The 122542-nt window shown below is 43.4% G+C and overlaps 2 protein-coding genes across 6 annotated transcripts; both read right to left on the reverse strand.

The window, feature by feature from the left end:
* Positions 1–1210: 1210 nt before the first annotated feature.
* Positions 1211–40683, reverse strand: GFI1 (growth factor independent 1 transcriptional repressor). Of its 2 annotated transcripts, none has more exons than XM_083743498.1 (8): positions 40575–40683; positions 32017–32183; positions 24548–24810; positions 23750–23947; positions 12359–12765; positions 10974–11111; positions 6667–6832; positions 1211–2849 (listed from the first exon to the last, which is right to left on the reverse strand). In XM_083743498.1, the coding sequence occupies exons 3-8, from the start codon at positions 24660–24662 to the stop codon at positions 2671–2673; spliced, it is 1203 nt and encodes a 400-aa protein (XP_083599624.1). In that variant the 5' UTR covers positions 24663–24810; positions 32017–32183; positions 40575–40683; the 3' UTR covers positions 1211–2670. The 2 variants fall into 2 exon arrangements, with proteins under 2 accessions (XP_083599624.1, XP_083599625.1); XM_083743499.1 differs by having other exon boundaries at positions 32017–32284; positions 40575–40649.
* Positions 40684–45633: 4950 nt separating this feature from the next.
* Positions 45634–116184, reverse strand: EVI5 (ecotropic viral integration site 5). 4 transcript variants are annotated; one of them, XM_083743349.1, is made up of 20 exons: positions 115630–116184; positions 103423–103640; positions 98203–98392; positions 97659–97883; positions 92368–92442; positions 91000–91125; positions 90295–90438; positions 89781–89870; positions 89591–89688; positions 87373–87433; positions 85766–85819; positions 81911–81943; positions 81231–81377; positions 77430–77564; positions 75678–75818; positions 74791–74949; positions 73044–73190; positions 71805–71900; positions 65365–65460; positions 45634–46897 (listed from the first exon to the last, which is right to left on the reverse strand). In XM_083743349.1, the coding sequence occupies exons 2-20, from the start codon at positions 103569–103571 to the stop codon at positions 46595–46597; spliced, it is 2469 nt and encodes an 822-aa protein (XP_083599475.1). In that variant the 5' UTR covers positions 103572–103640; positions 115630–116184; the 3' UTR covers positions 45634–46594. The 4 variants fall into 4 exon arrangements, with proteins under 4 accessions (XP_083599475.1, XP_083599477.1, XP_083599476.1 ...); XM_083743351.1 differs by lacking the exon at positions 81231–81377; XM_083743350.1 differs by lacking the exons at positions 103423–103640; positions 115630–116184 and adding an exon at positions 100855–101106.
* Positions 116185–122542: the final 6358 nt, after the last annotated feature.

Here is a 122542-nt window from a genome sequence, read left to right on the forward strand (position 1 = left end):
CTAAAGACCCAAGTTTGGGAAGCCCAGATCTATTATAAAAATGAACCGTGTCTTGAACGAGCAAGGTGGGACTATTCAGACTCTCCTAGTTAAATGGATTTATTACACTAAATTCAGAACTGCTAATTATTCATCATGATTTAAAACAAAACAAAGAAGCGCCTGGAGGTTCTGCTAGGAATGAGATGAGCTAGGCCGCAGGTGGGCAACTAGATATTATTGGACTGCAGTTCCCATCTGTCCCGCTCATCAGCGCCAATGGCCAGGGATGATGGGCATATTCCAGCTAAATCTGGGGGTCACAGTTCTGCATCCCTGAACTTGGCCGTCTCCTCTTAGGTGTGACCAGTGATCATCCCCAGTCCTAAACAACTCAGCATTCATTTCTCTGAGCTTTCCACATGATAAGCCAAAAAAAGTCAAAAGTGTGGGTGTAAATCCAGCCCTTCTCTGAACCCTGTGCTTCTTTAGGTCTCTTTTCTCGTTCTCAAAAAATGTGTCACATCCTGGTAATATGCTGAAAAAGCTGCCTTCGCATGCTCTCTAAGCCTGTATAATTGCCACGTAAGTTACATGCGCACAGCTTGCGGAGGAGATCAAAAGACTGCAACCCTACACCAATTTACCAGAGAGCAAGCCCCTACTGAAGCCAACAGGACTTGCTTCTGAATAGGCGTGTATCAGGTTGCACCCTAGAAAAAGAATCTGCTTATCTATGATCCTGCTCAGTCGAGACCGCTCTGGATGATTTTTTTTTTTTTTTTTGTATCATGTGCAATATAAACTCCTGTCCAGGCATTGACTGCATTGTCAAGGAGAAGGGCACTGCTGTGGGGGAATCAGATTGTTTTGCAGTGCAGCTGTCCATACCTTTGTACTGTTTGGCACTATATTGGTATATATATATATATGGTGCACAGGCTGATAGGACTCCAACTCTGGCACTGATTTGACATGAATATGCCTGTCAAAGTGTGGCCTTAAAGTGACACCTTTTTGGCTGATTTGCGCTTCGTCTGTCTTCCTCCCAGCTTCAGTGTTCTGTCTTGTTTTTTGTCTGATCGTACAGAAGCTTTGTTAACTGATTTGCTGTAATTCCTACACCGTTGGGGGAAATAAGTCCATTGATTTGTGGACCCGATTTCCAAGTAAATTCACCTAGAATCGCACCTCTGGTTTGGTTAATACGTCCTGTTGAAATAAATACTGCTTCTGAGGATCCTCGGGACTTTATTAATTTAAAACATTATTCCAATAAATATGCATCAATGAACATAAGACACACTGTAAAGTCTAAATAAAGGCATTTACAATCCTATCTATAAAGTAAAAACAGATTCTTCCCCCACCCCTGCCCACAATGAGGTATGCACAGGATTAGTTAAGGCAAATTCATACTATAACAAACTGATACTAATTTATGGGTCCTTCCAGGCATGAGACCATCTGAGAGCATATAACCTAAATATTCAGTCCAGAGTAACAGGAGCTCCTCAGCTATTTCTCACCTACTGGTTATCTAATCACAGAATGCCAATGACATTTAAAAGCAAAAATCTGTCCTCATCCCTTATTTCTGCCCTCTTCAACTCAAGGGCAAACTTCAACATTTTTTAATAATAAGGCTCTTTCGTATTGGCTCTTCCCAACAGGTGCAAAGGAAAAGCCATACATGCACCACACAAAAAACCAGGACATAAAATAGGTAGACTGAAATTCTTGGATAGGAGCATTGTGTTGTCCTAAAAGTTGCAAATCCCTGGCATGAAGGGAGCTACTGGAGATTAACACCTGGCCTGGGTGTGCAACGAAGACTAAAAATTAGAGATGACATCTTGGTGAAACACATGTGAGGAGCATGTGGGGAATGCCGGACTTTGCACAACATCTAAATGCTGCCCTCCAACTTATTCAGGCATTCTCAACCAGGACTAGGCAAGGTTGGCTGAAGTAGCCAAGGGGCTCTTTCCCTCAGCTAGAAAAATGTATTGGGCCACAATCCAATACTCCTAAATTTGGAGCCTAGGACCAGTTAGCTGGGAGCAATCCTAGGAAGCTGCCTAATAGGAGCTCAATAAACTCTGGAAAAGGCGGGGCCTTGAGGTCCCAGGTCCAATCGATGAAAACCAGTCACAAGTTTTTAAACGGTAGAAAATCAAATACAGTCACTCTCTCTCTCCTTTGTCAAGCTGCTCAGTGTGTTGACCATGTAAACTCAGGTAGTTTAGATTTCCCAGATAAAAACTAACTTTCAGGAAATCAAGGGTTAGCTGGGAAATTCATTTTTTAAAGGACTTTCTGGTTCATAGGCACCAGTAGCTTATGTATACAAAGACTTTGGGGGCTTTAAGGCGGTGGGGTGTGCATGTTATTTTTCCAGTGTTTAATTTTAAAGGAAGAGACACAGGGTGGGGAAAAAGACTTCACCCCACCTTCCTTCAGCCTTGGCATTCCATTTTCATTCCAAGACCTTTCGGTGAAGTTCTACAAAATGCTGGCCAGTCTGCTCTGGCTTCCTGTTTAGTGAGAACATGGCAGGAAGTGGCCAGACAAGAGAGGCGGGGGCAGGAAGAGGGCAGCCCACCAAGGGAGGAGGAAAAGTCTGTTGACATAGTGTTTTGGGGGTTCCCTGGGTTCCCTCCCCCTCCCCGCCCGGATTCTGCATGGCTCTCATTTCAGACCATGTTGTGTCTCTCGGTGCCTCCGCAAATCCACTTTTCTCTGGAAGCCTTTGCCACACAGATCGCAGCCAAAGGGCTTGAAGCCCGTGTGCTTCCGACTATGGGTGATGAGATTGGAACTCTGGCTGAAGGCTTTGCCGCACACCTGGCACTTGTGGGGCTTCTCACCTGTGGATTACAAAAGGATGGGCACAAAGTTACAACAACGTAGCACCCTTAGCAAACCAGCTTGAAAAGTCCAATAGAAAATGCAGAATTGGACAAAATGACAGGAAGGATTCGAAACCTGTGGGACCAGAGATTTACAGAAGATTGGAAGAAGTACCATATTTTTCGCTCTATAAGACACACCAGACCACAAGACGCACCTAGTTTTTGGAGAAGGAAAACAAGAAAAATATATATATTCTGAATCTCAGAAGCCAGAACAGCAAGAGGGATCGCTGTGCTGTGAAAGCAGCAATCCCTCTTGCTGTTCTGGCTTCTGTGATAGCCACGCAGCCTGCATTCGCTCCATAACACACACACACATTTCCCCTTACTTTTTAGGAGGGAAAAAGTGAGTCTTACAGAGCAAAAAATACGGTATATGAATTATTTGAAGAGCAACTGTAATCAACAAATTACGCTAGTAGGACTACAAGAAGTTTTGTAAGGAAAAATATACAAAGTGTTACAAAGTAGAAAAAGAGATATTGGTTATGAGTTTGAAATGTAATAGGGAAGATAAGAAATGCATACTGAGAGATTAGATTGGAAAATTTTCAGACAGGATTGATGGAAGTCAAAAATTTGAATAAGATGCAAAAGTATGTTTAATTACTGTTGAAAATGATATGATATGTTAAAAAAACTAATAAAAAATTATATATATAAAGAAAATGGCACCCCCAGATATCCAATACGGGCAGGTGACTTGGAATAAATACTAAGGACAGCATAGGACTGCCATATGTCTGGACATTCCCGGGATTTCAAAAGGCGGACACCTGGAGGTCAATTTCCAAAAGGCAGCGCTTTGTCCTGGATCTTAGGCAAGTCAATTGGAGAATTGTGTTTTTGTAAAGAAACAAAAAATAAACAAACCTTCAACTCAACAGCTTTGGGGTTTGTCTTTAAAAAGCTGAACAATTTTCAGGGTGCCCTGGTTTTTACTTTTTGAAATATGGCAACCCTAGGATAGCATCTTTAAGATCCTTGTCAAGTTTTGTGCTAATTTTAATCGCCCTAGTTTCGGACAAGTACCAGCCACTCTCTGACAAGGCACAACTGGAAGAAGGAGACAAGGGAGCCCTCACATTACCCTTTCAGGTAACTCAGAGCTTGGCAATGATGTCAGGGTTGAGAGGGTGCAGCCCCTAAACAGCCAGCTCAATGGGGATCTCAGCTCTCAGACTTAGAAAGCTATCCTTTTCTTCCCTAAAGCATCCTTGGCAAACTACGGATCAGAGTTCCCTTGAAAACCTTTGCAGGAGAAGATTCCCACCCTCTTCCCCTAAGCAGCTCATTCTTCATTGCTCACCTCTTCAGATGAAAAGAGCATTTCAATAGCAGTTGGATTGTTCGTTTCTATTTCCAATTGCACAAATGATTTCCTCTCCCAAACATGCACACAGATAGTGGCCCTCATTGCTCACTAAGCCAGTGCGCCTGTTTGGAAAGTGGAAGAACCTGATTTTAAAATCCGGGCGCTGCCCTCGTCCTAACCACAGAAGGCCTTTTTCTTTCACTGCCTCCTTCCCTGTCTCTGAAATGTTAATGGTCGTGCTTCCTGGGGAAATAATTGTGCAGCCATTTGTTCTTACACGTTGCGAGGTTTTGCTGAGGGGCATCTTGTTTTCCATCAACACGCGCTCAAAGTAAGTGGCATTATGCTGAGAGTAGACTAGCACACTTTGAAACTGTGACAAGCAATCGGTTTCTAAAAACCAATAAAAGCTCACAAAAATGGGGCAGGACATGGGTGGAGAATGGAGTTAGCAATGTGGAGATGGACAATATCAGTGATGCTCTTACAATCAGATTGCACATGAAAACTCTCAACAGCAGTGACCATGAATTGCATTTTCCAAGGTGTAATATGCAGCGTTTTTTCACACCAGCCATACAGAATGACATAAAACCTTGAACCAAAAGGCTGTCTCAGAACTGGGAGAATGGACATTAAAATGGCAATTTAAGCAAGTGCGAAGTCATGCAGAAATCCTTATTTCATTGGGATTTAAGCTGGCACTGACTGAAAAAAGATCTTGCATTTGTGGTGGGTGGCCAAATGAAAATGTTGATCCAGTGTGGTACTGTTGTGAAAAAGGCAGATTCCATGTTGGGAATCAGCAGGATACGATGGAACCACCTACACAATGCCTTTACACAAAACTATGGTGCAACCACTCTTATAATACAGTGTACAGCTGATATTTTAGAGCTGGAAAAGAGCAGCCAAAATATCAGGGGGCTGGAGCAACTTCCCTAGGAGAAACAGGTTTGGGGGTTTTTAGCTTAGAAAAATTGTGAGTGACAGGGAGAACGGTGGACAGAGAGACCATTTTCTCCCTCTCTCAAAAGTACCAGAATAGGGATTATCTGATGAAGCTAAATTGTGAAATAGTAGAGTTTGCTACCACAAGATATAGTGCTGGACCAACGTAGACAGTCTTAAGAAGGGATTAAGCATATTCATGGTGAATAAGGCTCTCAATGGCCATTAGCCATAATGGTTTTGCATCACATCCAATAACTGAGGCAACATGCCTCTGAATATCAGTTGCCAAACAGCAAATGGCAGGAGAGGCCTATTGCCCTCATCTCCTGCTTGTGGGCCTTCCATAGTCATCTGGTTGGCCATTGTAGGAAACAGGTGTCGGACTCTATAGATCTCTGCAAAGCTCTCCTCCTGTTTTTTATTCGCATGGGAGATAATATCTTTGTAATTTACTCCCGCTTCAGCGGATACAGAAGGCTGCTGGGTCAGAAGACATACCCCCTGAGAAAAGCTCCATTTAAATCTGCAGCGTGTTCTGTTTGTCTTTCTCCTAACAGTTTTCCTCAGCTATTCAATCTGCGTTTTTGTTTTGTTTCCATGTTCCCCAGAAACTCAAGATCATGGTGCCTTGCCTACCACTGAAAATAGCCCTCAAGCAGTTTGAATGGAAAAACTCAATAATACACAAGAGAGCTCCAGAGCAAGTATCAAGACTGACTGTTCGGATCTGCATCCTCCAGCTTTCTGGCTGGGCCTACCATTAGGCAGAACAAAATGCGCTCATCAGGCAGCAAATTCTGGGGCGCAGGGATGGGTAGCGACGTCAACTGAATTCTATACACATGCAATGGGGAGGGTGCCATCTTGTTTCTTGCCTCAGGAGTGTGGGTAGAAATAACAATACAAAGGGAAAATTGACATTCATTGCTCCAGTGCTTTCCCCCCTACCCCCGGGGTACACATACCCCTAAACATTTTGTGAATCTAAGTTTGGCCTCATTGAGGGGCAGTATTTCAATATGAGTAGGAAAATGAGAGAACCCCTAAACATTTTTTTAGGGGGGGGGCACTGCATTGCTCTGTCCAGCAGCTCTTTCCGCCCCTGGCATGTGGCCCTCAGAATGCTGCCTAGAAAGGAATGTGGCTCTCACATAGAAAAACATTTGCCACCTCCTCTGCTTTAAAGGAAGAACTGAAGAGGGCTTGCGTGTCTGTCTTTCTAAAACTACTTATACCTTGGAGAGACAAAAAATAAATCTGTCAGCTAGTCCACCCTGCTTTCCCAGCATTACTGTGGAGGAAACCAGCGGATAAAAAGAAGTTTAGAGCGTTAAAATTGAGATGTGGAAATATGGAAATAATGACGAGAGGCAGGATTGAGATTTGGAGATATGCTTCAAGGTCCAGACTATGGGAAGTCCCCAAAATTAATAATTATAATTTGGAAGATAATTTGATCTTTTTTTATTTTAGTTTTTTATTTTTATTGGTAGCAATTCTCACCTGTATGGATGAAAGTGTGCTTCTTCATGTCGGATTTCTGGTGAAATCTCTTCCCACAGTACTGGCATGGATAAGGCCGAGTGTCCGAGTGGATGAGAAGATGGGTAGACAACGTGGAGGACCTCTTGAAGCTCTTACCACAGATCTTACAATCAAAGCTGCGCTCCTGCCAAGAGAAAGCAGGACCTTCATGCAGATGCAACATCTTCTTCATTTAATGCGTTTAGAATATCTGTTCATTGCTAACCACTTACATAGAAGCAGCTTTCAAAAAATAAATAAATCTGATAATTGATTTTTTCCCCTTTGGTTTAAGAAGATTGACGTACCACTTAAAGGCGCTTACATCAAATAATATAAAATATTCACAAGGAAAAACATGTTGGAATAATACAATTATATCAAAATATAGATTAAAACACGAAGCTCTGAAAGCAGATATCCATTAATTTAAAAATACATATATGGGTATTCTTGCCTAAACAAAACTCAGAATTATTCAAAATAATTCAGATATACGGTGGCCATTTGCCTTGTCACAAAATATAGATCCCATAGTGACTGCATTGGATAAGGGGAAGTAGGGATCCCTGAAGTTGCCTCCTCCTTCAAACCTGAAGGTCCTGTGTGAGTGTCTGGAGGCGATTGGAGGATGGATGGCAGATAACAGATGGAGGTTGAATCCTGACAAGACAGAAGTGCTGTTTTGGGGGGACAGGAGGCGGGCAGGTGTGGAGGATTCCCTGGTCCTGAATGGGGTAACTGTGCCCCTGAAGGACCAGGTGTGCAGCCTGGGAGTCATTTTGGACTCACAGCTGTCCATGGAGGCACAGGTCAAATCTGTGTCCAGGGGAGCTGTTTACCAGCTCCATCTGGTACGTAGGCTGAGACCCTACCTGCCCGCGGACTGTCTCGCCAGAGTGGTGCATGCTCTGGTTATCTCCCGCTTGGACTACTGCAATGCACTCTACGTGGGGCTACCTTTGAAGGTGACTCGGAAACTACAACTAATCCAGAATGTGGCAGCTAGACTGGTGACTGGGGGCGGCCGCCGAGACCATATAACACCAGTCTTGAAAGACCTACATTGGCTCCCAGTACGTTTCCGAGCACAATTCAAAGTGTTGGTGCTGACCTTTAAAGTCTTAAACGGCCTCGGTCCAGTATACCTGAAGGAGCGTCTCCACCCCCATCGTTCTGCCCGGACGCTGAGATCCAGCGCCAAGGGCCTTCTGGCGGTTCCCTCACTGCGAGAAGCTGAGCTACAGGGAACCAGGCAGAGGGCCTTCTCGGTAGTGGCGCCCGCCCTGTGGAACGCCCTTCCAGCAGATGTCAAAGCGATAAACAACTACCTGACATTCAGAAGACATCTTAAGGCAGCTTCAGGGAAGTTTTTAACGTGTGATATTTTATTGTATTTTTGCTTTTTATGGAAGCCGCCCAGAGTGGCTGGGGAGGCCCAGCCAGATGGCGGGGTATAAATAAATTATTATTATTATTATTATTATTATTATTATTATTATTATATTTCATTATATTGAAATGTTCTGTTTTATCAAGTAATTTTTCCTCGAACCATGAAAACATCGCCAAACCACTCTGGAGATACTGAGAATTGAACCAGGAAACACCCACATGTGATGCTTGTGCTCCACAGGTTTTACATGTGTATTACAAAAAGAGTTACATTTTGTGATGAAAAGCCTTTAGTGTTCATCCTTCCAGCTCCAATTTAAAAAAGCACCTAGAGTTCTCAGGTAGGTGTCTTTTTGTCACCAGAGTCAAGAAAATCTATGTACAGTGGTACCTCGGGTTAAGTACTTAATTCGTTCCGGAGGTCCGTTCTTAACCTGAAACTGTTCTTAACCTGAAGCACCACTTTAGCTAATGGGGCCTCCTGCTGCTGCCGTGCCGCTGGAGCACTATTTCTGTTCTCATCCTGAAGCAAAGTTCTTAACCTGAAGCACTATTTCTGGGTTCGCGGAGTCTGTAACCTGAAGCATATGTAACCTGAGGTACCACTGTACATTTCTTTCCCACTCGATCAGCACCATACATTTAAAGTGCACCCAGCACACATGACGACCCTCAAGAATCCAGGGAACTGTAGTTTCCCCCCTCCCAGGGTCAGAATTCCCAGAACTTTTGACAAACTACAGTTTCCAGGATTCTTTAGCAGAAGTCATGCCCTTTAAATGTGTTTTGGATATGCTTTAAACTTATGGTATATATCTGCTGCCCCGCTCCCGCCCCCAGCACTTCAACAGTGTTGAAGAAAGGGAGAAGCTTTTGAAGGGTGCATAATTTGGGTTTGGGGAGAAGAACTCTTCTTTAAAAAAAAACCTTTATTTTGCTTTAAACAAATACAGATAAATATAAAGAACTAAAATTACAAAAGAAAAATCCTTAATAATAATAATGGGAAAAGCAAAAAAAAAACTACAAAAAATATCAAAGTACAGTGGTACCTCAGGTTAAGTACTTAATTCGTTCCAGAGGTCCGTACTTAAGCTGAAACTGTTCTTAACCTGACGCACCACTTTAGCTAATGGGGCCTCCTGCTGCTGCCGTGCGCCGCCAGAGCACGATTTCTGTTCTCATCCTGAAGCAAAGTTCTTAACCTGAAGCACTATTTCTGGGTTAGCGGAGTCTGTAACCTGAAGCATATGTAACCTGAAGCGTATGTAACCCAAGGTACCACTGTACATGGCATAGAGCATAAGCCATTATGGCAAAGAAAAAAGAAAAAGGAATGAGGAGGAGGAGGAGGAAAAAAGGGGGGGAGAGGAAAATGAGCCAAAACACAAGAAGGCTTGTCTATTGTACGCTTCCATCAAGGTCGCAACAGATCATTATTCTAACTCTTTTATTTGTACTCTAATGCTTGGCAGGAGTGGGGAAGGAAGAGAGATTTACTTAGATTTATTGCAGTGGTAGTAACGCTTCTCCAAATCTAGATCGCAAAACCCTCAAACTTCACTTTTGTGTTCCAGGATCTCTAATAGTTTTAAGAAGGGAAATTTGCGCTGGCACAAAACCCCACACATACACTAAGTGGAAGAATAGAAGCATGACCCCCACCCCACTGGCTATTCCCCCTCCCCCTCTTTCCCCCTCTTTTCTTCCTAATATTTTTAACCAATTCATGAGCCAAGAACTTATACATTGACCACTAATAATGAACCACATGTTGTACATATTACCCCACATTTATTATGCTATTTTTGTCATAGACAAATGGCATGAGAAAACTTGGTATACTTATTTGTGTAACATTATTCTTGTTTTTAAAACCCAATAAAAAGTTATTTTTTTAAAAAACCCCGGCAAATTTGATGTACGTTTTGTGTGTGTGTGTGTGTGTGTGTGTGTGTATACGCGTGCATATGGGTTTGTTGTGCAGGGCGGGGAAGGTTGCAACAAAAACATATGAAATATCACTGCTTCGTCTCTTTGGTGAGCACCTTTCAGGTTGGTTATAGGATGGTAATCAGGATTAATCCCCACCAGCCCTGCATGATAACCCACACACCTTTCCCTGGCAAGGAGACTGCTAGTCCCATAAATCTGTCACTCTGGGCTCATTTATATTGTCATTTAATGTAAATCAGGGTTTCCCAAACTTGAGTCTCCAGCTGTTTCTGAACTACAACACCCATCATCCCTAGCCAGCAGAACCAATGGTCAAGGATGGTCTGAAATGTAGTCCAAAATGTAATCCAAAAACAAGTTTGGGAAACTCTGATGTACTGTAGATAGTGAGTTTTACTGTACAGTGGTACCTTAGTTTCAGAACATCTTAGTTTATGAACAACAATTAAGAACGCTGCAAAACCCAGAAGTAGGTGTTTGGGTTTGTGAACTTTGCCTTGGAATAAGAACATGTTTCGCTTCCTGTAGAGTGTGTTCCATTTGTAAATTGAGTCCCGCCTGCTGCTATGAGAAAGCACGCCTTGGTTTAAGAACGCTTTGGTTTAAGAACGGACTTCCAGAACGCATTAAGTTCGTAAACCAAGGAACCACTGTACATCCATTAATTCTTCATTGTCTATATGACATTCTCCTCCAATCACACTTGCCTCCTCACACTCCCCCCCCCTCAATCCAGATTTCCTTGCACCCTCTCTGTTTCAGAGTATCCCCGGTATGAGTAAATCTGGACCGAAGGAGGGGAAAGTGTGAGGAGGCAGTGCTTTGGAGGAGAACGTCAGAGAATTAACAGAGGTACAGAAAGCGGGCTCTTCGCATTAAGCCGCCGTGCGGATGAACCCTCTCCAACCACTTGCCACCTTCCCCGGGGTTCTCACCTGCGAGTGCACAGCTTTATGCTGCTCCAGGCTAACTGCATGGCCAAATGTCTTGCCACACATTTCACAAGCGAAGGGCCTGGTGCCGCTGTGCGAACGGCGAACGTGCACTTCCAGGCCGTGGGGAGTGGAGAAGACCTGAGAAGCAGAGGGAAGCAAAAAGAATTATGGTTCAGGAAGGCCTGAAGCTCACAGCAGGTCCTGAACCTGAGATATCAGAGCTGTTTAGGAGAGTGTTTCCCCCCCACGGAGGTTCAGCCAATTAACATTACTAGGGATTGGTGCCATCAGGGTGGGGCAGGTGTCAGTGGCCCAAGCCAGTGGAATGAGCAAGAGGGATCGCAGGCACAGCCCGGCTGGATGGCCACATGTTGAAACAAATGAGGTAATGCATGTTACCATCTAAAAAGAGGGGGACCTCATAAGACAATTAAGGCCAGAGCCTAATATTACCTAGTTGCAGTGGTGTAGCAAGGGTTGCGAGCGCCCGGGGCCACTTGGAGGGAAATGGATGAGGCACGCATGCACATTCAACTGCCTAATAGTGCCTGCGTCACCCAGGAGATCGCAGCCACAAAAATAAGAAAAGAAGAGTCATTTCGTTGTCTGGAGAGGTCACTTCCTGGTTCACATGGAGAAGCCTTTTTCAACGGAGCTCAGTGACAGCACTAGGTGCTGAAATTTTACGCTCCTAACAATTTTGCATCCGGGGAAACCACCCCAATGCTACACCACTACCTAGTTGTGCCACTGTTACTGCAAGCTGAAATGCTGATCGACAAGTACGTGGTCTGCTGTAATAATTGATACTGTTTTGTCGATCAGTATATATATCTGATACATTGTCTGTTTTTTCATTGATTGATGATTTAGAAATGCTACAAACAGCTTAGAGTGTCTGTGACAAAAGCAAAGATTAGAAATGTCACAAAACAAGGACAATTGTGAAGTCCAGCCAGACCTGCAAAAAGCTATTAATCAGTGATGGCTGTATACTATGTCTAGAATCAGAGATCCTAATATCAATTGCTGGGGGACAAAAGTGAAAGGGATTTTGCCGCCATGTCCTGTTTTGGGGCTTCCGAGAGCCATTGGGTTGGCCACTGTAGGAACCAGGATGTTGGGCTCATGGGCAAGAATCTTCTTATGTTCGTAAGAGCTATCTGAACAATTAATATGCCATGGCTCCACCTTCCCCGTACAAGCTTCCTAGTCACACATCCTGAAATTAAGCAATAAAGAGGGACCTGTCTCTGCCTTGACCATACTTGCCCAAGCCTTCAGACCTCACCACCCCTAAATAACCCCCACCCCGAAGCTGGCTGAGTGGAGTAGGGTGGAACAGAGGAATACCACCAAAGGGGGTCATAGAATATGGTCCATACCTTGCTGCATTTGACACACTTGTAGGAACCAGTGCTGATTAACAGGGGGCGACAGAGGAGCTCTGATTCCAATTTGATGCTACTTGCACTCTTCTCCTGTTGGAGTCCAGGTGGGCCTTCCACGTAGATCCCAGAGGCTGCTGCTGGCCGCTCAAAGAGTCCAGAGGAGCCAAAGTCACCATAGAGTCCCAGCGCTGAGCTGCGCTCCGATCCATAGAGAGCAGGCTCAGATCCTCTCTCGCAGAAGAGACCAAGGGATGAGCTACGTTCCAGACCTGGGCAGGGCCTGTAGCTCTGGACCAAATGTCTCAGCTCAGAATTCCCAAGGCTGCTCCAGGCATAGGGCTTCAAGGGCACCGAGAAGGGGGGAGCTTCGTCCAGGGAGGGGCAGATGGAGCGCTCAGAGGCTGTCGAGACACAAATTGAGTGGAGGCGGTTAAACAGGGTTCACGCAGAACACACACTCAACCTCTTTGTTGTGTTAGCTCTTTAGTATATAGGGTGCTTCTAGGCTTATCTTACAAATAGGTTGTGCGGATCCTGTTTCTCTTTGTTCATGATCAACATTAGTGTCTACATACTCCATTTTCTCCAGTCATGCTATTGACTGCTATGCCACCACCTGACATCTACACCATGGGGTGGAGCTTGATGGAATGTGTCTGGGCTGAGTTTCTTTGTCCCGTATAATAGTAGTAGTAGTAGTAGTAGTAGTAGTAGTAGTAGTAATATATGCTGCCCATCTGACTGGGTTACCCCAGCTACTCTGGGAAGCTTCTAACAAATTAATATGCAGTAAGACATCAAACATTAAAAAAACTTCCCTATACAGGGCTGCCTTCAGATATCTTCTAAGTCAGGTAATTGTTTATTTCCTTGACATCTAATGGGAGGGTGTTCTACAGGGCAGGTGCAACTACCAAGAAGGCCCTCTTGTCTGGTTCAATCACTTCTCTTCCATACATCCTCCATATATATCACACATTTCCTCAGGGACTGCCTATTTGCATATGAACATACCTGGACCCTGAGACCATCTTCTGAGGCCCTTCTTCATGTGCCTCCTCCTCAGGAGGTCCGGAGGGTGGCAACACGAGAATGGGCCTCCTCTGCACTGGCCCCTGTCTGTGGAATGCTCTCCCCAGGGAAGTTTGCCAAGCACCTTCATTATACACCTTTAGGCGCCAGGCAAAAACGTTCCTTTTTAACTAGGCCTTTGATTGATTTGATTGACATCCTATGTCCTTTTAAAATGTGGCTTTTTGGGGGGGAGGTGTTATTGGGTTGTTGTTTTTATTTTTATTACGTATTTTGTGGTTAGTGCTAAGAAGCTTCCATACCAGCAGTGGGTTGTTTTTACTCATCATATTTGCCGTGGAAGAGGAAAATCCAGATAAGACGAAGAAACATAAGGACAGGGTTGGCATTTTGTTGGTGGCATCCTTGGTTGGTGGCATTTGTTGGTTGGTGGCATTTTGTTGGTGGCATCCTTGTGAGAACAGTGTAAAAAAAAAACCACATGTGTGCATGAGTAGCACACATTTCGCACTGAATGCCTGCCTGGAAGCACCCACAGTCACTAACAGCCGCAGTTCATGTGTGAGAGAACTACTCCCTCCCTCTCATTCAGGTTGAAATAAGTTCAGATGTATTTGACCAAACAATAATACACTTCCTCTGTCATTAGCCTAAAAGCTCTGTTGAAATTAAAATGCAACAGTAAGGAAGCAATCCCTCCAGAGATAATAGAATAGGCAATAACAAGAAGCTCTGCTAGTCAAACATTTCAACAACAGCTTCATAACAGTTGGCTCATTTTAAAAACTACCGGAGATTTTCACGAGTTTAGTGGCAGCGGTTGCAAGGACCAGCCAAACGTTTTACATCTTCATTTTGCTCTGTACAAAGCTACTTTCAAATTCGCACTCTGCGCCATCCAGTTCATAAACATTTGAGATTAAAGGATAGTTCTCTTCTTCGCCCTGATTTCTGAGACAAAACTAGGGAACAGTGAAGCTAATTCTGTCATTCACGAGTCTCATCTCAAACCTGTTTCCTTGCAAAATCATTCAGGAGTGAATCATTTCCCCCGTTTTTCAGTTATATGAGTGATTAGCAGCACAGCACCACCGTTTTGGAAAAAGGCAAAAAAACAACAACATAACACAAGGCGCTGATCTCATTTTGGAGACAATCTAAGAATTTGCACAGTTGCAGATGCTTTCAACCACGTCAGATTTATTTTGGTAATTCTGCCCACCTTTATAAACCACCCTGCGCTGATAAAGATCATGGGGTGATTCACAATTCATCATAAAAACAAATGCAACAAATGTATGTAGTTCGCCAACTCAGAAAAATGAAGTAAAAGCCCAAGAATGTAAGCTCATAGGAAGAGGGTGATGGCAAGCAGGTCAAACAACTACTACGACACCACGCAAAACGCCTTGGTAGACAAGTACATCTTTGGCTGGCAATGAAAACTGCATGTTGAAGATGACTGATGCACTTCCAGTAAAGGGAAGTTCCACAAATAGGGTGCTGCCACAGAGAATCATAGAATCTTCGAGTTGGAAGGGACCCAAGGGTCATCTAGTCCAACCCCCTGCAATGCAGGAATCTCAGCTAAAAGGCCTTGTCCCATCAGCGGGACCATGAGAATGGCCTCCCCATGCAGATCCCAAGGTTCAGGGTTGGCAGATGAAGGGAGATGTTTTAGATACAGTGGTACCTCAGGTTACATACGCTTCAGGTTACAGACTCCGCTAACCCAGAAATAGTGCTTCAGGTTAACAACTTTGCTTCAGGATGAGAACAGAAATCGGGCTCCGGCGGCGTAGCAGCAGCGGGAGGCCCCATTAGCTAAAGTGGTGCTTCAAGTTAAGAACAGTTTCAGGTTAAGTACGGACTTCCGGAACGAATTAAGTACTTAACCAGAGGTACCACTGTACTGAAAGCCTCTGGGAGAAAAGGGGATTCAATTTCAAATCAATGGCAACATTTGAAAACGCCAAGCTAGATTATAAGGTCTCAGACAGTAAGGGAGAGAATACTTACTCTTACAAAAATACCAGTAGTTATAGCTATATTAAAGCATGGTTTGCTTTTTAAAGATCTCCCTTATTTATGACCAGGTGACTCAAGGGGTCAAATTTTTCCTAGACCACAACATTTTAAGCTGTAGGTGTGGCAAGGGGGTTGCATGTTTTTTCCCTTGGTTTGCCGTGAGGTTGAAATCAGCAGGTTGAAAACTAGAATGTCACTGAGGAAGGCAAAGTGCGTCTTCTCCTTGGCATGCTAGTGTTCTACCTACGAGAAGCTTATTTGTAGGAGAAGGGTTCAAACATTCAGGCTCCCATCCCTTATGTATTTATCACTTGTGTTTATAACCTTTACCAAATGGTCTCTGGGCAGCTAACAAATTACCTGGCAGGGAGACCCTCTGATCTCAGGTGGCCTTACTTCTGAGTAGATCAGCCTAGTATTGCACTGACAGCCTCCCACCTGCAGCATCAGCAAAGGAAGCTTTGACCCCTTGGTGCTGATTTGGGGGGGGGCATATTTGGATGCCTCTATTTTGGTGCTGGAGGAGACACTTGAGAGTCCCATGGACTGCAAGAAGATCAAACCTATCCATTCTGAAGGAAATCAGCCCTGAGTGCTCACTGGAAGGACAGATCCTGAAGCTGAGGCTCCAATACTTTGGCCACCTCATGAGAAGAGAAGACTCCCTGGAAAAGACCCTGATGTTGGGAAAGATGGAGGGCACAAGGAGAAGGGGACGACAGAGGATGAAATGGTTGGACAGTGTTTTCGAAGCTACCAGCATGAGTTTGACCAAACCGCGGGAGGCAGTGGAAGACAGGAGGGCCTGGCGTGCTCTGGTCCATGGGGTCACGAAGAGTCGGACATGACTAAACAACAACAATTTTGCTTCTAGCGTGACATCAAAGTCTCGCAAAACTTCACTTGCATCATTTTAAATCGTAACCAGCCCAGTAATGGCATTGCCTGACTTACCCAGAGGTTCTTGCCCTGTGACTCCACAAGATCGTGTCTGCTGCATGATCAGTCTTAGCTAAATAAATGCATAGCGATTGTGGCACCAGATAGCAGCTCTCTTATTGTGCTTCTGTCATAGATAGATTCTTTCTAAGCCTTGAATGCTTCTTCCCCTAGATCAGTGGTTTTCCACCAGTGTGCCGTGGCACCCTTGGGTGCCTTGAATGACGGCCAGGGGTGCCACGGGCAACACTGGCCTCTGTCCCTCTTTCCTTCCCTCCCTTCCTCTGATGCCCTCTCACGTCTCTGCCTCCCAAAGGCTTGCACAGCAGCTTGTTGCAGCAGCCCTGGCTACAAGCTCCCCAGACATAGTGCCTCTAGGGCTGGCCAAGGGCTGATTCCTAGGCCCTTGTGGGGCAATGGGAGGAGACACCTCTCTTTGGGGCAGGGGGGGCAGCTCAGAGACCAGGGGTGGCAGCAGTAGTTGCCCAGAGGACTCCCAGGGAGAGGGGAGAGGAGAGGAGGCTGAGGGAACACTCCACAAGGGAGGGTGTTTGAAAAAGACTGAGAGGCTGCCGGCTCTGCAGGCAAAGGGTGACACATCTGGGCTCCCAAGCCCCACAGGGGTGCTACAGAAAGAATGGAGTTGGTCAGGGTAGCCATGGACTCAGAAATGTTGAAAACCTCTGCTCTAGGTAGTACACCGATTGCTGCTCTGAAAGCCATGTGGAATTGCAGGCTATTACCAGCGCCTGTTGGCTCATGCGGTGTTGCTAGTGAATGCCTGTCCTGTTCTTATCTACAAAAAAGCTTCTCCCGCAGCAAGAATTATGTACACACACATACACACACCCCACAGCATAACAGCAGTACCTTGGTTCCATAACTTGAATATGCAAGTATTGACTGGTTTGGGCAAAGTGTACATTGGGGTTATACTTGACTCCTGCCCTATACACACCCAAACACCCACACTCCAATACAGGTGATCAGTGCTTTAAAAAAATAAATAAATAAAAAGTGGAGGGAAGGTGCTGGTGCTCACTATGAAGTTGTTACAGTAAATGCCCCGCACTTTTAACATTTGAGGCGGTACTCCGTACGCTTGAGTACCCCTAGGGGGGAGCACTGCCTGAGGTGATTTTTTAACCTAACTTGCGCCACTTCGTGCCCTGTGTATTCCCTAGCAGTTGGACATATTTTTACATGGAAAGAAACCACACACAGTAAGAGATGTTTTTAACATCAATAAATCAGAGGGTCAGTTGTTCTGTAATGTTTCAAGCCCTGTCACGTTGCGACTTTATTTTATTGTTAACAGAGGAGTTTTACTGAAATGCCATTTTTGTTGGTTAGACCTTCCCAATTAAAATGTAAAGGAGGCTGGGAATATAATGCTACACGTCAAAATATTTGGTGCCTAACCATGACCCAAACTCTGAATTTGAATATCAAAAGGTATTCATTATTAATAAATAAAAATAGTGTTTGTGGGAGGGGGCATTGTTGTTGTTTTTTGTTTTGTTTTCTGTTTCATTTATTTGTGCTTTTATCCTGTATTTTTTATCTTGTCAACTGTCCTGAGATTTTCAGATGAAGGGCGGCGTATAAATTTAATAAATAATAAATATTTCATGCTAGCCTCACCTTGAGTAGTTAGGTTGATATTAATAAATGTGACCAGCTTAAGTTCAGTAATTTTAGTGGGTTTACTTTGCATAGGAAAAGGTGAACTACAGCCGAAAATATATATTAGTGCTGTTATGGCCTCTAAGGTGCGAACACATTAAGGTTTTTGTTTCTGTTCATGCCTGCAATCTGTTTTGAGTTAAAGAGAAAATATGCATTGGGGGTTATTACCATAGCTGTCAACTTTTCCCTTTTTTAAACAGGAATTCCCTTATTCCGAATAGGATTCCTCGCAAGAAAAGGGAAAAGTTGACAGCTATGGTTATTACAGATTTCACACACTACTCCTATATTATTAACAGTAGTCCAGTTTCATAAGTTTTACATGAAATGCAGTCATATCAAACATCATATGTTATCTGACTCCATTTCATGTAAAAAATAAAAATAAAAATGCTACATTTAAGAGAAACATCTAATTGTGTTTTTAAATCCCCCAACACCTTGTAGTTCACATTATTAGCTAATTTTATCAAGGAGCATATTTAAAGCACATGCACACACGTAATAATCATAGGAAAAATACAAGATAAAATGTTGCAGTAGAATAATCAGTTTACAAGAAACCATCAATTAACTCCTGAATTCTTGCTTATCAGACTGATAATCCAATAACAACACCAACCAACGGTTTAATAGAGAGGGGAATGAAGAGATGTGATTAAGTCCACTGAGAATAAAAATAATTGTAAAAATAAAAATGGCCGTAGCTTAATAATATTCTATCTGCACACACACACACCGGCAAGAAAAAGACAGGTTAAAAAAGCACTTTCTGCAAGTACAGAAAAAGGTACGGTAATAAAGCAATTATAGAGGATTTTTTAAAGAAGAAGAAATTAAAACTTCAAGCAATGTATTTACAAGTTAATAGAGTAAAATAGAATCAAAAGGGAAAGGTGTATGAATTGATTGAGCCAGCAAGGTTTTTGTGTGTGGGGGGGGGAATTACATGTTTATTACAGCCTCAGGTTTGTGCTCTGCTTTGACAAAAACAATTTTGCAGTAGCGATATTTTTCTCACACTCAGGCAGATCACCCACTGCGTCCCATTTTGATCATTTGAGCATGGGGTGTGTGTGTGTGTGTGTGTGTGAGAGAGAGAGAGAGAGAGAGAGAGAGAGAGAGAGAGAGAGATGGGGGCTAAGCCGTTAGTGCCATTAGGAGAGTATTTGGGGTACTGGGATGCTCTTCTTCAAATAAATCAGTACAATAAAAGCCAATCACTAGGCAGAAGGAGAATGCTAGCCCTCAGTGTCAGATTTGGGGGTATGGTTAAAGGAGTTAATTATTAAATTGACATCTAATAATATAAATTGCATTACATTTCTACCTCTACAGTAGGTACTGTTTGAGTATTTTGCCTGAAGAAACAACAGTGTCTTACATTACCTCCAATTTTAAGAAGGTTATCATATGTATCTTCCTTTTTGGTTGTATTATTATTATTATTATTATTATTATTATTATTATTATTATTATTACATGTATTGCCCAGTCTTCTCCAGCAGGTCCCAGGGTGGGTTACAAGGATTTGAAATTCAGAATTAAAAAACAGATCAAGCAAAAGTCCAACACCCACCTTGGTGAGATGACACACACCCACCCATTCCCCCAAGATCTATTTTGTTGGGAAAAAAGCAGAAGGTGGCAACTTTACTATTCTCAGCATTCACCACAGTGTCACTTCATCAGTGGAAATGCTGTCAGCAATTTCCATTTCTAAGCAAAACTGAAAACAAACACTACACAAAAAGTCCAAATGAACTGTTCTCTGTTGTGCTTTCTGTCAAATGAGCCAAAAGTTCAGCTTGCTTTGCCAGCGCCATAGGGACCCCCAGCAAGCTGACTAGAGATGCTGGCTGCAAACCCATTTAGGATGCAGCTCAAACACTGGGAATCTCATCACCAGGAGTACACCAGAGATATATTCTATCTCTGATCATGAGCAAGCAACACAGCATGGCTAGCTGCTGACAGTCTGATCTGGCAAGCAGTCAGTCTCTAAGAGAAACTATTTTAATCAATCATAAGCTTTGTAATCTCCTAATTCAGTCCTATCACTGTAAACTGGATTTTGGCCCCTTGCAACTACTTTTGATATTTTCGAGGCTGGCCTTTTTGCTTCCAAAGGACTCTTGAATGCTCTTGACGGATATTATTTTGGACAAGCAAGGATGCTAATTTTGTAGAAGTTGTACGCAGATGTCAATGACATCCAGGCACATGACGAAACAAAAAGGTACAGATTTACAGAGAAACTATATGTGGAGAATCAATGCATTGTGTGCATCAGATGGGTGGAGTACTGTTGTTGTTGTTGCTGCTGCTGCTGTTGTTAGCACACCCATTTTCTCTCAGTTGTATGCCTTCAGTTCATTTGTCTTTACTTCCAGGATTACCCCATCCCATATATGCCCACTTAACTGCTTTGATGTACGGAACTGGCACTGTTACAGGTAACACATAATATTTGTTAATTCACTCGTAAGAAAGTGATCTTTTAGTGTGGCAGCTCCTAAACTTTGGCATCTTCACTGTTCTTTTTTCGGCACTTGCTAAAAACGTTTTGGGCAAGCAAGACATGTAGAAGTTGACATGTGTTTTCGTAAGTTTTTTCCTGAACTATTTGTTTTATTTTGGGGGTTGCTGTTTTTTTAATACTTGATTTTAACTTTGCCCTTTATTGACAATATTAGTGTTTCACACTGCTTGGAGGTATGATCCGCAATCAAGCAGTGTTTTGTTAAATAAAGGCATGCAATGCCACCAAACTCTCGGGGTTGTTGTGAGGATAAAATTGGGGTTGTGGGTGCAAGCATGTATGGCACCTGGAGGTCCTGGAAGGGTAGGCAAGCTAAAAAATGTAAGTATAGATTTCTAAATTGTATTTTAGTGGGAGACCAGAAGAAAGAGCTGAGTCTTCATTCATTTTCCTCTTGTGGATCCCTGGAAGGATCTATTCCTTTGTGCCATGAAAGCAAACAGGAAACAGTATCACGGTGGGTTACTCATCCTTCCTTCTGAACAGCTATAAAAGATTTTCATAGCCTAGCAAGTAATATTTAAAAGTCTGGGAGGATAAAGTGAGGTGACTATAACTCCATCATTATCGCTACACTATTCAGCTGTTCCCACCATCAGATTAATACAATCATCATTGTCAATAGGAATGTATATATAGATACATAAAGCATACATAAGAATGTGTATCTACATCTGTATATTACCCATCACAATCCTAGGCAAGATTACTGGGAAATAAACTCCACTGTGTTCAATGGGGCTGAACCCCTAATTATTATTTTATTTATGTATGTATGTATGTATGTATGTATGTGCTGCCCGGCCACTCTGGGCGGCTTCCAACCACTTAAAACATCAAGCACAGTGAAACATCAAACATTAAAATGGCAAAGTGTGCAGAGGTGTCTAGTCTGAAATCATGCTGTTGTTCATTTATGTCAAAAGCTTAGACAGGTTCCTTTTGGTTGTGATTGCTTGAAGTGCCACAGAAATGTTGCAAACCAGAGTCCCTTGTTGTAGCCTATGAAACAGGTGGTGATTTTTTTTGGGGGGGGGGGGAGGAGATGCCTAAGCAGGCAGGCAGGCAAGATTCAGAAAACCTATCACCCATTTCCTTTGCTATTTTATAGGGCAACCTTCTCCTCGGAGGAACGAATCGCTTTCTTTGTATTTCCTTGAACTCACAACCTGATCAAATTGCAAACAACTACTTTGCAAACAAGAGGGCCGAGAAGGGGCGCGAGGTTGTGTGTGTGCTATTTATATATATATATTTCCCTGTCTTTCATTCATGCCTTTTTAATAATCATTTCTCCAGATATACAGCATAAGGCATAGCCTATTTTATCAATACATGTCAAGCGTCCTCGTCTCTCTTACTGCACAACTACAGTCATTTTAGGGAGAATTGTTTAGTAAGGATTTTGGAGGAAGCCTTCTGAGAGATATTAAAAACAACAGCAGCAGCACAATTTTTTTACTTTCTTTTTAGCCAGACAGTTCTCCCTGCTCTCATTCTCCACTTTTCTGCTGCTAGTATAGACCTAGGAGTATCTTTCTCTAGCTTTAAAGCCAACGCCTTTAAAACTATGGTTATATTTTATTTTTTTGTTTTTTAAAAAATCCGCTTTTCTATGACTCCTTCGTTCCTAAAAGGAAAAGGAAAAAACTCCAGCAAATTGTTCTAAATTGCTCAGGCTGTGTTTCTCAACGCGATCAGGGCGACTGACGCCAAGTGAGGAGTTCAGCTTCCTCTCGGGGCCGACCACATCAAAGGGAAAGGAGAAGCCAGCCAGAGGCTGCGCTGCTCTCGAGGAGACGCCGTGCGCCCGGATCGAGTCCAGGGCAGGGAGAGGAAGGAAGGGGTTCTTTAAAGAAAGAAAGAAAGAAAGAAAGAAAGAAAGAAAGAAAGAAAGAAAGAAAGAAAGAAAGAAAGAAAGAAAGGAAGAAAGGAAGGAAGGAAGGAAGGAAGGGAGAAGGAAGGAAGGAAGGAAGGAAGGAAGGAAGGAAGGAAGGAAGGAAGGAAGGAAGGAAGGAAGGAATAGAGAGGGGGGGAGAGAAGAAAGAAAAAGGAAGGAAGGAAGATTCTACTAATTAGATGAAGACCCCCCCCCCCCAATGCACATCGTCCTTTGTACAGAGTAATGCTGTTGGGGAATTTTTCACTATGGACTTCATCTGGTCTTAACGGGGATCCACTAGCAGGGATGGTATAACTTCGTTTTCTTGCCGCTCAGAGATGATTTTTTGAAAAGAATACCAAGCTTTTGATGATGATGATGTAAGGCTGCGTTTGGAGGCTCATTTCCCTGAGTGTGGCTCTACCCTTTTGCCCCAGGGGCCCGATCCTGAGCTGTGTCCCGATCCTTCTTGCAGCCGCTCGGACACAACTGCGCTTCATCTCTCCGCCCTCGAACTGGAGCGCAGAATTCGTTGCTAGGGGTCCCTTACTGGTCAGCCCCACTTCCCTCGGGGAAAAAGAGCTCCCTACCGAGAATGGAACGGGTGGGGTGTGTTCTCCCCCACCCCCTCGACTAATCCAGATCGACTTCGCGCTCGTCCTGTGGCTCCCACCCCCACCTTGCCCTTTGCAAATACTGTATATTGAAAGAGAAATTACTCAGGTATAGTTTGGCTCTTTCAAAAATCCGATGGGGAAATCCAGAGAGTCTCATACCTTTTAAGCCTGAATCGCTGAATTTAAGAAAGGAAACGTTTTCTTTCTTTTCTTCTTCTTTTTTAAGGGGACAATTTGGGTCAGCAAGAAGCGGACTTGTTCTGCGATTCCTCCTGCCTTATTATTAAGAAGTAAACACGCGCGTCTGAAATCGCGTTTCATTATGAACCGTGCGCGCAAATCATCGCACGTCTGCAGGCAAAAGAGGGTTTCTCTTTCCCCCATCCTCACGGCAATGGTCGGAGATGCGGGATAGGGTGGGGGTGGGGAATAAAATTTGAGACCCAGGGGACAAATTTAAGGAGGGAAGATGGGGACACACACACTGAAGTGGGCAGCTGAGATCTTTTACACACATCCTTCGGAGTAAACCCTGCTGAACGCAACGAGACGGCCAGGACTGGGCTGTAAAGCGAGGGCCATAAAACGCTCGGATCCTGTCCCAAAGCAGCCTAGAAACGCGTCCACCACCCAGCCCTTCCGACGACAGCTCCTACCTGGGGAAGCTGAGGGAGAAGGCGGCCTCCACAAATCCTCCAGCTCGGCAGCTCGGTCGCAGAGGCTGCCCTCGCAGCTGGGAGCCGACTCCGAGGTGCCGTCCGCCCCGTCGGGCAGCTGAGATTCCGGGGAGAAGCGGCCCTGCGAGGGCTCAGGCTCCGGGAGGCCCAGAGGCATCTGCCCCGGAACCTTAGTGTCTGCCAAGGAAGAAAGGGGGAGGAAGGAGAAAGATCTCGTGAGAAGCCTGCTTTCCCGTGTACGCCCCGTCGCACAATCCCCATTTACAGGTGCCCAAGGAGAAAGCCAGCCAACAAACTCGCTACCTTCAAATCCACTTTTCCCCTATTGGATCAAAAGCGCAGCTACTCCGTGATAACCGTAGATAGATCTATTTATCACGCAGTAGCAGCCTTTTCATCCGCTTGTTCTACCTGTGAAAAAGTGGATTTGGGAGACGGGGTAGTGAAAAAGCGGATATTATTAAAAACTCTTCCTAAAGGCAATAAGATAAAAAGACACTAATCTAAACAAAAAACACTTCGGAATAAGATTAAGACTTTTTTCATAATGCAGTAAGATAAAACAAACTAAATAAAAGCACGTGGTAACTACAGATACATGCCTGCGTATCAGGCGTCAAATGGAAAATCATCTCCATTTGCCTATAACCACCACCTCCGGCGACTTGGATGTTCCGTCGAAAGTAAACCCTGCCCCGCCCCTGCCCCCTGGGCCCCTCGGGTCCGGTCCGGAGGCGCCCGAGGAATCCAGGCCAAAGAAACCGCTTTAGCTCTCACCTGCGCAGATCTGTGCCAGGACGCTCTCCAGGCTGAGGCTGTACTCCCCGTCGGGGGCTCGGGGCTGGTGGTAGCTGTGCGCCTTCTTGCTCTTCACCAGAAAGGACCTGGGCATGGTGCCTCGCGGGGTGGACGGCGCTCAGTCCTCCGTCTCCTCCTCCTCACGCCTCTCGGGCCACCAGTCCCCGCGGCGCGGGCTGCCTCGGCGCGTCCCGTCGAGCGGCGGCTCTCTCCAAGTCGTCTCCAGTCCTGCGGGAAGTGCTCTGCGAAGAGGTCGGGCGAGCCATTGGTTACCAGGGAATATGCTGGAGGGGGCGGGAGAGGGAGGGGAGGGAGGGAGGAGCGTGGCTGACGGGCTGGATGCCTAGGACGGAAAGAGGACGCCACTACCCTCCGCCAGGTGGCATTCGCGCAGGTGGTCAGGCAGCCGGCTCACCTGTCAGCCGCAGTAGCTCTGCTTTTTTCGAGGTGACGCACGGGCTTCTCCCCGCTCCCATTTCATCCTCACACAAACAAACCCTTCGGGAGAGGTGAGGCTGAGAGAAAAGCGGGGGGGGGGGCACCCGTGGGCTTCCTGGCCGAATTCGAACCCCGCTCCCCGGTTCCTGCTGCGGCACTCCAACCACTAAGCGTTCTCTCCTACAGGTTGCGACTTGTTCCAGAAATCGACCGCGCCAGACAAAGGAAGTATGATTTCTCCTTCTGTTCTCCTCTCCCTCAATATTCATTCATTCATTCATTCATTCATTCATTCATTTATTCTCTGGCCTAGCCCCCGAAGGTTACTTCACGTATTAATGTGGGGAGGAGTGGGGCGTTATTGCGGGAGAGGGCCAAATTCTCCTCGCAAGATTCAAGCGCGCAAAAAGCCCAAGAGGCGGTGGCTGATGCAGATCTTCAAACAACCGCAAGGTTTAGATCCCCACCACTTATCTAAACTCTGCAGTACCCGATTCTATGTCTCTGTCTCTTTGGTGGCGCAAATAGCTCGGGAGCGCTGCCGTACAGAATCAAGGGGTGCCTGTCACGTCGGTGAGAGCAATCCCGTGCTCGAATTCCCCCGTGTTTCAAATTCAGTCAGCGCCCCAGCATTGGTTGTGGTTCGCGCGCGGCAAAAGCAAACTCTCTAGCAACGTGGCCGAGAAACAGGGCTTAAACATCGCTATCCCTCTCTAATGATTAATCAAACAGATTTCCCTCTCCTCCTTTCCTTTTTTTTTCTTTCTCTCTCTCTCCTGCAACCAAGGCTCAGTCATCCTCAGAGCCCTGACATTAATGGACTAACTTTGTTCCGCTCATTTCAAGAGGCAGATCTTCGTGGGCAAGGCCCCCTCTGCTTTTGGCCCAGAAAACAGGCAGGGGGAATCGCGCGCGCCAGTAGCGGCCCGCGATCCTATTAGTCAAGCCCGCTCCGAAGCAAGCCTCGTTGTTCGTAATGCAATTTTCGGTGAGCCGCATAGAATCACAGAATTGTAGAGCTGGAATGTACCCATCTGGTCCCACCTTCTACAATGCAGGATTTCCCTCCCGACGTGGAACTCGAACCCACGACCCTGATATTAAGTGTCTCGTGCTCTACACGTCTAGTCCTAAAACCAGCGGGCTGACACTGAATTCCCCCAAGATGTCTCTGGTGAGACAATCAGCTGGCCAAAGAGGCAGTGAACATCTCTGTGCAAGAGCTTCCAGAGAGCTGGTCGATATTTCTGGGGAGATCCAGAATTGTGGGGGGGAGGGTGTTGGCGGGGGGCGGGGCTCAATCCTTCCAATGAGGGGAGTAAAAGTCGGACAAGCACCATGTGGGGCAAAATGGGGAATATCTCCTCCGCATCTTTTAAGTGGTTGAGGAGTGTCGAGCTCCAAAGTTTGCGCCCTGGCTTTTAAGGCGCTCACCAAGCTTGTCTGGATGCAAAGCAATGGTCTCGTGGCCTTGATCCTCAGAGAGGTGAGCTGAGAATAGCAACCGAAGAGTCAAAATCCACCCCATGATACCTTAAAAACATCGCATTTATTGCGTGTCGTGAACTTTCCTGGGATGTAGCCCACGCAGGAGGGGTGACAACCCTAGCAAACTAGACAGAGGGGACGAGGACGAATATTATATATTAGGAACAGTAGAAAAGGGATTGATCGCCTGTCAATGAGTATTATGATTGATCTGTCGAAAAATAACAACACCCGGAACACAGTCGCGAATATTCCCCTGCCAACCGGATCTGCTACAAATTGCATATTATAAACTGCAGTTGCTAAATGTACTAGAATAATTTTATTTATTGCACTCCGATCCTAAAGCGGGTACAGTTAACCTCCCCCTGGGATTTGCTTTCAAAAAGTGAAATTCACTGTAGCGTTGAACAGCTGTTGTATCGTAGACTTTAGTTCTAATTCAGATCAGAGTGAAGGGGCGGAGGGAATCTGACGTTTAAAATGGATTTTGATTTTTGATTTTACAAAGGCAATGTCTACAAACAACATTTTATTGTGCCATAAATCTGTCTCCTCCCACACTTGCGGTTGTTCAGATTTCACCCAATAAATATGTTATCATGGTATTATCCAAACAACTTATTGTGCTTCAACTATTTTATTGTAAACCGCCCTGGATAATTGTATTGAAAGGTGGCGTATGAATCCTAATAGCAAATATGCAGACTTCATTGGCAAGATCCAGGCACAAGCAAGTAAACATTTTTAACATGCCATTTAGTCTAATGAAGGACACCTTGAATTCTCTTTTTAAAATCACTGTAAACTTTGGCTACATCGTCTGACCGCCTTGTTCCTCTCTGGAGGCAAAGTTATGCGAGCCAGTTGATTCCCATCATTAAAGCTGTGTTTCCAATGGTGACGTGTCCTTTCTTTAGCTGATTCTGCAGATTATTTTTGAATTGGGATTTCGTGTCCCTGCTGAAGCCCCCAAGTAAGCCACGCAGTTCGATTCTAACGCGCGTTAACTCGGAAGTAAGATTCACTGTTCCATGGAGTTTTTTGCTCCCGAGTTTGCATTTGAGAATGCAGGGTCAATCGTTCACGGGGGTGGGCTTTTTCTCCCCTTGCCAACTTCTACTGGTGGAAAAATATCCTTCTCTTTTGGCTGAAAATGAATGCGCAACCACCACCGCTCCCTCAACCCAAAATAAACGTGGGCTGCATGATTTATTTATTTATGTTCCTCAGATAAGCAATAGTGATTGAAAGGGTAATAACTCATTGCTTCACCCAGATTGCCTGCGGGTGAAATGCAAAATAGGTTGGCTGAAGGCTGCGGAGGAGTGACTTAAATTAGGATTTAGGGACCTTGGGGGAACATGAACCGTTAGAGGAACCTCGAGAAACGATCAAACTCTTTCTCCTTTTTTTTTTGAGGGGGCGGGAATTGTAGAACAGTCGCGCTTTTAGTATCCTGCAGGAACTGGCAGATTCGCGGCATGTACTTTATGGAAACCAACCAGCATTTTGGTTACGTAGACCGGATGCCCGGGCAAAGTTGTCATTCCATGGACACCTAAATCAGGATTGAATCTGAAGCTAGGACGGGGAGGGGGTGCAGAGAGGCGGGGGGAGGAAGCGTCAAATATTGAGAGTCCCCCCAAAGTCAGCCTCGAATTCATCGAAACGTCACGCAGTTTTTATTATCTCCGTGTCGTGTCCTGTTGAATAGGAGGGGTTTAAGAGGAACTGCTGGAGTTGAAAAGTTATTTTAGTTTGAAGATAGCGGCAAAAATCTGGTTCCGCCTCCACGTCCTCGCAATTCGCCACCGCCCTGCTCCTGAGCGTTTTCTGTCTAGTTTCGTTTCAATCTTTTGATTTTAAGCAAATAAATGAACGTGTGCTGAGCGCGCACGGTGTCTATCCAGATACAACCTCTTTGTCTTTAGGGGGTTTGTGGCAGGTGGAATGAAATTGCAAGGGGCTGCACTAGGGGATCCCTTCCAATTGGACATTTCTATGAAATCCATAGACTAGACTTAGCCAGAGTCGCTGGATTCAAAGTGCCGAGCTCTCAGGGGTTCAGAAAAGCTGAATAAACTACAAGCGTCAGGAGGATAGTACAAACTTAGGCGCGTTTACCTGAGAACGAGTCTCATAAGTAAAACATGGCTGCGCATTTCGATTATTATTATTTTTACGCATTTGCATTGAGTGCATCCGGGCACGAACCGCGGGACTTCCCCTCTGCGCAGATCCCGCTGCAGGAGCTGGGTGATGCGCTTGCGGGATGCGCCCTTCCGCCGGTTTCTAAGAAAGGGCTTCTCCTTCCCAGGAAAAATAATGATAAGAACAAAAGCAGCCCTGGCTGATTAGGCTACTACAAGATGCTGGATCTTGTGATCTGAATGCCTGAAGCAGGACAAACGCTGGTCACTATTATATATGCCCAGAGTCCCGAACAGGCTTTTGCAAATAATAAAAAATGGAGGATAAGCTTTTACCCACACGAACTATTATATATATATATAAGTCCAGGCAGCCCATTCCGCTTGGGAAAGTCTGGCCTCCGGCCCAGATCTAACTGGGAACGGCGCGGGTGCTGCCGAAGACACCAGTTATACTAGATTGCACTCCCCCCAAAAGTGCAACATTTGCAAACCACCTCCAGATTACAGGTAACCTGCTCTGCGCGGCTCCCGTTCCTGCTCAAACTTTTAAACAAGATTTTAGTTTTTGAGCTTGGCTGGTCGTGATGGTGACATCAACGTTTACGCGCATATATATGTAATATGCGCGTGTGCGGTGTGGCTGCAAGCTCGCGCTTTTGGAAAGAGCTGGCCGCATCCTGTCCATTTCAAAAGGGAGGCAGCTGGGAGGCCGGATCCACGGGCTTTGTTGCTGTTGTTTCTGCTGCCGTTTTACTGCTGGTGGGAGAATTTCCCGGTCGCTCCACCTGCCTCTCCATTCATCCTTGAGAAGGAGACGCAGAAGCGGAAAGTGGGGACCGAAAATCAAAGCGCCTTGATAGATTGGTTGACTTATCTGCGCCAGCCTCCTCCTCCTCCCTCGCCCCTGCCCTCTATTGATTCGTTGGAAGAAAAGCAGGAGCCGCGCCAGATTAGATATCTCCGAGAGAGAGAGAGAGCGCACGAGAGCGCGCGCAATGTTTTAGGTAGGAAAATGGAGAGGGCAGGAGTGGCAGCTTGGCCCCACGACTGTGGGTGCCCGGGGCCGTGGGTGCCATGCAGCGTGCATGGCCCTGGCGCCGAAATCTGTGGGTGCCCGGCCCCTCCATGGGGAATTTTGTGGGTGCTCGGGCACCCAGGGCCCCGGCACCTTTGCGGGAGGGGGTCTCGCGTGCGCCTTGGATTCCATTGTCTTTGAAGAGCAATTTCCAGCATAGCGCAGGGCTGGGGAGCTAACCCAATCCGTTGACAAAGCGTTTCACATCTTTTTTCGGCTGTTCCGAGTGCGCTCGGGCCACCTAACCTCCTTTTTTGAACCACTGGTTCAACGGGAAGGAACGCATGACACTACAAGGGCGAACGCGAATGTGCCATACACATGTGAACATGCCCCGTGCCTTTTATATATACAGTGGTACCTCGGGTTACATACGCTTCAGGTTACAGACTCCGCTAACCCAGAAATAGTACCTCGGGTTAAGAACTTTGCTTCAGGATGAGAACAGAAATCGTGCTTCAGCGGTGCGGCAGCAGCAGGAGGCCCCATTAGCTAAAGTGGTGCTTCAGGTTAAGAACAGTTTCAGGTTAAGAACAGACCTCCGGATCGAATTAGGTACTTAACCCGAGGTACCACTGTATATATATATAAGAATAGGCTAGAGAAGCTCCGGGTGTGAAGCTGCCCTTTTATAAGCAGTGTATTTAAATATCTGGGCGGCAACAGTCCGTGGGAATGATTAACACGAAACCTCATTCCCCAGGCTGTTGTCACTGAACCACCTTCGGGGCTGAGTAATTTGGATCTGCGGTGAACCCCCCTCACCTTTCCCACCTGCTGATAGGGAAGCCCCCGCCCCGCATCCTCACCCTCCATCCTGCGGCTGGATTTCGGTTTCAAACAAAACAACTCCTTCTTGGCTCCCTCGTCCAATTTCGCCATTGCACGAACCATCGTTTAAATGGCAGGAGCTCCCAGGAACAAAGTTGGGAAGGTTTGATAGGAGAAGCCTGGGTGCGGGAAATATCCTTCTCTCTCTCTGTGTTGGCAACCGGCTAACAGGAGTAAAGGAGCCTCCTTTCTACAGCTTCACCGCTCCAAAACAAAAACAACCCACCACCGTTCCTCCCTATTTTTCTTAAATATACACAGGCTTCACAGTCCCCTTACACAGTGACCTGGGACTTTCTTCGGAGTAAGACAAGCCTAGGGCTGCTTGCGAAAGAAAAGACCCTGGAAGACGCGCATCTGGCGGTGGCACGCGTTTGCCTGTAACGTGTGGCCAGTGGGAGGTATATGTATGATGGGTCGGATGGCACGTGGCCCGAGCACCGTTCCCTCCACCTTGCAAGCGTAGGGTGCTGTTGGAGCTTCCAACCACTTTAGGGTTTTAGAATCCAGGAAGGCAATTCCTTCATCGGGAGCCTGGTCCGGTGGGATTTGAAGTCTGGGTGCTAGATCAGAATGACCCTCGTGGTCCCTTCCAAGTCTACACGACTTCTATGATTCCATGACTGGCAGCGTTTGCTGCCTTTCCGAACTGCAAAAAAGCCTGCTTGGATATAGGAAGCTTCCTCTTGCTAGCTCGGCGTTGCCCGGGATCCCAGATGGGGGCTCCTCTCCCAGCCCTACCTGCCTCTGCCCCACTCAGACCCTGCCCCACCCCTCCCAAACAAACCCAGAAAGACAAAGAAACTAGTGGAGAGAGCGGCAGTAGTGGCGAAGCGCCCAGGAGTCTCTCTCTCTCTCTGCTCTGCACCCATCCACTAATTTACCTTCCTTCTTCGATGAGAAGGGCCAGGCCTGAAGCTTGCCCTGGAAAAAACACTCCTTCTGAGCAGCCTATCATATCCCAGAGCTGATTATGATCGTACAAGAACAGGGGGGTGGAGAGGCGGAGTGGGGAATAGGAGCCACACACTTGCTCAGGAACTAACAGCCACCAAGTTCCTAGGCTGCAAGCAAAACATTCGCCGAGGCTGAGTTTACGAGCCCTATTTTGGGGGGTGGGGGTGATGTTGCCTCCACTTCCGGGAAGAAGCAGAGTCCGTTTCCCCCGCTCACACGTGCGTAAAGAAGGCAGCGACGCAAACACGAGTGGGTGGCGCGGAAAACCGAGCCGCCCTCTGATGGACGGAAATCTGGGTGCGCGAGTCCTTCGTCCGCCCGCCCCCCCCCAACTTTCCCGGGTTCAGAAGAAGGCAGAGAAGGTGAAGGAGGAGGAGGAGGAGGAGAAGGAGAAGGAGAAGAAGAAGAAGAAGAAGAAGAAGAAGAAGAAGAAGAAGAAGAAGAAGAAGAAGAAGAAGAAGAAGAAGAAGAAGAAGAAGAAGAAGAAGAGGCGCTTCACTTACCATGGAGAAAGGCGGTGGAAGGAGACGGTTGCTGCCTGCCTCTTGCTTGTCATCGGGGACCTTCAATACACAGCCCCCTCTTCCTCCTCCTCCTCCTCGTCGTCTCTGAAGAATCGGTGTCTTGCGCTGGACCTTTTCTTTCTAAACACCCCTTCTGAGCTCAGCCCCTGAAACCACAAATTCCACTTCCTGAGCGTTAGTGAGCCTGCTGCTGCTGCAATACCACCAAAATCTTGCTTTTCTTCTTCACCTCCTCCTCCTTCTCTCTCTAAAAGGCGACCCAAAACATAAATAAAATGACAATAAAACAAATCAGCTCAGCCAGCTCACTCGTTCCTTTCTGGCCTTTACGGGAGCCCTGCTACATAGGTGTGTCGAGGCAGCCAGGGCTCAGACCAAAGTGGCCATGATGGGTTCTGCTGTTCATTTGGCTCTCCTATTCTTCTGCCCCTCAGGATCTGGCTTCCACTAGCAGGAAGGGCTGCAGATCCAATCAGGGTCAAAAAAATACAGGACACAATAAAGGTAAAGGTAAGGGGACCCCTGACCATTAGGTCCAGTCATGGCCGACTCTGGGGTTGCGGCGCTCATCTCGCTTTATTGGCCGAGGGAGCCGGCGTACAGCTTCTGGGTCATGTGGCCAGCATGACAGCACCACCCATGTCCCTTAACACAAGACACAGTGCCCTTCAACATTTAATTTTACCCTGTTTATTTTGGGTGGTAGCTATGTGTTGCTCAGAGTAGACCCGTAGACATTAACAGGCCTAACTTAGTCACATTCATTAATTTCAATTGGTTATGCTCTAGGTAAATCTTAGTTGCATGCCACTCTTCGTCTTCATATAATGGCAATGTTTTTGTGTATAGATCAAAGATAACCTAAGATCATTGTGATAAATGTAAGCCTTGAACTAAATTAGAGCAGACCCTTTAAATTAATGGGCCTACTCTTAGCAATGGGTCTACTCTTGAGTACAACTTCCTAGGATACAACCCATATGTACAAACTAAGGCTACAATCCTATCCCTATATACTTGGGAAGAAGCCCCATTTAATTCTATAGAACTTAATTCTGAGTAAACATGGTTGGATTGCACTGTAAATCACTGATGACTCACTGCCTTTAACAGTACTGCAATCTCTGATATCTCAGGCAAGCCAACTTCACTCTGCCTGCCTAAAAGTAGGGCCGGCTGAGATAGCTGGCCCTTGTAAGACAGAAAAATCTAAGTAGGCGGGAGTGATTAATTTTCCATCTTTTTTACAGCACAGTCCTAGACGTGCTTACTTTGAAATAAGTCCCACTGAACTGAATTGGCTTACTCCCAAGTAGGTGCAGCCTGAGTGGCCAAACTTCTGTGAATGGATGCAGACTTTCAAGTTACACAGCATTCTTCCTGCATCAAGTCAAATGCCTTCTTCCAACCAATTGGCACAGCAAAGAACAGTGTGTGATACTGAAATGAACCTATACATTGGTGAATTTCAAACTTCCTTCCCTCAACAATCCTTTCCACATATTTTTGTCTAAGGGAACAAAACCCAGTTCAAACAAAATTCACCATGGCAAAGTCCTCTCACATTACACAGGTTTCTGATTTATTTATGTTTTAGTTTAATCTATGTTATAGAGCCAGCCCTACCATTAGGCAAAATGAGGCAATTGCCTCAGGTGGCGGATGCTGGGCTTGTGGGGAGAGGGTTGGCAATGTCAGGTACTGGACTGGAGAGGACATACCATATTTTTCTGTCTATAAGACACCCCCATGTATAAGACGACCCCTATTTTGGGGGACTCTGGTTTAAGAAAATGGGGGGAGATGGCCCCCTTGTATAGGACGCCCCCAAATTTTGGACACTGTTCCCCCCCCTAAACTCTTATACATGGAAAAATGTGGTAACTGTGTGTGCCCTGCATCCTGCTTTACACCCCATAATCTAGCCTGTTGCCCCCTCAGGTGTGGTGGAGGATGGTGCCCTGTTACAGTGCTGAATTAAGATTCAACTCTTGTACAGGCCCTGCTCTGTACGCAGAAGCTACTAACCAGGCCTCTTGATCCCAGCCCTCACCCTGCATTTGCCTACTTGGCTGCAGTAGCTATGCACGATGTGGCTGAAATTGGCTATGATACACATATCATGGTTTTGCAAAGAAGCAGTGGGATGCATATTGTACTGCCTAAATGGTGCTGCCACAGAAACTCTGCTGCTGTTTATCAGCAGGCAAGAAACCAGAATTGCAAGTGAGTAAGTGCAATGGGTGACTGGGTATTTTCCTGTGGAGGTAATGCCAGTAATAGTGTCGCTGACAGTGACTGGATGATGCCCATGACATCTGTGCCAATCAGGCATGCCACTAATTCCTCGCACGGTCAGGAAGTCTATCTCCAATCCCCCACAAATATTACCCACATTACTGCTTGTCTGTGTTATATACAGAAAGGAGGGTCAACTCTGTCTGGTAGTTGAAAACACCTCACTTGCTACATGCCACAATCAGCCACCTTCCAAAACTGTACTCCCAGGTGATCCCACACTGCAGCAAGGAGAGCCACATCCCTTTCATTGGCTGGCAAGGTTCAGCCTTATAGGTAAAGGTAAAGGGACCCCTGACTGTTAGGTCCAGTCATGGACAACTCTAGGGTTGCGGCGCTCATACAGCTTCAGGGTCATGTGGCCAGCATGACTAAGCTGCTTCCCGCAAACCTGCCGGAGCGGTACCTATTTATCTACTTGCACTTTGACACGTTTTCAAACTGCTAGGTTGGCAGGAGCTGGGACCGAGCAACAGGAGCTCACCCCGTTGCGGGGATTCGAACCGCTGACCTTCCGATCAGCAATCCCTAGGCTCAGTGGTTTAACCCACAGCGTCACCCGCATCCATCAGCCTTATACTAAAAGGTAAAGGTAAAGGGACCCCTGACCATTAGGTCCAGTCGTGACCGACTCTGGGGTTGTGGTGCTCATCTCTCTCTATTGGCCGAGGGAGCCAGCGTACAGCTTCCAGGTCATGTGGCCAGCATGACTAAGCCACTTCTGGCGAACCAGAGCAGTGCCCAGAAACGCCGTTTACCTTCCCGCCGGAGTGGTACCTATTTATCTACTTGCACTTTGACGTGCTTTCTAACTGCTAGGTTGGCAGGAGCAGGGACCGAGCAACAGGAGCTCACCCCGTCGCGGGGATTCCAACCGCCGACCTTCTGATCAGCAAGCCCTAGGCTCTGTGGTTTAACCCACAGTGCCACCCGCATCCATCAGCCTAATACTACTAGGCAGTAATAGGTAGTGGTGTCATTCCCCCACCAGGAAAGGATCATTGTTCTCTCAATATTCCCCCCACACCCATGAGATTAATAGCACCTTTTCGCCTCTCTAAAATCATATGCATTCACATGTAATACATTACTGATGTGGGCTGGAGAGAAGGAAAAACCCCCTGTGCACTCTAGCAAAGCTGATACCAATACAAGCATCAAGAATATAGCATTTAAATGTCACTGGAAAATAGTTCAAAGCAGAGGTGTCTGAAATCACACCTCCTCACCAATGTAGGTTTTGCAGGGGTCATAAATGCAGGAGGGGGAACCCCAATTTTAGGGTTGCCATACATCTGGAATTTCACGGACGTGAAATTGAGCAGCGAAATTAGTGCCTGGGTGGACAAAAGAACAAGGAAGTGTGTGTTTGAGTATCACTCTTTGCCTTTTTTTTTTGGCAAATACCCCCAAAAAGCTCAACAATTATTGTCTCCCGATTTTTACTTCTTGAAATATGGCAACCCTGCACCTGTAATTGGTACAGCTGGCTTTTGAAAGAAGCAGCACTGGCACTGAAGCCTACTTGAAATCAGTTTTTCCATAATAAAACCCTCTTCCCAGATATGTGGGAAGATAAGAAGAAGAAGAAGAAGAAGAAGAAGAAGAAGAAGAAGAAGAAGAAGAAGAAGAAGAAGAAGAATCTTTCAAGACTTTCCAAGGAGTCACCACTAACCAGCCAAGGGATTGTCACTTGGTGGCAACATGGTCATTGGACTTCAAACACCTCTTAAAAACGTGTATGTTTTGTCCTGGATCTCTGCCTCTGCACTTTAGAGTTTCTGCTGGCTTCTTAAAAAAAAAAAAAAAAAAAGCTCAACAACTTTTAGGGTGTCCTTTCTGAAATATGACAACCCTTGTTCCGAGCTCCTTGGAGAAGTGGGACAGAACTAATAACTAATAACTCCTGCTCCTTCAATGGTGGCAGGGCAGGCAGACATTATATGGGTGCAGCTGCTTTCTGGAGGGTGCTGGTGGCGAGAGCTTCACCTGTTGATTATCCGCCTGCACAAAGGTGACAGGCTGCAGGGTGCTTGCGGCCGTTTCCCGGCTCCTAATAGCTTGTTGTGGAAACTTTTGTGGGGATAAACATGGCTGGAAATACTTCGGCACCCACCCTGCCCCTCCAGGCTTGCTCATTTCCCCTGGGAACTTAGGTAATGCATAAATTTGGAAGAGATGGTGGGAGGATTTCTCCTTCCCTCTATGGAGGGATTCTTGTCCACTGGAGGAGGGGGGGGGAGCGAGTCCCTGCAGAAAGCAAAACCACGTCCTAAAAAAGCCTCTCTGCCCTCCTTTCTCTCCTTCCTTTCTGGGGCCTAGTGGTGTTGCGGGGACACAATTTGCAAAATCTCCAAAGGTGCCTGTGGTCTGTGGAGCCCAGCCAAAGTCAGCAAGGCTCTGGAGACAGAAGAGAAGGGACTGGCAGCCTCTCTCTCTCTCTCTCTCTCTCTGTGTGTGTGTGTGTGTGTGTGTGTGTGTGTGTGTGTGTGCATAACACATAGCTGTGACTGTATCGTTATGACTACCCCTGTTTTTAGCAAAGCTTTGGTTAACTCCATGCATGAAATCACACCGCCTGTAAAATTAGAAAGAGGGTTCAGAAACCACAGAGTTCACAGGAAAAAAAAAAACTAGACACACACACATGCACACACACTCAAAACATTTCCATTTGCAGCACTCAAATGGCTTCCACCCAGAGGAGGCAGGAGGACTTCGGACAGCACCCCGGCCCCCCAAGACAACAACAACAGGAAGGGAAGGGGGAAAGGGACAAGGTTTCCCCCAAATTCTTTAGAGCACCATTGCTGGACAGGGACTCTATGATGTTTAACAAGTAGGTGACAGGCAGACATCCAAGAGGTGAAGTTCCCCACTTTTCATTCCTCAGTGCAAATAAACTCTAGGCCTGGCAGTAACCCTTGGGTAGCTCTACAATCCTAGGAAGTGACTACAACTCCTACCACGACCATTGGTCATTCTTGCTGACATTGTGAGAGCCCAAGCTTAGCAGCAGATTCCCTGTTTCCGACTTACACTAGGTGAGACTTAATTTTTTACTATTTAAAAAGATATCCTGTGGGGTTGTGGGAAGTGAATGTACAATATGGGGATTTTTTTTGTTTTAAAAAATTAAAATGCATTATTAATTTATCACGTAGCTTAGTGTATTCCATAGCACTTTTAAGGCACAGTATACTTATATACGTCTCGTCCACCCTTCATCATATGATCTGAGGCAGGGAAAGCAAGGGTAAAAATACAGTGGTACCTCAGGTTACAGACACTTCAGGTTACAGGCGCTTCAGGTTACAGACTCCGCTAACCCAGAAATAGTACCTCGGGTTAAGAACTTTGCTTCAGGATGAGACCAGAAATCGTGCAGCGGCAGCACAGCAGCAGTGGGAGGCCCCATTAGCTAAAGTGGTGTCTCAGGTTAAGAATAGTTTCAGGTTAAGAACGGACCTCCAGAATGAATTAAGTTATTAACCCGAGGTACCACTGTAAAACAAAAATGGAAAAGTACAGAAAAACGAGTTCAAACAGAGCTTATGAAATCAGACAAAAGCACAACTCTTGTCTGTCTATTATGCTGATTTCCAGCAACTTTCCTGGGTCTCAAGCAAAAGTCTTTTTGATTGTTTTCTCTGCCCTCCTAATTGGAGAGATTGAGACTTGAACCATATATTTTCTGTATGCAATGCATGTACTTTCCCATCAGACTATGCTCCCATCCTAATACAGGAAGAAAACCAACAGGTGAAGCCTCATCCATCATTAACACACACACCCCGCCCCCCGCAATGCCAGGGAAATCTGCACCTGCTGAATTTATGCATGTTTTATAGCGTTTACATTAACAGGCTCCCTGCCCCAGAAGGTGGCAGCAGCCCTAAGCAAAGACGTTCCAGGATCACATTTGAGCAACTTTCTAATAGCAACATTTTTGTTCTTTGGAAACGTACGCTGACAAGTTGGGGAAGGGACAAAAGGATATGAGGATTTAGAATAATAATCAGATATACATTCAAAGTATCTTTAAGCTTAGTATTGTAAATAGCACTTAAGGTACAGACAGCATGCTTTATAATCCTGTGAAGTGTTGCCATTATCTTATTCATAGGAGGTCCTTCTGCACATGGTTACGGACAAGTGCTGTAGCACCATTTAGCAAACTGTTCACAGGTCCCAGCTCACCTCACTCAGGGAGCAGGCAATTGGTTAAGAATTTCCAAGGGCATTTGCTTCCTTCTGAAAGGTGTTCCAGATCATTACAGGGAGATTAGTCTGCCCCACCTAAGGGCTAGAAAATAAATTCAGAAATATGAACGTGTAAGCAGCATTCAGGAGTGCAGAGAAGGGTCATGGCTCAGTCAGTAGAGTACACGCAGGACATCCCAGCTGTAACCTTCAGCATCTCTAGTGAACAAAAATCAGATGGCAGTTGATGGGGAAGTCCTTTGCAGGACACCCTGGAAAACTGGTGCCTGGTGACGATCAGGGGCTAGATCAGAGCTTTCCAAACTTTTCATGTTGGTGACACACACTTTTTAGACATTCATCATTTCGTGACAAAGTAATTCAGTTTTACTAGCAAACCAGAGCTTAAACTAACCCCTTTCCAGCCCCAGGCAGAGAGCGGGGAGTGTTCACACAACACACCCACACACTGCAGCCGGCACACGAACATGTCGCGACACAGTTTGGAAAGCTCTGGGCTAGATGGAGCTACAGCCTGACAATGTAAGACTGTTTCCTATGATTGCTCCAGGCATCATATTATATGGCGGTATTTCACTTAAAGCTAGGTTTTGCTTGCTTGTTTGTGGTGTTGCTGCTGCTGTTGTTGTAAAAAAAACTTCAAATGCCAGTCACTTTAAATGCAAGAAGAGTGGGCCAGGTGGGAAATTAGTTCAGATATCATTGCTATGGTATCCACAATCAGCTAACGCTTTTTAAACAAAAAATAAATCAAGTTACTGTTTGTACAGTCAAAGCAAGCTGCTAAAGTAACTCTGCAGCTATTTTGTGACAGGTGTTTTGTAATGTCCGTTTCAAGGTAATTGCTGGTTCATAGAAATGGACTGAAGCCAATCCTGTGTATAGAGTCTAAAGTCAATAAGCATGGGGAACCTGTAGCTCTCCTGATGTTGGACAACAGCTATGCTGGCTGTGGTTGATGGGAATTGGAGTCTAACAACATCTAGAGAGCTACACGTTCTGTCTCCTTCTGCTCTGCTCAGCTTCCCTTAAACGTAGTATATACAGAGCCTTTTCCTGAAGTCCTTTGTATCTATAACTTAAGGTTACCAGACGTCCCCGTTTCCTGGGGACAGTCCCCGGATTTACAAATCTGTCCCGACAAAATTCATCTGTTTAGAAAGAAGTTGAAAGGTGTCCCCGGATTCATTGAAAAAAATCTGATAACCTTACTATAACTTCCAATACATTCCTGATCGTTACCCCCATTCTAATTGGCCCTTTACACCCAACCACACAACACAGTACAGGTAGTCAGCGGTCTCGCAGGTTCATGTAGTTAGCAGCATGCAAATGTTACTGTGCCAGGGACATGGGTGGTGCTGTGGGTTAAACCACAGAGCCTAGTGCTTGCCGATCAGAAGGATGGTGGTTCGAATCCCCGCGATGGGGTGAGCTCCCGTTGCTCGGTCCCTGCTCCTGCCATCCTAGCAGTTCGAAAGCACATCAAAGTGCAAGTAGATAAATAGCTACTACTCCGGCGGGTAGGTAAACGGCGTTTCTGTGCGCTGCTCTGGTTCGCCAGAAGCGGCTTAGTCCTGCTGGCCACATGATCCAGAAGCTGTACGCCTGCTCCCTCGGCCAATAAAGCGAGATGAGGGCCGCAACCCGAGTTGGCCACGACTGGACCTAATGGTCAGGGGTCCCTTTACCTTTACCTTTAAGTTCACTGCATTCTGGATACACCTCCAGAGATCTCACAAGTTGGGGGACATACAGAAATATTTAGCTGTCCCTTTTCCAAAAAAAGTGGCTGTGGAATTCATGGGATACTTTATAGACCGCAGAACGACCTTTATCAACTTGGTGCCCTCCAGATGCTTTGAATTACAACTCCCATCAGCCTTAGCCAGAACAGTTGATGGGAGTTGGAAACATCTGGAGGATATCAGGTTGATGGAAGCTGCTGTAGAAAGATAGCATTTTGAGGAGAGGTGAAAGATGATGGGATTCTGTTTGTTTTCCCGCAAACCTACCAGTTGATCAAATGAATATCTGGCCAAGGTAGACCCTTAGACTTGTGCCTGCAATGCGAAAGATCTGTTAAATCTGTTTATAGAGTCCTGGTTGAAACCATGGCCACATTCTAGGGTTCTTAGAACAGACATAGATGCCTGAGTTTATTATGACAGTGCTAGAAAGTGTTTGCAGAGACAGAGAATTCTAGAACTGGGTCACAGAAAAAGGCAACATAAAGTGTTGCATTTAGAAGTGTTTGGAGCAACACCAGATCTTTGTTTGGTTGGGCAATGTTTTTGGCCAACTGCAAGCCTTACATAAATTCATTTATTCATCACCAATAAATTAGATTAATAAAGTGAAGGTCTCCGGGTTTCATGGTTGTAGGGAAGTCTGCGTGCTTGCCTATTCTGCTTACCATAGTATGACATTTCATCTCTTTCATGAGAGTCTGAGCGGGCACAGCTGCAGTCCTTAGGTGATGATAGTTCTGAAACTGTCAACAGGTTTTGCCTTCTTAGGATCCACAGAGTTTTGAAAAACAGAACCACATACCTAGAGAGAAAATGGGTACATTTCCACTATTTCTGACTGAAGGAGTTGCCTTCTCAGGATTTGACGTATAATAACTGGCTTGCTGAATCAGACCATTTAGGTCACCAAAAAGCTCACAAATGGGACAAGATGGGATAGCCATGCTATGCTCAATCTGAGCATCTGGTACTCAGGGATAGACGGGAGGCTTCATTCTGAAAATAGGGAGTGACAGACCGAGTATGGTTTGAAGAAATATGAGGGGCTACCACCTTTCTAAAGCTTGGTGCCACAATACATGCCACCTTGGGTACAATGATAGACGAAAGCTGGGATACAAATGTCCAAACATCAACAAAAACTAAAACTTTAACTATTATAAGTAAAAGCCATTGACAGGCTTATCCTTCATGAATAGCATGCAGCAGTTATGTAGACACAAGCGTTGAAGAAATAGTTGGGTAACCTGCAGTCCTATGCATGTCTACTCAGAAGTAAGCCCCAGGTAAATGTGTATAAGGTTGCAGTCTTAGTCACTTCTGCTCTTGACAGAATATCTCATTCTAACATTTCCACTAAGTCAGTATTTGTTTGACTCCACTGCTAAATTAGATAATGCAAAGAGGACCAAGGTGTTAAGTTTTGGCAGTAAACTACCTTATTTCTTCCTGACTGGCTTATCTTAATGCCTGTCTGTAGCTAACAGGAGAAGCATGCTGAAAAAAGGCTTTTTGCACCAGTGCGATTTATAGACAGCATTTGGCACTTTGCAGGGCAGGCGCTGAAAAGTAAAGTCACTGCAACTTACTTATCTCTAAGGTTTCCTAGTTTCTATTATGGGATGTATGGCGCAACCGATCATTTGATTAGCAGGTTTCATAACCATTATCTATCCGGATGCTGTTTTTGAATCACTCCAAATACAGTAAGAGTTTTGGTTTTCATTATCTGGAACAAGATCAGGGCAACACATACCCAGCAAGCAGGCACTAATCTTACCAGTCTTACCAATTCGTGGGTAGGATTGAAAGAATCACAAAATGAGCTGTCTGATCCCTAGAAATGCCTGGCCTCCAGTCTGACCTCCAGGCTGTATGTCTAGCTATTGTGAAACCAAGGGGGATTTCAAAGTGGTTTAGAGTATGGCATGGTTTGATGGGGAGAGATATGTCAGCCGTTCAAACACAAAGACATTCTGCAGTGCCCGTTGTGCGCACCCAAGCAAATACTTGGGCCTGGCCCATGTCTCCAGATCTGATTCCACAGTTACAAGGAGCACGTTAGTGTTATAAGAGCAACAGTATTCAGTGGCGTAGCGTGGGGGGTGCAGGGGGGGCCGGCCGCACCGGGCGCAACATCTGGGGGTTAGGGTTAGGGGGCGCAAATCCACAGGTTAGGGGGCACAAATTACTTGCCTTGCCCCGGGTGCTGACAACCCACGCTACGCCACTGACAGTATTTTTATTCACTTCTGTAATCAGATGACGTAGAAAGAACTTTGGATGTTTTTGCCCCAGCTTCTAAACAAAGCATAAAATGAACCCCAATGTGGCACTAAAGTTCCCCTAATTCCCACCTAAAGTGGGAAGTGAGAGCTGGACCATAAAGAAGGCTGATCGCCGAAGAATTGATGCTTTTGAATTATGGTGCTGGAGGAGACTCTTGAGAGTCCCATGGACTCCAAGCAGATAAAACCTCTCTATTCTTAAGGAAATCAGCCCTGAGTGCTCACTGGAAGGACAGATCCTGAAGCTGAGGCTCCAATACTTTGGCCACCTCATGAGAAGATCAGACCCTGATGTAGGGAAAGATGGAGGGCACAAGGAGAAGGGGACGACAGAGGACGAGATGGTTGGACAGTGTTCTCAAAGCTACCAGCATGACTAAACTGTGGGAGGCAGTGGAAGACAGAAGTGCCTGGCGTGTCCTGGTCCATGGGGTCACGAAGAGTCGGACACGACTAAACAACAACAACAATGTGGCACTGCAGTTGTCACTACTGACAACTCTTCTAATTAGAACTCTTCTAGCTCCTTGATCTCTGCAGAGTGTGGGCAGCTCTGTGTGACGATTTAACTTGTCGGAGACAGTTCTCTGTGGCCATATGAAGCAGAGAGAGGGAGAAAGGGAGAGAGTTTAAACCACGGATGGGGAACTTGTGGCCCTCCAGAGATTGGTGGACTTCTCCATCCCTGATTATTGGCTGTGCTGGATGGAGCTGGTGGGAACTGTTCCAGCAACATCTGGAGAGCCTTGCCTCTGGCTTAAAACCTAATTGAAGAAACAGACACAGAGCAAGCATCACACACACACACACACACACACACACACACACACACACACACAGTTATGGGCTTGAACATGAGGGCAGAGCTAGCTATTACTAAAAACATGGATCTGCTGTAGAGAATGGAAGCTCTGTGTTCAGTTATTGCCTTCTACTCCAGGATGCATAATACAACATGCAAATACACCATGCATTTAAACCACATTTGAAGTGCATTACTGTCCCGTTCCCCCCACAAAAAAAAGAATAATGGGAATAGTAGTTTGTTAAGGATTATGGAAATTGTATCTTTATTAGGGGTCTACTACAGTTCCCAGAATTCTTTGAGGGAAGTAAAGCGCTTTAAATGCATGGCATGTACTCAGCCATAGTGTCTTGACATCAATACACAATACATCTCTGCCTAACTGACTGCAGGGCGGAGGGTAAACTTTGTGATATGCTGTGGAGCATGGGAGGGACCTCTTGAGACAAGTTTTTCATTCCGGGTGGCAGCCTTGAGTTCCATATGTGGTCTGGTTCTGTCCTTAAAATATGCATTCGAAGCCACCTAATACTGTTTGTCCTCCTGCATCCATTCATTTTCTGGGCCAAACGCCACACATGGTGCTCCCTTGTTATGAGGATGTTTCTATCGTCACCCCTTCCAATGTGTGCCTGCATTTACCCAATCTGGTTCTGGGAAGCTGCAATTGAGAGCGGAGGTTTGTACAGGCAAGCAGGTGCTTAGCTTCCTGTGTGCCCTTTTTTCTTATAAAAATCCACCCCCTGCAAAATTTATTTTTCCCTCGAGGGTGGGGGAAATCTCGCTCTTCTTCTGTGGGGCGAAAAGCCGGACACGTGCCATATTTGACAGGGGAAATGGGAGTTAAGCATCTCCCCCTACCGTTTTGAACGTATTGCAGCTTAATACAAAAGTGGGCACACTCTGGGTGCACATTTACTTCCACGTAAAAGCAAACTCCGAGATACAGCCTGTTGCTCAGTCTCCCTCACAAGCACCTGTGCAATATGGCAGTTACTGCAAGATCATTGCACTTCACTGTTTAATGTGTTTTATGGCCAACTTTCAACTGAATTTCTCATGCCACCGACTGAAGAGCTTTGCTTTTGCAAAGAGACCTGCAGCTGGTGCTCTAACGATAGACAGGCAGATACTTTCTAGGCAACCTCAGCTGCCCAGCACCAGGTGCAGAGGTTGTCAGCTGCTTATATTTGGATTCTCTCTGGGGAAGGTAAAGCAGATGCAATCTACAAAGAAAACTAGACACAGAACTCAAAAACTATTTTTTGCTTTTGGGAAACGGCATTGTTTTACATCTGAATGGGGGCAACATTCGCCCCACAGTCCAGTGAAACATCAACACTTGTTCGGAGAAATGCAGTTCAATGATTCCTGTACGCTGATAAAAATAGCGAAAGCAAAAAAACTGAAAGTTAGAGCAGCTCATAAGGTTGTTTAAGAATTTCCTGGATACCATCTATTTATATGAGCAGGCCTTCCAGACAAACCTATTTCTTCCCCTGCAATTTGCAACTGATTGGGTTTCATTGTTTGGGCAGCAATTCTGTGTATGCTTACCTGAAAGAAAACCCAACTGAACTCAGTGGGACTTATTCCCAAGTAGACATGCATAGGAGTACAGTATTAGTAAATTAAGAACTTTGACCCTTTGAACTAAAGCAATCAAAAAATACCATTCAGAAATTTATTTATTTTATTTAATTTAGAGGGGCTTCCTCCCAGGTACATGAGCAAATCTAAGCACTTTTGCTAAGAAGTAAAATTTACTGAATTCAGTTGAACTTCTGAATGCATATAATTAAAATCAGGGTACAGTGGTACCTCGGGTTACAGACGCTTCAGGTTACAGACTCCGCTAACCCAGAAATAGTACCTAAGGTTGAGAACTTTGTTAAGAAACAGTCTTAGGTTTCTCTCTTCCTTGTACTCACTCTGCAGAGCATCTGTGGCATAAAATTCATTCTCCTGATTACTTAGCTTAAGACAGAGAAACTGAAAGCAGCATATAAACAAAAACAATCTTTTCCTTCTCTTATTCATAATTGTCATATATCTCCTAAGTGTATTTTCCAGTTAGTAAACATTTTTGTATGTTTTGTACTATTGTATTTTTTCCCCTTGATTTTATTGTTATGTAGTAAAGGGTAATAATGTTGAGCTGTTTTAATAAAATATAGTAACCGATACTGTATTTTGAGAAACACTTGAACAAGTAACTGTTTAGCATCTATTAAATCATGAAAAAAAAATTTATTATATAGTTACATATACACAAAGTTAAAATTTCAGTCAATAGTGTCATTTGGAACACATTTCAGTAGGGCATGAATCTGTGGGTCATTTGGTAAGCAGAGGTCTTAAAACTAAAATTAGTGTTTTTGCCATTTTTCTCATAAACATTTTCCAATTTTACTTGGTTTAAACAGAATTTCATTTCCTTTTAAAATGTTGAGACCAGTCATATGGTAACATTTACACTTCCCATACAAAATTCAATGTACATTTTTATGCAGGGCCAAGGATATATAAATATATACAAAATAGACATTATTTGTAGTTAACATACTCTGATCAGGTCCATTAGCAACACATCAAAAGCAGATGCACAGAACGGTTAATAAAAGGTTTTCTTTAATCCTTTAGAACGAAGTGTGACCGTTAATTATTATATAAAATAGTACAAGTAAAGGCTTTAGATTGGAAACTTTGGTGGTTTCCAATAATAGAGGTTATGTTAATTAAAAATAAGACACTCAACCAGATAAATGTCGTATCTGATACATCCATTGTGATCACAAACAGTTTATGTAAAAAGAACACATTTGTTCACAGAGCATTAAATATTGCACAAGTACACTTTTCCTTTGAAAACTAAGGACTTCCCATGTTTACAAACTGTAGTATGGTCCTTGAGTGGGAAGAAGTTGTGAGTGTGCATTTTCTAGCATGAGAAGCATGCGGGAAATATTAATACTGTTAGTTGTCATCCATCCAACCTCTTCCCAGTCCTACTCTATGGCAACAACAAGTTGGAGATAAAAGATTTGGCAAATACAAAGGCCAATAGTAAGGTGCAACACATCACGCGTCAGAGAAGATGCAAGAGCCAGTCAAGTCCAAGAACTTTAAGAGAGTCCTCTTGACCGTGGAATAAGCTCCTAGAGAATGAAGGCCAATACCATTCACAGTGATTACACAGTAGTAGAGTAAGACTCCACTCTTTTTTGGTTATTTTCCTTTTGAACGATGGTGTCTGATGTTTCAGTGTTTTCAGTATCACTGTCACTACCGTTTGCCACGGCTGGTGTCAAGTCCATCGGACCAGTCCTCCTGTGCAAGTGAAAATGGACCCCAGACTCCTGAACGTGGTTTGATATAAAGTCTTCGTCGGACGAATGCAAGGACTCATCATCTCCTATCAAATGGTTCACAATATGAATCCCATCAAAGGTGTGTGGGCCTGGGAAGGGCTTTTTGCCTTTTAGGCATCTGATCTGTAAAAAGAAAGGACAGACACATACAAGCATTAGCCGACAGGCCTATCATTTCAGCTCAAGAAAGGAGAATATGCCCATATTCAACTAAACATTTATATCTTAAAGTACATCCGCAAGTTATAAGGACAGGAGTAGCATTTGAGTGTACACAAAATCACTGCTCACCCTCACCAGAAACAAAAACAAATGTGTGTATGCACATATAATGATCCCAAGTTGTCCCTCCTTTCATGAGCTGTGTTTGGAGGTTCCTGCTGACTGAAGATAGGAGGTGATTTTTGCCAATTCCCCCTGTGACCCCCAGCAATACTCCCCCCACTGTTCAGGAAAGTACCCCAATCCTCTAGTTTTTGGTGGCAGAGGGGGATGCTTCCTAGACAGCATTACACGGCATGAGGCTGGGGGTGGGAAATCTGGGATTCGACATGGTGCAAAGGCCAAAGATCAGAAAAGAATGTGTTATAGTAAAGAAGTACTTTCCCCTTAGAGAAAATAAAAAACAGAACACAAGCACAGCAAGCTTTCACTAGTAAAGTCACACTTATACTCCACCATCTCCTTCAATACACCTTTAGTTCACTATAGCATTCGATAATCAGCAGAGTACATAAACACAGCCAAATTTACTTAAAATTCATGTTAAATGCACCATCTTCTATTCACATTGACCGGACAATTAAATTCTACTCCTGGTGCCCATTCTTAGAATTTACAGTGTAATGGTTAGAAACAGAAAGCAAATACTCTTGCTATTTAAAAAAAAAATGGGGGGGGGGACATTGACTGAGGAAAAGATGCATTCCAGAGATTTCGAAAGCCATTTCGCCAGCTTGTTGAACAAGCGCTTTATTAGTGCAGTGATCTATACATTTCAATAACTGCAAATGGAACAACCTAGATGTCAAGCCAAAGGGTGACATGCTCAGTTCCTACATGCAGAACACCTTAAGTAAGATGCTACACTGTAAACAGAGGGACTGCTGAATTGAAATCAATATGTTTATACAGGGGCGGGGAACCTTTTTTCTGCTGAGGGGTGTGTTTTTGTGGGGGTACTTTGTTGGGGGGCATGCTGGAGGTGGGCAAGGCAAAAGGCAGATGTTTGCCAATGTACCGTATTTTTCGCTCTATAAGATGCACCAGACCACAAGACACACCTAGTTTTTGGAGGAGGAAAACAAGGGGGAAAATATTCTGAATCTCAGAAGCCAGAACAGCAAGAGGGATCGCTGCGCAGTGAAAGCAGCAATCCCTCTTGCTGTTCTGGCTTCTGGGGTAGCTGCGCAGCCTGCATTCGCTCCATAAGACGCACACACATTTCCCCTTACTTTTTAGGAGGGAAAAAGTGAGTCTTATAGAGCAAAAAATACGGTATTTCCCTTTTCCCACTTTCCCCTTCTCTTCCCACTTTGAAATTAAGCTGTGGTTCACGTGTAGCCCCCAGGCCACAAGTTCCCCCGGTCCTGAGTTAAGCCCTTATACAAACTGAAATTGCCATGGCTGCTTTGCATGAAGTTTATGCACAGTGGCTGACTCAAGCTGAAGCCACGTATTGAGCTATGAGTTTTATTTCACAAATATTTCGCAAGCGACACTTTGTGGGACAGTCCACTACAGTTGGCAATGGTGTCTGACAGAACTAGGAGCCCTCTCTACCCTCTCTAAACCTGATCTTGTGTAAATATTCACAAGCAGAGCTGTAGAATTCCTCCTTCTGGTTCTGCATTATGACAAAAAGAGGGAGAGAGACAGAAAGACACCGTTTGGGACATTTCTCAACTCTAAGCATGAATAAACCAGCCACCTTAGGACGAATTTCAACATCTTATTTTGAAGCTTTCTTAAGTTTCAAAATAGACATATTCACATCCAAATGATCCTTAAAGTGACCCACACACCTTCTGAATACCTTGCAATATTTAAAAACAGCACAGTAATATAACCGAAAGGAACAAACGAACAGCAAAATCCCTGTGGATAGCTCAGCCAGCAGAGCATGAGACTCTTAATCTCAAGGTCGTGGGTTTGAGCCCTACCTTGGACAAGAGATTTCTGCACTGCAGGGGGTTAGACTAGATGACCCTCGTGGTTCCTTTCAATTCAACAGTTCTATAATTCTCCTTATGCTGCTATTATAGTACTAGGGGCTTGAAATTTTCCTGAAACGTGCAATGATGCAACATGTTGATGACGGGCTCTTGAGTTAATGAGATGGTTAGTGTTCAAGATGTGTCAGGATTAAGGAAGGTTCCATAGGCTTTAGACTAAAAAATTTTTTTAAGCGAGGTTCAGCAAACAGAAAAGGAAGCTATTCTCTCCAACTCAACAAAGTTGGCTATGAGTTTACCCTAAGTGGCAAGACACCACATTCCAAAATGGGGAAGAGTACTGTGACCTTCCAGATAGAGGACAATTGATCAATAGTTCTTGTCCCTAGTTCCAGTCCTTGACACCCGCCTTCCACTTGTTTGAACATCACACAGAAAGCTGGTGCCATTTCCCAGCTTATAACTAAGGAAGAACATTCCAGGTCTTAGCTCCAACTGCAGGAGAGGGGTCTATTTTCAAAACCAGAACCGGAACAAGTCATTCTGTTTCTATCTCTTTTGACGGAACAGAACTATGGATGCTAATCATGGAAGAACGTTCTTGTTAATACTAAAAAGCAGCAGAAAATCTCTTGTGTTACCGACATAAATCTGAATTATTCATTCTAAATAGATATGTGGACTCAAGCCCCCTTTAATTTGGTTTAATGGAAGAAGAATGGTATCAGAACACGGGGCTGATCCACAGCACATGGTATTCAGGAATGGAAATTCTCAAGAGATCCTGCCAAATTTAAATATAAGACACCATAGCATGTTGGCTACTGTCCCAACTATTCAATGGCTTTTATGGAGTTGTCAAAAATTTCAATGCCCATCATTAATGGTCTCCGTGACGGTTGAAAGTGGCAGAATTGACTAGTGGCTCAAAGTACCTGATATAGAGGCCCAGTGGATACAGAGTACACTTGTTCCACGGGGCCTTTTTTAAAAGACTCTCCCTGTACTTATACTTTATGTACTTGTTATTTACCAGGTTGTGTATTATTATGTTTGAGAACACAAAGCAGCCATGCTTAGAAAGGTAGTCAAATCCATCCCACTTGAACTTTCTCATAACATGCTCTTACCTGTTGCTGACTGCCAGCCCAAGCATAAGCAAAAAGAAAAAGACAGCAGAGAAAAATTTAGAGGTTTAAAACATTCCTAAATAATCCAGATTAAAAATGCGCAAACTAAGGTAGCATGTTAAAATACGAATATTTGCTTGAATCAACTCAACTTAATTTCAAGGGCAGATTGATTTTTCTGGGGAAAAATAGAGTATTAATTTCTATAGTCATTCCCTTGTTAAAACTGTGTGTGTGTGTGTGTGTAGAACTGTAAACATTTAATGCAAAATTCAGTTGTTAAGTCAAAGTTCGTGAAGAAGCCAGCTGTATTGCCTTGATATCAAACATGCACTTTTTGAAAGTAAGATCTTTAGAATTACGGTACTTCCATTACCACAAATATAAAAGGTTAAAATCTTATCAGTTATTACTTCCTTCAAAGAATCTTGCAGAACTGCAGCTTTGTGGTGGTTCTGAGAATTATTAGAGATCTCTGCTTTTTTGAAGAGTTAGCATTTAACTCCTTCTCCTGTGTTTCCATGATCTAAACTACTCTCCCTCAATGCTCTTAGCTCCACATTGGTGTTTCCCACCATATGTGTTTTTGAAGCTGCCTTTTTTCAACTGGAGTTTGTTTTAAACCTTTAACCCAGATCTCAAAATATCTCAGTCGGTAGAGCACAAGATTCTCAGGGTTGTGGTTCGAGCCCCACATTGGGCAAAAAGATTCCTGCACTGCAGAGGGCTGGACTAGATGACCCTCGTGGTCCTTGCCAATTCTACAGTTCTTTGATTCTATGATCTAGATAACAGGACAAGGCAACTAAGACGAAGTGAAGCTTAATGTTGTTGAAGTCCTTCTCCTGACCACATGAGGAGAGGAAAGGGATGGAGTATGTGAGCCTGAGGATCAGAGTGGTTCCTCCCTGTTCACATTTGTCTTACAAATAATAATAATAATAATAATAATAATAATAATAATAATAATAATAATAATAATAATAATTTTATTATTTATACCCCACCCGTCTGGCTGGGTTTCCCTTACCACTCTGGGCAGCTCCCAACAGAATATTAAAGCAGGATCAAACATTAAACATTAAAAGCTTCCCTAAACAGGGCTGCCTTCATATGTCTTCTAAAAGCCAGGTACCGTATTTTTCGCCCTATAGGACGCACTTTCCCCCCTCCAAAAATGAAGGGGAAATGTGTGTGCGTTCTATGGGGCAAATGCAGGCTTTCGCTGAAGCCTGGAGAGCGAGAGGCATCGGTGTGCACCGACCCCTCTCACTCTCCAGGCTTCAGCAAGCTATCCGCAAGCCTTGCAAGCCCGGCGGTAGGTCCCGCGGGCTCGCAAGGCTTGCAGGCAGCAGCCTGCAGCCCAAAAGCTCGGGGGACAGCGGGGAGGTGCAGCGCTGCTACCCCGCTATTCCCCGACCTGATCTGGAGGCTGACGGGGGGGAGAAGCAAGCTTGCTTCTCTCCCCCCCCCGCCAGCCCCATAAGCACGGGGGATAGCGGGGAGGTGGAGCGCTGCCACCCCGCTATTCCCAGACCCGATCTGGAGGCTGGCGGGGGGGGGGGGGAGAAGCAAGCTTGCTTCTCTCCCCCCCGCCAGCCCCACAAGGGCGGGGGGTAGCGGGGAGGCGGAGCACCGCCACCCTGCTATTCCCTGACCCGATCTGGAGGCTGGCGGCGGGAGGGGGGAGAGAAGCAAGCTTGCTTCTCTCCCCCGCCAGCCCCACAAACTCGGGGGACAGCGGGGCAAGCCGCTGCCCCACGGAGGCTAGAGAGGCTGTCCCTGAAGGCAGAAGAGGGAGACGGAGCGCTCCCTCTTCTAGCTTGGGGATGGCTGCGCAAACCTGGGGGGGAAATAATTTTTTTCCCCTTGATTTCCCCCCCAAAAAACTAGGTGCATCCTATGGGCCGGTGCGTCCTATAGGGCGAAAAATACGGTATATTTCCTTGACATCTGATGGGAGGGCGTTCCACAGGGCAGGCACCACTACCGAGAAGGCCCTCTGCCTGGTTCCCTGTAACCTCACCTCTTGCAGTGAGGGAACTGCCAGAAGGCCCTCGGAGATAGACCTCAGTGTCTGGGCTGAGCGATGGGGGTGAAGACGCTCCTTCAGGTATACTGGGCCCAGGCCATTTAGTGCTTTCAAGGTCAGCACCAACACTTTGAATTGTGCTCGGAAATGTATTGTGAGCCAAAGTAGGTCTTTCAGGACCATAGTTTACTTTGATGTATGCAACAGCGCACTGTAATGAAGCAGCTTTGTCACAGCAAACCTCCCTAGGTTATGCAGTTGGCAAGAATACAGAAGCATGAAGGCTATATATTTAAGGTTATGTAAAAGACTTAATATTGAATTTCTAAATTTCCTTTGTTCTATTAAAAAAAAAAATCAAGGTGGTAGCGGTTGGGGTTTTCAGCTTTTAGCAGTCATCAAGAGCAAAACTGCCGAAAGGAAACAAGAGGCTAAGGCAGGGCAGCTGTACTGCTTACATGACAAAGATCAAAACTAGCGACACACTGAGACCAGAAGCTTTCATGTCAGAACAGGAAAGAAACAACTTGATCAGGCAAGGTCATGACTTTTTGATCAGAGTATTACCATATAATCAAAAGTTTTGAAATCTTAATAGAAAGTACGTGATTGAAAAGATAGCAAGTAGTCAGAAGAACAGGCTTCCATGTCGTACTATGTAATTGCATCGTCAAATTTTACTTTTCTCGTATGTTGTAAAGACTTTTGGTGAATTTGGCCCTTGGGTGCCATTTTCAAGCAACACGTTTCAAAAGAGAGAGGAGTTACTTAAAACAACAACAAAACCCTCTCCTTTTTAGGTTGACATATAGAAATCAGCAACAAAAATTAAATGTAGGATTACAATTCTTGGCAGCTATTCAAGTGCCATGGTTTATTTTAAATCAATAGCTCTGAGGCTATTTATAGATCTCAATCAAAGTTTTTTCTAGTAAACAGCTGGGAAAGGAAAGGTTGCTTAAGGTGACAGATTATGGCTTTCATGTCTATAACTGGCCCAGGAAAAGAAAATGAAGATTTTGTTCACCTATGTGTCAGCATCATCCAGTAATCTATTTTTTTATTTATTGAAGTTTTAAGGTTACAAAAAGAAAATAGAAGAAACACCAAATTAAACAAAAACAAAACAACACATCACAATAAAAAAACAGAAAAATGAAAACAATTAAGAAAAAAAAAACCAAATCGAACCTTTCCATAACTTGTCTTTCATTTGCTTGTTTCCCTGACCTCCTCACACCAGTAATCTACTGAAAAATCCACTCAGCCCTATCTAACCATAGCTAAAATTATGTCCAGACTTCATTCAGTATTTCATTCCAACATCTCAATGCTGAAGTTAGAAATCTGCAAAATACAGGTCCATTTCTGAAGTGGAATGATTATAACCAACTCCCTTCTCTCTGCCCTTTCTCTCAATGTTATTAAATGCATATATTGATTTGATAATTTTTCAGTAGTTTCCTCTCTTTCTCCATCTCTCCTCTTAAGGATGTCTCATGACTTCATGAAAAAAGAACCCCAAATCATTTGTATGTGCTTTAGAAGTTCAGCAAAAGAGACATCTCTTCCACTAGATCATGGCAATATACATTATTGAGAAGGAAACCATCAGCTCTGAAAGTGAAGTACTCCTTTTTTGAGGGGGGGTATGGGACGCAGGTGGCGCTGTGGGTTAAAGCCTCAGCGCCTAGGACTTGACGATCGAAAGGTCGGCGGTTCGAATCCCTGCGGCAGGGTGCGCTCCCGCTGCTCGGTCCCAGCGCCTGCCAACCTAGCAGTTCGAAAGCACCTCCGGATGCAAGTAGATAAATAGGGACCGCTTACCAGCGGGAAGGTAAACGGCGTTTCCGTGTGCGGCTCTGGCTCGCCAGAGCAGCGATGTCATGCTGGCCACGTGACCCGGAAGTGTCTCCGGACAGCGCTGGCCCCTGGCCTCTTAAGTGAGATGGGCGCACAACCCCAGAGTCTGTCAAGACTGGCCCGTACGGGCAGGGGTACCTTTACCTTTACCTATGTGTGCTAAACTCATTAATGAACATGAACAACCTGATTTTCTAGAATTCTGTAGTGTTTCACTGACACTGTGCTGTTCCCACATACCTATGTTCACCACTAAGATAAAAGAATGAGGTTGAAAAAGTATGGAGCGAGACCCTATTATGAAAAATGTTACTGAATCCTCAATTTTAGGTTATTCAGCACCAACAGCATCTCTGGGTCTAAGAACGCACAAAACACAGCACACACAGCTGAGGAACTATATTTATTTTAACTTAAGGTCCACTAAGCTGCTATTTTAGATTGGGTGTTTGTTAACCACATGACCTCACAAGCGCTATCTTATCACATCACAGTTTCCTCAGACTGACCACAACTATTGAAATCTGACTCCACCAGCATGGAGGTTCAGTATCTGACACGTACTAGCAAAAACAGCAACTTTCTAGCTGTCCAATAGCTGTGCTGACTTATGGGATGGCAAATCTGGTGGTCTTGTCTTAACTGCACTTGCAAGATACCATGTAAGGAAAGCACATGATTTATTGCTCTGTAAGCTTCAACCACAAGTTGAAAAACTCACATTTTAAATCTGAGAGCTGGCATGTTTCCTTTTCATGTCAGGGGGTAATGGGGCAAAAAGAGGGGGAGAAAAGGTTTGTGTTCTCTCCCATGCTTGATTTGGGCTACAGTGCTGCACTGTGGTTTTTTAAAAATTCTGCCTAGAGTAAATGTCGTATTACTTATTTATTTAGAGGGGGGAAATCTCACCCTTAATCTTCCGAGTTGAGGCAAAGCTTTTAAATGCTTATCTTGAGATTATCACAATGGCTGCACTTCAGTGTATTGAAAAAGCTTTGCTCCTGGAAGCCTGACAAGCATCATGGCAGCGTGTGCTGATGAGCCCAAGGGCAGGCAGATGAAGACAACAGCAAAATGCTATGATAGACCCACAAAGCTGATGGAATTCCATTACAGACCATGATTACCGAAGAGTTGGGAACCTGTGGCTTTCTAGAAGTTGGTTGGACACCAACTCCCACCAACCTCAGCCAGCCTGGTCAAGGGTCAGGGCTGATGAGGAGTTGTAGCCCAGCAATCAGAAGCTATGAATGCCATCAATCATGGCAACCTTGTGGGATGACTACTGCTATGCAGTAGCTCACTCTTACCAGTCTGAAAGGTCTCCTAAGATGGTCTGCTGGATGGAATGGCTGTTCCACTTCAAGGAAACTGTGATGCGACACTGTTACATCTTCCTTTACTCTAATATCCACATGAAGAGGCTGGGAGAGATTATCGAAAAGGTTTGCAAAGCGGTGCCATCAGTACGCAGATGGCATTTATCTCCCATTCCTCTTTTTTTATCTGAACCAAGTTAAGTTGGAGAAGCTCTGGAGGTGTAGGTAGGCTGGAGATCAGCAAATGAACTGAAACTAACATAGACCAAACCAACATGTCATTGGCCGGTAGTTCAAATAACCCTGTTTTGAATGGGGCTGCACCCTTCCTGCATAGTTTCAGGGTGCTTCTGGAAGCTCAGCTAATGATTGTAGCCAGGAATGTATTTTTCTGGCAGCCTGCATGTAGGTAGGAGTTGGGTAGCGGAAGCATATACCAAGCAGTTCCCAATCAGCCTCTGGACCAAATTCACCATGTTTAAAGGTAAAGGGACCCCTGACCATTAGGTCCAGTCGTGACCGACTCTGGGGTTGTGCGCTCATCTCGCTCTATAGGCCGAGGGAGCCGGCGTTTGTCTGCAGACAGCTTCCGGGTCATGTGGCCAGCATGACTAAGCTGCTTCTGGCGAATCAGAGCAGCACACGGAAACGCTGTTTACCTTCCTGCCAGAGCGGTACCTATTTATCTACTTGCACTTTGACGTGCTTTCGAATAAAACAGCTCAAAAAAATATTGGAGAGAATGGTTCCCTTTCATATGCACTGAGGTCGTCGGATGGGCCCCCGATACAGACGCCAGCATAGTCTTAGACTGTCCTGCACAAAGGAAAGGGTATTTTCTTCAATTAACACTGGCTTTATAGAATTTTCTCACTCGAAAGGTTTGGCAGCTCTGCTTGCTTGGTTTATAGAAAGGTGATATACCGGTATATGAGGATTTCCATTTACGAAGTGGAGCTTATCCTCCTTCTCCTTGTGCACCCCCACATCCCCCCAAATCTGATATGGAGGGTAAAAGGAAACCCCAGAACAGATTCAGGGGGCATGCGGGCAGAGGAAGTTCTGTTGCACAGCCAGAGGCCATTTTGCTGGATATTACCCTGTGCTCTTGCTATACATTGCTATTTATGTTGCTTAAGTTAATTTTCTTAGTGCTGACGACAGGCCATTGTTGGTTTTAACAATGGGCAGAACGTGGCAGGCAGTGGGGCAGCTACGCAATTTTAGATTCTCGACTCAAAAGGTCTTATGGGGCCGCCCCTTTAGACAACCGTGTGTATTGCTTTGTTCGTGAAGCACAATTGACATTTTTCAGCCCCAACTCTAGGGATTAGACACCATGCAGCAATCCTTATCTTGACCATGGTTCAATTTAGCCAGCACATGACCTCTTCCAATAGGCTTACATGTTTTAAAGAAAGAGAATTCCTAACACCATGGTGGTGTTAAATTATCTTACTTCTCCATGCCCCAAGAACATCATTACCCTACAGGGAGCCATGTTGCCCCAATGTTTTCTGTTTTGGATCAGCCTGTTCTCTGGTTAAAGAGGAAAAAACCTGCCGGAATTCAAGTGTTTTGTCCAGTGTATATTCTGTGAGGTCTCAAGTAATTTAACTTTGACTTAGGGAGTCATTCTGTGGGAAATAAAATTAGGAACCTCAATCTAGATGGGATTTTCCACTTATTTAAGGTTTATTCTGCTAGTAACTTTTCTGACTGAGATTCCTTTAATTCAGTTTCCTGGGTAAGGCTGGTTAGTTCTCTAGAATACTATTTCCTGAAGTCTAAGTTTTATTTAGCACATTTACGCCCTTTTTTCAAGGAAGTCAGCACTCTTAAATCAAACTCAGTAGAACAAAATGATCAAGTTCCTAAAAGCGGAACAAAAAAAATTGCAAAGCAGATATTAATGTACCTGGGCATCTTTCAGCAGTACATTTATTATTATTATTATTATTATTATTATTATTATTAATAATAATAAAGGAGGGGGGAGAAATCACTACAGGAACTTAAAAACCATGCATGCCCCCAAAAGCATTGTAAACAGAAATGTTTAGCCAACCAGTAGAAGGCAATTTATGATGGGCAAGAAGATGATCCTCCCTTGAGAAAAATTGCAGAGCCTGGGCGCAGTGACTGAAAAAGGTCCTTTCCTGCTCCCAGCTAAGCACACTTCTGGGGAACCATAGGAAAACCTCTGGTCATAACCAGCTTGCCCAGCGAGGCAGAGCTGCCATCAACAGCTTTCCAGTAGTAGTATCACTACTGGAGGGAAGAATGAGAAAAACAACCATGTTGGAAATACAGTGATACCTCGGGTTACATACGCTTCAGGTTACAGACTCCGCTAACCCAGAAATAGTGCTTCAGGTTAAGAACTTTGCTTCAGGATGAGAACAGAAATTGTGCTCTGGTGGTGCGGCGGCAGCAGGAGGCCCCATTAGCTAAAGTGGTACTTCAGCTTAAGTACAGTTTCAGGTTAAGAACGGACCCCCGGAACGAATTAAGTACTTAACCAGAGGTACCATTGTACATGAGTGCCCCAGTGGAGCCAACCTGGCAGACCAGAGCTTGACACTGTTAAGCGGCAGTGATTCCGCTGCCAGGAAGCCTTAGTTGTGGATCCACCTCTCCAGGCAGGCTGCTCCAGCATCTGATGAAGATCTAAATACATGGGTAGGCTGGTATGGGAGTGGAAGGTCCTCTGGAAACCCTGGCCCCAAACCATGGACAGCTTTTAAGACTCTTCATCAGCACTTCATCAGGAACAAAACTAGGAGCCAGTGCGGCTGCTTCAATCATGGAGTTATATGCTCCCTGTTAACAGCTGCCACAGTCTGGACCGTTTATAGTTTTGGTGCTCCTTTCATAAGCAGCCCTATGTATATTGTATACTACAGACACCCAAGTGTGATGTAACTAAGGCGCATGTCACCATGACCAGATCAGGAATGCAAGTCCCTACATATGCTCCCACTATTCAGCCTCGTCCCAAGGTGGCCCTTTGCATATATGGTCTGAATTATTTATCCACGAGTAATTACTTAGTGTTTACAATTTCATTTTTACAAGCGGAATCGTTTAAAAGCAGGGCATTTGATCTGCAGCTGAATGTCGATCTTCATTAAGTCCATCTTGAGTTAGTTCAAGAGAAGTGCGATTTGAAGGCGAGATAGCGCCTCTATCAGAATCTGTTACCGTTTGCATTAGGTTGTTAGGACAGAAATATCAGATGGGTTGGAGCATAAGGTGCATGAAGATAGCAAGAATGAGCCTCAAGCTCTGATGCTGGAGAAGAAGAAAGTGCAAGCTATCTTTCTTTCTTGCGAAAAACTTCCTATCTGAATAAGCCAAGCAAGTGTTTTTGGTGTGGTTGAAAGTCAATGACACAGACAATTGTTTACATGTTATTTAGCTAAAAAGCATTCCCTTCTTATCACAGACCCTACCTGAGCAGTTTTGGGCCCCAGCTTATCTCATCTCCCCTTATGTGACAGCTGCCTGAGAGCAAAAGAAGGAAAGGCAACAAGGGGCCATAAATAGGGGATTCTTTGGGGCTGATTATATGGAATTGTGCTGTGCATATAGGGGTTGGGGTGAGTGCATATGAACCACCAGAAAGAATATTTTTCCCTGGGCTACAGCCAGGAACTACTTTTAAATCACTATTATTGCTTGCACAGGCTAAAGGAGGAAGACTAGACAAGGTATATTGCATGCAGTTACTCTTCTCACAAGAAATGATACTAAGTGTGTGAAATATTAGTAAATATACTTTTATAAATATCAATAAAAAGGTAAAGGTAAAGGGACACCTGAGCATTAGGTCAGGTCATGGCCGACTCTGGAGTTGCGGCGCTCACTTCGCTTTATTGGCCAAGGGAGCCGGCATACAGCTTCCGGGTCATGTGGCCAGCATGACTAAGCCGCTTCTGGCAAACCAGAGCAGTGCACGGAAACGCCGTTTACCTTCCCGCCGGAGCGGTACCTATTTATCTACTTGCACTTTGACGTGCTTTCAAACTGCTAGGTTGGCAGGAGCAGGGACTGAGCAATGGGAGCTCACCCCATCACGGGGCTTCAAACCGCCGACCTTCTGATCGGCAAGTCCTAGGCTCTGTGGTTTAACCCACAGTGCCACCCACGTCCCATAAATATCAATACCGATATGTAAATAATATTACATAATGTATCCATTTAATTGCAGGAACAAATACTGCACGCAGTCCATGCAATACTCAGTCCTAATTGAGGACATCACAGAATCCAACAATTTTTGAAAAATATATATATTTTGGAAAAATATAGGAGGGGCTGTTTCAGAATAGAAAAGTTTTCAGAATAAGGTATTGGATGGAGCCTCAACTACTTCACCATCTGAAACTGGAGGTTCAATTAATTCTGCAAAAATGCACAATAGCAAACATTTGCTTTTGGCTCTCCCTTCGAAGAGCTGCTCAGCATTATAAATCAGGTATTACTGCCATGAGATTTACAATGCAGAAACTAGCTACTGTTATTGTACAGGAAAATACTCTCAGAAGACGGAAAGGGTCAGAATCTGCATATCGTGGAACTACAGTAGACACAGAAAACTGTACGACACAAACGTATTTTTTTTACACAGTTCCAAAGTTCTTCTTCAACTCTACAACTAGAAGCCACTATTCCTTGCTTCTGGCTCCCAAAGTATTTTGTGGTCTGTTAAGTTTGTGTGAGAAAGGCTATCAGTTCTAATCTTACGCACCACTCTTGTAATCTACACTGCACATTTGTTCCTTGCAACATCCAACAGGAAGCCAAGACAACTGTTTAGGAATACAGAGCATATAAAGAAGCAACAGGAACTCCCCACTCCCCACCCCGCCGGGCAGTTTAGGCAGTTTATAAATCAATCAGTATGAACTGGGAACTAATGCAAGTGAGAGAATATACTCTAACACAGTCAACAGTTTATTTTAGTCCAGACTGGATGAGGCTGTCTAGATATTTGTTCTGCTGACCCCTTCAAGACCCAGTTTGAACTGATGGTGGTTCCAATGCACCTTCTTTTGTACGCATGGAACAATAGTGGCAATGAAGCCACTATGCCTGATCTATATGTCAAGCAGGAAGCCCAAAAAGCAGGTGCTCCTTTTGTGTATCCCTCCCTTCTTCAGCTTTCTCATAAACAACAACCATTTCAAAGCAGTTGTGGCCTTGCCTTCGTAGAACATAACAGTGGCCAAGAACTGTTGTGCATCAAGTGGAAAGCCATCTTAAGTAGGGTTGCCATATTTCAAAAAGTGAAAATCAAGACACAAAAGTTGTTGAGCTGTTGGGGTGTTTTTTTGTTTTGCAAAATCTTTAAAAAATGAAGTTTCGGAGCTACTTTTTAAATGAAATTCGCCAAAAATCCACACTTCCGACATGGGTTACGTCTGGATTTTCCTTGACATTTCAGAGATTTTCGCCCGTATGCTGTTTCTGAAGGCCAAATTCTGGATGTGTAACCCTATCTCAAGAGTAGATGGAAATCATTAGTCAATCTTTTGGGCAAATGTGCCACATGTTTAGTCCAAAACATGAGATAATGGCACTCTAGTCTGCACTACACAGGACAGAAAGCCCTCACACACAGTCATCTTATTATTTTGCATCTACTGAATATAATTTTGGAAAGACAAGCAAAAGGGCAGGCCTTATTAAGCCCAAAGACCTTCCCAATTTTTCACAGACACCACCTACAGACACCACCTACTCTACTGGCACCACTGGTATAGTTTCACTACCAATTATTTAGCAGAGACTATTTCATGATCTGGGGCATTCAGGTGGTGCCTTATTTTGCTAACTTTTAGGTGCAAAATTGATAATTCACTTGGTCTTCCTAAGAACTTCCATTTAGGTCAATTCCATCCAGACACATGATTTAGTTATCTATAATTACTTTTAAAGGTTTATGTATTGTATCCTTTGCTTTTAATGATGATGCTTTTATGTATATATATATATATATATATATATATATATATATATATATATATATATAGTTTTGTGGATTTTAGCCGTGCTTTATAACTTTATTTATTGACCACTTAGGACTTTTTGGGTCAGCAGTTTATAAATAAATAAATGCTCTACCTGCTGTATACTGCTGGTTTTTAAACATTGTTGTAACTCTTGTATACAAACATTTCAATTTCTTCTTTGGGTTTTTTTTTTTTTTTAAATTGTTAGGTGCCTTGGGAAAATTTTAATGGAAGGCTGGATAAAATGTTTTAAATTAACCCCCACCCCAAATTTTTTTTTGCTTATAGTGAAGATTTTTGTGAAAGCCTGTCCAAAAGTGAAGGGATGAAGAACAGAAGAGAGATGTGGCTTCAAAAATAGGGTTGGGAAGGTGAAAAGTTAGGTTAGTAATTGTATGGAGTGGGAGGGGAAGCTCGGGGTGTGTGTGTGTTAATGTGACTTGTTAAGCGGAGCACCTCATAATAATATAAATACACATTAGGGCAGATCTTCAACAGGTAAAACTTGGATGTATCCTATTTATAGCAGCTTAAAATAGGGACACGGGTGGCGCTGTGGGTAAAACCTCAGCGCCTAGGTCTTGCCGATCGCATGGTCGGCGGTTCGAATCCCCGTGGCAGGGTGCGCTCCAGTCGTTCAGTCCCAGCGCCTGCCAACCTAGCAGTTCGAAAGCACCCCCGGGTGCAAGTAGATAAATAGGGACCGCTTACTAGTGGGAAGGTAAATGGTGTTTCCGTGTGCTGCGCTGGCTCGCCAGATGCAGCTTGTCACGCTGGCCACGTGACCCGGAAGTGTCTCCGGACAGCGCTGGCCCCCGGCCTCTTAAGTGAGATGGGCGCACAACCCTAGAGTCGGACACGACTGGCCCGTATGGGCAGGGGTACCTTTACCTTTACCTTTAAAATATAAATAGGACCAGATTTTTTTGGTTTGGTTTTTTCCCCAAGATCAGGAGTACCATACATTGATTTGTCTTTCAAACTTGAAAATTGCAGGCATGCACACTAAAGTAACTTCTATTTCTTTCCCATGTTTTGCTGAGTCATCTGTGAATGTCTCCCTCATTCAGTTGGCCAAAAGGTTGTGGTCGCATTGTGTATGCCACAACTTTAAAAGGAAGATTAGCCTACAAGGTCAACCATAGAATGCCTATGAATGTTTAGAGAAGCAAAGTGAGAGGGACCATTAATCGTTTGGAGGGCTAATTTTTATTATTATTTGCATTTATTGAGTATAGAGTTGTGTAAGATACACACTACAAGTCAGAGTGCGATTCTAAGGAAATTCCTGCTTCAATATTTTTTAATAGAGAGCCAGTGTGGTGTAGTGGTCACGTAATCTGGTGAACCGGGTTCGCGTCTCCGCTCCTCCACATGCAGCTGCTGGGTGACCTTGGGCCAGTCACACTTCTTTGAAGTCTCTCAGCCCCACTCACCTCACAGAGTGTTTGTTGTGGGGGAGGAAGGGAAAGGAGAATGTTAGCCGCTTTGAGACTCCTTAAAGGGAGTGAAAGGCGGGATATCAAATCCAAACTCTTCTTCTTCTTCTTCTTAAAAATATATTAAATTAAATTACATCCCTTTGAAGTTGTGGCATTTCGTTGTCTCAGGGGAACAATGCCATGTTTGGGATGGAATGCTGAGTAAAACTCATAACTGCCCTCATCCATCTGCCTAGGATGTCTTCTCTAGCTCTCCCTCTGGGTTTCGAGACTTCAAAAGATGATCTATAAATGTTATACCTGTTTACAAAAGTCAGGTCTGAAATTCTTGGAATCCCAAAATTGCATTAAGATTCAATATAAGGTGTTTATGTAACGCAGAAAAATGTGTGTTGTCATCCCGAAGTGCTGAACAACTCCAAAAAAGAAAATAAAAGTGAAGTGTAAACATTAGCAGGTCCTAATTTTCCATAGAGTATCACAGAAGCAGAGTAGTAATTTGACGAAAAAGCTGCGTTCCTAGGCTTGTTTATCTGGGAATAAACCACACTGTACAGTGGGACACGGCCACTATTCTTCCTTATTCTCAAACTACTCTTCAATTATTAGGAGGTTTTTAAAAAAATTAAATATGCAAAAGAATAGAATTATAGGATGTAGGCTGCAATTCTTACGCAGTGGTACCTCGGGTTACAAATGCTTTGGGTTACAGACTCCGCTAACCAGGAAATAGTACCTCGGGTTACAAACTTTGCCCCAGGATGATTACGGAAATTGCACGGCTGCGGCGCAGTGGCAGTGGGAGGCCCCATTGGCGAAAGAGCGCCTCAGGTTAAGAATGGTTTCAGATTAAGAATGGACTTCTGGAACGAATTAAGTTTGTAACCTGATATACCACTGTATACATTTGGAAATACCTCTCCCCCACAGCCCAAATCGCTTTCCTTTCCCCCCCCCCAAATACTTTTTATTGCTTTTTTGTAACAACAACAAATAAAACAAATACTCTTACATTCAAAAATTTGTATGTCTTCTTATTTACCCTGCGCCTTATTGCGCCCGGACTTCCTTCCATCCCTTCAACGGTTTTCATGTCTCAAATCTTTTCTTACAGTTTCTTATTTACACTGCACCCACATCATAAGATTTACATTAATCCTGCTACAGTTTTTAAATTCTTACAAATACTCTGTATATATTCAACAAATTTACTCCAATCCTTTTTGAACTTAGCTTCTTTTTGGTTCCAAATCTTATAGGTCAATTTCTCCAATTCTATGTATTCAAACATTTTTGTCTGCCACTCCATTAAAGTTGGGATTTCTTGGGATGTCCATTTCTGAGCCACTAAGATTCTAGCGGCGGTCGTTGCGTACATGAATAGTTTGTAATTTTCCTTTCTTAATTCATCCCCTGTTATCCCTGGCAAAACTGCTTCTGGCTTCTTTGGGAAAGTGTATTTAAATAGTTTTTTCATTTCGTTATATATCATGTCCCAATATTTTTTCCTTTTTTCACATGTCCACCATGTGAAAAAAATCACCGTCTTTTGTTTTACAAAATTTTACAAATTGCTTTCCAAGCAGGTACTGGACTGTAAACACTTGCTTGAACTCACACATAAAATAAGCTCTTAACCTGCAACTCCCAATATTAGAATGGGCGTCTGGGATATGGATCCCATTCACAGCAGGGCAGGGCAGTTAGACTGCATCCTTACATGGATGCAAATTCATTTCAGATGCATATCTGAATCTTTACTGTATGTCCACAGTTCCGATTCCACCAGCAAGTGATATGCACCTGTAGGCTGTTTGTATGCACAGATGTCCTTAGCTGGATTGGAGTATAAATATTTAATGCAAGATGGTTGGATATTGATTTCTCAAGTGAGTTTAACGATTGTTAAAGGTGCTGTTGATAAAAAGGCAAAGCAGGAATTCTGCTATAATCTCAAGTGAGATGGGCCGTACAGAAGTCCCAGGCACCTCTGAATGATTGCTGATTTGTACGATTATTCATACACATCAGCGACAAAGCTGCATCTCCCAGCTGCTTCTGTTGAAATCTACTATGTTCATGTTTTGGACAACGTGTACTGCTACTACATTTTAGAACAGTGATATTTTTGCACAAAATATATCACTTGTACAAGTATATCACATTTCTTGATGGCAGAAAGGAAAGAATACAGATAGATGAACATTCACGTTAAGAGTGGAAATGCATAAAAAATTAGGACTGAAATAGTAAAGTCATTTAAAAACTAAAAGCTGTTTTATTTTCAATGCAAGAACTTATGGAAATTTATTTCACATACAGGCAACTGCCTCTTAAGATGAAAAATCTAAATAAATCAAATGTTTCTGGACTATTACACCTCTAATGCACATAATTCTTACAATTCATAATTCTTAATTCAGTTGGGTTAGATGTTCCAAAACATTGTCAGATTATGGATGTTATTAAGTCATGAGGAATCATTAAATGAAGAACGTTAAAAACACTGAAACAGTAATTACCTACGATCAGCAAAAAAGCCCCACATAAACCAAGTGGTTCAAGATAACTAAAAGAAACAAAAGTGAGCAAAAATTATAATCTTTGGCTTACCTCATGATTGAGCTCTGCTATCTGATCTTTCAGTTCTCGGATATACTGACTTGAGTCGGAATTATTAAGCTGCCCTTGAAATTTCCCTTCTTCTTTCTGTTCCAGAAAAGATGTAAAAAGAAAAGAAAAAAAAGGTTGATCAGGTAATACTATATTCCCTTTTATACTATTTCAGAAAGGTGGATTCAGAAGATAACATTATACTTAGAATACACCACTGAAATCAAAATTGAATTAAGTTATAGATTTCCACAGATCTGCTCCAAGTATGGCTTACTGGATACCACCCAGAGCTTTCCAGGTTTATATAATGTACTGTATTACTTTGTTTTCTTTATTATTAAAAAAAACCCCATGCTTATAACTACATTAAAAAAACAGAATTTAAACAGAATACGAACATGCATTCTATTTCAGAAATAATACTACTACCCTTCACCCGCAGAACTCAGGGCAGTTCACAAAAAAACTATATAAAAGCACAAAATACATGATAAAAACAGGAACAAAAAAACAACAAACCAACTAATATCCCCAGCCACCTCCCATAAACACATTTAAAAGGAGTAGAAAGTAAAATTAAAGTAAAAAGGTAGCGGCTGGGAGAAAGAATCTATTTCAAAACCTTTTAACAATAGAATAGTAATCAATTATTCTTATCAAACCTGACTTCAACACAGCGAAAAAACACAATGTATTTTAATTAGCCCCAAATGTGTGGGATCAGCCTCATATAACCAACCTTCTTTATTTAATGCCATATAAACCTTAAAACTTTTCCGACTTGTTTTCATATTTTGGAAGTAATTTATACTTTCCTGAAATATAGCTGGGTTACATTATTAGTGTTCATAGAATCAGAGTTGAATGGGACCCCAAGGGTCATCTAGACCAAACCCCTGCCATGCAGGAATCTCAGCTAAAGCATCCATGACAGATGGCCATCCAACCTCTGCTTCAAAACCTCCGAGGAAGGAGAGTCCACCCAGTGGCGTAGCGTGGGGGGTGCAGGGGGGGCCGGCCGCACCGGGCGCAACATCTGGGGGTTAGGGTTAGGGTGCGCAAATCCACGGGTTAGGGGGTACAAATTACTTGCCTTGCCCCGGGTGCTGACAACCCAAGCTACGCCACTGAGTCCACCACCTCTTGTTAGAGTCTGTTCCACTGCTGAACAGCTCTTACTGTCAGAAAGTTTTTCCGAATGTTCAGTCGGAATCTCCTTTCTTTCAGCTTGAAGCCTAAACATACCCAGTTCCTTCAAGCACTCCCCATAAGGCTTAGTTTCCAGACCCTTGATCATCTTGGTTGCCCTCCTCTGCACACGTTCCAGCTTGTCAACATCCTTTTTAAATTGTGGTGCCCAGAACTGGACACAGTATTCCAGGTGTGGTGTGGTCTGGCCACTGCAGAATAGAGTGGAATATCAACTACCTTTCACTCTGAGTAGATCCATTGAAATCAATGGCCACAACTCCGATATGCAATAGGTTTTGAAACCAAGCACGCTGATCCCTCAGGATAAGTCTGGTTTGTTAATCAAAATGTGATTTTTAGAAAGTGCACAAATACTTAATTGTATGCTTCTGTTTTTGGTTGCCACAGAAGCCACAGAAAGGAGAGATTCTATATAGGTTTAGTGGGGGGGGGGGGACCCTGCTTGCCAAAGGCATGGCCATGAGAGATGGGGAATTCTGACTTCTTCTGAAAGCTTGGTGGCACATGAATCATGCTCACCTTTGGGGAAAACAGACATGCTCTTATTTCATAGCTAACTAATCAGATTATCCATAGTTAAGTGGGGAAAAATGGGTTGTGGAAGTTAAGCTATCTTGCAGCCTTTTCTCAGTTTGGTCTGCTTTATGAACTTTTGCTATTACATGTTGATGACATTTTACACTGAACACCTAAATTAAGTTTATTCATTAGGGCAGTTGTGGGGGATGCATGGCCTTTGGGTGACTGGGATGATTCATTTTAGGTTTTCAGAAAACGCATCACACTGCTGAAGAGTACAACAAGAGTTTCCTGTAATTGCAAAAATAGAAATTCTCTAGAACTCTGCAAGTCCTGGATATTAAAGAAAGGTGCTATAAGATATAAAGACAGGCTTCTTCCCATGAAAGGTAAGAGTTTACTGTTGGGAAGGATGTCTTTAGTTTTTCCTTAAAAGTGAATGCTGGAGGCCACAGATAAATTTGTTCTGCAGAACATGCTAAACCTGAACACTGACAAACAGAAGCAACACAGATTTCTTGTGTGAAGTTTAACTTTTTGTACTTTAAAAAGCATGAAAACATATTAACAGATATATATATATATGACTAATTTATATATGTAAAAGAAGAAGAAGAGTGAGATCCTAGTATCAGTGTAAATACTCTCAATTAAATCTTCTTAATTTGGGGTTCAAAAAAATAGGGTCTGGTCTTATACTTGGGGGTGTCTTATACATGGAAAAGTATGGTAGTTAGAACAAAAAAGTATTCAAATTATTGTAGATCAGCGTTTCCCAAACTTGGGTCTCCGGTTGTTGTTAGACTTCAACTCGCATCATCCCTAGCTAGCAGGACCAGCAGTCATGGATGATGGGAATTGTAGTCCAAAAACAGCTGGAGACCCAAGTTCGGAAAATACTGCCAGAGATGGACATGTTAGTTGTATCCACATAAAGCATAAATTAAACCCTCACTTCTGTTTTGCTCGGGATTTCTTTTTTTTGGGGGGGGGGGGGAGAACCCAACACTTTTAGCTAACCCTCCCGACAACCTCTCCAAACTGTGATTTAAATTAGGGACTTGATTGTAATTTCCGTAGTGTCAGGGGTTCAGAAGGAGAGACACAGGAGGGGGAGCAAATGGAGAGTGAGGAGGAGGAGTACGAGGGGGGCGCAGGCAGTGACAGTGGCCAGAGTTATTCCACAAGCCTCTCTAGCGAATCGGAGGACTCACAGAAGGGAGCGCCGGTGGCCAGAGTGAAGGGGGCTCCAGGGGGGAAGCCCCAGGAGGAAGGGGCCAGCGGGGAGTCCCTGAGCAGCAGTTGGAGATCAGGACCAGCGTCTCCACCAGAGCGCAGTGGGGAGGGGGAGTCCCAGGAGTTGGGACCAGTGTCCTCACCACCAGAGGGAGGAGAGGAGTCAGGTTTGGCAACGCCCACATCAGGAAGCGGGGAAACGGTCAGAAGGAAAGTCACCGGCTGGGCGCGCGCGCCAAGTTCAAATGTACAGGAGCGCGGCACAGCGGGGAGCCCGGGAAGGGAGCCAGGTCCTAAAGCCCGCCGGAGGGAGGGGCAAGACTCAGGAGGCTCAGCGTCAGAGGAGTCCAGGAAGGAGGGAACCCCAGAGGGCAGAAGGACCCAGCGCAGGAAAGAGCAGCGCAAGAGGTGGAGCCGGGCTAGAATCTTAAACTGGTGTGGGTGGAGCAGTGAGTCAGAGGGGACTTAGCCGGTCTAGCGTCAAGACGTGGGTCTGCGCGCCCAGAGCTTGGAAATGGAAACTAAACTTTAATAAAGACTTTTGTATATAACATCCACTGGGCGTTGGTCCTCTGTGAGCTGGGACCTAGCGGCAGTCCTGACACGTAGTAATGTGGGTGTAGCGATACTAGGGGCACTTTAGATGTTTAATGCCAATGTGTCTTACACTTACACCTAAACTCTTCACAGAAAGCTGTATGCTTTAAGGTAATTGCTATGACCCAGCTCTGACCCTGAAAGTGGAACTCCTAGATTCTCAAATGAGTAAAACTGCTTTGAAGAAGAAATGCATCTAATACAATTATTTTTCCATTGCATCTTTCGTATGCCTCCTGACCAAGAAGTTAGCTAGCAGTTTGTGTTTTCAATTGCAATCTTTTTATCGTGTGTGCATATATGTTTGTTGTACACAGCTTTGCCTTTAAAAAAAATGCAGTATATAAGTATTTTTTTATTATTATAAACAAGTGAATAAATCTGGAACAGTTTTAAGAAAGAGCTATGAACTATAGGCTTCTGAGCAGCAGGCACACTGCACATAAAATACAGTGGTACCTCAGGTTACATACGCTTCAGGTTACAGACTCTGCTAACGCAGAAATAGTGCTTCAGGTTAAGAACTTTGCTTCAGGATGAGAACAGAAATTGTGCTCCGGTGGAGCGGCGGCAGTAGGAGGCCCCATCAGCTAAAGTGGTGTTTCAGGTTAAGAACAGTTTCAGGTTAAGAATGGACCTCCGGAACGAATTAAGTACTTAACCCGAGGTACCACTGTACTTTGCTGCAATTTTACAAGACTTGACGTACTGCATCACTGAAGGGATTTGAGTTCCTTATGCTTAGGTAGAAGCAGCAATTAGATTTTGGCAGGGTAGGAAGTGGCCACCAGGATTTTGGTTTCAGAATCTTCACAGAAGTTTGACTTAAAAGGAAAGCTCTGTGGCTTCCTCAGAGAAATTGTTTTGAGGCAAGTCAATGCTATACTCGCAACGTTATAATTATTGTTAATAATCAAATTAAGTGCTGTGTTTTAAGACACAGTTTAGCAATGTCTTCTCAGTCAGCAAGTGCAATAAAGGACCCCTGGACGGCTAAGTCGAGTCAAAGGTGACGATGGGGTTGCGGCGCTCATCTCATTTTCAGGCTGAGGGAGCTGACGTTTGTCCACAGACAGCTTTCTGGGTCATGTGGCCAGCATGACTAAACCGCTTCTGGCACAATGGAACACCGTGAGGGAAGCCAGAGTGCACGGAAACCCCGTTTACCTTCCCGCCACAGCGGTACCTATTTCTCTTCTTGCACTGACATGCTTTTGAACTGCTAGGTTGGCAGAAGCTGGGACAGAGCAATGGGAGCTCAGTCCGACATGGGAATTCAAACCGCTGACCTTCTGATCGGCAAGCCCAAGAGGCTCAGTGGTTAAGACTATAGCGCCACCCATGTCCCAAGTGTATGTCTCAATAGGCCCTGCCCACTTCGTGTACATTGTCATGCTTAGCAAGTCTTCCCACCCCAGCAGCTAAAGAACTACAGTGATACCTTGGGTTAGGAACTTAATTTGTTCCAGAGGTCCATTCTCAACCTGAAATTGTTCTTAACCTGAGGCACCACTTTAGCTAATGGGGCCTCTTGCTGCCGCCGTGATTTCTGTTCTCATCCCGAAGCAAAGTTCTTAACCCAAGGTAATATTTCTGGGTTAGCATAGTCTGTAACCTGAAGTGTCTGTAACCCGAGGTACCACTGTACATCAGAACTGTTGTGTATGCAGTGGCGTAGCGTGGGGGGTGCAGGGGGGGCCGGCCGCACCGGGCGCAACATCTGGGGGTTAGGGTTAGGGGGCGCAAATCCACAGGTTAGGGGGCGCAAATTACTTGCCTTGCCCCAGGTGCTGACAACCCACGCTACGCCACTGTGTGTATGTACAGTCCCAATGCTATGTTTAACACACTCCGAAGACTTGAATATACCTATATGCAAGTCCACTCACTTCTGCCTACTTTTGACTACTGAGCCATCAGTCAAGTGTCTGAACAGAGACCACTGAAAAGCACTTCTCTGCAGTAGTATTCCAAGTGGTCGGTGAATCAGTGTGGCGTAGCATGGTTAGAACATAAGACTATGACCTGGGACGCCGAGGTTCAAATCTCCACATAAGCTGGCTAGGTGACTTTGGGAGAGTCACCCTCTTCTCTCAGCTTAATATACCTGGCAGGGTGGTTACCAGGAGAAGGAAAACCGTGTGCATTTGGGAAGAAACAAAGTAAATAAAAATAAAATATATTATACTTGTTTATTTTTAAAAAAGCAGAATTCAAGTTGTAGGGTAGGAGTGAACAATGATTACAAGGCTCCTTTGGGCAGGGTATCAATTTAATAATAAATAAATAATATCAGCACAAAAAAGGTAAAGGGACACCTGACCATTAGGTCCAGTTGCGGACAACTCTGGGGTTGCGGCGCTCATCTCGCTTTATTGGCTGAGGGAGCCAGCGTACAGCTTCCGGGTCATGTGGCCAACATGACTAAGCCGCTTCTGGCGAACCAGAGCAGCACATGGAAACGCTGTTTACCTTCCCGCTGGAGCGGTAGCAATTTATCTACTTGCACTTTGATGTGCTTTTGAACTGCTAGGTGGGAAGGAGCAGGAACCAAGCAACGGTAGCTCACCCTGTTGCAGGGATTCGAACCACCAACCTTCTGATCGGCATGCCCTAGGCTCTGTGGTTTAACCCACAGCGCCACCCGCGTCCCTCAATATCTAAAGGGGAGCTCACACATAAGGGTAATGGAACCCTGTCGCCAATTTCGTAAACGAGTGTAAAGGGCAGGCAGAATTATGTCTACACTGAGAGGAAATGTTAAAAAGTTACCCAACGTGTGTCAAACTGAAGGGGAAAAGAGTGAAAACACAAAGCAGTAGGAAGTGAAAAAACAAAACAAAGGGAACAAAGGGATTGTTTTACACTCTTACTTGGATTTCTAGTTCTGCAATATGTTGCTGGAGTTCTGCCACAGCTGCTATGCTATCTGCCTCTCGGAGCCTTACAGCCATGACTTCTTCTTTATTCTAGGAATAACAGGGGTGAGGAGGGAATAGAAAAAGTTCAGGAAAAAAAGTGATTCCAAGTAAGTTACGGGTAGCAAGCTGACTCACATTTAAGGAAAAACTGATTTGAGCCAGAAGTATCCTTTTGCTCTAAATTCATTCAACAAGCTACTTCAAGAGACTGACTGACCATGCTATCAAAATAAATACAACAATATTAATGATTTATTGGTGTTGCAGACTCTCCTCCCCCAAGATTCCCCCCCCCCTTTAAAACAATTTGACCTGTGAGGTTTTAGTAAGCAAGGATAGGCAGTCTGTGAATACAAGGATATATAAAACATTTTTGAATGATGCTGCTCTATCGCCAAGGAGAATGTGCAACTGAAGGCAGCCTCTAAAGTTACATTTGCCATTGCAGTTCCCTTTCCAGCATTCAAAACATACAAAAAAATAAATGCATGCTGAAGATACACCCTGCTCTGCACTTCTGCAGTCTGAAGTAGTAAAATACGGTCTGTCCCCTACGTGTTACATTTCTGCTTTTCCCATGTGTGTGAGGGTACGTGCACAAGAAGCACAATAAAAAGGGAAAAATAATAAAAAACAGGAAGCGAACTGTACAATGCAGAATCTCATCCTGTCTTCAGAGGCACATCCTTGACATAAACAGGCATCCAATCAGCATTTGCTTAGCCCTCAAGGTATATTATAAAACTGTACATTAGACCCAGTTGTGGCAGATGAATACACACACTTCTGGGAAGTCCCCTTACAAACGGTGCACGATTAAAATGTAAGGCGAAGACTAGTTTTAGGATGATAAATGGTGCCAGAAATCACCAAATGTCCTTAGATTTTTGCCTATGGCACCTCTGCTGACAATGGATTCTGTAATCCATCAAAACACTGAAATTGAACTGAACAACTTGCATTTTACAAATATAAGGCAAACACCCTGAGTATGGAAATACACAACTCTCTTAATCATAAAGTGAAAGGGTTTTAAAATTCAAACGTGATGTCAGCTTGTTTAATACAATTCTGTAATATAAATCAAATATCCATCCTAGGAAAGCTTGCAGGTAGAATTTGCTAGTTGTCCAAGATATCTTGGTTTTAAAGTGCACAGATAGTGTTCTCTGCATTTCTGTTTTGGGTTACCTTGCATTCAATCTCTGCCTGCTTTCGCTTTGATTCGGTCAGCTGAGCCAGAAGTCCTTTGTTTTGAGCAGACAAATACTGGACCTTCCCTTGCAAACTGGAAATCTCTTGTTCTGCCCTCCGCAAATGGTTGCTATTTATCTGGTTCTGATGTTTAGGAGTGATAACAAGGGGGGAAAAGAGGGATTACGTTAGCCTTGACCTCAGTCTTCTTATACATTTGCAGTAGTAAATATGTGAAAGCTAGTGCAAACCTAAGGGTGGTAACTTCCACTAGCAAAGCAAGACAACGATCATTTACTTGCTTCTGCAACGGTTTGGTCAGTCCCAATCTATTAACTGTGAAAAAACTTTCTTTTTTTGGGGGGGAGGACTATAATTAATCAGTAACAGTGAATTAATTGAGGAAAAGGGTCAGAATTGATGGAAAGTTAATTCCAGCAACAACAACAAGAAAAGATAGACACCAAGGGGGAAAAACAGACTCGCTCGCACAGAGGGAAAACCTCAAAAAAAAAAACCCCACAAAAAAACAGGATTCACTACAAAACAGAAACAACAATCACAATCACACAAATAAACCAGAAACAGTCAGAAGAGCACCAGTGGAAAGAAAGGTCTACTTCAAGGAAGGCAGAGGAAAAACCCCCAACTGTTACTCTTAAGGGAGGAGCAAGTTAGAAGTTTCTCTAAGTGTTGGTGTTTTTTCCCTGCTTTCAGGCAAGTAGAGGATAACAATCCCCACTCTTGAGTGGTGTACCCACTCAAGAACGAAAAGTTACACTTAGCAGTATTTTTGATGTACTTGTTTTGTGTGTGTGCCGCTTATATGAATGTGCTGCTTATTCAAAACAAGATACTTGTACTCAACATTAAGGGCTTACACACCTCTCTCTTGTGGCACATATTGCACATGTGATCAGATAGAACAATTGCACCCCCTACAGGCTGAAAGTATTGTGGAAACCAGTGACTTTTTGCTGCATAACAGATAAAATAATATTAAATAGATGGGTTTTTAGTTTCGGTACTGATGTTTATTAACATGCTATACAGTTATTTTTACTGATGGAGGCTGCTCAATGGTTTTAACAGCTGCTTCTCGTTTTCTGCTACTTTAATTTGGTTTTTATGTATTGCCTTACGGTTATTCACTACCTTTTATATGGAAGATATGAATGTCTTAGATAGCGCTTTTGTTGCCAGAGAGCATATATTGGCAGAAGAAGCTGGATCAAAACACAGTTTCATGCCAACAAAACATATTGCCTAAGAATCCATGTACTTCCACCCAGTAATCAATTTTTTAAGACCAGTTTAGGTATGATATAAGTGTCAGTCTATTTAGGCTGACCTCACTATATTCCAAGTGACTTTAAAAGTAGCACCACATTTTCAAGATTGGACAAACCCCCCACACTATTACAGGTTAGAAAGTACAATAGTATCATTAAAGAATTCTCTTCTCTACTGGTCATCGCCAGCATCCTTCAGACATTAGTAGCACTTCAAATTTATACATTGGATCTGAATAAGATCTACTCAAAGTAAACCTATTGAAATTAATAGACCCAAGTTAGTCATGTCCATTAATTTCACTGGGTCTGCTCTCAATGGACAGAGCTCTATACTTCCCAGTTCCAAACCCAACATACTACGTTTAGATATGCAAGTGGTTTTCATACTTAGGGAGTTATTTCCATGCAATACCTGACATTCAGATTCCTCTGGGTGAAGATGACCTTACCTGTGTTTCCATTTCCATCATCCTTTGCTTTACTTCTTTCAGCTCGGCTTGTGTTTCTGCTTCTCGGAGCCTGACGGTCATGAGTTCATCTTGCAATTCATTTACAGCGTTCTTTTTAGGGGGGTCTTTCCACCTCCCAGTAGTGCGAACTAGATGGCGCTGAAAACATTGCTATGTTTTAACAAAATCCCCAACTTGAATTAAAATAAAAAATAATAATAAATCTTCAACTGGCATAAGGATGCAGGAAAATTCATTCAACTTGAGTAACCAAAAGCAGGAAAAATATGGAACACAGAGATTAAAAGCAGCAAATTTTCAGCAGCTGAGCACTAAACTGTACATATACTCATAAGGACAAAAAGGCACGTCAATATCTTGAATGTTTTTGCTAATGATTTTAAAAAATGCCCAGCCATTGAAATATCTACCGTCTCTCCATATTTTCTCACTCCAAAATAAGGTTTAAACTGCTTAAGACAGCATTATTTGAAGTCCTTGGCAACTGATGACTAAAAGCCACTCTAAGATTATAATGTATAGCTGCTTGGGTGTTACTCTCATTGAACTACTCAGTAGAAGTTACTTCTGAGTAAATAAGCTTCAAGACATTCTGCTTACACAGAAAACCGCCTATTTCGCAGAACGTTTATAGCTATTCTCAGCTGCAGAGGCAAATGTAAAAACCTCCATTTGCTAAACCGGGGATCAAAATGAATGGCAGGGGCTCTCTGCAACTAGGACTCATTCATTTGCGGTCTCTTCTCATGATCCCCAGCCTCTTCAAACATCCCTCTTGTACACTAGCTCTCTGTAAGTCCAGTTTACACAATGCATTGTTGAATCAACTTTAGCCCTAGGTCTTAGGGCTAGGTCTATAGCCTTACCTGCCAGTGTTCCTCCAAATCTTTAACTTGTTGTCTAAGTTCTTTTAGACCCATCAGAGCTTCTGCTTCTCTTAGTTTCACTGCAATCAATTCTTCTTGAAGTCTAGCAATATTGTTCTCATCAGGGAAGGAGCTGTTCCTCTGCAAACAAAGCAAGCTCTTAAGAAACCGAGAGTATAAGGCAGGCTTTTTGCATTAAACGATACGTGACGTAAGTGAAAGAAACGCAAGGGTCATCTAGCTCAAACCTCTTGCAACTGCATAATACTTTTTGAGGTGGCATTTCAGGAATACAAAGCACAGAAAGAACCCCCCCCCCCAAAAAAAAACCCTGAAGGACATTAAAATCTTCACAAATGAAAATGCAAAGGATCAATGGGCTTAAAGTTTCAGTGAAACAAAACTCTCTATCTTGAGCAGGATCATTATATAAGGGGACCTACTAGCCTATTAGTTCGTTCATAAAATTTATACACTGCTTGATTGTAAAAAAATAAAAGTAAAACCTCAAAGCAGTTTACAAAAAGATAAAACAATAAAAATCAAGGGGGGTGGGAAATACAAACCTGCTCTAAGACATACAAAATTTAAAACATTAAAACGAGTTAAAGTTATCTCAACTTTCTAAGCATCTAGGTAAGGTAAAGGGTAAAGGGACCCCTGACCATTAGGTCCAGTCGTGGCTGACTTTGGGGTTGCGGCGCTCATCTCGCTTTATTGGCTGAGGGAGCCGGCATACAGCTTCCGGGTCACGTGGCCAGCATGACTAAGCCGCTTCTGAAGAACCAGAGCAGTGCACAGAAATGCCGTTTACCTTCCCCTCAGAGCGGTACCTATTTTATCTACTTGCACTTTGATGTGCTTTCGAACTGCTAGGTTGGCAGGAGCAGGGACCGAGCAACGGGAGCTCACCCTGTCATGGGGATTCGAACCGCCGACCTTCTGATCGGCAAGTCCTAAGCTCTGTGGTTTAACCCAAAGCGCCACTCACGTCCCATCTACCATCTAGCTAGGTTTGTCTAAACAATAACATTTTTTTGCATGCCTTGAAAAGAGTAAAGCGAACTCGCCTGCTTGATCTCAATAGGCAGGGAGTTCCGAAGGGCAGGTGCTGCCACACGAAACGACCCGCGTTCTTACAAAAGCAGAACAGTTTTATGTGCCAATTCTGCCGATTGAAGAAGCCAAGTGGGCGCATGTTGGATAAGGCGATCTTGTTTTTAAGGGCTTTAGATACTAATAGCAGGCCTTTGGTTGATCTGATTTACATCCTATGCCCTTTTAAAATGTTTTTTTGGGGGGGGGCTCTTGGGTTGTTGTTTTTATTTTTATTAGGTATTTGGTGGTTTTATATCTTGATTTTATTCTGTGAACTGCCCTGAGACCCCCCAGAGTATAGGGACGGTATATAAATTCAATGAACAACACCACCACCTTAAACTTGGCCCGGTAGCAGCACGCAAGAATTCAATATGGATAAAACAGGCAGGCCGAACGATAGCCCACACTAAAAGTAGCTTGCCTGAAGTTTAAAGAGAGAACCTCTCTAGGGAGAGTTCCTAAAAGTGGGAGCTTCAATAGAAAAAGCCTGGCCTTGTGCCCCAAACAACTGTACTTCTGAGTAGGACACACGCCCTCCCCATGCTAAATCTAGTTGTGCCAAAAGGGACCGACGTTTTAAGGAATGTTATGTTAAATTCCGAGGACTCGTGAAAGGGTTTCACTCTGCAAAGCATTCTGGTTTGGACTTGCCTTTTCCATCTCAAGAACCTTGTCTTGCATTTCCTTCAGGGCACAGTGGGATTCTGCTTCGCTCAGCCTTGCTTGCACCAACTCTTTCTCCAGCTGCAGGACGAAGTCTTCACTATAGCGGGAGCTGCACTTTTGCTATATGGAGGGAGTAAGTTCAGCATTAAATGAGAGGAAGCAGTGCAAGGGTGCTCAGAAAGCAAGAGGATGCAATGGGGAGGGGTGCTGCTGCTGTGAACTATGAAGGTTTTCCCCCCTCAGGCATTTCCATTCAGACTTACATACAGACAAAGTTTATTCCCACTAGGGAGCAGACACTAAAAAACAAAAACCCTGCTAACTTAGGAACCAGTGCTATTTTACAGTGATTTTTATAATACCCCAAACCTGAAGTTTAAGTAGTGGAGCAGGTTGCTTTTTTTAAAGCTGTGGAAACACACCTCCAGTTTTCTGAGGTTTTGTTTTGGTCATCCTGTGAGTCAGAACTTTTCAGCATTTTGTGGCGCCACTGCAAGTTTGTCCCTGTTGACAAACTAGACCCAATCTTCAAGATACAACAGGGGCTATTTTAAGAATTAAATATTTTTACTTTGCCAGCTAGCCATTAAGTCATTGTGTTCTCCCAAGTACAGTTCACGTTGAGTCAGCCAGTCTGCTGTGGTGACTAATGAAAGGCTGGGCCTTGCAATTCCAGGCCATCTTTATTTGGCAAAGCCGCTAGAGCTATTCTCCTCCAAGCACAATGGAGCTTCACAGAGCACTTGCGGGAAACTACTCTTCATGGCAACAGATCTGCATTTGCGCTTCTGTTACTGAGGATCCAGCTAAAAGGTTATTGTGGTGGATCTCCCTCAGGCCTTTCACCAGCAATACCACCATCGCCGCATTCAAGATGTCACCATTTCCTGCAAGTCGCAGCCAATACAGTGGTGCCCCACAAGACGAACGCCTCGCAAGACGGAAAACCCGCTAGACGAAAGGGTTTTCCGTTTTGGAGGCGCTTCGCAAAACAAATTTCCCTATGGGCTTGCTTCGCAAGACGAAAATGTCTTGCGAGTTCCTGCGGGTCCCCCCCCTTTCCCCCCTTTTTCTAAGCAGCTAAGCCACTTATCAGCTGATCCGCTAAGCTGATAAGCCGCTAAAAGCCGCTAAAAGCCGCTAAACCGCTAATAGTGCTAATCCGCTAAGCTGTCAATGGGCTTGTTTCGCAAGACGAAAAAACCGCTATACGAAGAGACTCACGGAACGGATTAATTTCGTCTTGCGAGGCACCACTGTAAACCAGAGAGTTTAATGAAACAATCCCAAAGGGTTATGCATAGAACAATTTAATACAGTACAATAGCACATTGTTTTTTACAAGATGTATGAAAAGCGAAGGCATGTAAGTCATGTGGGTAAGTATTTTCTTCCTGGTTTTCCCCGTAGGGCGGGAAGGAGAGAAAGAATGTGTTTAAATCTGCAAAGCTTATTTTGGCAAACTTAAAGTTTCTGCTTAAACAAAAAAAACTACCGTCCACAACTTAGCATATAGAATCGTGTTTCGTTGATTTATGTTTATAGACAAATTCTAAGGATGTTTGCTCAGAAGACCCTACTTTCGGTTAATGGCACTTAGGCCCAGGTAGGTATAAACAGCAGCATCGAAAATATACTAACTTTGACACTGCAATTCTATACCTGCCTACTCAGAGTAAGGCCCATTTCCCCCCAACGCTGATGGGAGGACAACATTTGGAGGTTTCCCAATTCTGGTGCACAGGATTGCAAAGTGAGGTTTCTTTTGTACAAGCAAAAGGTATGGGGAGGTGCGGCAGACACGCTTCTAAGCAGCTAATTGTAAGAAAACAAAAAGTCTTGTCTGCTTTTCTCATGAAAACAGCAAAACTCTCCATGTGTAGAAATGCATATTAGAGCTGAGCGACCTGTGTTTCTACAATGTACCCAGGATTTACCATTATCTAATGCTGTGGGGACTGCTTTACATTTGAAAACAAACGTTCCTACGACACATTTTGAGCGAATAAAATCTCATATCAAAAAGCATTTCACTCATTCCAAAAGAGAAAATATTTCATAGAGCTTCAGGGGTGGGGGCAGAGATTGCAGTGCCACCTAAGTAGATACAATTCTTACCTTGAATCTCCGTTTAAATGAAATTTCAGTGGCATACACTCCCAAGTGACAGAAGGTCTGAGAGTCAGTTCGTTGGAAACTAAGCTTAACGAGCCTGCTTTTAGAGAAGTGTGCGATAAAAACGGAAAGGGTTCCAAGAATTGGGCTTTTTCAGAATCTCAGTGTTGTTGTGTTGCTGTTTTTAAAAAGCTATGCTGGCCCCTCTTCTTGTTCTTTGTTTTATACCTCAATCCACACTGTATGTAAGAATTGCTTTTTAACCTCCTTATTCTCCCAATCACCTTGAGACAGTGACTTATCCAATGCCATCGCCATTTGATTCATAGATAAGTAAGGAGCACCAACCCCAATATATCAAATACCAAGCAATTCAAAATTATTTCACGGTAACAATCATCCACCAAGAACAGGAAAGGAAACACAAAGCCTAGAAATTTGCGTTTGGGAGTATAATAATCTCCCCTTAGCTTTCCCAGGAATACAGCCTCTGTCTTTACACTTGCACAACAGTCTCCAACACAATAGTAACACAACACTATAGTAATCCAAATCAATTATTCAGACTAGCTATATTTCTATTCCGTCCCCTGTCCCCCGTCAGATGTATTCATTTACATGTATATTTTCATACCTATGAAAATATCATTTTTAATTCCACATTTCATTACAAGACATGTATTCAACACATAAATAATTTTTTGGATTATTCCATACATATCTATTGATTACGAGAAAGCTAAAGAACAAAGTAGGAAGTTTCCCATTTTGGTTGGGTTCCAATAATATTACTTGTGAGAAACAAATTATGGAACAAAATTAAGAGCTACCAAGATCAATGACCTGTCACATAAAGTTTATTATTCAGGGCAGGCTAGAAAGGAACATTTATGTTATCATAATTAATTACTCTTCTTCCAGTAATGAAGTCACTCACACACACACACACACACACACACACACACACACACACAATATTTTCTTAAACAACAGCCAGGTGAATTGAGAGCACATGTTTTACCCAAGGAAACAATCATACTGACATTATCTCAGTATTTTAAAGTATGAGATTGAAACCACAGGTATCTATTTAAAAAATAAAAATAAAAATGTCACATTGGTTGTGCAGCATCATCTTAAGCACATTCACCTGTCAGTCACACAAAGTTCAATCGCCTTACTGCCTAAGTGGTCAAATTTAATTTCTCTTTTCCCCCACTAGGTGGTGCCCTAAAATTTTGAAAACTGTACTAAGGATGATCACCCTAAAGGCCTGCTGTCAGCTCAGGCTAAGGATAGAGGAGGAATCCACCTTTAAGCAGATTTAAGGTTTGGTTATTCCAACCCAGCCGAGCCCTGTTTTGCACTGAACTGTGTCCTCTCTTCAAGTTCCTTATGCATCACCAAGACTCTCAGTTCCCATCATCTCTATGGCTATATTGGTTGCTAGTGATACGAGCTGGGAGTCTAACAACCTCCAGAGGGTTAGGAACCCCTTAATCTAATTATTAAAAACAGGCTAATTCGTTTTCGCTTAATTTTTATCCATGCATATATCACAGAAAGCAATATATTTAAAGAGGAACAGAACAGAGATCATGCCATGTCCAACAGAAATAACCAGAAGTGAATGAGAAAGAGAAGAGAGTAGGTTACTACCAGGTACCTTACCCCTTGTTGCTGTTGCTGGAGCTCCCTGATGGTATTTTCAGCTTGCTCCAGTTTAGTAATGGTCTCATTACTCTGCTGTTTGATGGTGGCCAGCTCCCGTTTTATGAGATAGTTTTCCTCAGCCTCCTGGGCCCTTGTCACTTGTCCCTTAGGACATAATTTTCTTTTTAAAGCAATTGGAGGACCGATCCAGGGAAGACCGAGAGTTTTACATATTTATTCTGCCATATGGTTAAAATCTTGCAAATCATCACAGAACTGTTACAGCCAGTACATCAATTTAGCGAAGTAAAGGCAGTTTAGCACTGCACCGCATTAAACGCTTTTAGTATCCGCCAGCAAGGTCAATTATGTATTTGCATTCAGCAGAACTCTGTTCATGCATATATTACTCCATTGTGCATGCACATCTGTTAGAAGTTTTGTAGCTGGTCTACAGAATTAGTGTTGAAACAGAATTACAGCCCAGCAATTACTCAGAATTTCGGGCGCCATTAGAATGAGCGTGCAGAGATATGCCTAAATATTATTCTAACACAGAGCTGCTAGATTACAGTTGTTTAAATTTACGAGGGTAGATATTCAGTTGTAAAAATGCATGTAGTTATTAATGCATGCATTAAAAACAGAAAGCTGTTTTTTTAGAATCGGAAAGAGTGAGATACTAAAGAAGTATATACCTGTATCAATCTATCTGCCAAGGAAGCACTTTCCTACAAAAAGGAAAAAAATTCAGATAGGAGTAAGAGAAAAAAAAGGAAAACCAAGTGACAAAATCAATGGTGGAAAATTATGCCCAAATTCTACCAACTTTCCATATACAATGAACTCCCAAATATTCATTTTTTTTCACCCATTAAAGGTGGTACGGTTTAACAGCCAAATCTCAGCAGCACAGGCAGAAGACTTAATTCAGAGAAATAAAACCGAGCTTCAAATTTAATAATATTTGTTTAAAGAGGGTAAGTTGTTTAATTTTCAGTTGGCAGTTTATTGCATGGAGCAAACATTATACGGTATGCAAATTCATGTAGAGCTCACTTGATCAAGCTTTGTGAAGTGAAAGGAGGTATAATTTGAGCACATTTCAAAGTTCAGCTAGTGAAGGGGCAGAGCAATTTGTAAAACAGCAATATTTAAAAGGCAGGAGTCTAGTGATGCAAAATGTCAGGCACGAAGAACAGTGAATATATGCAAAGTATATCTGCTCTGATTTCGGACAACTCTTATCACTAACGCTATTACAGTTTAATCTTCCCTTGCTCAGATTTTGCAGCAAACTAGAATCTTCACAGCAATCTAATAATCCAGGCAGCTTTCAACCTGGAAAGGTACAATTTAACCCATACACATCAGTTAGTTTACACCTCCCTTAATGCACTTACAAATTCACAGAGAGGGCAGAAACTGTTAACACATCCACATAAAAATTGATGCATCAAGAAGCCAAATGAAGCTGTATCAATAGAAGTAGAAATGTATTAATTAGCATAAATTAAGTGGAAACTATCTTCAAGCTGAACGCACAATTGTTCTCTGAAGTGAGATTTGTTTAAGAACAGAATTTCCATCTTGCTTTCCTATTTTTGTTTTATGACAGTAACAGCCATTCTGTTCCCCTTGGAACCAGGAATGCACATTGGAAAAAGTTCACTTTCCACGCTTATGGGAAATTGGAAAAAGTTCACTTTCCACGCTTATGGGAAAAGACCAAACTTCACTCCCCACACAGGGAGAACTCCTCTTTTAAGTCACAAATGAAGACTTCTGCCAACTATAATTTCAAAAACTAGGAAGCTATAGCTGTAAAAGACTTGAAGGCCTAGAAAAAAATACCAGAAAAAGGAATCCAATCTATTCCTATTCAGCATCCACTAGAGATAGACAGCGTATTCTTTAGTCCGATTAATGGGAACAAGTATTCTAGAGCCAAGGGGAAAGGCCACAATATCATAAGATTATTGGGCAGAAGGAAATTTTCATATGACAAAGAAAAACCATGAGAAAGTGATTTGGGTATAGAAAAAGACCAAGCCTGCCCTTTCAGAATTGCCCCAATGCTTGAAGAAGAAACACCTGCATTAGAGATCAAGGAAAGCTTGCCTTCTACCAAAAGGATAGCCAGCCACTCTCACAATGGTTAACAAACGAGTATCAGTCTCTAGAAGCTTATATGTCGTGCTACAGCAAGCTTGAAGTCTTGCAAGGTTGGCACATTGGCAAGAAGGTGGTTGCTGTCAGGGTCGTTGGTGCTAAGGGCAATTGCAACAGACTGGAAAACAGTCTATAGAACCGTTGGAAGGATTGGGTTAGATCTGGACTAGACGCTTCCATCACCTGCTCTGTTTGGATGCCATCATTTTCTGGGCACTGGAAAGGTAATCACTGTGGATTTTGTTCGAGAACAACTCTGTACTGTCTTGGAATTCAGAACAATAAAGAAAAACCTTGCTCAGACTATAACAGGACAATGTTACAAAAACCTCCTCTTTTTAAGAGAACCGCGTCCCTATCACTAAGGCAAAACGAAAAGGAAAGAAAGAATTCATAATGGGTTCTCCTATTCCTCCAACTGCCCTTGCCCATTGAAAGAACTGAGAAATAAAAGCAGTAAAAGTATTACCATGATAGTGGGACTAAAAAAAGCAGCAACACTGAATGAGAGGATCATCTAGAGGACAAACATGATGCCTCAGGCTTGCTAGCCCATTGTCTAGTCAAGGCCAGTGTGACACGTAAAAAACAGATCCTCAGGAGAGGATGACTTCCTAAGACTGTTTTCTCACCAGTGCCACAAATATACTCGAACATTTTCAAGTGGCTGAAAGAATGGAGCTGAAGTTCTTCCAAGGCGTCCAAAACACCCACCCACAACACAACTAGGTACACACACAGTTCAGTTTTTTGCTTCAAACGCTGCCTCTGAAACTACTCAAATTAACAGACTGCCTATACTAAATGGAACACTTGGGATTTTTAAAAAAATAATAATAAAAGCATACATTCCTCAGCGCTTTATAAACTGTTCATATTATTACGCCCATGTCAGTTATTCAGAAAAAAATTTACAATATAAAATGCTCAACTCTCCTGTTTGAGCACCACCATTCAACAACCCAAGGGATGACTGTTTCGTCTATCACTAGTTTGTCTGGTTCTGGCACCCTGCACTCCTGTTTCCCCCTAGCCATCAAATGATCAGTAGTGTCCACATGCTTGGAATAAGAAGAAGGAAGTTCTAATGGCTTTAAGAATAATAATAGGCTTTAAGAATAAGAATAAGAATAAGAATAAGAATAAGAATAAGAATAAGAATAAGAATAAGAATAATAATAATAATAATAATAATAATAATAATAATAATAATAATTTATTATTTATACCCCACCCATCTGGCTGGGTTTCCCCAGCCACTCTGGGCGGCTTCCAACAAAACACTAAAATACAATAACCTATTAAACATTAAAGGCTTCCCTAAACAGGGCTGCCTTCAGATGTCTTCTAAAAGTTTGGTAGTTATTTTTCTCTTTGACATCTGGTGGGAGGGCGTTCCACAGGGCGGGTGCCACTACCGAGAAGGCCCTCTGCCTGGTTCCCTGTAACTTGGCTTCTCGTAGTGAGGGAACCGCCAGAAGGAAGAAAATGTTTCCAGGTACAGTTAGGGTTCTTCATGAAGCCAAAGCAGATCAAGAGATTGAGATGAGGCAGAATAGAAGCAGAAGAGAAGCCCTTATTTTCCACAGCTCTTTGGTGAAAAAAGTAAGAAGGATGGGTGTTCTGCTCTCAACCTGCTTGGGAACAAAAATCATAATCCAAACTAAGAGCCTTCCCTTATCTACCACACTTTGTTACAGCTATCTGCTTTAACCTAAATTAAGAATGAGCTCTCTCAACTTCATTGTACTATTCAGTCCAGGGATTGAACTTGAACACAATGCCACTGAATTAAGGAAGAAGACTGCAAGTCAAAGCTGTATATGTGTTGTGGTTTCTATGGTGTGCTGAACAAAAACAAATAAATAGAAACTTGTTTTCGGTTTCTGAATACATTCTATACGGTGGTTATGCAAAGTGCGAAATCATTTCAGACACCTGGCTTAATGTTTCAGTGCATTTGGTGATGCAAAGAACCAAAATAACGTTGGCGCAAACCTTTGTCCCAGCTTCCTTCCAGCAAGGAGATTGTCCAAGGACACTGATCTTCCATCCAAAATTCATTACATACATCTTTCAGTTTCATTGTCTGACTTTTCATAAACCCAATGCCTTGTTCTTCAACAAAACCGTTAATTATTAAGGGGCCACAGAACGCTTTGTTGAATTCACTTCTTTAGTTACGGTTGTACGGAAAGCAAGTGCTCATAATTTAGAACCCTAATTGTCTAATTATGAAGAAGCATCATGACACTGCGATAAAGCAGACATTAGCAGTGTTGTTCTTGCCATGCTATTCATATTAGTACAACTATTCAGAACTGCACCGGTATTTTAAAATTTGTCATCAAATACAGGATAATGGTGACTAGAATACTTACTTTTTCTAGTGTTTCAATGCGCTGTTTTAAAAGTCTATTTTCTGTCTGTAATCTCTGAAAAGCAAGCAAAATTAACTGAGCCCTAAATGCAGTGAGGAGACAGGAAGAATCCAGTAACCTTCAAGGCCCACTGAAGTTACAAGATACCATATCACCTGGTAAACATTACATGGAAACATCCTAGATTTCTCCCCTAATTATTCCCTTATAAGAGTTTCAAAGCAGATGGGCAATTTAAATTAACTGAGAAGCCCCAATGATCACTTTATATGCATGGTGCTTCTACTTTAGGGTGCTGATTCCACACACTTGTGGCAAAGTCATGCTTCTATGAATGTTGTTATATTGGAAGGTCATATGATCAATTATAAATTATACAACCTAATGCCCAGCATCACAAAGAGCTAAATCCTGACCACATTCCCTTGAAAGCAAGACTGTGGATGCAGCCTGTTAATTCAGATCAGTAGGAGGCCTTCTGAAATTATCAGTGTTACTAAATTGCTTGCTATCACAACGCAGATAGCTTCTTTTAAAAAAAAAAAGAAAGAAAAGAAACCTTGCTGGAATGCAACGTGGAACCTTTGAGAAAAATACCGTATTTTTCGCTCTATAAGATGCACCAGACCACAAGACGCACCTAGTTTTTGGAGGAGGAAAACAAGAAAAAAAATATTCTGAATCTCAGAAGCCAGAACAGCAAGAGGGATCGCTGCGCAGTGAAAGTAGCAATTCCTCTTGCTGTTCTGCCTTCTGGGATAGCTGCGCAGCCTGCATTCGCTCCATAAGACGCACACACATTTCCCCTTACTTTTTAGGAAAGGACTTGAGATGGGTGGGTAGGGGTTTGCTAGGCAGGGAAGGAAAAGATCCTAGAAGTGGGCTGGAAGAGTTCTTACAGGCAGGACAAACAGCCATTCAAGGAGGAATCTGTTTAATTAGAAACAGTTCTAAAGTGGAGGTTTTAAGTAAAGTTCTCAGTTATTTCTGTAAAGCATTTCTGCCTGGAACAAAAGCTCTGGCTTTATCAGGGTCACCATTAGGCTTTAACCCTCATTGAGTGTGTTTAAGTAAAATTCCAGTTTTGCTTCCGTTGGGACTGATCCTTTGAGGGATAAATGGTCACGGGTTTTCTTTTCACATCATCAATATTAGCAACCTCTGCCACGGACATAGAATCTCACACCTCTCAAGCGTTACTCCCAGGGAGTGTCTAAGTTTTAAAGCACCCCAAACCCAGCCACATTCCCTCGCTCACATCTTTACTGAGGGAGCCTGTCACATCAGGGTTTTATTTTCTTACATATTCCTCCACAAAACGATCATATCCCAGCCCACACATCTTTCACTGCAGCTTTGTTTTAAATGTACCTTTGAAAAGTGGAAAGTTACAGGTACTATATTAGCTTTCCATAATAAATGAGGATGCACTATGAAAAGTTAATATGGCACTTGCTTCCACAAAAGACTTGTTATTTATTCATTACCTTCGTATCCTGCCTTTCTTCCAAGAACCTCAGGACAGCATACAAATAGTCCCTGCTGCCCAGGTAAGGATTGAAAATATCCACATTAGTTACAACACTCTCTCACAAAATTCCACTTACTTTAATTTCTACTTGCTCTTCCATTTCTTTTGTTTTTATAGTGGTATATTCTTTTTCTAACCTGAAGAAAAAAATGTAAGACTTTTTTTTAGTACAGTGGGACCTCGGGATGCGAACGGGATCCATTCCGGAGCCCCGTTCGCAGCCTGAATAGAACGTAAGGCGACTGTGCGTCTGCGTGTGCTCAGGTCGTGTTTTGTCGCTTCTGCGCATGCGTGTGACGTCATTTTGAGCGTCTGCGCATGCACGAGCAGCAAAACCCAGAAGTAACGCGCTCCGTTGCTTCCGGGTTGCCGTGGAGCGTAACTTGAAAATGCTCAACCTGAAGCACATTCAACCCAAGGTATGACTGTATTGTGTGCATGTGCTGAACAGAATAAGTAACATGCAGATTGACTGTCAATATTCCTCTGCTGGACTCCCACCAAAGCTTTTGTTTTTCATTCACTAAACCTGATTTTCCTCTCCTTCACACTGAAACTGTACGTCCATGAAAAAGGCACAATTCTTTGCAATTCTTTTCATCATGTCTAGGTCTTAAGGCAGCATTGTACATGAGGTTTTGTCTTAACACACATAGTGAAGTAGAAAAAGAAAACCAGACGAAACATCACATGGAGTAGTTCGCACAAGTGCCTATTTTGCTGTTAAGTTTACTTGCTGGAAAGCAATACCTGTCAGCATGTGTCTGGCAAAATGAAAACTTGTGAAATCTGCACCCAACAAGTAAACCTCTTCTTCCTATGTATATCCTTAAAAAAGCAAAGCTAAAGGACCCCTGGCAGTTAAGTCCAGTCGCATACGTCTCTGGGGTTGCGGAGCTCATCTCGCTTTACTGGCCGAGGGAGCTGGCATTTGTCCTCAGACAGTTTTTCCAGGTCATGTGGCCAGAATGACTAAGCCGCTTCTGGCGAAACCAGAGCAGTGCACGGAAACGCCGTTTACCTTCCCGCCAGAGCGGTACCTATTTATCTACTTGCACTTTGACATGCTTTCGAACTGCTAGGTTGGCAGGAGCAGGGACCGAGCAACGGGAGCTCAGCCCATCACAGGGATTCGAACTGCCGACCTTCTAATGCAGGAATATGCAGCTGTCCCATATGGGGATCGAACCTGCAACCCTGGCATTATGAGCACCACGTTCTAACCAACTGAGCTATCCGCTTATAGGAAAATTGTTGCGTGAAATTGTTGATATATGAATTAAGTGCCCATGCTTCAGCAATTGAGGCCTCATTTAGAACTCAACAGAAAACACACAGCAAGTTGTACTGCTTTCAATAAGCAATTATAAATGGGAATTGTGAAGCCCATTTCAAAAGCCCATAGCTAGAGTGCAGTGTGATAAGACTGATTTCTAAACAAAACAAAAAAAGGGCCTAAGCAGTAGATCTGCTAAGATTGTTTTTCTTAAAAGAAAGGAAGTTAAGACTTTATATCTAATGGGACCCCTTTAGTTCCCTGGAGATTCTGTGATCCAGTGGAGACTTATATGACTAAAAGAGCTGAGAGGGGAAGAAGGGCACAGGCAAAAACAGAAGCTTCCACTTGGCTCAAAGGTTTCCATGAATGCAACAACAGGAATAGATACTATCCAAAAACAGATTTTAATTTTATTTATTTATTGCCCATCAGGTCCTAAACAGTAGCTTTTGATACACAAATCTCCATCAAGCTCTTTTTTAGTGGCACGCTTGTCTGTTTTGCCTGAAGAGTTTCTGAAGCTCAATAACTAGTTTGCCATTTTGTGACTTTCAGTTGATGTGGATAAAGTTACTTTGCTAACAATGCTTTTGCGTACAGTGGAACCTCGGGGTGCAGACATAATCCATGACGGAGGCACGTCTGCAACCCGCAGTGTTCACATCCTGAAGCGCTGCATCTGTGCAGGCGCGATTTGGCGCTTCTGCGCATGCGCGAGCGGCGAAACCTAGAAGTAACCCGTTCCGGTACTTCCGGGTTTCCCGCAATCCGCAACCCCAAAACACGAAACCTGAAGTGTCCATAACATGAGGTATGATAACATAGTAACATAGGCCAAGGTGGCTGATGTATTCCCCCCTCCCGAGTGTGATACACAGTACTCTAGTTAGTATTATTGGCAAAGAAACTGCTGAGACTCTTAAATGGAAGCACGTTAAGAAGATTTTAAAGCAATTCAAAACCCAGGAACTTTTTTAGAGCACAGATGCTATTTTATGCAAAACGTACTACCTACTTTTTCATCTTTTTTGCATTGTATTTGACCTGGTAAGCTGCTTGGATTAATTTATCTGGCCCACCATCAAACTGACGCGGAACGACCTTCTGAAAGTGCTAAAAAGAAAGCACACCGTCACGGTAATTAATACCAACATTATACGCAAACAATCCAGCAATTTGATATGTCAACGTCACATTTAGCTTACTTGTAACATCCCTTCCATGTCGAGCTGCATCAATTCTGCTTGATTCATCTGGAGTAGTGCTAAGCCAACCCGAAACACTATCTCCAAACCCTAGGAATAAAGTATGTGTTTTATTTCAGGTAAGCATTTCTGATATCTAATATAAATATATTTTCCCATTTAGCTGAATACGACAAAATTAATATTGAGATTTCAGCGCCACACTTAAAACAAATGAGAATGTCAAGTGTAACCCAAGTATAGGAGCCAACAGCTAGGGACCGAGGTCCTTTCCACCCCCCAGTAAAATATTTAAGGGGACCGCCCCCCCCCAAATTGATGGGCATTGTCATTCAAATGGTGAGCATGTGTTGTGTCATGTGATCAATTATGTGGGGGCGGCCCTTACCTGGACCCCTATAATATTTTATTCAAGTTGGCACCCCTGACTAACAACCACAGTCTACATCAGAAAGAGTTGCCTTGGGAGATACAGTGTTTTGATTGTGACAACAGGCATTAGACAATAGCTTACCTCAGACATAAAGATATCAAATATTCTTGTTGCAATTGGTAATGGGAAAGATGTAAGAAAAATAGTTAAGAACCATGACGAGGCATACATAGAGGTATGAAAACTCTGAGCTTGGAAATGTACATACAGCTCTGGCAGTTGCTCCTGAAAGAAAATTTAGTTGTTGGTTTTTTTTAGTTAAGACTTTCATAAATCATAAAATAAGTATCTATTTATAAAGGACTACACTTTGAAATGGTGGTCTCCCTCTTTCAATAATATGATTTATATCATCTGAAGGCCACACACTGATTAGACAGTTCCCATGTAATTTACCTCAGACTGAATTGCTCTGCATTTTGCTGTGTGAAAGCATCAATACCCATCTAATGGTTATGAAGCACTGATGTTCTCTCTTACTGAGAGTATTAAAATAGGGATAACAAGGGAGTGTGAACAAAATACTGGAGACAAAGCTGTTCAACTTTCTTAGTTCAGCAGGGTTTATAGACTGAAGCGCTGCTCTCCACTTCCTGAACTCTGGCCAATTCTCTACACACCATTCCTTTCGGAAGTGCTTTTAATTTATGGCCTTCCACCTCTCTGCCACCCAGTTCTCCTAACCCACTGCTGAGAAAGTGGGAAATATCTGCAATTTTAAAAACAAAAAGAAATGAACTACAAAGCATGCAACTGGTAAACGATCTCATATATATCTATATATACCTGTATCATCCATTCAAACTGATACATACAAAGGCCAAGCTCAGCCATACTTGGCTTGAAGAGTTCTCGAAGTCGGTAATCTTGCATTAATTTAACGAACACGCAAAACGCTTCCTCCTCAGGCATCTGTTTCGAAGGAGAACCAAGTCAGGAGCTCATTACTCATTGTCATAGTCACCCTAAAAAAGCCCCAAAAGCTTCCAATACCACGTGGCTACAGGAACCATACAGGTATGCATCTGGGGTGGGGGGGAGAAATGATGTTTCCTAGCCCTTCACAACCAATTTTCATCTGTAGCTGCTTTTTATTGCAGTATCTGAGCAAGTGAAAATAGAACTGCTGTTTCTCAAGCCCTAGTGGCTTGGTAGTCTCATTGTGCCGGCTGTGGTTACATGGAAAAAGCACTGCAGATACTCCCTACATTACGAGCTCACACCCAGGTTTGGAAGCACTGGCCATATTGGGATTATCCATTTTCGGATTCATGAGCATGCACAAGATTTTGGCTCCTGCACACAGCTGCTTCACCTGCTTCTCCATGGGAGGGAACAAGTCAGGAAGCTGCAAGCTAACCATAGTTCATCGTTGCATTTAAACCAGGAAACTATGGCCGATGGCTTCCAAACAGGCAGAACAGGATGCCAGAGGGGCTTAAAGTTGGCTTCCAAACAAGCTACGATGTGGAAATCATTAGCTGCTAGTTCAGATGTAAAGGCAAGCCATAGTTAAGCTTCCTGGCTTGTCCTGAGTCTTGTGTGAAGGGAAGAATGAAGCATTTGCACGAAAGAAGATCAGGCATAACTTGGCTTATTAAACGGAGATTTGCTTGTCTGAATGTTGTCATTGCCTTCAAACACTTGCAACCTCTGGCCAATGTTAAACATTGCAGTAGGGTTTTTTAAATTAAATAATAATAGCCAGGAGAGTTAGTGGGTTATGAAAGCCATGCTGGGGAATCTCAAGCTTGCCCAGGAATTTTTATCCTGTAGAACAGGTTTTCTATTACTATATTCTATAACATCTCTGCAGAATGAACGTCATTGTGCCTGGGGCCAGGGGGAAAGCTACGTGTGGCCAAACATTTCTCTTTTAAGAAGCAGGGAACAAATACACATTTACATTCTAGGGGCTAGCCACCAGAAGATCAACAAGAAGCAAGGCTCCAACCTGACTCACATTAAGCCCGGGCTTAGAATTTACTGAACTGTTACAGTAAAACAATGTGCTTTCAAAGTCTGTGGTAAAGACCAGTTAAGATACGCCACAAGAAGAGCCCCAGTTCGTGGATCCTGTGTTATGCTTTATCATCATCCTGTTCTGCTTTCCAAAGTAATATATAGTTTCGTGAAGCAGCGTGGTTTACTTACCTGCATGAGAAGCAATCCAACGATAAAAGCACTTCCTTGGCAGTAACCAACCTCACGGTCCACTAATGAATAAGCCTAGAAAAGGTTTTTAAAAAACTGGTAAGACTCCAAGCAGCAGAAATCACTGCACATTTGCTTCCAAAACCCATCACATTTATATACCACCTTTTCTTCCAAATATAAATAATAATTAAATTTGTATTTATACCCCGCCCTTCCCGGTTCAGAAAATCGGGCTCAGGGTGGCTAACAAGAAATTTAAAACACTTAATTGTTGCAACAAAAACAGCATAAAATACAGTATAAAACGTGAATAACAATAAATTCAGAATTCAAAAATCAATTTAGGGGGGAAATCCATCCAACAAACATTAGATGATCACCAGGGCTAGCTGGCTAAATTAGTCCTGTTTGGGCCAGTGAGGAGACTAGGGGAGAATTAGCTGTGGGATCCCAGAGTGGGTAATCTTCATTAAAAGGGGAGGGAGAGGGAAGGAAGAGGAATAAAAGATCAGACTAAGTTCAAATTCAAAGCCAGGCGGAATAACTCTGTCTTACAGGCTCTGCAGAAGGAAGTTAAATCCTGCAGGGCCCTGGACTCATGGGACAGAGCATTCCACCAGGTCAGAGCCATCACTGAAAAGGCCCTGGCCCTGGTGGAGGATAATCTGACTTCCTTAGGACCAGGGACCTCTAAACTATGATTATTCATGGACCTTAAGGTCCTCTGCGGGGAATACCAGGAGAGGCGGTCCTGTAAATATGAGGGCCCTAAGCCACAAAGAAGAATAGTGGGGTACATACATGGTTCTCCTGCTCCCCCATTTCATCCTCACAACAAACCTGTGAGGTAGGTTAGACTGAGAGTTGGTGACTGACTCCAAGCTCACCCAGTGAGCTTCATGGCTGAGTGGGGGATTCAAACCCTGCCCTCCCAGGTCCTGGTGTCGCACTCTACAAATATTACACCACTCTGGTTTACACTACAAGGCAAACCACTTCCAATACCCAAAGGAGAACAGCATATGGTGGTGGTCACAAAATTCTGCTTCTTGAGGATGCTACCTATTACCTTTCAAGCATGTTTTTAGCTCTTATTGTTGCAGAAGCGTATGGGGACTTGCCTGCTAACATTTCAAAACTCAGCGAAGTCGCTGGATAAGGTTTTCCATTTTTGCCCCTGTCTTGAGCAGTAAATGCAGAAGTAACCAAAACAAATGGTTCGAATTTGATCAATGTGCACAGGGTTGTATGCAATAGTGTTCATGCACAAGAATGGCTGCCCAAACATGCAAAGGAACTTCCCCTTCATCTCCTCCCCTTGCAGCCCGCCATGTGCCTCTTAAAATCAGCTCCAAAGGGTTGAGAAACCACGCAGAGCCAATTCCGGGAAAGAGTAGAAGTCATTTTGGCACCCTTTAATTCATACAGGTTGCAGACTTCAGGTTTCCTGGGCACATCACCGTCAATATTATCCTTATTATTATTTAACATAAGAAACACGAAGTGCACAGAGATTCTGCTAATACAGTGGTACCTTGGGTTAAGTACTTAATTCGTTCCAGAGGTCCGTTCTTAACCTGAAACTGTTCTTAACCTGAAGCACCACTTTAGCTAATGGGGCCTCCCGCTGCCGCCGTGCCGCTGCTGCGCAATTTCTGTTCTCATCCTGAAGCAAAGTTCTTAACCTGAGGTACTATTTCTGGGTTAGCGGAGTCTGTAACCTGATGCATATGTAACCTGAAGCATATGTAACCCGAGGTACCACTGTATCGGATTAAGTTTACATTCTACTGAAACCCAGAGGCTGTATGCATGCTAGCCTGAGAGGATCCTGGCTACAAGCTGAGATGCTAAGATGCCACAAACGCATGGCAAGAGGAAGAGGCAATCAATTACGTGGCGGTGCTATAATGGAAGCAGATCTGTATGTCGGAGGAAAAGTACAGTACCCAAAGGTCAAATGACCACTCATAGAAAGTGTTGGGAAGTGAAGGAAGCAGAGGGCTTCAGGAAGGAAGACTGGAGGCAGCAACAGGAATGGAATACGAGGAATGGAAAAGGGAAAAAAAGAACGGTGAGCAACAGATGTACCTGGAAATTTGCCTAATGGGCTCTTTTCTCAACCTTTGTACTAGTATGAGGACACAAGCACAGAAGAGGCTGTGTGCAGATTGTGGGAAGGAGTGTAGAGGCAAGACATGTTTGCAATTTTACGTCTCTGCTACCCGCAAACATGCTAAGTGAAAAACCAGCAATCCTAACTGGTAGGCGGTCAACATTTGCATGTGTGCTATTGGTTGAAAGTGGAGCAGAAGGCTGAACTTATCCTTGAAATCATGAAGGCTTCCCTCCATGCTGTACAAGAACTCCCACTATAGCTGTTAAATACACGTCCAAAACAGAGCTGAGATCTTCCTTTCTAAGGTTTCTGATTTGAGAGATATGAGTGTCAGTCTCCTGGTTATCCCCACCCTTCCAGCTGTATATTTGCATGTTTTATATCCCACGGCATTTAAAAAAAGGAAAGCGTGTTGATTACGTATACCACCTCTGATGCGCTGCGCAATGCACAATAACAAGCTGCACCACGCTTCCAATCAAAAGGAAACTGCAATCAGCAGGAAATGTTTCGAGTGCATTCGTACGAAAAAGTCAATCGACAGTTCAACATGAGCTCATTCTCTTGGCTGGCTTAATGTCTACAACAGATGTGCCTGACTTGCAACAACAGGGTAATTCTTCCCTTCGCTGTCAGAAAGTCTAATTGCAATTGATGAGCCCAAGTAATTTCCCAAAGGTCAGTCCACATGCTACATTCCAGTATTTCTCTCATGGAAGTCGTACTCACATGAGCCATATGATATGCAAGTCCCAATGTAGCAGCAGTTAATGTCTTTGAAAGATGAAAAATACAGATGGAAGAAAATGGGACAGCCGAGATCTACAGTATACTGGCTTATATGCTACGCTGCTTGAGAACCAAAATGTTCTGGACATTTCCTTTGTTTTAAAACAAAAACCTTTAAGCCCTCCCCTAAATTACTATGAGGAACGTGGGTGGAGCTGTGGGTTAAACCACAGAGCCTAGGGTTTGCCGATCAGAAGGTTGGCAGTTCGAATCTCCGCAACGGAGTGAGCTCCCGTTGCTCAGTCCCTGCTCCTGCCAACCTAGCAGTTTGAAAGCATGCAGTGCAAGTACATAAATAGGTACCATTCCGGCGGGAAGGTAAACAGCGTTTCCGTGAGCTGCTCTGGTTCGCCAGAAGCGGCTTAGTCATGCTGGCCACATAACCTGGAAGCTGTACGCCGGCTCCCTCGGCCAATAAAGCGAGATGAGCGCTGCAACCCCAGAGTCGGCCACAACTGGACCTAATGGTCAGGGGTCCCTTTACCCTTTACTTTTAAATCACTATGATTGGTACACCATAGGAAAATAATTCGCTGTAAGTGAAAGCTAGTCTTATCCATCAAAAAGATCTCCCTTTCTCCCTTCAAATATCTGGCACTTTTACCAGTCAACATGTTTTCATTGATTAGGGTGGTGCATTTTTTCGTAGAGCCAAACCACAGAGATACCCAGTAGCAGCCTGGGTATTCGCCCATCTGTCATGAGACACCTTGTTAATGACGGGATCTGACTCAGAAATGCAAAAACCTTCTGCCAAATACCCCATTTTGCCTTCTAATTTGGGGTACACATACAGCCGATGAATACTCATAAATATAAATTCATGTGCATGTATGTACACAAGCGAAAAATGAGTGAGTCTTACGCTAGGTTATACCAAGGGGCCAGGGTGGATAAAAATCAATGGTTTTTTTTTAAAAAAATACATATATTAAATCAGATTTTTTTTATTTAAATAGGATTTTTTTTATTTAAATTGCTTTTGGAGGAAAAATCTTTCTAAAGATAGTTTTCTATTTAAGTTACATTATAGTCCAAAGGCTATTCATCAGGAAATAAGGATTTAAGTTTTCCATGTGTGCTAAAACTCAGTCTAAGGTTAAAAGAAAAGTTTAACCACATCAGTTAGCAAACATGGATACATATGCCATAATGTTATTGTTTTAGTTAAATAAATTGTTTAAATTGTTATTAAGTAAAAGATTCTTTTTCTTCTTCCAAAAAAGTACAGCAGAAAAGTTGCCCAAATATAAACAGTTAACTTATTAAACCTCACAATAATTTTGTAATCATCTATGTATTTCTAATAGTATAACCAAATCAGTAATTTTTGATATAACTGTAAAACCTACTCTGAAAATTTATTATTCCAAAAATGAAACCTTCATCTGGTTGTAAATATTAAGATTATACCAGCAAGAATGAGTCTTTCTGTAAAAAAATAATTTGAATCAAGTCTTACTGACTGGTGATTTAAATCAAGACTTACTGGCTAGTGATTCAAATCATGATTTAAATCAATTTGATTTAAATCAAAACCACCCTGCAAGGAACCATCTAATTTAGCATTCTACCTCCCTCATTAGCCAACTGGATGCACCTGAATGGAGAAAGATGGAGCATGGGTGTAGCCATGGGGGGGGGGGCAGCCCCCCCCAATCAAGTAAATCAATTAAAAAAACTTAACTAACGGAGGTTCTCTCTCCCCACCCCTAACATAAAGCCTGCACCCCGGCAACATAAATCCCAGCTACACTCATGAGATGGGAGACAGATTTCCTTGGAACTCAGCTCAGAAATATGTATAGTGTTATGAATGGGGGGTTGGATAGGCTATATGCAGAGACCCTTTTAATCCCTGCATTCAGCAAGTGTTAAAATATACATTAGGCTAGCTTCCTGATGAGGTGATCTGTCTGGGTGATGGTCCGTTGAGGGGAATGAAGGAAGTGAATCTGTGTGAGATGGCAAATGGGTAGGTGGTAGTTAGAAAAACACCAATGCTGGGGGAGAGAAAGATAGGGCAATGTTTGATTTCTGTTTGAATCCAAGGCTTGGAACCTCTGGAATCATGCACTGCTTGGAGATTGGGGTGCTGTGCAACAATATGCTCAACATATAGAGACATAGCTTAGGTGTCACGGCTTAACTTTAGTGTCAGAGTGAACATTTCACATTTATATACTGCTTAATCCACAAAAGATTCTAAGATTTATGATTTAAAAAACCATTAAAATATGATAAAACACAATGGACTTACATTTTATCAAAACATAAATGAAACAGCAGTTTTAAAGCAAAATATAAATAAAAAGGCAGTTTTAAAGCAAATATTTGCTGAAAACAATTTTCCATTAAGAGATATGAGCTGCTGACTTACCTTCATTACATTAAATAAAACCTCCTGGCCAAGGCTGTCTTTTTCTTTAAAAAAGTCGTGCTCGGGGTATGTCCTAGCAATGTCCCTTCTTATAAGCTTTTCAGAAGGTGAAGTCATTTTCAAGAGTTCCGAATATTGATCCTTAATTGGCATATTTTGAGCTGTGCATAAAAGCTGCCAAACTATTGCTCGGAAATGATGGGGTATCCCTTTTCGAACAAGTTCCTAGAACGTAAAAAACAAATAAATAGAGCATTTATTTATTAACTGCCCTACTTGCAATAATCTCAAAGCGTGCAGTTTACCAAAATCTTCATAGTCATGCGCACATGTTCTCATTTTTTAAGAAGGATGTGATAGCAGAAAGACAAAAAAAGGCAAAAAAGGATAATATTGAACATGTAATTGAACATAATTACGTTTTACTGTGTATCACAGTCTACGATGCCAGGCATTACATTTGAACCGCTTTTTTTTAGAGTGATATTTCTAAATACAGACACTGCCAACAACTAATGATTTTGATCACTGCCAGTCAACAAACCTTAATTTGCTTCTCTTTCTTTTTGCGCACATCTTCCCAATCATTCACAATTCTTCCCCAAAGGATCCAGGAATCTTCCTCGAGGTGGCTGAGGTTGCTAGAAGCTGATGAACTAGAAACAAGTGAGGATCCGCTGTTTCTTCTTGACCCATCGACGGAGCGCAGCGATTTGCTGTCGGTCTCCAACAATCTGCGGTAAGCACAAACGCTTTGAATCTTCTGGACGTATTGAAAAGAACAGGCCAGATTTTGCATTTGAAATGGACAGCTCGGCCATGAACTACACTTAAGCACACTTGTGTGCACAACCTCCTTCATTATCCTTTGAGACTAAGCAAAGTAACAAACAAACCAAGTTAAAATATTTTAGCACTGGAATCAGAACCTTGTTCTTCGAAATGGTATTTTTCCCTTGTAAGAGAGTATTTAATGAAGTTCACGAGTCAAAAGGTAAAATTATTAAGGGGAGAAATGGAACACACAGGTGGGTGTGGATGGGTGTCAAGCCAGACTCCAAAAATGGAAAGGGGGCATTTGCCAGGAAGAATCAGCAAGTATTGAAAAGGTCAAGTACGGTATGTCCCCTGCTCCTGATCTGACCATGTCTCCCCATCCTATATTTGCAGTACAGTGGCACCTCAGGTTAAGTACTTAATTCGTTCCGGAGGTCCATTCTTAACCTGAAACTGTTCTTAACCTGAAGCACCACTTTAGCTAATGGAGCCTCCTGCTGCTGCCGCCGCGCCGCCGAAGCCCCATGTCTGTTCTTATCCTGAAGCAAAGTTCTTAACCTGAAGCACTATTTCTGGGTTAGCGGAGTGTGTAACCTGAAGGTATGTAACCTGAAGCGTATGTAACCCGAGGTACCACTGTAATAGCATACACACATTTAGGGAAAATGTGTTTCCTGGCAATTCCATTCTAGATGTGTGAACAAGTTGTAACACGGTATTAAGCCCAACTTATTAGTAAAATAAGTGAGGGTGAAACCATGAACATACTAAGTAGTGACTAAGCCTCATTTAACAAATGAGTAAGTCCCGCTGATTGGACTGAACTGATACTATCGTCATCATTATCATCTGCCAATAACTGGGGGAAAGTTCACTTTCCTCTCCTCTTATGGTCAGAAGCCCTATCAGCAGTTATATATTGCTTAGAATTTTGCTGTTCACTTGGATGTGTTATGGTTCTACTTTGGGACATTTGATTGATCAATGACAGAAACAAATCCCAAACTATTTTCTCATTTGCGGTTTGCTCTGCCAAAATGCCCAAGTTAGTACTGTAATCTCCCCCCCCCCCCGGCACCCAATTTCACTGCTCCATTCACAACCTCCTTTCTAAATATATTGAGCAAATGAGTTGAGATTACTAAACTTACCCTGCACTTTTCCTTTCAGGCAGCTTTTGCCAAGCTGGTGCTCTCCAGATGTTTTGGACTACAATTCCCATCACCCCCAGCCAGTCATGCTACCTAGAGCTAATGGGAGTTGTATTCCAAAAACATCTGAAGAACACCATGTTGGCAAAGTCTGCCTTTAAGGAATAGTTGTTTGTTCATCAACTTTATAGAAATACCGTATTTTTCGCTCTATAAGACTCACTTTTTCCCTCCTAAAAAAGTAAGGGGAAATGTGTGTGCGTCTTATGGAGCGAATGCACGCTGCGCAGCTATCCCAGAAGCCAGAACAGCAAGAGGGATTACTGCTTTCACTGCGCAGCGATCCCTCTTGCTGTTCTGGCTTCTGGGATTCAGAATATTTTTTTTTCTTGTTTTCCTCCTCCAAAAACTAGGTGCGTCTTGTGGTCTGGTGCATCTTATAGAGCAAAAAATACGGTACTTTAAACAAGCATGTGCAACGCTTGTTATGCTGAAAAGCTAATACCCAAATGATTCTATATTTCCAGTTGTTAGCTTAATGAAAATTGACAGTTAACAAAGAGAACGACAAATTCCCATAAATTGTCGAGGGAATGAGCCACCTATGATAGAACTAGACCACTTTATGGCTTAACACTAATCCAGGGAATATAGAATTAATGTTCTAGAGGCGGGAAGGGGGACTTACAGCAGAATCCGCTCCATTTCTACTTCCTTAGCTTTTTTAGCATTTAAGATTATCGTAAGCTTATGAACCAGCTGTAAACAGTAGCTTTTCTGTCTCTGTTTATGTTTAAATCAACCTTTCACTCAGCTAAAACAGCAATTATTTACCTGAACAGGCAAGATATGAGGATTATTATCTGTAACTAAAAATTAGGGTAGGGCACAGGGCGGGAAAGCAGGGAGAAAAGGAAGCACAAGGCCCAAATACAAGATTTGGAACTGGAACTCTTATCATCAGTGCGCAAGTGATGGACTACTTTTCGAATGTTAAGACATGGCTCATGAAATTTAATAATTTCTTACCCGACTTGGCCTACAAGGCAAAACTGCTACGTTCCTTACATTTGCAAAACACAAAGAAAACCTTTCCCTTACAAGCAGTGCAGTAAACAAGTCCAAACTCCAGATAGAAAGTGTGGTTGTCTAACTCTTGAGGAATGAAACAAATACTTCACCATAGCAAGTCATAATTTTGCAAACCGGACTGGGGCAAACGTTTGTATTTTGAAGTATTTATCCTAATTCTCTGTTGTAATCCTTACCTTGATAAGTCCATGGTTCCTTTTTAATTCAGAATCTGCAGTTTATGATAACGTAAGCAGTCAGTAGAAAAGAAACCACTTCATTTCCATCAATGATTTACGTTCCTCAAACAGATTCCTGATTGGTTAAGAATGAGCCATTCCAATTTATATTGGAGGGGAACTTAACCCCGTGTGACTTTAAAAAATAAAGAAACTGAGTACTTGTCCAGAGAAAGGTCCCCTACTTCCTTTTTTTCACACTTCCGGTTTTTGTCAAATCTTTTGCACATGCTCAGGTCAAAGTTTGTTTTCCACAGTGACGGAATGTGTAATCTGAATCCTGCAGAGCTCTGAAGAACTGTTAGGTTCATACATTTAGTGAGTGAAAGCAGGCAATGCCTCAGGTTTCTAAGCAAGTTTTCAATAAGGCTTTCTAAACACTGGTATTCCGCTTTGATCTCTTAGGATTACAGTAAATCTAAAGGAATTTCCCATTTTAAGAACACACACAGACCAGCACCTGAAAATAGTTACTTCCGTTTTCCGAAGAATATAAGTGTTACCCAAACAGAAAGAGAGCAAAAGTGAAACAGAGAATGGATGGACTAAGAGAGATCTGTGATAAAATGAAATGACACAAAAGGCACTCTAAAAGAAAAAGAGGACACAACAACAACAAAATCTACTGAAGTGTATAAAATTATAAAGATGGACACATAGATGTATCCTTGCTGGCATTCATGACTTGTTTTTAGGAATACAGATAACTACTGTTCTATCTGAGTGCTACAGGGAGAGAGGATTTACAAGAAAATATATTCATCTTAGGGGACGCGGGTGGCGCTGTGGGTAAAACCTCAGTGCCTAGGACTTGCCGATCGTATGGTCGGCAGTTTGAATCCCCGCGGCGGGGTGAGCTCCCGTCTTTCGGTCCCAGCTCCTGCCCACCTAGCAGTTCAAAAGCACCCCTAAGTGCAAGTAGATAAATAGGTACCGCTTATAGCGGGAAGGTAAACGGCGTTTCCGTGTGCTGCGCTGGTGCTGGTTCGCCAGAGCAGCTTCGTCACGCTGGCCACGTGACCCAGAAGTGTCTCCAGACAGTGCTGGCCCCCGGCCTCTTAAGTGAGATGGGCGCACAACCCTAGAGTCGGACATGACTGGCCCGTACGGGCAGGGGTACCTTTACCTTTATATTCATCTTATTTGGCTAACTCAGTCTCTCGGAGACTCACAATCAAATTAAGAAACAAACAAAAATTGTTAAAAGCGGCCATCAAAAGGTAACAAATCAATACACGAAACATAAAACACCAACTTCTTAAACAAAACAAAACAAAAAATCAAACTAGAGGATACCAACATACAGCCTTAGCACAGCAGGACCATATTCCATCAAGAAAAATAATAATTTAAAATTTAACATACTTGGGCAATGACATAGAAGGGATAGTTTTGACAGTGGTGATAAGGGACAGCTGATAGACAATGGGTACCTGTAACACTCCTGTAGTTGCACTGTTTATAGCAATCAACCACAACTACATACTGTAGCTTGCTTGGAATTGTGAATGCTCCTCCTGTCAGCCCCTGTGGGTGACACACACGTCACAAACCAACCATAGCCTAGCTTGTCATGTTGCATGGCCCCAGATCGTGGTATGTTTTATCTGTTTCAAACAAACTACACGTGGAAAACTAGAAAGACAAGTCAAGGTTTCTTCTTGGCTTTTTTGTTTTGTTTTGTTTAGCACTCACAGTTGGTTTGCAACAAGCAAGTGAACTATGATCTGGGTTCAAAAGAGAGGGGGAACTATTTGTGCTGCACGTAGCACCTGGGGTGGGGGTGGGGGGAGGCACAGTCACAAATTAAGCCATGGTTGGGCTTGCCGTGTGGACAAGGCCAAGTAAGAACACAAAATGCCAAAGCACAGGGACCTTGATGAAGAGACATTGCTCAAGTCAATTGTATTTATAACTATTGTACTTTAAGGACCGTAATGTGATCTTTTTTGCATTCAAGCCTATCGAGAAGGCATTAAAAACAACAACAACACAATTGTATTGCAGTCTTACGTACCATGTTTGGGTGAGGCTGTAGTGTCACAACCCTTTATTGTGACAAAAGCTATGGTCCGTCTGGTCGGGGAGGAATATGAAACTGAACCGGAATGCAAGGTATGTAAGTCTTGATTAAGAAAGAATTCCCAGCGTTCTTCCGAAAAACCAGATGGAAACTTGGGAGATTTAAAGGCAATTATATGTTCCACATCTTTGAACACACTAGCTTAGCTTTCCAAGAAAGAACAGGAACGTGCTGTTGTTGTTGTTGTTTTAAAACCAAGTCACCCACCTGCACAATTCGACATGCCACAGGTTGCCCTGACTCACTCACCTGGCAGCAGACGCATACGACAGAATGGCTACGCCGTAGGCTACTGGATACCTTCCAAGCTGAGCTTATCGCCTTGCCAGGTAATTATACGGCTCGCGACCAACGGCCAGACAAATAAAGCTGGAAAACATGCCCCGCCACTGGAACCGATTTCCGAACCTGAACACCGCCAGGAAAGCTAAGCTGCCACTCACCTGTTTTGCTCTTCTAATTTGGCCAACAGCTCTAAGTCATCGGGACTCAATTCCGCGGGGGACAAAGGAGACAACGCTGGAGTCGAGAGCGTGGTAGAGGAGGATGCCGTGTGTAATGAAGCAGATGGACTTGCCACCTGGCTGGCCATTTGACTGACAGTGTTCTTCACCCATGAGAGAGTAGAACTCAGCTTCCCTGTAACCTTGTCTGTCGCCACCTGAGGAGGAAAGCATACAAGGAGGCATTTAACAGCTCCCTGGTCAGGAATGGCAAGCACATAGCCATAGGTGTTTAGCTGGATCCCTCCAGTGGTTCCACACACACCCCATCTTTGCTTTTTCTCCTTCCCTTTCCATGCAGTGGCGTAGCGTGGGTTGTCAGCACCCGGGGCAAGGCAAGTAATTTGCGCCCCCTAACCCATGGATTTTAGTAGGGGCAGAGAGCTGCGAGTGCGAGCGCGCCCCCCCCAGATGCTGTGGCCGGCCCCCCTGCACCCCCACGCTACGCCACTGTTTCCATGCAACTGTAATTTGTTCAGTCACATAGAATCATCTCAGATATCTATTAATGATCACTGCTGCATTTATTTTATGAGAAGAAAGAACTGATAGAAAAGCGAGCATTTGCAAGTTCTGAAAAAGCAACATCTAAAGCTTGCAGGTACGTCGGCCTTGCTAATAAGACTTCCGCAAAAATGTCTAGTCCCACAGCCAATTTTTACTAGCTGGCCTGCTCACAGATATCTTGCAGTCATCTGCGTATTAACAAAGAAGAGAACCAGTGCGAAGGATTTTTGAATTTTTTTAGGAAATCAAAGTTGTTGAGCTTTTCTTGGGAAATCATGAGGTAAAAATACCTCATAAATAGAACATTGCAGAGGGCAGGCTTCTGCTGGGGGTGGGGCAGAACCTCAGATAAGTGATTACTTTCAATGCTTTTCAGTAATATTTGTGAATCTAAGAGGAACAGCTGCGCCCCCCCCCCAGCCCTCCCTTGGCTACACCCTTGACCAGTGCTATTTCACATATACAGTAAAAAAAAGGAGTTTTGTGGCACCTGAAAGACTAACATTTTTTAACGGCATGAGCTTCTGCGGACTCAAACCTACTTCTCTAGATGCATGAAGTGAAATCTTAGCTGGCAGGTATATGAAGAAAAAAGAATCAAGGTGGGAAATGCAAGGCAAAAAATTACAGCCGGTGATAATTAAGAGATTTAAATGTATGTTAAATACCTATTACAGTAGCAGGTGGATGATAATTTTTTCTCAGCATTGCCGGGATGACGAGCAGTGAGAAGGTTTGCTTCAGGATTAACCATGAAATCATTCTTGGTTAAAACAAAATTGGATTTCAGGGAGCTCCAGAAAAGCTAAATCACTAAAATGGTCACTAAAATGGCAAGCACAATTCAATGTAAAGTGATTCACACTGGGTCTTTTTTTTTTTTTGGCCAGCTTCACATATAAACTAGTGGGGTCTGTACTTCAGTGACTGAACAGAAGCAAGACCTTAGATCCTTAGATACAGTGGAAAGATCAATGGAGTTGTTGATCCAGTGTGTGGCAGCTATGAAAAAGCAAATTCCATGTTAGGGATCATTAGGAAAGGGACTGGAAAAAACCTGCCAATGTCACAATGCCATTATACAAATCTATGATATGACCGCACTTGGAATACTGTGTTCCATACTACCCGGTTGCCCCGGGTTGAAAATCATTAGGGGCACAAAATTTAAACAACCGGTGCTGCCTCAGTACCAATGCGCACTGTCTCCTTCTGAAAATATTGATCTCTCTGAGGTAGTTTTTGTTACGTAAACGGTGTCACCATACCCTCCGACATGTCCCAGCACAAAACCAAGCCGCACTCTCATGCAAGTCACGTGACCTCCGTTTTTGCTGTGATCTCACACGTTTTTGGGCGCCAAGCTCTCACACGAGAACGTTTCCAAGCACAATTCAAAGTGTTGGTGCTGATCTTTAAAGCCCTAAATGGCCTCAGTCCAGTATATCTGAAGGAGTGTCTCCACCCCCATCGTTCTACCTGGACACTGAGGTCCAGCGCCAAGGGCCTTCTGTGAGAAGCCAAGTTACAGGGAACCAGGCAGAGGGCCTTCTCGGTAGTGGCACCTGCCCTGTGGAACACCCTCCCACCAGATGTCAAAGAGAACAACAACTACCAGATTTTTAGAAGACATCTGAAGGCAGCCCTGTTTAGGGAAGTTTTTAATGTTTGATGCATTGCTGTATTTTAATATTTTGTTGGAAGCCGCTCACAGTGGCTGGGGAAGCCCAGCTAGATGGGCGGGGTATAAATAATAAATTATTATTATTATTACTATTATTATTATAACATGCCCACTTCAATGGGATGGCCAAGACAGTTGAAGGGCATGTGCCACAGAACCCCTGAGTCATGTGGACTCCCTGGTGTCTGCGGACCACCAGTTAGGAACCACTGTTGTAGGCATATGGTTGGTCACTATGAGAATAGGATGCTAGACTATATAGACCTTTGACCCGAGTCAACAGGGTTGCCCTTATCAAAGATGCTGGATTTTTTGTTTTGCTTTGCTACAGGGTAAGCTGTACTCATTCTGCTCCCCTGTTTGCTACTGCAGGCCTCTGGTGCCAATGTTTGTCTCTGATTCACCTCCATAAATTTGAATACAGAGAACAATGCCAACCCGGAACCGACTATCTCATTTGCCAGCCGTATTTACATGCAAGAGGTTTCTTCTTGTTGGTGATACTTCACAAGCCAAGACATTTGTTTTCTTTGGCACAATGGAAGCAACCAAGAGCGAGGCAGAAATTGCTCTGTGCCAAGAAAAGAGAAAAACTTTCACTCCGAGAAAGTGCTTCTACATTAGTGGAACCCAAAAACACCAGTTTTTTTTTTTTAAATAGCCACTGACTGAACTTGAAAGGAGAAGTAAAAACTGCAGAAGTAAATATGCATAATTTTCACGTGCTAAAAAAACCACAAAGCCTCAAAGAACAGCAAACGTTCCCTCTTCTTTTAAAGCAATGACAGGTATTTATTCCCCCACAAAGCAAGTTTCCAGAGAACTTGAAAATGTTGTTTGGTCTGAGCCCAGGGGTTTTCTAATTTGCATGACTTGTTGACGCTTTAATTTGAAATACTTCTGCACAACTGCAAAACACGGTCACTATGTACCTGTAAATGCCAGCACAGGTGAGCATTTTTGTTTCTCAGGTAACACAATCACCATGTTTAGCAAAAGCAAGAAAGGGACATGTCAAGGTAGGCTTGACCTTTCCAGTTTGTCTCATACAAGTGCTGAGCACAAATATATCCAGGTTTCACACAGCAACCTACTGAAAATGCTCTTCGGAGATTTCACGTACAGACTCATTTAAGGGCCAAATCAGACAGGTTGAGGCAGCCTTGTTGTTTATTCACATGTCTTCTCTGAACCCACATTAAACAGAGGGGTTTTCTTTCTTTTTTTACAACTAAAAGGGCACATGGAGAAGGAAAGCTTTGCTTTCCCCTTCTGTTGCCTCAAGCATTTTTCTGCCCAGATTTGCTCACTCCAGGTTTTGGAGTCAGCTGAAAAGAGGTTGCTCTTGGTGACAAATATTTAGTTTTCCTCACCGACGTACCCCTATTATTGTAAAATTTAATCTACTTAATACATGTACAGTACCGAATACTGTCTCTCTGTGTTAGTACGTATATGTAAACTTGCTTTTTTACTCCTGTTAGTACATGTTACAGAATACAATGTTTAACGGATAGCTTTAAAGGAAATTGATGTACATTATGCATTTGGGTAAAAAATGTTCAGATTCCTGCATTGCAGGGGGTTGGACTGGATTGGGACCCCTTCCATCTTTACAAGTCTATGAACTCAATGAATTAATAATGAACTAGAGTCTATTGATTCAACAGGTCTACTCAGGGTAGTAAAGGTAAAGGGAACCCTGACCATTAGGTCCAGTCATGGCCGACTCTGGGGTTGCGGCGCTCATCTCGCTTTATTGGCCGAGGGAGCCAGCGTGCAGCTTCCGGGTCATGTGGCCGGCATGACTAAGCCGCTTCTGGCAAACCAGAGCAGCGCACAGAAACGCCGTTTACCTTCTTGCTGGAGTGGTACCTATTTATCTACTTGCACTTTGACGTGCTTTCGAACTGCTAGGTTGGCAGGAGCAGTTACTCTTCTCACAAGAAATGATACCAAGTGTGTGAAATATTAGTAAATATACTTACTTTTATAAATATTAATAAAAAGGTAAAGGTAAAGGGAACCCTGACCATTAGGACCAGTCATGGCCGACTCTGGGGTTGCGGCGCTCATCTTGCTTTATTGGCCAAGGGAGCCAGTGCACAGCTTCCAGGTCATGTGGCCAGCATGACTAAGCCGCTTCTGGCAAACCAGAGCAGCGCACAGAAATGCTGTTTACCTTCCCGCTGGAGTGGTACCTATTTATCTACTTGCACTTGGACGTGCTTTCGAACTGCTAGGTTGGCAGGAGTAGGGACTGAGCAATGGGAGCTCACCCCGTCGCGAGGATTCAAACCGCCGACCTTCTGATCGGCAAATCCTAGGCTCTGTGGTTTAACCCACAGCGCCACCCACGTCTCACTCAGGGTAGTAGTAAGCATGTAAGTACACACTGTGCTCCTTCTGGGGTAGTTAGCCCTAAACAGCTGGAATGACTCTGACTAGCTGGCTAAACCAGGTGGGGATAGCCAACAGGTCTCAAACCCTTGGTGAGTTAGGGACTTCCCCTGCAGGTGGAGACAGGCTGCAGTAGGTTGAGCAGACGAGACAAGTAGCGAGTGGTTTCTGTATATGCTGTAGAGGGAAGTGAGGGGCATATTGGGCTCATCAACCTGGGAAAGCAGCCGATCTCAGAGAAGGAAAACTCTGGTCCTAAACCTCCACTGCCTTGCAGGGTATCTTTGGGAGAAGAAAAGGCTGAGGAGAAAATCCCTCCCAATTCCGGAGCAAAGCCCCTAAGACGGTTGACTGGCATCTTCTACACCTCCTTCCTGCAACTGCTACAGCCAAACTGGTGCCAAACACATTGCTCTGCTTTTCTTTGGACCACATCAGAGAGGACAAGGCGGGGCAGGCCTTGTCTTCTGGGCAATCCAGGACCTCCATACCCACTGCCCAGGCTTGTGTCCCGCAGAAGAGATCTTTGGTGCAATGGTTCGAATTCACCCTGGAGGCACACTCCATTGTCTCTCGAGACAGACAGATGCCAACGGCTCTTGCTTTTCGCTAACCTGTACCGGAAATCACTAGCTCTCCAATACCCTTTTCTTGACTTATACGAAGCGTGTCAGATTTTTCATGACTTAATGAGGTTAATGGAATCCACACCTCAACATTCATTGCTTTTATATCCAAACTCAAGTGTGAATGCATTCAAACCTAAGTGAGGACAGCTGAATTGATGAGATGCGAAGGAAGAAAAGCACACCTTGGGGGGGGGGGGGAATATCACCTAGATTTCCCAGTGTGTAAACCAAGCCATGGTAAAAAATAATAATAAATGAATATTATGCCCTCCAATTCATCTCAAAACACCCAGGAAATTCCCATATATTTGCTGGTAATCTATGGAAAATAAGAATACACAACAGGGATGAAAGATAGACCCTGATACTTGCCAACAACACGCACCCCATATTGAGCAGTGCAGTTCCAAATGGTATCACACCATATCTGTTATGTACCAGTCACCCCAACAAATGGCAGTCTTAGAAATTACAGTAATATCCCCTGGAGGCAATATGGCCCTCAGGCCACATAACAAGGAATTTATTATCTGAGCAAATAATTCTTATAAGGCTATAGCTGTGCACCTTATTTCTTTCCCCCATTAAGTGCTAATGATGCTTCTCCTGTGGGTCAGTGGCAATATTTTTTATTCCTAAATGGAAGTACAGTAGCCAAAGCATAAACCATCTGTAAAGTTGATGTTCCACTGCAGAATGGAAAATGGTTTTGCCAAGTTCTAAGCCATGGGCATTACTAATCTACACTTACTTAATGCCTTCATGTACCATAAAACACACTAATGATTACTTTACTGCTGTTTAATGATAGCCGGTACTGTACCTTAAATATTATGCAACAGTAAATTATGTTGTCATTCTAACAGGGGGCCAATGTCTAAATGAGGTGTTTGCAAGACGGTAATGTGTATTATTTTGTGGGAAGTAATTATAGAGGAAGTAGAAGACTGAAACCCCAAATGATGTTTTTAAGACTTCACAATTTTATAGCATTTTCCCATAAAACAGAAATCATTCAGAAATTTTGTTAATCCCAGCCTTCAGAAAGATTAAAGAGATAATCTAAGACAGGGAATACTAATATGTATTAAGAATAAGTATATTCAAATTGCAATAAAAATGCTGGCTAGCAATGCTATTAAAAAGATACAGGAATGCAAGGTCCTGAATATCCTGTTTAAAAAACGAGATGGAAGATATAAGTTACTCCTTCTCACATTCAGCTCTTCAATATGACCAAGCATTATCATATATTAATATATTTTTACTTTATTCTCTTTAAACATTATTTATTCAGTAAGTGGATTGTGGTGAATGGAGCTATTAAACCCAACGCTCAAGAAAAAACTTCTGTTAAAAATAACATGAATTGGCACAAAATGACTGTTTTAGATAAGAATTGGCATAGTCTTATATTTGCAATGACCTACAGATGTACTTAACTTTCCTTTTCCTGCACTATCAGGGTAAGCAAGATAATATCCAACCAATAAAAACAAACAGGCAGAGCAAAAGAGGTTATAACAACTACAACCATCAGATAGCTCTTGTTAGAGGGGAAAGCAGCCAAGCAGAAAACAATTCATACTCAACAAGAACTGAAATAAGATTTACCACGGAATCCTATCTTTGACGTGCACCTGCTGAATGAACTATTAAATCAGGCCAGACAAACCTCTTTTTTGATAAGTTACAAGCTTGGTGGATCTGGGGAATGTTGTGGATCTGGATTTCAGTAAGGCTTCTAAGAAAGTCTCTCTTGTTATTCTTGTGAAAAAGCTGGTAAAACGTTGTCTGGACAAGGTAACTGTTAGGTGGGTTTGTAGCTGGTTGATTGACCGAACCCAAAGAGTGCTCGCTAATGGTTTCTTATCATCCTGGAACAAAGTGAGAAGTGGGGTGGTTCTGCCCTCTGCCCGTTATTGTTCAACGTCTTTATAAATGACTTGGGCGAAGGAAGTGAGGGGATGCTCATCAAATTTGCAGATCACACCAAACTGGGAGGGGTAGCTAATGCCACAGAAGACAGAATCAGAATTCAATATGACCTTAAGAGATAGGAGAACTGGGCCCAAACTAACCAAATAATTTCAATTGGGACAAATGTTAAGGTTCTACACACCTAGGCAGGAATAACCAGCTGCACAAATATAAGATGGGAGACAGCTGGCTTGCCAGCAGCAGATGAGAAAAGGATCTAGGGGTCTTAGTGGACCACAAGCTTAACACAATTCAACAGTGTGAGGATGCAGGGGGGAAAAGCTAATGCTATTCTAGGCTATATCAAAGGAGGTCTACTGCCCAGATCAATGGAAATCATAGTAATGTTCTAGCCTGCCTCGGTCGGACCACACCTAGAATACCCTGTCCAGTTCTGGGCGCCACAATTTAAGAAAGATATTGACAAGCTGGAACATGTGCAGAGGAGAGCACTCAAGATGATTGAGGGTCTGGAAACCAAGCCGTAAGTGGAACAGTTGAGGGAGTTGGGATGTTTAGCCTGGAAAAGAGAAGACTGAGAGAAGATAGGATAGCCATCTTCAAACATCTACAGGGCTGTCACCTGGAAGATGGAGCAAGGTTGTTTTTGATCATGTATAACCCAGCTTGTGTGATAGCATGCTAATCATATTTCCATGAAAATTCTATCGATACCAGTGAAGCATCCATTCTATTTACATAGCAAGTTTAGGATCAGGACACAAGAATGGAAAAACAATTTAGAGGAGTAACAGATGCTAATCTTATGTTAACCCTGTGCTCATCTTACATTAAAGTAGATTTTATCTTTCATCACCTCCAAACCCACAGAACTGTGTGCTTCAAGGTTGTTTTACATGGGGATCAGCCAGTAAAAATTAGGGCCACTCTGCCCATTATATATCAGCAGGTTGCAGTTTCCCCCAGCTAAACAAGCAACAAGGAGCAACTGCTTTTTGGGTTTCCTCGGTCCTGCCCCAATGGGATATATACACATTTACCTCAGGCATGCTACAGTTTATGGGTGTATATATGAAATGTTTTGTACCCTGGTACAAAAAAGAAAACAATGTGGAAAGCAGGTTTAGGAGACAGACCTAAGAGATACACACAGCCCTCACCACATTTATTTGGAAAGAGGTCCAACTGGGTTTAATTGCATTTACTTTCAAGCTATCTTCATACTTTACTGCTAGTGGCAGGTCTCCCTCCCTTCCTTTCAGAGGGGAAAATGCAACGGTTAAAAGAGTGAGATTCTACTCCTGTTATTTCTTCCCACAACCCAATAGTGTCAGCTTAACCCTAGCCCTAGTACCTCGTCCTTACAGATTTTATTTCCTGAAGAGATTTTGTTTAAATGCAGTTAGCAGTATGCAGGAGCTTGAAAAACTGAAGGGCAAATGAGAATCTTAAGCGTGTCACCTATTTGTATATAGATGTATATATATATATATACACACACAAATATATATATATATATCTTTGTATATACTATTTGTATAAAGAAAAGGGAATTATGTTGGGGTAAAGTCAACTGTCCACATTAAAAACACAAAATCCTAGGGAACCATGCACCAATTGCCTATTCTTAGTTAGTCTTCCTCTAGTCTTCATCACCTCCTGAATACAAGCCCGGCCAGCCCGGCCTTTCTATACACTTCTTATCAGCCATCTGCTGGAAAAACCATGTAATTTCCCTCTAACCACAAAACACCAGGCCTCAGCATCAAACAATGTGGAGAAGGTGAGGAAATGGGGTCAAGGGGAAAACGCACAATACCCCATGACTTTTCAATATGCACCTGACAGCCACTCCCCCAAATCTTGATGTGAGCTTCTCTGGCCTTGCTCAAAATCCCAGCAACCATCAGAAAAACGAAAAAATAGTGTCAAAATGTAAGTAAATCTTAATCTCAAACTAGACTATAGTAGCCTGCCTCAGGAAGATAACAAGTGCTGAGCTGCCTTAGGGACAAATTGCATGCTATGCTGGGAAATCTTTGATTGATCTCCTGGTGTTTTGAGTTTGTTTGTTTTTAACTAAATACATCTGCATGCAGGGAAAGAAGGTGCTGATTTGATCAGTAAAGCAGCATTGAAAAAATGCAGCGGGAGGAGGCGGGTTACCTCCCTCAATTTAAATAACCCTTCCCCAAAAATACTGTCTGCCGATTTGCAAGGGGAGGGAGGGAGAGGGAGGGAATGCAGCCATGATACAGGCACTTATATACTTCCCTGTGGAGCAAGTAGCAGCGTGAGAGAAGCAATTTAGAATGGGGAAATAGTGCAAGGGAAAGTGTTGAACATCTCCACTCTGGCACCACTTGAGGAATCAAATCAGTGCCACCCCCCCACCCCACCCCCTTTGCCCAATCCAACTATATTTAGTACAGACAAAATGAGACCAGTGATATAATAAACCAACTGTAATGTGTGGCTTGGCCTTCAGCCTATCTCCCAGAGTTTTTAAGTTGGATATCCTAAGGGGATAGCCCTCTCTCTCTCTTTTTAACTCAGGAAACAAACATCGTTGTTCCAACTGTAGCAAGCTTTTGTTTTTCCCTCAAGGTCAGCTTTCTCCTCCCTACAAAGACGCCTGCACAAAATAAGATTTCGACCTCCTCCCACTCCACTCGCTACTCCATGGGGGAATTCCAAACACCCATTGTCTGCAGCTTTCACCACATCTTTGTGGATCAGCTAAGCCCCACAGGCAAATCAAGAGTGGGAATAGGGAGGGGAAATGCCTCTATCCCTGTATACACGCTGTCTCTAGATTCAGAAGAGCATAGTTTTCCGCTATGCTGAATGATGCACTTTCACCCAAACCTCCATCATTGGTCTGAGCAACCCTTGCAGATCTGAGTATGCACCTCTGCTTTAAACGTCATTTATTCTCTCAAAAGTTTCATCACAGTATCTTCTGGGGTGAATTTTCGAGGAAACATAAACTCTTTCCAAAAGCAAACTGAACTTCCCGGAAAGCTATCCTGGACTGAACCTCAGCATGCCGAGTATACAAATAGCTGACTTAACAGGGATTTTTTAAAAACACTTTTTTTTTACAGGAAGTGGGTTATGATTCTGTGGAAAAATGACAATATCCTTATGCAAGCTCATCACTCTTATGCAAGCCTTCTGGTTTAGAATTAGTCAATCTGAAGCTAATGTCTGTCCAAACTGCAGCTTGGCAGAAGAATGTTTGGTACATGAGTATTTATAATGGACAAAATCTTGTTTTGAACTAGCAAGCAGAGACTCATGAAAGTTTAAACAGACGGATCAATATTTCCAATGCCTCGGGGATGCAAGAGGATCGGTCACTTTTAAATAAATATCTAGCATCTTCTTAAGGACCACCTCAATTCATTCCACTGTCATTTAAGCAAGAGATAAGCATCAGTTAACATGGTTCATGTAGAAACTTGTGTTTCAGTTTGATTCTGTTAGGTGCTTGCAAGCCAGCTGAAATCAACATGTTACCCCTTGTAAAGGCCACTGGCTCAAACTAGATGTCTTGGGTAATTCACTCCCCCAGGCAAGATCCACACATATCAACAGAATCGCTCTTCTTCTGCTGCAAGGGTAATGGAATCTTCTTATGAGAATGAGCAGTATCAGTAATAAAACCTTGATGTTATCCCAGAGCATCCTATGGGATACCATAGGTGGGCGAAGGGAAGGGAAAAAGCAGCTCAGGAAAAATGGTTTCAAGCCTTAAACAGGGAAAACATACCAGTCTTCATAATGGGTGGTGCAACCAAGCCAAGTCAAAAGGACCAGAGGCCTAGAGCTTATTTTTTCCAAAACTGTGTCTCAGACATACTTAGGCTTCTCTAAGGAACTAACTCCACGCCTGAGCTCCTTTGGGGATCTTCCCTCCAGCCCATCTCAACCAACTGTTTTGCAGGAGAGAATGCAGAGATCTTAAAATGCATGCCATCGTGTGTGCCTGTATGTAACTTGCCGCTGCCATAAAAGGATCTCCAAAATGGGCACATCTGATTTTAGACACCTCCACCTCTGACCGAGAATTACACGCAGGACAAGAAAAATTCTTCTTTGCCAAATGTGGTTGGGATGGGATTGTGGAGGCCCCTCGTGCACCTAGTGCGGACTGACGGGAGCCACTCAGTTCTTAGGTGGGGGGGGGGGAGTTTCATCCACTATATACTGTATCCCCCTTCCCGTACATGCATCCCATGGGTTGAAATCAATCTTCAACAAGTGAGCTAGAAGGCTGACGTTTTGTGTCACTCCGTCTCCGAGTGCAACCTTTCTGTGGTTAAGCAGAAAGCGCTCTGCCCGTACTCAGGGGCACTCTTGCCGATGGCTGAGCATCTGTAAGGAAAACCCGGTCGCATCTCTGAGGGATTGTGCCCTGTCTGATAAAGCCGGATCACTTGGAGTTGGTGCTCAGCCTGGGAGAGCCAAGAAGGGACGTTGCCACAAAGACTAACCACAGACACACACAACACAGGGGTCGTTCCCCCGCCGCAGAGAGGAAATCCGGTGGGTGGAAAGGAGGAGGAGGAGGAAACCCCGACGAAATCCCGCAGCAGCGCAAGCAGCGCGCTCTCCGATGTTGATCTGTTGCGATTCCTTTTGCAAGACGCCTGCAAGACGCAGGGAAGGGAGAGCATGCAGAGCAGCCCTCTTTGCAAGGCCACAACAGGCCCGAGGAGACAGAGAGAGAGAAAGAGGGAGAGAGAGGGAGGCAGGCGTCCACACCTTCCTGTCATTCGCGTCTCCAGGGCGCAGCACGGCGAGGGGGCTCCGTGCGCCCTGGCCCTCTCCAAGGCCACCGGACTCCCCAACCCCGGCACCCTTTCCCCCGGGGTGGTGGGTGGGTGGTGGGTGGGTGGGATCTTCCCATGGGGTCTCCTCCTTCTCCCCGGGGTGCAAAGGAGCGATGGGGGCCAGGAGGGGCGCCGGTCGGTCGCTCACCTTGGAAGCCTTTGCCGGGGAGAGGAGTTGAGAACATCAGTTTCCTGGGCAGCCAGCCCGGCCCGGAGCCGCCGCCGCTGCTCGTTGCTGCTGCTGCTGGCTCGGAGCTTCCCCGCCCGGACGGCGTCCCGCCTTTCTTCGTCCTCTCTTTCCCCCTTCCTTCCTTCCTTCCCTCCCTCCTCCTCTCTCCACCCTTTCTCCAGCAGCTCCAGTCTCGAGAAAGCGGGCCACGTCCCTGGGAGAGACCCGCGCGCAGGCGCACGCGCCCCCTCCGCCGTCGGGTCAGGCTACTCGAGGCTGGACGAGAGGGCGAACGGCGGGGAAAGGGATGCCGCCGGGCTGCAACGCCCCGCGGGTTGGCTGGCGAGGAAGGCCGGCCTCTCGGCGGGGCTGCCTTCCCTACCGAGGAAATAATGCGGGCTGCGCGGCATCCAGCAGCCGGGCAGCTTTTCTCGCGCGTGGTTTAGCTGCCTTGAATGCTAACTTGATTCTCTGCTTTCTCCCAGTGGGGGGAAGGGCACTGTCTCCTTAGGAGAAAACAAGATCTATGGTGGGAACTCTGTTGTCATAACACATGAGTTCTTCCTAACCATACTTCTTCCTCCACTTCTTCCTTCCTTCCTTCCTCCTCCGTCTTCCTTTGTTTCTTCTTCCTCTTCTTCAAATTTGTATACCGCCCCCATAATAAAATATTAAACATTAAAAAGACTTCCCTATACAGGATTGCCTTCAGACTGTTCGGGGGTCAGATAACTCCATGCCCTCCAACATTTCTCCAATGAAAACAGGGGCATCCCAGGGAAAAGCGGGACATTCCGGGATCAAACCAGAAACCAGAATTGCTTCTGTAAATCCAGGACTGCCCTTGCAAAACAGAGACACTTCCACTTTCTTTGCAAAATCTCAACAACAAAATAGTTTTTGAGCTTTTTAATGATCAATTGCCAAAATCAACCCTAATGAGAATCATAACATAAAATAATACTTTCACTCGCCCTTTTTCACAAGACACAAGCAGTTCAATGGTCCTCTTTGACAGATTTCCCAAAGCCCTCCCCTCTTCCCTAGCCTCTAGAGGGGCACCGTTGAGACTCCCAGCCTGTTTGTGTGTGTGTACACAAATGCGTTTGGAATGCGAAACTGTCTTTGATCCAGGTGAAAAAAAGCCTAGTTTCACCCCTGTCCCAAGTCAGGAGATCCCAGTTTTGTTGGGCCCAACCTACTACCAAACCAGGTAGCAATACTCACAATTCATTTATTATTATTTTCCCATTTATTAGACTTTAATTAGTCACTTGTCACCCAAAAGTCTACAAGCGACTTACAGTCATATATATTACAATATGCATTACCATACGGGGAAAGGGGGAGAAATCATAATCCATTAATATTTCATATCACATAATATCCATATACACACACACACACAAATAATAAAGCAATACTCATACCCACTAATTAACAAATAAACAACACCTCAACCTCCCCCTAGGCCAAAAAATGTAGGAAATAAGGTTCCAGCTACATAAACAAGGTAGGAATCCTGAACAGACAAGGGAAGTAAGTCTCACCTGCTAATGTTAAATGCATTTAAAGACTCAGGAGCAGAGGGGTTGATAAAACGTGGCAGCTCTAATTAAAGGCATGCATATTTAAGTTTTTTAACTATTTTGCTTTTGGTATGTTACCATAAGAAAATGAAAGCATTAAAAGTAGCCTTTCCTTCCAACCTGGGAAGTAGCTTTCATTGGTTAAACTGAAAGTTCTAATTGTTTAATTAGTGTTTGGGTTAAAAGCCAGATTGTTAAATGGCTAAACTTCTTGAGTGTAGTGTCAGCCCCAACAACAAAAATTCATATATACCTTTTTTGCTACAGAATATAGCTTCATGTCAAGGAAATCTTTTAATACGGTACCTCCACTCAAGTTACTATGAAACAACCTGGAGCCATTACCTCGTTGCATGAGGTATACGTCAGCAATATAAACTAGCCTCTATTATTATTTATTAAATTTCTATACCACTCTTCATCCGAAGATCACGGGGCAGTGTACAATATAAAAATACAAAAATACATAGCATAATAACAAACCAAAACAATAACCGTCCCGACACAGTTTAAAAAGGCCAAAGCACAAGTCAGCCTTTTTATTTAAGAAGGACTTAGTGATGCTCAATTCATCAGAGAAATTGGGCTATATAAATTAGTCGACCTAGCTTCAGTACCAGTAGCAAAACGAAACGTGGTATTCAACTAAGTTGAATTCTACTAAGTATTCAACTAAGTTTTACCCAGCGTAGACCTGCTGAAATTAATGGACCTAACTTAGCGATGTTCATTGATTTCAATGAGCCTACGCTGTGTACAACTTATTTGAATATGTCATTTATACTACTACCCAAAGCATCACTCCTAGCAATAACAGTATCAAACTTTTTGATAACCAATAAAACCATATTCTACAGAACCATATTTACAAAAGTGAATAAAACCCAACCATGTAAGTGTGTAACTACTTATTTCATAAAATTTATATACTGCTTGATTGTAAACAAACAAACAAACCCTCAAAGCAGTTTGGTTCTAAACTTTCACTAGGAAGTGATTCTGAAAGTTAAGGAGGAGGGACGAAATCACTTTAAGTAGGTTATTTGTTGCCCTCTCACAGAACCTTTAATCCTGGACTTGAATACAATTTTTTTTTAAAAAAAAATATGAGTACAACAACTACTAGCTAACTGGGTTGTATCCAACATTAGTCATACTCGGAATAAAACCATTGAAATTAGCAAACATAATTATTTTAAGTTCATTGGCTTTGAGTAGAACTTGGTTGACTACAACCAACTATCACATTAGGGCACAAAACCCCCCCTCAATTTCATTTTAAGGACTTTAATGCATAAAGCTTATAAAAAAAATACTTTTGTGCTTACTACGGCCTTGAAACCCCTGCGCCTGGAGATAGCATCCACAGTAGAAGAAACGAGCATTTCTCAATGTTAAATGACACACCCCGGAAAAGGGGCTTTAGGGCTTATATAGATAACTCACTCCCACCCTCAGAAGAGGCGGAGCTAGTGACTTGGCTGGATTCCTGCTATATGGAATAATCCTGTCTCCTGTTCTGTTCAGCATAGCATTGGTTGGGGAGTTCTAATAGATTACAGGATAATAGGTGTTTAAAGATAATAGGATTGATATTTACTTGAGAATGGGAATTCAGTGAAATTTACTTATGAGTAGACACACATAAGGACATGGGTGACACTGTGGGTTAAACCACAGAGCCTAGGACTTGCCGATCAGAAGGTCGGCGGTTCAAATCCCCATGACGGGGTGAGCTCCCGTTGCTCGGTCCCTGCTCCTGCCAACCTAGCAGTTTGAAAACGTGTCAAAGTGCAAGTAGATAAATAGGTACCGCTCCGGCAGGTTTGCGGGAAGCAGCTTAGTCATGCTGGCCACATGACCCGGAAGCTGTACGCCGGCTCCCTCAGCCAATAAAGCGAGATGAGCGCCGCAACCCCAGAGTTGGCCACGACTGGACCTAATGGTCAGGGGTCCCTTTACCTTTAGACACACATAGAGTATTCCTCTTAGCCTTTTCTTCTCCCGAAGATATCCCACAAAGCATTGGAGGTTTAGGATCAGTTTCGAAATACTTGGGTGAGAAAGGAACAGTGAGAGAAAGAGGTCAAGAGGGAGTGCCGAGAAAAACTTTTGAGCAGCTGGAGTAAGGACCACTGCTTCAGCAAGTGGGGGTCCAGAGAGGCAGGAAGGCAGAGGCAATGAAAGAAAAGCAGGAGGGGAAACAGAGTCAGGCTCTGGGTTCTGTGTTGAGAGTTCAGATGTTCAGGTAGCAAAGTGATTTTTTGGGCAAAGGACAATTTCAGCAGCATAGGACAGAACTGTAATCAGCATAGAATTGGAGCGGAAGAACCAAGGTCCCTGAAGCCCTGTGTTTATGTGGCTTTCTACCCGAAAGCTTCAAACCATATTTCGGCACTGAATAGGTAGATGTTCACTGATAGAGCATTTGCCTGCATGCTGGAGGTGCTAAATTGAATCCACCTGGAACAAAGGAGAACTGCCACTCAGTGTAGACAAGACTAGATTAGATGGACCAATGGTCTGACTCAGTAAAAGGCAGCTTCCTAGATTACTATGGAAGAAGCCTCCTTCCCTATGCAGCCATGTTTTCCCTAAAGACTAACATAGCCATGGCACTTACTCAGCGGGAAAAGGCAGCCCTCTGCCTGCCCCCTGCCATTTCTTTTATGGAGAGCCTTGGTACAGTCTTTGAAAGACTATAATTAAATTTAGACTCTTGATTGAATGAGCCTATCTCCAGAGGACATGCCTACTGGAATCTTGTCTTGATTGTATTACCTTTTTTCCTGTGATAATGATTTACAACTTCATCTCCCTTGAGGTGATCAACGTAATACCATTGTTATGTGATAACCTCCCTTGCTTTGCTTGCACAGGAGAGCAAAATAGCACTGTTTTAAACTATTATAGTAGGCAATACCACAGCGGTGAGTCTCCTAGGCTCTTGTAGCCATTGATAATTGAATCTGTCCTGTCCTCTTTCAAAACTGTCCATGTTGGTGGCCATTACTGCCTTTTGTGGGAGCAAATTCTATGTGCTGTATAAAGAAGTAGTGTATTTTGTCTGCCCTGAATCTCCGAACATTCAGCTTCACTTAAGGGTCCCTGGGGTTTAGCATTTTGAGAGGGGTTTTCTCCCTTATCTGCTTTCTCCACTCCATATATACAGTTATCTTGTACACCTCTATTATGTCTCCCTGTTTTTCTGAACAACAACAACAAAAAGGAAGAAGCCCAAAACGTAGTAACTTTTCCTCACAGAGGCTTTGCTCCAGCTGCCTGATCATTTTTGCTTGCCCTTTTATAAAGTGGGTTTACAGGAAGGTCAAACAGGATCTGTAGAAACCTCTTTCTGGCTGGTAGGCTTACATGTAGAATGTTTATGTGACAAGTTTCTCCGCAGAAGAATTGGGACTCTGCTGTGGTCTCGGTCTTTCTGCTCAGACCATCTTAATAATAGTCCATGTAACGGTGTGGTGGAACGTTCTGCAAAGGAGAGAGATGAGAGGAGGAATACAGTACTTAGATTCCTTTTGCGGCATCCTTGTTAGTAGGCTACCCCTGTCAATTCTGCTTTAATCCTGTAGCCCTATATCTTCCCTTTGCAAAATTGCTATCTTTCTACTGAACACGCTTATAAATTTTGACTTAGACTTTTGAACAGGATACCTGCTTGGGCAGGAGGTTGACATATACGTGCCAACTCCTGAAGTATTTCTAAACAAGAGAGGACTACACTAAGCAGGGCAGCTATTTCCTTTTCAGCTTGCCGATCGGAAAGTCAGTGGTTCGAATCTGTGCAAAGGGGTGAGCTCCCGCTGCTCTGTCCCAGCTTCTGCCAACCTAGCAGTTTGAAAGCATACCAGCATGAGTAGATAAATAGGTACTGCTGCAGCTGGAAGGTAAACGACGTTTCCGTGCACTCTGGCTTCCATTACAGTGTCCCGTTGCACCAGACGTGGTTTAGTCATTCTGGCCACATGACCCTGGAAAGCTGTCTGTGGACAAACGCTGGCTCCCTTGGTCTGAAAAGTGAGATGAGTGCCGCACTCCATAGTTGCTTTTGACTGGACTTAACCATCCAGGAGTCCTTTACCTTTACCTTATTCAGCTTATAAGTGTAACATGGATGTGGCAGTGTGACAAACTACAATATAGATTCAACATCCTGAATGGGGCACGGGCAGAGTATCATGTCTGGTGGATGTACAGCACTGAAATAGCTTCACAACTGGTTGTAGTATAAATCTTGCAGTGTTATGAGTGGTGGATATATTGTACTATTGTGAGGGACATTGTGATTCATGGGCACGTCACAATTACTGTTGTCTATAGGGGAGAGACTCTAGCTGTTTCCTCATTTCACTTTCCTGAAATTTACTAGTGAGTTGGATTGGTGCTGAGCATAGGAGTCCTGCCCAGTTCAAACTGGATTAAGCAGCACTGCATCAGCAGTGAACTTTCTGAAATTATGGGCTCAGGCTTCATAATTCCAGTGTAAATGACAAATGAATCAAATGTATAAAACATACTTTTAAAAATTTGTCAGGAGACAACAGGATTCAATTTCTGTTTTTCTACTATTTCATACTGTTTGCATATTGTATATTTATTTTATATTGTAGTATAATTTTGTGTGTTGTATATTTACTTTATTATCAACATAATTGAAATGATATTTTTAAAAACCCTCCTCCCTCAACAGATCACTGTCTCTAAAAGCATACAAACTAACATTTGACAGGTGGGGAAACAACTGAGAGTGGTTCTGTTATGGAATAGTGCAGTATTGGCCAGAGAAGATCCATTCATCCTCAGACATAAACTCATCTAGAGGAAGCAGCCTTTCTTGGGTCAAAAACTACCCCAACCAACCTCACAGGGTTGATATGACTATAAAATGGGACAACCACATATGGCTAACCACATATGGCTTTCTTTAATCGAAGAGTAAGATACTGGTGTATTTTTCCTCCCTTTTAAAGAAAGTCCTTTTAGACATTTTCTGCAGCAAAAGAGTAGGACACATTCTTGCTGCTGGAAGTTATTCTCCGCTTCTTCCAGCAGCACAATGGGACACATATTCCCAGTTTTGATCAAGGGACCCCATTAAAAAGGGGGCAGCTCTTTCATTATGTTCGTTTGGAGGAAAGTCCCTAAAGGTCAGCCAATCATCCTCTCTGTGAAATGGGCTGAACTTTACAAACACATTATCCTGAATATAATTCCCACTCCCAGCAATGCTCCCATCGAGAGAGTGAGCATTAATGAGAGACGATGTGGTTCTCAAATGCCATTTT

Source organism: Podarcis gaigeae (genome assembly GCF_964106915.1).
Source record: "Podarcis gaigeae genome assembly, chromosome: 6".
In the NCBI taxonomy this organism is placed as follows: Eukaryota; Metazoa; Chordata; class Lepidosauria; order Squamata; family Lacertidae; genus Podarcis; species Podarcis gaigeae.

Bases quoted from the DNA above. Each gene is read 5' to 3' on its own strand.
- GFI1 (XM_083743498.1), bottom strand. From the start codon at position 24,662: ATGCCCAGGTCCTTTCTGGTGAAGAGCAAGAAGGCGCACAGCTACCAC. The intron at 11,112-12,358 runs GTATGGACCATA...TCTGCTTCTCAG, and splicing joins AGTGTGTCAAATGCAGCAAG to GTCTTCTCCACTCCCCACGG. The intron at 2,850-6,666 runs GTGAGAATTGCT...TGTAATCCACAG, and splicing joins GCACACTTTCATCCATACAG to GTGAGAAGCCCCACAAGTGC.
- EVI5 (XM_083743349.1), bottom strand. From the start codon at position 103,571: ATGGCCAGCCAGGTGGCAAGTCCATCTGCTTCATTACACACGGCATCC. The intron at 92,443-97,658 runs GTAAGTCAGCAG...AACCTTTTCTAG, and splicing joins TTTTATTTAATGTAATGAAG to GCTTATTCATTAGTGGACCG. The intron at 77,565-81,230 runs GTAAGGTACCTG...CCCTCCATATAG, and splicing joins TCCAGCAACAGCAACAAGGG to CAAAAGTGCAGCTCCCGCTA.